Source organism: Hibiscus syriacus, unplaced genomic scaffold, assembly GCF_006381635.1.
Source record: "Hibiscus syriacus cultivar Baekdansim isolate YM2019G1 unplaced genomic scaffold, ASM638163v2 tig00113722_pilon, whole genome shotgun sequence".
Taxonomy (NCBI): domain Eukaryota; kingdom Viridiplantae; phylum Streptophyta; class Magnoliopsida; order Malvales; family Malvaceae; genus Hibiscus; species Hibiscus syriacus.
In genome coordinates, this window is record NW_024063469.1 from 1,458,401 (window position 1) to 1,602,579 (window position 144,179).

Here is a 144,179-nt window from a genome sequence, read left to right on the forward strand (position 1 = left end):
ACAATAACCCAGCCAAGGGTTAAGAAAGAAGAAACAAACACTAATCGAGCAGAGTCCAGAGGATCTCGAAAGGAAAATGAAAGGTTGTCTTTTACACCTTTACCAGTACCATATGCTGAGATCTATGATTCGCTGTTAAAATCAGATGTCATACGGCCATATCCTTGGTTCCCATGCAACACCATTCCCTCCTTGGTATGATACAAAGGCACACTGTGTTTATCATGAAGGAATCAGGGTCATTCTATTGAAAACTGTTTGGCATTCAAAAGGGTGGTTCAAAATTTGATCAACACTGGGAAGTTGGAATTCAATACACCATATGCATCAAATCATCCATTGCCAAATCATGGAGATAAAAACGTGAATGCAATTCAGGAAGAGAACAGAAAGAAAGCAAAAACTGACATTTCTGAAATTAAATCTCCGTTTGTTTGGGTATTCCAACAACTCTCTTTAGCCGGTATAATTCCACAACAATTCAGGCCAAAGCAGAATGAAGGCAAGAATTATTGTGAATATCATCAGGAGAAAGGGCATAAAATCCAACTATGTCCTGAATTTAGGGATTTGGTGCAAAATTGATGAACAACAGAGAAATAGAATTCTTTGTTATACTACCAATGTTTCAATGGTAGGAGGATCTGTTTCTCTAGAAAAAACAGAAGAGAAAATACAGAGTTTGGGTACAACATCGACGTCTGAAGCAATAAGCGAAGTTGGTTTCTTTACAAGAAGTGGGAGATGTTACTCTCCCGAAACATCCAATGCTTCAGAACAAGTGAAAAGCAAAAGGAAAAGCCATGGCAATACCTCAGAAGGTATTTGATGATGAATCCCCTCCAGCATTCAAAGAGCCTGTGACAGAAAAACAAGCTCAAGAATTTTTGAAATTCCTGAAACATAGAGTAGTGTGGTTGAACAACTACACAAACACAAGCGAGAATTTCTATTCTTGATCTATTGATGAATCAGAAGCACATAGAAATGCTTTGATGAAAATTCTCAATCAAACATTTATCCCTGAAGATATATCCCTCAATAAACTTGACAAATTGTGGGACATATAGCCGCTGACATTACATAACGTTCACGGATGATGAAATACCGGAAGGCGGAATGGGGTCAGTAAAAGCTTTGAACATCACGACACATTGTCATGGTCATGTGTTGCCAGGAGTATTGATTGACAATGGATCCACTCTCAACTTGATGCCTCTAGTCACACTTCAAAGAATGCCTGTGGATCAATCACACATGAAGAGTTATCAGAATGTAGTGCATATCCCTCAATAAACTTGACAGAATTGTGGGACATATAGCCGCTGACAATTACATAACGTTCACGGATGATGAAATACCGGAAGGCGGAATGGGGTCAGTAAAAGCTTTGAACATCACGACACATTGTCATGGTCATGTGTTGCCAGGAGTATTGATTGACAATGGATCCACTCTCAACTTGATGCCTCTAGTCACACTTCAAAGAATGCCTGTGGATCAATCACACATGAAGAGTTATCAGAATGTAGTGCGAGCATTTGATGGTACTCAAAAAGAGGTACTTGGGAAAGTGGAAATACCGTTGTTAATTGGACCAGTCATGTACAATATTGACTTTGTGGTGATGGACATCCACCCTACATATAATTGTCTATTAGGGAGGCCATGGATTCATTCAGCAGGAGCTGTTCCTTCTTCATTACATCAAAAATTGAAATTTGTTGTTGATGGACAATTAATATGCGTAGGAGCTGAAGAAGAAATCATTGCGTCGATAACAAGTGATATTCCATATATCGAAACCAATGATGATGCTCTTGAATGCTCTTTCCGAGCTCTTGAATTTGTAAATGCAACCTTTATTGCGGAAGGAAGCAAATTCCATATCCCAGATTGTCTGATTGCACCAAGATGACGGTACAACAAACTTTAGGCATCGGAGCTAAAGCTGGGAAAGGGTTAGGAAAGAATCTTCAAGGGATTTCAGTTCCTCTAAGTATAAAGATGAAGAAAGATCGTTTTGGGCTGGGGTTTAAGCCCAATTTTCAGCAAAAGAACAAAGAGATGAAAAGAAGATGTGAAGACAGAAAGGCAAGGTCGAAAGGGAAAGAAATTCTTTGGAAACACATGACTTTCCCACAATTGAAGACCACATTTAGATCAGGGGAACAATTAATGTAGAACAGCAGCTTGTTGAAGCCTTTAAAGAAGAAAGTTGACGAAAGATCAAGACATAGTTGAAGAAGCTATGAATGGATTATTTATCAACATGATCATGAATAACAACAAGACTGGCAAATACTTGGATAGGATTCGCCCATGTTTTCCTGGAGAAACACTCAACAATTGGACCACTGAAGATCTTCCTATAGTTTTAATATTAACGCAGAGTAATATTCAGAACTAATCTTTATGTTTAGCTCAAAAATATGAAAACTTTTTGTTATCTTGTAAAAGAAATTATGTTAAATATAAGAAATTTTCTTTAAAATTTTCAGATGGCAATCATTCTTTACATTTTCTTACGTTTTTACATTATTTATTTCATAAATTTACTATATTCTTTCGGAAATATGTCCGACTAAATTTGCAGGTGTCACCATGTTAATAGCATGTTTATTCCTAAATTTAATCCAGTGATAAATTTAGAGCAGCCTATATGTCTGGAAGAAATCAATGGGTGTGAGGGTGAATTAGAATGTGATGTTCCTACTGAACTATTAAGATTGGTAGAAAAAGAAGACAACAAATTCTACCCCACAAAGAAGAGATTGAGACTGTGAATTGGGAACAGATGAAGAAATGAAAGAGGTGAAAATTGGTACTACTCTGACAATCCAGATAAACAAGAATTGATAAATCTCCTTCAAGAGTTCAAAGATATCTTTGCCTGGTCTTATCAAGATATGCCTGGTTTAAGCACAGATATAGTGATACACAAGCTCCAATCAATCCAAAATATAAACCGGTCCAACAAAATCTCAGACGAATGAGGCCAGAAATGTTATTGCAGATCAAAGAGGAAGTGATGAAACAGATCAATGCAGGTTTCCTACAGGCATCTAAATACCCCGAATGGGTAGCCAACATTGTTCCCGTACCAAAGAAAAATGGAAAAGTTCGAATGTGTGTGGATTACAGAGATCTCAACAGAGCTAGTCCGAAGATAGTTTTCCATTACCCCACATAGACACATTGGTGGACAATACTGCAGGACATGCATGGTTTTCATTTATGGATGGCTTTTCAGGATATAATCAGATAAAAATGAATCCTGAAGACATGGAAAAAACAACATTTGTAACCATGTGGGGCACATTCTGTTATAAAGTGATGCCATTTGGATTGAAAATGCAGGGGCAACGTATCAAAGCCATGGTAACTTTGTTTCATGACATGATGCACAGAGAGATTGAATTATACGTGGATGACATGATTGCCAAATCCCGAACTGAAGAAGATATCAAAATCTGAGAAAGCTTTTCCGAGATTGAGGAAGTATCAATTAAAGCTCAACCCCGCAAATGCACTTTTGGGGTAACTTCTGGAAAACTTTTGGATTTGTGGTCACAAAAAAGGAAGGATTGATCCAGAGAAGTAAAAGCAATTCAAGATCTTCCACCACCAATACAAAAAAGAAGTTCGAGGCTTTTTGGGAGAAGATTAAATTATATATCTCGGTTCATTTCTCATTAACTGACAAGTGTGATCCAGTGTTCAAATTACTTCGAAAGAACAATCCTGAAGTCCTGGAATGAAGAATGTCAAGAAACTTTGGATATTATTAAAAATATTTATCCAATGCCCCCATTTTAGTATCACCAATGCCTGATAGACCATTAATTCTCTACTTGACGGTCTTCGAAAATTCGATGGGATGTGTACTAGGACAGCATGATGAATCTGGAAGAAAAGAAAAAGCTATTTATTATCTGAGCAAGAAATTTACCGATTGTGAAATTCGATATCCCCAATACAAAATTATGTTGTGCTTTGGTGTGGACTACTCGAAGACTCAGACAATATAGTTTACCATACTACTTGGTTGATATCCAAACTTGATCCTTTAAAGTTCTTAATGGAATCACCAGCTCTGACAGGCAGAATGGCTAGATGGCAGATGTTTATATCTGAGTTTGATATTGTATATGTCAACCAAAAGCGATAAAAGGAAGTGTAATAGCTGATTTTCTGGCCAGTCGTGTATCAATGATTATCAGCCTTTGAGCTTCAATTTTCCCGATGAAGATTGTTGTGCATATCCATGATGAAGAATCAAAACAAATGATGCATTTGTAACTTGGAAGCTTTACTTTGACGGAGCATCTAATGCTTTGGGACGAGGAATCGGGGCAGTGTAATTTTTCCAGAAAATATTTATTATCCCTTTACAAGTAGACTGGAGTTCTTTTGCACCAATAACATGGCGGAATATGAAGCTTGTGTCATGGGATTGAAAGCAGCTATGGAAAGAAAAATCAAATGTCTCAAAATATATGGAGATTCATCGTTAGTGGTGTATCAATTGCGAGGAGAATGGGAAACAAAAGATCCCAAATTGTTGGAATATCGAAATTTTACCCTCTAATTAGTGAAAGAATTTGAGAGAGTTACCTTCAATTATCTCCCTCGAGAAGAAAATCAAATGGCAGATGCTTTGGCTACATTAGCTGCTATGTTTCAGGCAACTAAGAAAGTTGATATGATGCCAATCAAAATGCAAGTTTATGAAATTCCTGCACATTGTTATAGTGTGGAGGAAGAGGTAGATGGTAAACCATGGTATCATGATATCTTGCAATATATCAAAAATCAAAGTTATCCACCAAATGCATCGGAAATTGATAAAAGAACCTTGAGAAGAATGGCTGCTGGATATTTTCTTGATGGCGAGATTATGTATAGAAGAAGCAATGATCAAATGCTATTGAGATGTTTAAATACCAGCGAAGCTCGAAGCATCATTAAAGAAGTACACAGTGGAATATGTGGAACACATGCAAATGATCTTTCCATGGCTAGAAAAATAATGAGATTTCTATGGGGAATAGATGTCATTGGAGCAATCACACCAAAAGCATCGAATGGACATTGCTTCATCTTGTGGCAATTGATTATTTTACCAATGGGTTGAAGCTACTTCATATACTAATATTAAGAGATCCACAGTCTGTAAATTCATAAAGAAAGAGATAGTTTGCTGGTATGGCCTACCAGAAAGGATCATTACAGATAATGCTCTGAACTTGAACAACAAAATGATGACCGAACTTTGTGCACAATTTAAGATCAAACATGCAAACTCAGTGGCATATCGTCCAAAGATGAATGGGGCAGTTGAAGCAGCAATAAGAACATCAAGAGAATCATTACAAAGACTACTGAAACTTACAAAGATTGGCACGAGAAGTTACCTTTTGCTCTATATGCATACCGAACTACTGTTCGAACATCTACTGGGGCAACGCCTTTTTCTTTAGTCTATGGGATGGAAGCAGTCTTACCTATTGAAGTTGAGATTCCATCGCTTCGAATATTGAGAGAAATAAAATTGGATGAATCTGAATGGATCCAAGCAAGATTTGATCAATTGAACCTTGTTGAGGAGAAAAGATTGAAAGCTATTGCCATGGACAGTTGTATCAAAACGGATGATGAAGTCTCATGAAAAAAGTATCCAAGAGAGTTCAAAGAGGGTGATCTAGTATTAAAAGATCTTGCCTATACATAAAGATTTCCGTGGGAAATGGATGCCTAATTGGGAAGGGCCATACGTTGTAAAAAAGGCCTTTTCCGGAGGAGCATTGATCTTAGCAGAAATGGATGGAAAAATTCTGAGAAATCCAATAAACTCGGATTCTGTCAAGAAATATTATGCTTGAAGAGAAAAAAGTAAAAAAAAGGAAAAAAAAGAAAAAAGGGGGGTCAAGGTGAAAACCCGCAAAGAGCATCTTGTAACCAAAGGAAGGATTTGAGTTGAAAACCTGAAAAGGCGGCTCAAATGCAAGTGATATTAGGCATCTGGCAATTGAAATCTCTTAAGATTTTGACAGTTTGGAAGAAACTTTACATCTACAAGCATTTCGACAACGTTTGAGATCTTCCAGACAAAAGCTTACATTATTTCTCTAAATTGTGTCAACTTGATTAATTTAGAAATACTTATGCTTAATTTGTTGAGACAGTTGAATTTTATCATTCTTATGCTTGCCATAACTTTGAATACAATTATATCTATTTCAAGTTCAATTTATTTGAAATTCAATTTATTTTCGAAATTTCAATTTATTCTTCTATGAATTAACATAATTTTGAAATAATTTAAAGATTTCTGAATATCACTTTATGTTAATACTTTTAAATACATGGAATACAAAGTAAGCCAATCATCACCATCTTAAAGCCATGGACATCAAGATTGTTACACGAGATGCTACCGACAACAAGGTCGAATCCGCCAAATCTACTCATCAATTGCTCCAACCGATTACCATTCAGTTCTTGCACCTCTGTTTTCAAAGATATGATAGGACAGTAGAAGGCGATCTTTGCAGCACTGATTCCAGCAAAAAGAAACAAGACATTAATATCACTGTGAAACATGTCTCTGTACAGATCCTTGTGTATGGTTTTTAAGAAAACCTAGAAGATTTCTACCTCATCAGGTTCAAGTGGAGCACTTATTCCTTCCAACCCATACTAGATTCCATTTTCAGCACTCATTAAGAACATACTCTGGACACTCGAAGGAAGGCCATCATTTCTTTGTCAATGGAAAAGCATCAGCACATGGAGGAAGCAGAATAAAGAGAAAATCTGTTCTTAATTGGCAGAATTATGAATATAGCTCTTGTCAGTGTAGTAGCATGAAAATGTTTCAAATCTACAAATTATGGCTTTACATCTAATAAGTACTGTGATATCCCAGTCCAAACCTTAACTGGGATAGATGTGCTCATAGCATCTTCTGGAAGTGTTCTTTGAGTTATCTGATCTGGTTTGTCAGAATCAATCATTGAATTTGAAGATGAATGTGCTCATAGCATCTTCTGGAAGTGTTCTTTGAGTTATCTGATCTGGTTTGGCAGAACCAATCATTGAATTTGAAGATGAATGTGCTCATAGCATCTTCTGGAAGTGTTCTTTGAGTTATCTGATCTGGTTTGGCAGAACCAATCATTGAATTTAGAAGATGAATTTGCTCATAGCATCTTCTGGAAGTGATCTTTGAGTTATCTGATATGGTTTGGTAGGAACTACAGAACCAATCATTGGAATTAAAAGATGAACTGCATGATCATCTTCATTAAGAAACTTCTTTTCAAGCTTCCTCTGCTTCTTCCTTTTCCACAAATCATAGCCCAAGTTTCGCCTTTGCTTATAACTGGGATCATTGCATAATGGGCCCCATCTTACTGGAAGAAATGTGTCAGCAGCTTTAGTGAACAACACATATAAAATTTGTCAATTCTGCAATCGATGAATCTGGACCACATCTCTACATGGCTATTGAAGCTTCAGCCTCTGAGAATCCCATTTTTGTCAAGTATAACATTTTATTCTCCTCATCAGAATCAGAATTCAAGATTTCTTGGTATTAAAAGAACTATCGATATCTGTGAAATCATCTGAAAAAGTCACTTCATAATCAGATGAGTTATTATCAGAATCAATATGTTGCATGAATGCAAGCTGTTCAAGAGCCTATACTATTGAGTTTTATTCTCAATAGGTTTTGTGACATAATATCTACATCTACATTTGTCAAAGATGATAGATTCTCTGATTTGAAGAAGAAATATCTATTGGGTTTTACAATTGAAGAAATACTCAATTCACCAATCTGAAATCAAACAACTTAACATTCATGCATCATATTTAGGCATTTGCAAAAATAGATGCATTTTCATTCATTTTTATTCTTGTTGAATTCTAAACAGGAATTTCAAAGATTTTAGCAAAGATTCAAATCCATCACTTGATGGATCAGCTTTTCCAGAGAAAGTCCATAAAGAGAAGAACTCATCTGAAGAAGGAAGAAGAAGTTCATAATGAGAAGAATTTGTTCAACCTTTTACATGAATTCATCACTTGATGGATCAGCTTTTCCAGAGAAAGTTCATAATGAGAAGAACTCATCTGAAGAAGGAAGAAAAAGTTCATAATGAGAGCTTGTTCAACCTTTTTGCTCAAATCCATCACTTGATGGATCAGCCTTTCCAGAGAAGTTCATAAAGAGAAGAACTCATCTGAAGAAGGAAGAAGAAGTTCATAATGAGAAGAATTTGTTCAACCTTTTGCATGAATTCATCACTTGATGGATCAGCTTTTCCAGAGAAAGTTCATAATGAGAAGAACTCATCTGAAGAAGGAAGAAAAAGTTCATAATGAGAAGAGCTTGTTCAACCTTTTGCTCAAATCCATCACTTGATGGATCAGCTTTTCCAGAGAAAGTTCATAAAGAGAAGAACTCATCTGAAGAAGGAAGAAGAAGTTCATAATGAGAAGAATTTGTTCAACCTTTTGCATGAATTCATCACTTGATGGATCAGCTTTTCCAGAGAAAGTTCATAATGAGAAGAACTCATCTGAAGAAGGAAGAAGAAGTTCATAATTAGAAGAACTTGTTCAACCTTTTACATGAATTCATCAATTGATGGATTAGCCTTGCCAGAAAGAGTTCATAATGAGAAGAACTCATCGAAAGAAGGATGAAGAAGTTCATAATGAGAAGAACTCATCAAGAGCTTATTCAACCTTTTGAATGACTCTATCACAAAAAGAAAGAGGTCAACATCATCCCCAGCGGAAAGTTCATAATGAGAAGAACTCATTTGAAAGAAAGAGAATAATTTATTCAATATCTCCATTATGATCAAGTGAAGCCAAATGGATAAAAAAAAATTATTATCTTTTCATCTTTGCCCTATTCTTGTTAACACAAGAATGAGCAAAGAGGGGCAGCTGAAGATACTAATTTTTTACCCATATTAATTAATTTATTATTATTATTAAATATTAGTATTATAATTGTAATTACTAATATTATTATTTATTACTGATATTATTAATAAAAAATTACAAGCCCAGTCAACCAGCCCAAACCAAACTGAAACCCAAAACATTTAGGGTTTCAGTTAGGGTTTCCTAACCCTAATCCCTAGCCGCCTCTACCCAGCCGCCTCAGATTGACCGTTGGATCTGGCATGATCCAACGGTCCAAGAACCTCTAGATGGAAACCCTAGGGTATGATACCCTAGGGCCACGCGGCCGCCGCTGCTGTTCTCGCCATCTCCACCGCTGCCACGTCCCAACCGAAGGCACCAGAAGGTCGGCCGTAGCCGCACACGTATTTCCCAAATGGTGAGTCACCACTGGAAGTCCGGTGACTCACCGAACTCTATCCTTCGGACCGGTCCGAGATGAGCACCGGTGATGGCTATAAAGCCATCACCCAACCTGCAAAAAAACGAACGGAGACAGAGACAAAGAGAGACAGAAAATACACGGAGAGGAGATAAAAACAGAGAAACAAGATAAAAAAACTACTACCAACGATCTCAGCAGCAAAGAAACAGAAAAGAAAGAAAAAGAAAGAAGAGAAACTTACCGAGGAAGCCCCGACCACCGGATCTCACCAAAACCTTCGAAAAACCGAAGGTACTTTTGTAGATTTGCTCCGATTAGGAGCTTTTTAAGGAAAAAGAACACCGGAAACGCCCTTAGGACGTTCCGATCTATTTAACGGTGTAAAAAATAAAATTTTCCGGCCACCGGATGCGGTGGCCGGCAGTGATGGTCACGGCGGCAGACGGTTGCCGTCCGGTGACCGGCTTCCCTCCGATGAGGGAAGCTAGAGAGAGGCCAGAGAGAATTCTGGCTCTCTCTCTGCTTGAGAGAGAAAAAAAAATTGAAATGAAGGCTGGCCCTTCGGGCCAGCCGTTTGGGACATTATATAGTCCTTCCCGAACGACGTCGTTTCGGGAAGGACTATGCGTGTAATAAGATAATAGTTAAACCCTGTCCGAAGCCATTCCAACTTGTAAACTTTACATTCTAGTCACTAAATCGAATTCATAATACTTTTAATGTGATCTCGAAATTTTAATTTTATTTATTTTAGTCCTTTTTGTTAAAATAATATATTTAGGATAAATAACAGAATTAATCCCTTAATTTTAATAAATAATATTTTAATCCCTAGTTTATATTTTTAATTTATTTTATTCTAATATCCGAATTTTAGATAAGTTTATTTTAGTCACTAAAATTATAGAATAAAGAAATAGCATGTTTAATCCCTATAATTTTGATTAATTATGAATTAGGTTTTTAATTTTATTTTTACTATAATTTAGTCATTTATTTTAAATGTTTTCATTTATTTTATTGCTTTTAAATATATAGCTCCAATTGTATTTTTATTTTAATTTTACTTATTTATATTTAAATATTTTTATTATATAGTCATAAATATATATATAATAAATATTTATTTATTTCAAATAAATTATTTTAATATTTATTTTTTAATATCGAAGAAAAGGACAGTCTTAATACAACTGGATGTCTTATTCTGGTATTTTAAAATTAAATATTATAAAAAAAAATTATTATTTAATTTTATGTAAATTAATCAATATCAAAGAAAAGAGCTGTCTTAAGGCACCTAGAAGTCCTTTTCTGATATTTTTTTAAATAAATATTTTTTTATAATTTTGAAATAATAGGATTATAAATTAAATATATTTTAAATTTTTAATATTTTTAATAGAGACAATTTATAATTAAAAAGTACCAATTTTGGGCGTTGTAGGGGTGCTAATCCTTCCCTAAACGTAATCGACCATGAATCCCTTTTTATTATTAAAAAGAATGAATTTTTGGTTATAAACGCAGATCAGTTCATTTTTTAATTGGTGTTTTCTTAAAACTCTTTTAAAAAATAATTTTTAGGTATTCGACCTACCTGACCCAAAAGGCCGATAGCGACTCTCAAATTATTTTCAAAACTATTTATTCACATCACTTTTCCCACAAAATAAATTTTTCGTGCCCGGACGAAAACCGGTTACGACAATTGACATTATTATTACGTGCATGCATGGCTCTAGGGTTTTAACTTTGAATCAACGCTTTTATTTCATTACTTCTTTAATGTGATTCGTATAGTTTTTTTCCAATCCCTTTAAATTTCTTACTTTTATTTATTATTGTGAACGTTTTGTTGGTAACAACATGTAATATTTTAATTCTTGAAAAATAAATTCAGAAAGTTATGATACAAGAAATTGAAAATAATAAAACATGTCATTATGTAAAATAAAATGATAATAGCTTAAATATAAAAAATTAAAATTAAACTTAAGCCATTCTCTTCTTCAAAAACTAAAATTAAGCCAATTTCTTTTCTAAATTTCCAAATAATTATAAAAAATTAAATAAAAAAAAGGCTATGCCGTCCTCCGATAACCTGAGCGACAAGAACGTTGTTTTCAGACAGCTGAAAGCAAAATCAGATAACAAGGTTTGTTTGTTTTTAAAAGTAAACTTTTAGATCTGATTCCTCTCTGGAAAATTCTCTGATTCGATTTCTGTTTTTTTCGTATCGTTTTTTCATTATTATGTAGATGTGTTTTGATTGTAATGCGAGGAATCCGACATGGGCGTCGGTGATAGGGGTGGCAACGAGCCAGGTTCGGGCCGGGTATTTGTCCCCCGTCCCCGTTCCCGTTTAAAAAACCGGTACCCGTCCCCGTTTAAAAAACCGCGGGGATTTAAACGGGAATCCCCGTCGGGTAATCGGGGAAAACTGTGGGGAAACGGGTATCCCCGTTTAGCATAAACGGTTATTTAAACGGGTATTGGACCGGGTATTGGGTCGGGAATCGGGCCGGGTGTATATATATATTTAAATTAAATATATATTTTTTATTTAAATTAAATTTATTAATATTATATATATATATATAATTATTTTTAATATTTATCGGGTCGGGTATCGGGGCGGGTAATCGGGGCAGGGATTACCAAACCCGTCCCCGTCCCCGTTTAAAATAAATGGATTTTCCCCGTCCCCATCCTCGTCCCCGTTTATCATCCCCGAACCCGACCCGTTTAATTCGGTTTTCGATTTTCCCCGTCGGATTCGGGTTTTTTTACCATCCTAGTCGGTGACGTACGGGATCTTTCTCTGCATTGATTGCTCTGCCGTTCATCGGAGTCTCGGTGTCCATGTCAGCTTTGTCAGGTATCGTCGTCTGTTTTTTTTCCTTCTTAATCATAACTTTCGTTTTCATTTATTAGTTTTGTGATCCGAGTTCTCAATTATGCGTGAACACGTAGGTATTTTTGTTGTATTATATAGGGAAGAAAAATGCTTCGGTTTTGCCATCTGGTTCATCTTTTCATAAGGAAACTGAACTAGCTGGTGTTGGCATTTATAAATTTAATATACGAAAGGATTGATTTAGCACATTATTACTAATTTACTATTGGCGGGGATCTCCAGAAGATGGAATCGCCAAATGAATGATGTTGAGAAAATTTGGTTCATTTTACAGTTAATATTTATTTTTACAAGCACCACGACCTAAGTACGAAATATTCTATATTTTTTCTAGGAAGTCTATATTTTGTTTTCAAATATGCCTCCCACAAGTATCGTGTGTGTGAGAATTTTGTTCATATTTATAATGATGGTTTGCATTGGACACGAATAATATGAAATATCCTCTTTTGTGTGCCTTTTTATGAATGTCATAAATTGATTATCTGATATATTATTCTTATAAGATAAGCGGCTGCTAGTGTTTCTTTTTGTGAAACATGTTATGTCGATACTCTCGTACAATGTCCCCACTATTTCTTATATTCAGGAGTCTTTGTGTTCCTCTCTTCTTGTCTTAAAAAAGCATTTATATTTTATGCAGGTTTGCAAATTTATATCCATGGTCTCTTGAACAACTGAAAATGATGATCCATGGAGGAAACAACCGTGCACAAGTTTTCTTTAAGCAGAGCATGGATGGACTGATGGCGGCAAAATTGAGTCCAAATATACTTCGAGAACTGCCGAGTTATATGTTGGGGAAATCGGATTATTTCCCACACGAACGTAGTTTCAAAATTGATCTAAAATGTCAAGATCAAAACCACCAAAGGTTGCACAGCGGATAAACTTGTCAAACTATTGAATATTGAAACACAATGGAAAAACCAAATAAAAAACAATAAAGGAGAGAACTCACCAAATTTACAAGGTTCAACGAGAATATCGTCTACTCCTCGGGCACCACACCGGATGATAACTTCACTATCAACAAATCTTACAACAAATGAAATTATTTAGAATTCCCAAAGTGAGAGAATGAAGAAAACAAGAGGAAGAGATAACTTGTTTTGGGATGATTTCTAATGAAATACTTAGGCTTATTTATAGTTGAGTTCTAAGGACTAAACTTATAAATAACATAATATTTTAACGACCAAACATGAAAAATAAGTTGGCCACCTACCAAAGATTTTTCCAATGAGTTGGCCACCAACCAAGATTAATTTTTCAATGAGTTGGCCACCAACTAAGATGAAATTTCTAATCTTGCCAAATTTAATTTCAAGTCAAACATAACAAATCCCCACCTTGGCTTAAAATTACCAAGCCTACTCAACTTCTTCAACTCCCCAAATTTGATGTCATGCCTCTAATTGCGCTCACAAGCCCCACATACCCGAAGGTGTTCATACTTTCAAGATGTTAATCAAGTTCAAACAATGGTTGAACTTGATTACTATTACTACCTTGGTCATCATATCTGTAGGATTTTTCTGCTGTCGCAATTTTCTAAAGCAGAATCTTTCATTCTTCAAAGATCTCCCGCACAAAGTGATACCTCATGTCGATATGCTTAGTCCTTGAATGGTAGACTTGATTTTTCGCTAAGTGAATAGCGCTATGACTGTCACAATAGAGATTAATGTGACTTTGAACAACTCCCAAGTCTTCCATCAACCTGTTAAGCCAAATTGCTTCCTTCACAGCTTCTGAAACTACCATGTATTCTGCCTCTGTAGTAGACAAAGCCACCGTAGATTGCAAAGTAGACTTCCAACTTACTAGGGCTTTAGCAAGAGTAAACAAATAACCAATAGTTGATCGACGCTTATCCAAATCACCAGCATAGTCAAAATCAACATATCCAACCACACACTGACCAAGTGTTTCATCCTGTTCAAAAAACTAAACCAACATCCATGGTATGTTGGAGATACCGTAAATCCATTTCACAACTTGCCAATATCCTTCTCCAGGATCATGCATATACCTGCTCAAAACTCCAACTGCTTGTGAAATGTTAGGACGCGTACACACCATTGCATACATCAAGCTCCCAACTGCATTAGCATATGGAACTTTTGCCATATACTCTCGTTCTTCGTTAGTTTTAGGAGATAATTGAGAACTAAGTTTCAAATGAGAAGCCAATGGGATACTTACATGTTTGGTATTTTCATTCATGCCAAAACATTGTAATATCTTTCTCAGATACTGTTTTTGTGTTAAACAAAGGTTCCCTCTCTGTCCATCTCTGCTTATCTCCATACCAAGAATCTTCTTGGACTCACCTAGATCTTTCATCTCAAACTCTTGATTCAACTGAGCCTTAAGTTTGTCTATCTCCTTTTTACTCTTTGAAGCGATCAACATATCGTCAACGTACAAGAGAAGATAAATGAAATATCCATCTTTGAGCTTTTGCAAATACACACAATGATCATATTTGTTTCTAGTGTACTTTTGCCTCCTCATAAAGCTATCAAATCGCTTGTACCACTGCCTCGGAGATTACTTCAATCCATATATCGATTTGTTTAGCTTACAAACACATTTCTCACAACCACTAACTTTGTATCCTTCTGGCTGAGTCATATAGATCTCCTCTTCTAAATCACCGTTCAAGAAAGCCGTCTTTACATCAAGTTGAGCTAGCTCCAAATTTAACTGTGCTACCAAGGCCAACAATATTCTAATGGAGGAATGCTTCACAACAGGGGAAAATACTTCATTGTAGTCGATTCCCTCCTTTTGACCATAGCCTTTAGCTACCAACCGTGCCTTATAGAGAACATCTTTCTTTGAAAATACCCACTTGCATCCAATTGCTCTTTTACCTTTCGGTAATTGTGTCAGTTTCCAAGTGTTGTTCTTTTGGAGAGATTGCATTTCTTCATCCATGAAACTTTTCCACTTATCACTTTCCAAGCTTTGTATTGCTTCTTGGTAAGTGATAGGGATATCATCATCAACAATTGGAAGAGCATAGGCCACCATATCAACAAATCGAGCAGGTCTACGAATTTCTCTCCTTGGCCTTGTAACTGCAAGTGGTTCTGGTGTCTCCAATGGTTCTTGGGCTTGAACCTCTTCATCTTCTGATTCTTCTATTGAAGTTGAAGAATCAGCTGCATCAACTTCTAAGATCATCGTCTACTGAAACTCCACATGTTTTGGAGTATGCTCCACCTGCTGCAGAGTACTACTTATCTGGACATGTTCATTTGCTACCTTCTTTACTAGGGCATATTCATCAAAGGTAACATCTCTGCTACAAATTATCTTCTTGGTGTCTAAACACCAAAGGTGGAATCCCTTCACTCTATGGGTGATTCCCATAAAGAGAGCCTTCTTTGCTCTCGAATCAAGCTTGGATTCCTTCACAAGATAATAAGCAGTGGATCCAAATACATGTAAGAAATCATAATCAGTAGCAGGTTTTCCAGACCATACCTCCAATGGTGTTTTTCTTCCAATCGCTGATGATGGCAGACGATTGATAAGATGGCCAACATATGTCACAGCTGTCGCAACCGTCTTTCGGTTGGGCCCCAGAATTGGGCTTCGACTTAGGAAAATGTGGATTGGAGTTGCCACCGACCACTTTAAAACGAATTTAGGTGGGTCAGACACCATTTTACCTGATCTGCATTGTACCAGAAACGTGTCAAGTTCGGGAGTCGGTTACGGTCAATGAAGGATTAGCACCCTTGAACCGCCCTTTCGGTAACACATAATTTTCAGTTGTCTTAAATTAAGAAAATTATAATTTTAAATAAAAAGATAAAATTTGATCATGATTACTTACCTTAGATTGATTTGAAAATATCCTTAAAAAATCGAGAAATGTGTTAGATAAACAAGGTAAAGAAAACAAATAACATAAAGAGAATAAAATTAAATAAATAAGATAAGGAAAAAAAATAGTAAAATAATAATTATATATAGTAATATTTGAAAAAGGAAAAAATATATACATATATATATATACATCAAAGTATTAATAAAATACATAAGTTATATATATATACAACAAATATTTAAAAATAGAAAAGCTACCCTCTCACTTCACCGAAAGTGGGGGGCTTTAGTCAGAAATAAGACAAAAAAAGGAAAATGAGAGAGACTTTAGTTAGAAATAAAACAAAAAAAAAATGGGTCCTCTAAGTTAGTAGTATATAATATAATGTTAAATAATAATAATGATAAAGACACAAGATTTTAAAAAAAATATAATAATGAATAAAAAACGAAAATAATAAAAAATAATATATATATATATATATATAAAGTTATAAGATATATTACGTAAATAAAGAAATAATCAAATAAAAATAATTAAGAATATATATATATATATATATATATATATATTATTAATAGGTATATAAATAAACTATTAAAAGTATAAAAAATATATATAACTAGATAAAGATAATTACAATATATATAGTAATAATAGACTTATAAGTAAAATATTAAAGAAATATATATATATATATAATAATAAAATATAGTAAAAAAATCAAATGAAAATAATTTAAAATATGTATATATATGTATAATAATAACATGAATAATAAAAATAAATGAATAAAATATTCATATAATAAATAAAGGGACTAATATTTATAGTACTAAAAAACCCTATTTTAGACTAGTATTTGAGTCCTAATCCAACTCTATTTTAGATTAGTATTTGAGTCCTAATCCAACTCTTCTTTTTTGGTTACATGAAGACTCCTCGGTTGGCAGGACAAAATCTGGTGTCTTCAACAGCCTCAGCCCAAAATACCTTGCCTAACCCAGCATTAGACAACATACATCGAACTTTCTCCAATAGTGTTCGATTCATACGCTCTGCCACCTCCATTCTGTTGTGGTGTATTTCTAACAGTGAAGTGTCGAACAATATCATACTCATGGCAAACGTCAAAGAATGGGTCACTTTTATATTCCCCTCTATTGCCCGTCCTAAGACGTTTGATCTTTCTACCAGTCTGGTTCTCGATCATATTTTTCCATTTCAGGAAAATTTGAAGCACTTATCTTTAGACTTCATAGGATACACCCAAACTCTTCTGGAAAATTCATCTACAAAAGTTACAAAATAATAGTTTCCTCCCAAAAACGATGTCTTTGAAGGACCCCATACATCTTAGTGAATATAATCCACAATACCTTTTGTATTATGTATAGTGGTGCCAAACTTCACTCTCTTCTTCTTTCCCATAACACAATGCTCGCAAAAGTTCAATTTGCAAGCCTTTGCGCCTTTCAACAATCCTTTCTTTGCCAGAATTTGCAAGGATTTTTCTCCAGTATGTCCTAACCGCATATGCCACAATTGGGTTGCGTCCAAATCATCACCTCCGGAAGCTGCTGCAACTGCTCCAATAATTGTACTACCTTGGTAGTAATACAAATTATTTTTCCTGATGCCCTTCATCATCACAAGTGCGCCATATGTAACTTTTAAAACTCCATCTCTCATAGTGACTACTGAGCCTTTGGATTCCAAGGCTCCCAACGAGATGAGATTTTTCTTCAAACTGGGCACGTATCGGACATCATTCATAACTCTGGTTGATCCATCTTGATTCTTCAATCGAATTGAACTTATCCCAATATTTTTACAGGAATTTTCATTGCCCATATAAACAACTCCTGCATTTAGTTCTACTAAATTGGAGAACCACTCCCTATTAGGGGACATATGATAGGTACAACCCAATCTAATATTCATTCATCTGAATGAAATGTTGTTGATGAAGCAACCAATGATATGTCAGAGTCATTTGCATCATGCTCTGCAATACATGCATCTGGAGCAACTTTTCCTTCTTCTTCAGCTTCGGACAATATTTCTTCCAATGACCTTTCTCATGACAAAAGACACATTCGTATTTTCCCAGTGTGGACTTCGACTTTGATATCCCTCTCCACTTTGGCTTTTGACTTTTCGAGCGACTTCTTGCAACCTTGGCCTCCGTTGCTTCGTACTTGCTCTCCTTCTTGGTTTTCTTCCTGAGCTCATAACTATACAAAGCAACAGTTACATCTTTAAGGGTAACATTATCCTTACCATGAAGTAACATTTTCTCAAAGTGCTCAAATTCATCTGGAAGAGATGACAACAACATCAAGGCCAAATATTCATCTTTAAAGGTTTCATCCATGCCCAATAAGCCTGCCACTAGCTCATTGAACACAGTGATGTGTTCATTCATACTGGTGTCTGGTTGATAATCAAATCTGAACAATCTTTTCTTCATGTGGAGACGATTGTGAGAGCTTTTATTTAGGAATATTTCCTCCAATGTTTTCCATATCTAACTTGCAGAAGTCTCGTTCTTGTAGAGATACTTCTGCTCACTGGAAAGACAAGATCGAATCGTGCTGCACGTCAAACGATTGATTGTTCCTCATTCTTTCTCCTCCATATACTCGGGTTTTTCTTCCTCAATGGCGATGTCTAGACCTTTTTGGAATAAAGCATCTAGCACCTTGCCTTGCCACATGCCAAAATGACTGGATCCATAGAACAACTCCACTGAGAAATTTGCATTTGACATCACCCTCCTCACCAGTCTAGATGAAGAGCTTGATGCCTCAACTGATCCGTATTTTGGCATTTTAATTCTAATGAACAATATTCAATATCACGAATTGTATCTTTTCAGCAACGGAACCACCAGGATAACCTCAACCGAAGCTCTGATGCCAATTGTTAGGGAAATCGGGTTATTTCCCACACGAACGTAGTTTCAAAATTGACCTAAAATGTCAAGATCAAACCACCAAAGGTTTTACAGTGGATAAACCTGTCAAACTATTGAATATTGAAACACAATGGAAAAACCAACAATAAAGGAGAGAACACACTAAATTTACGAGGTTCAACGAGAATATAATCTACTCCTCGGGCACCACACCAGATGATAACTTCACTATCAACAAATATTACAACAAATGTAATTCTTTAGAATTCCTAAAGTGAGAGAATGAAGAAAACAAGAGCAAGAGAGAACTTGTTTTGGGATGATTTCTAATGAAATACTTAGGCCTATTTATAGTTGAGTTCTAAGGACTAAACTTATAAATAACATAATATTTTAAGGACCAAACATGAAAAATAAGTTGGCCACCTACCAAAGATTTTTCCAATGAGTTGGCCACCAACCAAGATTAATTTTTCAATAAGTTGGCCATCAACCAAGATGAAATTTCTAATATTGCCAAACTTAATTTCAAGTCAAACATAACATTATATAGGCAAACACTATCCAAAGAAGTCAGTAAAGCATGGCAGAAGAGGCGAGTTTTCCATCACATCCTGTTGCTTCTCAGTTATCGCAAGCATGCAATAGACTTATTGATAGCAAGACTGATGAAGCTCCTAAAGATAATTCTTTAGACAAGTTAGAAAAAACAGAAGTCTCTGCTATGCAATAGTCTTCTCGTACAATTGTTTCAAGCACTGTCAAGAAGCCTCTTGGTGCAAAGAAAAATGTGAAGATAGGGGGGCTTGGCGCCCGAAGGCTTGCTTCTAAGGTATTCACATAGATTATCATGAGCAATTCAATTACATCTCTCATTCAAAATAATTACTTATTTTTGGAATTATTTTCATTGCCTTTTTTCCTTTATGACATTATTTTAATTGCAGTCGAGTGAAAATCTCTATGACCAGTGTTGGAAGCGTAGATGGGCACTCGGTAATTTATAACACGAACTTTTAATTGATACAAGGTAAAATATGTTACAACGATATTTCCCCAATATTACAATATTACAACACTACAATATTAGTTGCGACTAGTTTACAAACACAACCTCAATATTCTAATCTTTGCTAAGCTTCACCCTCTCTCTAATAGCTTTGCTAAGGTATTTTTCATTCTGGCTTTTCTAAGCCTTCATTTTTCTCACTTGTGTTCATATAAACTAAAGCTATCAACACATATATTTATAGGAGTACTAAACCGCCTATTTTTATGCTCTACATTCTTCTAGCTGTCATTGCTTCTTTCTTGCCATCTTGAATTTGTTTGTCGTGGTGGACATCTTTGCTGCAATCTTATCTTAATTGATAAGCACTTGTATTTGCTCCTGCCACGTGTTCCTTGTTCTACCATAAGCCATTTCCCATGTGTTTTTTCTACAAAATTCTTTTCTTTTGTCCTCGTCTTTTGTTTGTCACCTTTTTATGATTTTGTTTCCACGTTGACATCCTTAATTGTTAAGCATGTACCTACTGCCACCATTCTTTGTAAATAACACATGCTAATTCAAGTAGCTTCTATAAAATTCTTACTGACGTATTATTGAGGAGTTAAGTTTGACTTCCAATACTCATAGAAATCAAGTTTGATTTCTAGCACTCCCCCTCAAACTTGATTTTCCATTTCAAGTTTTTCTCCAATCGATTCTTCATTTTCTGGCAAGTGCGCGCTGCTGCGACTATATATTATTCTTTGTTCTTTTTTGACACCTCGTAGAGATTTTTGCAAAATCTCACACGCTTGTTTTGCGGTCTTCGCATCAGAAATTTTTTTCAAAGGTAGATTCGTCTACTCCTTGAAAAATAAAGAACACTGCTCTTTTATCTTTTTTCCAAGATTCCTTCAATATCTTCTTTTCTTCATTGGTCAGGACTGCTTCTGTTGCTGCATTTTCAGGCTCGGTGTAACCATCCTCGATGATATCCCAACAATCTTGGGAGCCTAGTAACGTCTTCATTTGAATGCTCCAATTGACATAATTCGTCTTTGTCAATTTCGGGATTTGAGGTTGAATCATGTTGGTCATCTTCTCCACCACGTGAACTCGAAACAAGCTCTGATACCACTTGTTGGAAGCGTAGATGGGCACTCGATAATTTATAACACGAACGTTTAATTGATATGAGGTAAAATACGTTACAACGATATTACCCCATTATTACAACACTACAATACTAGCCGTGGCTACTTTACAAACACAACCTCAATAATCTAAGCTTTGCTAAGCTTCACCCTCTCTCTAATAGCTTTGCTAAGCTATTTTTCATTCTGGCTTTTCTAAGCCTTCATTTTTCTCACTTGTGTTCATATAAACTAAAGCTATCAACACATATATTTATAGGAGTAATAAACCGCCTATTTTTATGCTCTACATTCTTCTAGCCGTCATTGCTTCTTTCTTGTCGTCTTGAATTTGTTTGTCGTGGTGGACATCTTTGTTGTAATCTTATCTTAATTGATAAGCACTTGTATTTGCTCCTGCCACGTGTTCCTTGTTCTACCATAAGCCATTTCCCATGTGCTTTTTCTACAAAATTCTTTTCTTTTGTCCCCACCTTTTGTTTGTCACCTTTTTATGATTTTGCTTCCACGTTGACATGCTTAATTGTTAAGCATGTACATACTGCCACCATTCTTTGTAAATAACACATGCTAATTCAAGTAGCTTCTATAAAATTCTTGCCGACATATTATTGAGGAGTTAAGTTTGACTTCCAATACTCATAGAAATCAAGTTTGATTTCTAACAACCAGAAGCCTGAAGAACCAGTTGTCCCTTCTACTTCCTCAACGAAAAACATTGAACCACCAATGGGCTCATTTTTTCCATCGCGTTTTGAGTATGTTGAAAATGGTGAATCTACTGAGTTGAATTCTGGTGGCCCACAAGTTCTTAGCCACGTTTCTCCTCCAAAGTCATCTAGCCTCTTTTCTGATTTTGGAATGGACAGCGGATTTCAGAAGAAATAAAGCTCAAATTCCTCGAAAGTGAAAGCAAGTAATATGACTGTCAAAGACCTAGAACTTGCATATTTAGTGTATAGATGACCGATTAGTTTGATGGAAAGTCTCTTTCTGGTTTTAAAACATATGGCTCTTCTGTTTGATTCTTCATATCACTCAATGTCAATTGCAAAACTTGTACTGCTAGAGATGTTAACAACTTTCATACTGAGGATGTTTGATATCAAGGGACTAAACTCAGTATATAATTCTGGTTATTTTTTTTAGCTAAAGTGAACTTATATTATCCTTGAAAATCAACTTTCAATACATGACAAATTTAAGTTTGCTGTGTTTCTTATTGCTTATTTTTTAATCGCAGATTCGGGAAACTGATGAAGCTAGGAAAAAGTACTCAAATGCGAAATCAATTTCATCAGTTCAATTTTTTGGTGATCACACCAGAGCAGCAGATTATGAAACTCAAGCTAATTTGCAGAAATTCTATGTATGTATACTGGCTTTTCCTTCCTTGAAAGTGATCAGAAGGCAGTATTGCTTTATTTCGAATTTTTACGGCCGATCTATAATGTGAGCTTTCCCTTAGTTTTAGTGTAATAGCATCACCTATTTACGGTCAGGAAAGCAAAAGAAATTGCTAGTGCTTGTTTAATAATCTTTACCTAAAAAAGATAGACCTACTGGAAGTAGTGGGTAATCCATTTATCAGTTAAGTGACTGTGAGAGCCGTAATAAGTACACATTTACGTTTGAAATGTGGCTACTGAGATGAATTGGCTTTTTTTTTTTTGGCAGCGTTCATCATCCATCTCCAGTGCTGATCTATTTGGTACAGGTGCGGATCTTGACCTCTCCACAAACGACCTCATCAACCCACTATCGTTCCAGGTCTGCCGTCTAAATTGCATCGTTACTCATCACCTTGTGTGTGTGTTCTGTTTCCTCCAGTGCCTATGATACATGGGAAATTATCTTTCCTTTGTTTTGTTAAGTTGAATTGTAAATTCTTTTATCATTTATGAAATTTATGCTTCAGGTATAATACGGCATCTCGAACCTAAAGAAAATCGCGGGGGAGACCGGAAGGAAACTTAGCTCCTTTGCATCCACTTTCATGTCCGATCTGCAGGACAGAATCCTCTGATATACAGATGATTCTGAGGTTTTCATATGACCAGCCGATGGTGAAAGTAATTCAAAGCGGTTTCATCATATTATAACAATTTTTTTTCCTAAGATGTATACGTATATTGTAGTAATTGAATAATTACGTAAACTACTCGGCTTTTGTCCAATAGCTTAATGTGCAAGTACTTAACCAAGTTAACAAAGTCACCCGCCATTTCACACTTTTCCAAATCAAATATCAGAAATTTCTTTACGTATTGCATAAGAATTGTCACATATTGGTCTTTAAACTTGTTTACAAGTAATCTTTTCCCTATCTTTTCTCTTCAGAGACTACCTTTCTCCCCATAGTACTACTATCTTTTCATTTCTTCCCAACGTAAAGATCCAAAGGCATCAAACTTTTTAAAGTCCAATAACGCACCAAACACCATATAAATACTGCATAAAATGGATGGTTTTCATATACGATTTGCTTGTCGTTATCAGATTCCTATGGGGATAGAAATAATATATTTTTATACTTATGCTTTTGATCGATATCATCATTCCATTGTTCGTGTATAATGCTTATGCTTTTTCATAATGACAAAAAAGAAAAAAAAAAAGAGCCCTAATTTTAAAGGTATGGTCTTTTTTATACATATTGGAACTTGTAAGAACAGACCAGTACTCTCTTCCAAAAGTTGTTTTGGTTTTAATGGATTAGGTAAGGTTCTTTTAGCTTTGGTTCTAGTCCAATATACTGAATTTTCACTGCTATTTTAATTTCTTTTATTGAGCCCTTTTACTCCCATGAGGTTTTCTTTCAGGCACATATTCTTTTCCCATTTAATCTAATCTTGGTATTGCAAACATTCAACTTTATGTTGTTATGACAAAGAAAGATCGACACAAGTTGATTGGGCGGCGTGGCCATGAAAATCATGCCTCCAACCCTTGGATATTTCTTCTTCCTACCTTTCAAAATTTATATAAATACTTTGTTTTTACTAAGAAATTAAACAATAATTTTAATTAAAAAATCTTATTATTTAAAACACTAATAAGTTAAATTTATTATGCTACCTCATGATTAAAGAAAGTGTTGTTCTCTTTTAAAATTTTTGATTCGAGTAATTGTACCTGTAGGATTTGTGTTGTCATTGATTAAAAGATATTATAAATATAGATTATTATATTAAGTAACCTCATAGAATATAATTGCATTTTAGGGATTTTTTTCTTAGAAATTAGTCTTCATATTGATTATGCCATGCATATTCTCTTCAAAAAGAAATATAGTAAAAGATGTTGTAATTTACAAAAGAAATAAAAATAATGACAATAATAATAGTCAAAGTCAAACCGTTGATGTGATGACATGGCAGGATGTCATTGGGCGGAACCCGAACCCACGAAGACTAAATGGAGAGGAGGGGTCCCACATAGCAGTGGCAATAATAGAACCCAAAAGTCCCTACAACAACCAAAAGCACACGGTGCCTAAAAACGACGTAGCATCATGAAACAGCGGCTACTCCTTTTTCTCTCTCTATCTGGAGTCGCGAATGGTTTGCCGTGTTGGTTGAGTTCAAACCACGTACCATTGACTTACATGGTCAAGGGCAGCGCAGTCGGTCAGCCCAATTGTATAATATAATAATAAAGATTAATCGAGAAAGTGTTGTATAATTTTAACATTTTAATACACATTTTTAAATATTCATATATTAATTGATGATAAAGTGTGGACGGCAATTTACTGATTGAATTTGAATGAAGAAACAAGTTGATTTTGTTGTCTTGTGTTTTTTCGCCTATAAGAAAAGCCTACTTTGCTGGACTTGCTTTCGTATTTCATTCAACAATGAGTTCGAGGGATATTTTCCTAAACACGAGAAAATTAATCATTTTAAGATCAAAATGATCATATAAGGAAATTATTGAAAAACTTAACTAAATAAATTCGGATAAAAGATAGATACGAATAAATATGACCGCATTAATAAAATAACCACAAAAGAGGATGAAGCTATTGAAAGATCACCGAGAAATCGCAAATCATGATTGAGCAACGTGAAAATACTGTCCACGAACACAAAATGGCATATCCAAATTTGATCCAAGGGTCCAAAACAAGGAAAATCAACATGAAAACAAATAAAACATCATATTGATTAACCGTAAAAAAGTAAAATCCAATCCTAAAAAAATAAGAAAAAATAACAATCAAACGACAAAAAACGTGACATAAAGAGAAAAGATGTAATATAAAGAAAGATGTAATATAAAGAAGATGTAATATAAAGACATTTTTTTGGGTTTTATTTATTTATGATTTTTTTTCTGGGTTAAGTCGGTTGTTGATGATTCCATAGAAGATGCAATTACTTGTCCGGGGATGTTGGAGGATAATAAGAAGAGCTTCAGTTCCCAATTATTCTAACTCATAAAGTAATCGTTTGGATTTGGAACACACTCCATACTCCTTGTCTTTGACCATCAAACCTATTTTCATATTTAAACTTTATATTACACCAACTTTATTATAATAATAATAATAATACTAATAATAATGGGAAAATAAGGACATACTAGGTATTGATAGAGATTATTTTTTTTTAAAAACTCAAATTCTCGTCTAAAATATTTTATTGATATTTTATTTTTGACCTAAAAATTTATAAATTCACTCGTGGTATAAAATTGTATATTCATTCTTATGATAAAGAAAAGTTTACTACTCATTTTGATGCATTTGGCATGTAAATATTCCAACCGTTGCTAAGCTCTTATGTACATTAGGTAATTTCAACATGAAAGAAAAAAAAATGAAGTTTCTTTCTGGCTTAAACCTAAAGAATTTCGAAGAAACTTAATGACTTGAATCTCATGATATGGACATATCGGATGCATAGCAAGTATGGTCATATTATATAAAATTATTTCCATGTGAATGTTCCAAGAAATTTCACCACCACAGTCTGACATTGCCAACAAAACATTTATGAAGGAGGAGGAGGAGGGGATTAAGATTTATAAACTTTATTTTATGAGAAAAATAATCTCCTTTCCCCATAAATCCCATTAAAGATGTGTGAAAATCTTAGAGGATACCAAAATCTGAATTATAGGGACATGTAATAATAACCCTATTTCTTAAAGATAATGGCATGCTTAGTGACGTGGATCATTTAAAGTGGCATGATCTTCCTTCTCCCTGTTCCAAGAGTAAGTGTTTAACCTAATTGTTATCTATATCAATAAGTAAATGATCGTAAAGTAATACAAAGTGATGAAAGTACATGAATTTATATGGAAAAAAACCTAAAATAAAAAATCATAATAAAGGGATTTTTTATCATAGTAATTAATAGAGACGGATTTATAATTTTTTTAGAGTGGACGCGCATATATTAATATTTTAATTTTTGAATAGTATGAGACCAAATAAAATTTAAGGATGGGCACATTAATTAAATTAGTAAATAAATAAAGAAAATTCAAATTTCACAGTGGACATGTATCCACCCTTAATTACATGTGCATTTGTTACTGTTCGTTAACAAATTATAAAATAAATTATATAAGAATATAGCAAACCCTATAAACACACACATATATATGATTGTATGGACACGATAATCATAGTTTAACAAAAATATACAAACCCGAATAGGGATGGACACGAGACTCGAATTCGACGAGTTTCAATTTGATTCGATTTGATCGGATCGAGTTTTCCTTTAAAAACCGGGTTTGGTTAGTTTTAAAAAAAATATGTTCGGTCCAAGTTTGAGTTTAGGGTAAAAAGGGTCGTCTCAACCCAAAAAATAATATAAATTTATCTTATATATTTAGGGATAACTGCAATAATAACCATCTCTATATTATTTTTTTCAATTAGATTCTTATTTTTTATTGAATATAAATAATATTTTTATAAACATATTTATTTCTAGTAGGATTTTATCTCAAAAAATCAGGTCAGGTGAAGTCATCCCTATACTTAATTCAGATTGAATTTTAGATAAAAAAAATCCATATCTTCAGGACAGATCGAGTTAATCGAAAACCCAATCCAATCCAACCCGACCCGACCCGACCCATTCCCCTCCCTATTCAAATCAAATCACATATTGTAATGCAAATCAATGCCTAATGGAAAGAAACAATTTGGCAATTTGCACATGGAATTTGGAAGTTGGGGATCAGTAATGATGAGTGATGTGAATTGGGTCTTCAATCAACTCATGGGTGAAATTGAATAAAAATCCCAACAATGTTTGATGGGATTGCTTATCATGCACCTAAAATCTACATAAACTATATTCAATCCAATTTACATGTGATCTTTTGTTATTAAATTTGGGACCTAATTTTATTATGATTCCAATAAAAACATCAACACTCCTCTGATTATATTATCCTCATGTGCATGAAACTGATTCTTCATCTTATATTTATAAGATGTTCAATTATTAGTTTATATTATTATGGTATTGATTTCCAAATTTTTTTAAATGTTTTGTATTGTAATAAAGGGTTTGGCAAACCAAACCTTGATATCAACCTGGTCCATCCCTACTCTATATGGCTAAGCTTTCATGGGTTAGGCTTTCCCCCTAATTAATTTGTCTTCATGTTGCTATTCATTTTATTTGACTGATCTCCCCCCTTATATTTTGTAAATAAAATTGTGATACCATAATCAATCAAAAGGAATTAAACAAACCCTAATTGACAAATAATTAATTATAATAAAAATGTTCAATTTTGTCTTGTGTATTTGTACTCTTTAAGCTTTTGAAAATCCGTTGTTCTAATCTGAAAGCTAAAATATATGATTTAGGAATTAAAGTCTAATTGATAACACATATTAATAGTGTTGTCAATTAGACTTTTATTTTCAAATCAAATAAGCAATCCATTTAAAATCATACATAACATTACGTTTTAGTTTTATTTTAGTTACGTAGCGTTAATTTTTTTATCGGTGATATTGATATAATTGAAATAATTGAAAGTTTAGGTACTAAAATGAAATAAAAACTAAATATTAGGTATGGTTTTAAAGTAATTGAAAGCTTAAGTACTAAAACAGAAAAATTGATATTTTAGGTATTAATTGCGTAGTTTACCTAAAGAATAAAAATGAGAAAAAATGTATGTACAGGTGAAAATGAAAGGAAAGAAAGAGGTGGGTTCCTTGCACCTAACCCATCTCCCATCTCTCAGAATATTATCCTTTTTTCTCATTTTAATTTTGCCTTCTCTGCTCTTACCTCTGTTCGCCGCCTTCTCTCCTCTTTCTATCAGCTCACTCACTTGAAGTCTTTCAAGCTGGCGATCGAGAACCAAGAATCAACTGTTCGTGAAATCAAGCCCAAGAACAGAAGATTCATGGTATCTTCATTCTTCCATTAAAAAAGAGAACTTTTTGAATTTAGCTTTTGTATTTACAACTTCCTATTGGTTTCTTTGCTTTGGGTGTTGATTAAAAATGTGTGTTTTCTTATAGGGTGCTGGTGGACCTGATGAAGACGACAACATGTGGCCGCCATGGTTGAAGCCTTTGTTGAGAGAACATTTCTTTGTTCAATGCAAGCTTCATGCTGATTCTCACAAGAGTGAATGCAATATGTACTGCTTGGATTGTATTAATGGCGCTTTCTGCTCTTTGTGTCTAGCTTATCACAAGGATCATCGTTGTATTCAGGTTCATTATTAACCAATGGTGATTTTCCGATCTATTAACCAATCCCACAAAAAAAACTCCTTAATCTGTATGCTTTTCTCGTGGAAATGGTCTAATCTGATTTTGCATTTCTTGATAGATAAGACTAGAAAAATCTCACAACTTTCTCATTGAAATTTACCCTTTTTTTTCTCGTTCATCACCAAGATTCCACATTTATTTCGATTTTCTAACGCCATTTGCTCTGTTTTTTTTTTTTTTGACAGATTAGGAGATCCTCATACCATGATGTGATAAGGGTATCCGAGATACAAAAATACGTGGATATATCTGGTGTCCAAACGTATGTTATTAACAGCGCAAAGGTCGTCTTCATCAACGAGAGGCCTCAACCCAGGCCCGGAAAAGGCGTCTCCAACACTTGTGAGGTCTGTGATCGTAGCCTCGTCGACTCCTTCCGATTCTGCTCTCTCGGTTGCAAGGTAAAATCCGCTGTTTCTTCTTTCTTTAATTAATTTTCTCGGTAGTAACGCTGTTGTTTGGTAGCTGAGAAAGCTAAGCTGTACGACTTTAAAGGTTCTAGTTTTTCCAAACTAAGACGGTCAAATATGCATAAATTTCGTTTGGTGAAACCTATGTTTAACTTTTTCCTCCTTTCAAATTGCAGATTGTGGGGACATCGGGAAATTTCCAGAAGAAGCGGAGGCACACGGCTGCTCTGGCATCGGACTCCGAGGATTCATGCAGCAGCAGCAGCTACGGAAAGTTGAACAACAAAGTGCAGAGCTTCAGCCCTCCGACGCCGCCTCCGACTCTGGTTAATTACAGAACTGCCAAAAGAAGAAAGGGGATTCCCCATCGAGCTCCGATGGGAGGATTAATCATACAATATTAGCCAATACCCGCCGTAGTGTTCTTCCTTCTTGCTCTCAGAAGTTTAAAGAGCCGCCATTGTCAATGTATCATGTATATAAACACGTGAGAAGAAGCATCAATAAGCCCCCAAATGCTACAACTAGAAAGCTTCCCTTTATGTTCACGATGATTAATTACATGTTTTAGAGTGGGATTATACACATTTAGCAAATAATCAAATTTGTAAATAGGTTTAAGGGAGAAGAAAAGAAAGACGTGTACTGTGTATTGATAAGGTAATGTTTATATTTTGGGGTTATGGAGATAAAATAAGAGAGTGAGATTTTAGTTTGTTTTGTTGCCATATGATTTGATTGTTTTATTTCCGTTTATAGAAGGTGGTTTCTTTTTTGGGTTGGTGGTGCTCTGCTCATCAGTGGCGGTGATCAACTGCCATCGATGGTGTCCGTGTGGGGTTGGATATGATTGGAATTGTGTGCCCAATTTTCCAATGGTTAGGTTATCCGCCTCTTTGTCCAAGTACATATGAAATGGGCCCTACTACTTTTTTGACCCTGGATCTTGCAATCGTGCAAGTACGACATGATGGGCACTGAACCGCATGCCGCATGGATGAGGCTGCATTACTAGAGCAATATTAGCCTTTATTAATTTATTGATATATTTCATTGTATTATGAGATTGCTCCTTTTCTTTGTTTTGTACATTATTTTCTACAGAGACGCCAAAAAGGGTAAATGTGTATTATAAACAAATAATAATTTAAGAACAATAATGCTTAATAAGGAGGGTAGATAGATATAATTTCGTGGATTTCATATTGTATCTACTTTAATTGGAGTGGGGATGAGTAAAAGTTTAGTGGGTAGTGGATATATGTGAATGTAAAATGTCATACTCCGTGTGTAATATGGTGATGGATTTGATACCTTACTTGTCCTGTATTTACCTGCCTCGCACCGCCCACCCTAAATTCATCCTACCGCTAATTACTCACCATATAAATTTTGTATCATTATGAATTTAGATATAATTCTAGATACTATTATATAAATCTTAAGATTTTATAGGATATGAATTGTAATTTAATCAAATGTTAGTGTATAATGATTTTTATAATTGAAGATTGTTGTTTTTCCAATCTCAAATTGGGGGTATAGCCAGGTGCAAGTATATATAGACGGATATAAGATTAGTGGTAAATATCTAATTGGATAGTATGTGAAGATATATTTAAAAGTGCATCCGCTTGGACGGATATAAATTTAAAAACTTTACCTATAGTAGAGTATAAGTATACGATAAATATAAAAATATTAAGTAAAATAAAAATAAAAAGTATCCATACCTATCCGTCCATTTGTCACCCCTAACTCAAGATCAAGTTCTGGTAGTGGGGTTTCCTTAAAAGAATGAAAACAATGTCACGAATTTACCCTTCATGTGAAAACAGCATTACCATATCATAGGATCGAGTTGAACCGGTTTAATTTGGTTCTTTGGAAACGCTTACGTCGGAAGGTCAAATAGTAAGGCGACACGTCAGGGTGACAGCGTTAAGTAATTGAAGCTGAACCGTCCACGAATCGAGACATCATATTCCACGTGTGAATCCACAAGTAGCCAGCCTCGCAAAAGAAAAACATAGGAAAAAGATGTAGTAATAAACAAAACAAAAACATGGGATGTCAATTGATGACCTATGGATAACGTGGAATATGGATAAAGTTGTTCCTAGATACTCGTAATACGTACGTGGTGGTGTGAATTAAAAATGCTATTTTTCTAATGTCCTCTAATAACCCTGATACCATTATTTAATTCCTGCATTGATTTTTAAATTTACAAAAATAATGTAGGGTTTGTAAGTTGTAGTTTAGTGTAGGTGGTGGTGAAATTGGGATTGTCTCAGGAAAGGCGGGTTAATATACGGTTAATATACGGTGTTACCGGATACATTAAAAGATATTTAATAAATTCGGTTTAGCGCTACCGAAAATGTTGACTAATAATAATGTAGTAGTTCTAAGTCATGAAGAAATATTAAAAAATTGTGCAACCGGTAAACTTAACTTGTCGGTTCGTGTTGATCCAAATTAAAAATGTGTCGATCCAAAACGATATAACAGGTAAAACTATGACAAAACCGGTATTGAAATGATAAAATCGGTAAAGCTCTACCGGATACATTTAAAGTGTCGGTACTTTAATATAATGATCGACACTTCGTGAATTTAAAAGAGAAGCAGTTTTAAATCCTATAAAGTGTTGATACTTTTAAAAAATGTATCGATCCAAAACGATATACCATGTAAAAATATGATAAAACCAGTAACAAAATGATAAAACCGGTAAAACTTTACCGGATATATTGAAAGTGTCGATACTTTATATAAGGATCGACACTTTGTGAATTTAAAAGAGAAGCAGTTTTAGCGCCTATAATGTGTCGATACTTTAAAAAAAATATATCGATCCACAACGATATAACAGGTAAAAATATGATAAAACCGGTATCAAAATGATAAAATCGTAAAATGATACCGGATATATTGAAAGTGTCGATACTTTCGTAAGTATGTGTAATAAATTATCGACACTTTCAAAGAAATAGGTAATTATCCTTTCGAAAGTATCGACACCTGACATAAAAGTATCTACACTTTTGTATTTGTATCGATTAAATATAAATAACATATCCGATGAAAATATAAAGGCCATATCTAAATATCCTCTGAAAATCGATAGAACGGACGAGTTTTTGAAATCGAAGCGTAATTGTTGCTGCATTTCAGAAGGCGTTTCTAAAGCGAAGTTTGTTTATTGTTGATGCAGTCGAATCGAAAAGTATGTTGTCGAAACCCTAGTTTTTTATTATTACAGTAATCGCGAATAGGGTTTTTATGTGTTGTTTGGGGTTTTGGAGTAAAGAAGCATATGGGTCCGATTGCAGGTAGAAAGTGATATTGAAGGTAAAATATAAATGTCGATACTTTTATTAAATATTATAGGTAGAAAATGATATTATAGGTTGTATAAATGTGCCGACACATTTTGGTGTGGCCATTCAAATTCTTTTGAAGAATACCGTTTTACCACGAGAGTAGTTATCTATATTTGTATATTGAATAAAGTGTATGTAACAAAATAATTTGATTTGCATAAACTGATATATGAAAGAAAAATGGAGTCAATGGGTTGGAAAATTGTTGGTGGCGCAGATGACTTTGAAATTGAGGCCGAGACTCGAAAGCAACCAAAGGGTGGATATATGTACTTCTAGTAAGTATCAATGTCTTTTTGTTATTATTGTTGAAATGGTAATTGGATTAAAGTATCGATAAACTTTAAATTGATTACAAATTTTAAATGTTGACAGTATGGCCGAATGCAAAAGGATGAAGGAAGATGGCACACAGAGCAGTTCGGTATGTAAAATGAAATTGACATTGAGTAGTATTTAGTGTTAATGTATTGATTAAGAATCGTTTATGTTTAATATTAGGTGACAAAAGATGTGAGGTCCAAATGGAATTCAATGAGTGATGCTGAAAAGGAACCTTACATCACACAGTCAAGGAATGATAGTAAAGAATACAAAGAACGGAGGAAAGCACATGAAAATAAGGTATTCATTAAACTTGTAAATACGTTGATACAAAATATATAAGAACTATAACATTATATATTGTTAAAAAATGTAGGAAGTGTCGACAAGATGCAGCATTAAAAGGGTGAATTCATTAATTAAACACCTTAAGGAGAAGGGTCAGTTAAATGTGCTGGGAGAAATAGGTTTTGGATCGTTGGTAAGAGTAAGGGATCGACCTATTCAGAGGGAATTGTGTTGATCCTTGATGGCGCAATTTGATGTCAGACAATGTATTTCTAAGTATGGTGATTTTTCATTTCCTCTCAGGATCCCATGTGCTGCAGCCGTATTGAGGGTAGAAAATGAAGGCAAAAGTGTTGTAGAAGTCTGTAAGAGTAAGGACTGGAAAGCACTTGCCTCCAAATATGGTTTGAAGCAGAAGGTGACATATGCTGAAATTGAAGAGGAAATAAAAAGTGGATCTTACGTTGGGGATGAGCTGAAGGCCAGAGTTCTATTATACCTTGTCGGTATATTTCTTTGTCCAACGGGTTATACGTCAACGAACAAGGAACATATGAAGCTCATTTGCGATGAAGGCTTGAAGGGTGAATTCAATTGGGCTGAATATATCCATTCGAGATTGATTGAATCAATAATCACCTTTAAAAAGGGCAGCCAGAGATACCTCAAAGGGTGCATAGCAATCTTAGAGGTAAATGAGTTGAATAACTTTTTTTGTGTTTTTATATAAAAATATAAATTTTATTATAAATGCAGGTTGCACTGTTCGATTTTTGGTCGGGCTGTGAGGCAGTGCCGGTTTATGAAAGAACCGGAGTGGCACGCATCCGTGCATGGGGGAAGGAAGAGGTGGTTAGAGTGATGGTGAAGTTGAAGTTGGATAGAGCGAAGAAGCAAGAAAGGGTAATAAATGTAATTAAATAATATTAAGAATATAATCAATTTCTTAATATTGTAATTTAATTTTGAAGGATATTGGCAAGGATGTAGAGGAGGCAGTGGAGGCAGAGGAGAAGAAAGGAGAGATGGTTGTATTGGGGGATGACGGTGAGTGGGACGACGGTGAGGGAAAACATAGTAACTTCAACATTTTGATGTCTGAATTGGCTGATATCAAAAAAATCCAATTTGATATCATGCAAAGACAATCAAGAGTCGAAGAGAAACTTGATAGAGTCGAAGAGAAACTTGAGAGAGTCAAAGATACACTTGAGAGGCATAAGGGGGTAGTGGAAGGAAAAATAGATAGAGTGGTGAAAGAAGTAGAGGTGTTGAGGGGTGAAGTGGTGAAAGAAGTTGGGGTGTTAAGGGGTGATATTAAGATGGTGACGGGTGAAAAATTTGAGGGAGTGGTGAAGGAGGTTGTGGAATTGAGGAGTGAACTTACGGGGGTGAAGGGGGTGGTTGATAAATACTTGGATGAAGGAGATCAATTGAAGGGTGAAATAAAAGATATGAAGAGCTATATAGAAAAAAAAATACGATGAACTGAAAAAATATGAAGAAGAAAAGAGGGAAGAGGAAGAAGAAGAGATGGAAGAAATGAGGAGGAAGGAAGTCGATGTCATTTATACACCGGAGAGTGTTATAGCAGCAGATTTGGATTCGGAATGTCCTGCACCCCAGAAGAAGAAGCAGAAGGTAAGTTGAATAAAAGAAAACTTAATTTTATTTTTATTATGTTGTTGTGACAAAAATTTGTATGCAAAATTGTAGGTTGAAAAAGCGGATATTCCAAGTGGAATTGATGACATTGAAGCTGCAATTTGTGATTATTTATGGAATAGTGAGTTAGAATCGGAGTAAGTGAAATATATTGCTTTGTGAGTTATATTTAAATATTTCATGACAACATATTAATCCTAATGATTCATACAGATATTCTGTAATCTCAATGGGAAATCAATTCGCTAGTGTATACGATGTTGCAACGTTGAAGCCTACAGAATGGGTTGGCGGTGTGGTAAGTAGAAAGTAAAAAATGTTAAAACTTATTGAATATGTTCTGATTGTGTAATTAATTTTGTTAGGTTATTGATTTGCTCGCCTGGACAGTATGCTACGATTCTCAGAAGTCACTCCGGAGGATTGGCTACCTTCCATACCACTTAGCGGTGAGTTAAGGAGATAAGTAGTGTTATAGACTGTAAATTAATAATGTTTGTTGCGTAATTACAGCAGCAAGCGTTGGATGCCAACAACAAAGAAAGTGTTGAGAGTATTGCTACCTTCTGTGGTCCCATACTGAATAACTATGTGAAATTCACCGACTGTGAGAAGGTAAGACACCATACCAATTACAAATGATGTTTTCGGATATAAAATGTTGAATTTTGTCAAATTGGGTGTGAAATTTGTTGCAGATCATGATCACAATAAACTACCATAATTCACATTGGTATCTGTTGGTGTTTGATATGGTAGATCGTGTTGCAACAATATATGATAGTATGTTTACAACTGAAGCAGCTAAACAGAGAGTGAAGGATGCTAAGAGATTGGTATGTATGTATGTATGTATGTATGAAAGGACATTATGTAAATTATAATGCATAATTTTTTTGGATCATAACTTCTTCTATTTTAATGCAGATTAAAATATTAGATTTTTATAATAAGAAACGCATTTGGGTTGAATCCTGTGGATCTCTAGGAAAGTATCCCTTGAAAAATTTCAAATTTGTGGAGCATAAGAAGAATAAGTAATTGAATGGGTATGAGATGTTATCACAAATAGAAAGCTTAATTTATGCAGTATTCATCATAATTGACATGTGTGGTTTTCAAATTTTGTAACAGACATGATTGCGGCATGTATGTGATGATGTGGATGGAATTGATCGGTTCTACAGGGGCAACTGGTGATTTTGTAAGTGGAAAGAAAAATTCGTTTGTGGTAAAATTGTTAAAAGTCGTAGATTGAATGCTGTAGTTTACAATACTTAACGTTCTGACAATTTGAATATAGGTTGTTGGAGAGTGGGATCGATCGCGAATATTAAACGATCTCGTAAGCCATAATCAAAATCAACAAAGACAGGAGATAACAAAAGCTGCCATGATACATAAGAATAACAAAAGGATGCAATGATGTAAATGTAGGGTTAATTTTGTATAAGATTTATAATTTTGTAAACGATTTATAATTTTGTATGTGAATATAATTATGAATGAGATGAGAAAAGTTAGCAGTATGTTGTTGTACATGTTTCTTATACACATTAAGGGTCATGTTGATACTTTAAAGTAAAAGGCAAATTTACAATATGGCAAACAGGGTGCAACCATAAAGTGTCAATCCATATATAAAAAGTGTCGATCCCATAAACATCGAAACCCAAAAGTATAATGTAATAGGTAATTTTTCAATCTAATCGGTACAAGTATACCAGTTTTATGAGAGAATAGGTCTAAATAATGTATCGACACTTTTGTAGTTTGTGTCGATATTTTTGGTCCAGAATGAATGGCAAACAGGGTGCAACCATAAAGTATCGATCCATATATAAAAAGTGTCGATCCCATAAACATCGAAACCCAAAAGTATAATGTAATATGTAATTTTTCAATCTAACCAGTACAAGTATACCGGTTTTATGAGAGAATAGGTCTAAATAATGTATCGACACTTTTGTAGTTTGTGTCGATATTTTTGGTCCAGAATGAATGGCAAACAGGGTGCAACCATAAAGTGTCGATCCATATATAAAAAGTGTCGATCCCATAAACATCGAAACCCAAAAGTATAATGTAATATGTAATTTTTCAATCTAACCGGTACAAGTATACCGGTTTTATGAGAGAATAGGTCTAAATAATGTATCGACACTTTTGTAGTTTGTGTCGATATTTTTGGTCCAGAATGAATGGCAAACAGGGTGCAACCATAAAGTGTCGATCCATATATAAAAAGTGTCGATCCCATAAACATCGAAACCCAAAAGTATAATGTAATATGTAATTTTTCAATCTAACCGGTACAAGTATACCGGTTTTATGAGAGAATATGTCTAAATAATGTATCGACACTTTTGTAGTTTGTGTCGATATTTTTGGTCCAGAATGAATGGTAAACAGGGTGCAATCATAAAGTGTCGATCCATATATAAAAAGTGTCGATCCCATAAACATCGAAACCCAAAAGTATAATGTAATATGTAATTTTTCAATCAAACCGATACAAGTATACCGGTTTTATGAGAGAATAGGTCTAAATAATGTGTCGACACTTTTGTAGTTTGTGTCGATATTTTTGGTCCAGAATGAATGGCAAACAAGGTACAATCATAAAGTGTCGATCCATATATAAAAAGTGTCGATCCTATAAACATCGAAACCCAAAAGTATAATATAATATGTAATTTTTCAATCTAACCAGTACAAGTATACCGGTTTTATGAGAGAATAGGTCTAAATAATGTGTCGACACTTTTGTAGTTTGTGTCGATATTTTTGGTACAGAATGAATGGCAAACAGGGTGCAACAATAAAGTGTCGATCCATATATAAAAAGTGTCGATCCCATAAACATCGAAACCCATAAGTATAATGTAATAGGTAAATTTTCAATCTAACCGGTACAAGTATACCGGTTTTATGAGAGAATAGGTCTAAATAATGTGTCGACACTTTTTTTAATTTGTGTCGATATTTTTGGTCCAGAATAAATGGCAAACAAGGTGCAACAATAAAGTGTCGATCCATATATAAAAAGTGTCGATCCCATAAACATCGAAACCCATAAGTATAATGTAATAGGTAATTGAATTACTGTAGTCAAAATCGTTAATATACATTTGAATGTTAACATTCAAACTTGATTACAATCTCAAGCATAACGTCGACCGCGTACTTGAGAAACTACCTTTATTTTCTAAGCATTTTCTATTCGTGTGAGTAAGATGAATGTCATTATAGTTTGCTGACTTTTCGTTGTCTATGATTCCTAAATATTTATGTTCGACTGTTTGTGAACATGATCAAGAAAAATGCAAAACATACGATACTGTTACCTACTGTAAAGATCTCAATGATGTTTGGAACGCGTGTCCAGATTTTAACGAGCTAAATACACTTTTGGTCGATGATTCAGCGGAAAAAATGATTTATAATCCGGTAAGTTGCATTTATGCAATATGTTTTTCCAGTTGAACAGGTGTTCAGACATTTATTATTTTAACAACTTATGTGTTTATATAGAAATACAATTACATATGTCCACATACCTTTGACGCTGCTTCCCATTCGAACGACAATGCTCTAGGTATGACACAAATTTATTCATGCTTATGCGAATTTAGTTTATTGTTAGTAAAATTGCACCTCATTAGTTTGATAATTGAAATTATTTATGTATGTCCTCAGAAAAAGGCGGAAACATACGAGAGTATTTGGAAAATTTGTTGAAGGCCTCTAATGTTCCGGACTTCGTTAGAAATAACCCTTTTTCATCGGATTAATTTCGTTTGTCGGTACATTATTTGAACATTCTTGTGTATGTATATTTTGGTGTGATTATATTGTGTGTATATTTTTATTAATTATTCCATATTTGCTTCTATGTATACATATACATTTGAGGATTATTGAAATATCAATACTAGTTATTAATGTATTTTACATCTGCTTGCAAATGTATCGAAACACATTACTATATCATTGTTTTCCATGATATCCACAACAAAGTTTTCACACTTTTTAATATTGTGTCGGTACTTTATGTCCAGAATGGAAGAAAAATGTGTCGATACATTTTCAAAAAGTGTCGATTGAAAAAACATCGGAACCCAGAATTATAATGTAATAGATAATTTTGTAATATAACCGGTATAAATATATCGGTTTTATGAGCGAATAGGTCTACAACCTATATCGACACTTTTTAATATTGTGTCGGTACTTTATGTCCAGATTGGAAGAAAAATGTGTCGATACCTTGTCAAAAAGTATCGACATTTACACATCGAAACCCAGAATTATAATGTAATAGATAATTTTGTAATATAACCGGTATAAATATACCAGTTTTATGAGCGAATAGGTCTACAACCTATATCGACACTTTTTAATATTGTGTCGGTACTTTATGTCCAGATTGGAAGAAAAATGTGTCGATACCTTGTCAAAAAGTGTCGACGTTTACACATTGGAACCCAGAATTATAATGTAATAGATAATTTTGTAATATAACCGGTATAAATATACCGGTTTTATGAGTGAATAGGTCTACAACCTATATCGACACTTTTTAATATTGTGTCGGTACTTTATGTCCAGATTGGAAGAAAAATGTGTCGATACCTTGTCAAAAAGTTTCGACATTTACACATCGGAACCCAGAATTATAATGTAATAGATAATTTTGTAATATAACCGGTATAAATATACCAGTTTTATGAGCGAATAGGTCTACAACCTATATCGACACTTTTTAATATTGTGTCGGTACTTTATGTCCAGATTGGAAGAAAAATATGTCGATACCTTGTCAAAAAGTGTCGACATTTACACATCGGAACCTAGAATTATAATGTAATAGATAATTTTGTAATATAACCGGTATAAATATACCGGTTTTATGATCGAATAGGTCTACAACCTATATCGAAACTTTTTAATATTGTGTCGGTTATTTTAAGTAACGCGGTTTTTCTTCCTTCATTCAAAATATTTATATGTACATACAATAGGAGTCATGTTGATACTTACGATATATGGAGATCGTTGTCATTCCATTCCGTCTTCGAAAAAATCAGTTGATGTAGGTTGTGTGCTTGTACTCAAACTGAGCTTGACTTGAGGACATGTTAGTTTGTTATGTACCTCACCATTGCAGTACCCACATCGCCTAATTTTCTTCTCGACCTTGTTCTTCGGCACTTCTTTTCGCTTGCGTTGTTTTCGTTGAGGGTCACGAACATTGTTTACTACAATGCTCTGGTTGACTGAATCATTCAAACCAAACGAGTTTTCTAATTCTTCTATTAGTTTTTTCATCTCATCTCTTGCGGTTTTGAAAGACTCGTTTGTCTTTGATGCAATTTAGCATAACCTACTTGACGTTGAACGTAGAGCAGCGAACCTTGCCATTTGCATCACTTCTGGAGACACATTCAAATCAACATAACTGGGTGCAGAAGCCTTCGCATCATTAGTCCACCTACTTTGAATCAAAGTCCCGGGAAAATATGTGTAGTCCAAGTGCTTCAAAATGTGAAGTTGATGGCGACACGGAAGTCCAACGGTCTCGAATTTATTGTAGGAGCAAATTAGAGTTTTCGTACGAGAATCAAAACTAATTTCAAATTTCCTATTTCTTTTTGCGTACTTTGACAAAATATAATGTTGACATTCATCTGATAAGGACTTAATCTCTGCCTCAATCCGGTACAATGTCTCCCGTATAAGTTCATCTTGGAACACACGAAAAGATTCGCGGGTAAAAATCGCAGCGGCATGGCTTTCAAGGTCGACCAGTTTTGTGATCTGGAAGGGCTTCGTATGGGAACTTAAGTAATCCGCTTTCAACTCGTTCATACACATTCTACTAATTCCATCTTCAATTGCACGAACAACATCTAAATATGTCTTCTTGTGTTTCAGTGCAATAGCTAGTGAAGCATTCATAGACTCGCACCTTTATGTTGAGCGAATATTGGCAAAGAAATGATCGGTTAGATATGCTTGTGCCCATAAGTGTCGTGTATTTCCCTTCTCAATCACCCATGGATGCTTTTGGACGTTGAATTCTGAAACAACCGAACGCCATTGAATATCAAATTCCTTGGTTGTCCACCAGGAAGCCATGCATTTTGAGAATGCTGCTGTAAACTTTGGGTCACCAATGTTAGCTTGTGCATTGCGAGAAAGATGCCAAGAACATAATCTGTGCTTAGCATAAGGGATAACAGATTTGATAGCCCTCAACATTGCCCTATCCCCATCGGTGACAACTGAAATAGGTGATTTATTCATCATGGCTTCTAAAAAATTCTGTAGCACCCACTCGAAAGATTGAGACGTCTCGTCAGCGATTATGGCAGTGGCAAACACAATTGTGTTATGGTGATGATTGACACCAACAATAGGCATAATTGGTCGACCATACAAATTATCTTTGTACGTTGTGTCGAACGCAATTACATCACCGAAGCATGTGTAATCCGATCTCGATGTAGAATCCGACCAAATAAGATTATACAATGCCCCCGATTCGTCTACCGAGTATGTCATAAAAAACCTGGGATCATCATGTTTCTTATAATCAAAGTAGGCAATAAGCGCATTCACATCCCCATCGACGATTTCCTTTGCTTTACCTCTTTGAAGTGCATTGTAGAGGTCTTTATGTGTAAATCCAACATTATGATAGCCCCTTGCCTGCTGTGTTAAATATTTCATTACTTGTGACGTGCCAACACCGACCTCTTTCAATGTTGTTGCCTCATCGATATCAGCCTTACTTACAGCTCTATTAGAACGCATAAATGGTGTCATAGCAGGTGTGCACAATGCATGATTATGTTTCTGATCAGACTTACTTATAACCCACTGATCGTTTGTATTTGTTGCTGTAACTACGACTCTAGCCTTACATCCTGTTCTTGTGACTGGCGTATGAGCACATTGACGATCAACAGTATTGACTTTTGATACTCGAAACCCTTCTTTGGAACAACAAAATTCTTGTGTCTTCACATTCCCTTCCACGTCAAGCCGTGTTGTTCCCTTACGTGCACTAAACCCATGTTCCCGTGCGAATCCCTTATAAAAGTACCAAGCTTGATCACGTGAACAGAAGAGCTGACCAACAAATCTGTCAGATTCATCAACATTATGTACTTCATGGCATTCCTCGGTTGGCTTAACATTGTCTATATCAATATTATCTATGGCAAAATTTTGTTGTGCAAGTTCAGTGGTCCAGGAGTTGATGGAGATGTAAGCAAAGGTTCATTTTGAACATGTTTCAGTCGTGCTGCTTTCAATAGGATGTGGTATTGGTAGTGGTAGTTAAAGGGTGGGTACAACATTAAATTCGCAGTACATATTTAGGTATGTACAATAACTACAAGTATATATTATCATTAAATTTAGGTATGTACAATAACTATATATTTAGGTATGTACATCTTTTGAGTGAGTTTTAAGATATTAATTTAGTAATTATAGGCTAATGATTTATTTTTTACGTTACGGTATATATTATTATTAAATTAAAAACAATAAAAATATATAATACATATTTATTATTATCTTTGGTTAATATTGTTAAATTTAAATACTAAATAATATTTTATAAAATATCAAAATAATCAAATAATTTTTTGTGTAAATGAAATTATTAAATTAATATTGTAGGTGGAAAACATGAAACACTATTAAAAAAAATTGAAACATAAATTACATAACTTTAAAAAAAGTATCGATCATTTTTATAAAAAGTATGGACACTTTCAATATAATAGGTAAAAATATGATGTAATAGGTAGCGCTTATATAATGTAATAGGTAGCGTTTATATAATGTAATAGGTAGTGCTTATATTGTAAATTATCTATCCCTTTTATAAAAGTGTCCATACTTTTTTCACTGTAGAAAATATTAATTTAAGGTTATCTTTTGAGTGAGTTTTAAGATATTAATTTAGTAATTATAGGCGTCTAATAATTTATTTTTTACGTTACGATATATATTATTATTAAATTAAAAACAATAAACATATATATTACATATTTATTATTATCTTTGGTTAATATTGTTAAATTTAAATTCTAAATATTATTTTATAAAATATCAAAACAATCAAATAATTTTTTGTGTAAATGAAATTATTAAATTAATATTGTAGGTGGAAAACATGAAACACTATTAAAAAAAATTGAAACATAAATTACATAACTTTATAAAAAGTATCGATCCTTTTTTATAAAAAGTATGAACACTTTCAATATAATAGGTAAAAATATGATGTAATAGGTAGCGCTTATATAATGTAATAGGTAGCGTTTATATAATGTAATAGGTAGTGCTTATATTGTAAAGTATCTATCCTTTTTATAAAAGTGTCCATACTTTTTTCACTGTGAAAAATATTAATTTAAGGTTATCTTTTGAGTGAGTTTTAAGATATTAATTTAGTAATTATAGGCGTCTAATGATTTATTTTTTACGTTACGATATATATTATTATTAAATTAAAAACAATAAACATATATATTATATATTTATTATTATCTTTGGTTAATATTGTTAAATTTAAATTCTAAATATTATTTTATAAAATATCAAAACAATCAAATAATTTTTTGTGTAAATGAAATTATTAAATTAATATTGTAGGTGGAAAACATGAAACACTATTAAAAAAATTGAAACATAAATTACATAACTTTATAAAAAGTATCGATCCTTTTTATAAAAAGTATGGAAACTTTCAATATAATAGGTAAAAATATGATGTAATAGGTAGCGCTTATATAATGTAATAGGTTGCGTTTATATAATGTAATAGGTATTGCTTATATTGTAAAGTATCTATCATTTTTTATAAAAGTGTCCATACTTTTTTTATTGTAGAAAACATTAATTTAAGGTTATCTTTTGAGTGAGTTTTAAGATATTAATTTAGTAATTATAGGCGTCTAATGATTTATTTTTTACGTTACGATATATATTATTATTAAATTAAAAACAATAAACATATATATTACATATTTATTATTATCTTTGGTTAATATTGTTAAATTTAAATTCTAAGTATTATTTTATAAAATATCAAAACAATCAAATAATTTTTTGTGCAAATGGAATTATTAAATTAATATTGTAGGTGAAAAACATGAAACACTATTAAAAAAATTGAAACATAAATTACATAACTTTAAAAAAAGTATCGATCTTTTTTATAAAAAAGTATAGACACTTTCAACATATTATAATGTAATAGGTAAATTTGCAATGTTATTGGTATAAATATATCGGTTTACTTATAAAATAGGTCAATATAAGCGCTACCTATTACATTATATAAACGCTACCTAGTATGTTATTGTACTTTATAATATTTCTAGTTAAATAATATAACATAACCGGTCTAAATTTTAACCAATCACTTGTTTAATCGATCACATCGTATATTAACCGTTTTTTAGACGCCGCATAACTAGCCGGTGAAATTGTAGGATATCACATCAAGGAAGAAAGATAAAAGAAAGTGGGCAACGGCGGATGTCAGTCCACACCACCTTTTTGAGCTTTTGTGATATGAAATGCCCATCGCTCTTTTTCTTTTTCTTCTAATTTCCCAAAACTTATAAGAAGAAAAAATACTAAGACAAAACTAATAATTAATTAATTTAATATTACGAACGAAATAAATTAAATTTTAAAAAATATTATAATTTTATATTATTTAATTTTAATTAATCAATCAATAAATTAAATATTAATAGAATAAAAAAACCTAGACAAAAAGGTGGATCCAAGTCAGGACAATATGGCGCATCAAAAAGGCATTGCTTCGTTCCTGTACGTTGAGAGTAGCATCAACCCAGACATTTCATGCTAAATACCGAGATGTTTCCCACACTTTCTCTGCGCATACCAAATGCATAATCTTTCATTTCTTTTCTGTTGAGGACAAACAATGAATGAAATTGTGGGTGTCCATCCATTTACAAGATGGGTTTCTTTTTCTGAAAAATTCAAGGACAAAAAATATCATTAGACCCATAAATTTTTTGGTGTTGTAAGTGGAAAAGAACAACTGCTAGCTACACAATAACATATATGTGTCGTTAGAATTAGATCCCTTCACGAAAATGCCAAAGGAAGTTCCAAAATTTGCGATATACCCCCCAGTGTCCCATTGGTTTTTTCAATCACCAGTCATGGAACCCAAGTTGGAGGGACAAGAACCTCCCCTGTAAATCCGAACTCGATTGGAATTTGCATATGATTTCAAGTTTGATTCTTTGGGTTTGGATGGGTTTTACCTTTAGTTTTTGTTCAGGCATTTGGGATATTATTGGATAAATTTTGGGGTTGTGCAGATATCTGATCAGAGTCGGTCCATCCCTCCATAAATTGTCCCACTGGGAGTAAATTAAGTGGGGACAATCTCGAGGATTATGTCCAATTGTTGTTAATGACAATTATGCAGGTCAATTCTGAATTTAACTTTATCTAAAGTCAAAGATGATACATAGGTTTAACATTATACAAGAAGGGAGGCTCCACAAATTCCCTCTTAAATAGTGTTATGAAGAACCAGACAACAGAGTTGTTCGATGTATTTATTTTTTATAGATATAATTTTTGGGTTCTTTTAAATTTTAAAATTTTGAGTTTATTTCAGAAACCCGGTTAAAAACATTTGGGCTATTGAGTTGATTTTTCAAGTTTGTGATGGAAGATGAAATAGCCCAACAAGTAATAGCACAATAAGGTCACTTTATACACATATCTCATATTGACTTCTCCATATTATTAATATTTGCAGCCTATACAGCAGGCCTTTCTGCATGTAGTATACACCACTGGATTAATGGCGACAATGGGCTCATATCGTTTGATACTTTTATCTAGTGTTTTGAGGGCCTTGTCGAGTAGTGTTCAAAGATTGGTCGTGCGTTGGCGATTGTGGTGGAGCCAAAATCAACTTATCTGGAATAACAATGTTGTACTTGTACCCCCTGTAGTTACTATTCAAGATGGTCTGCGTTTTCTCTTAAGTGTTAGAGTTTGACGCCAATTTAATTTGACTTAATTAATGAAGATATAAATTAAGGATGGCATGTGCAGGCCAAGGCTGGTTAGAGTTGGAGGAGGTTTTTGAAATTAAGGGTGTGTATCCCGGATGGTATTCTTTTAGAGCCTAGTGATGTTTCTGACAGAATTTTGGCTGCTGTTTGAAATAGGAATGAGAAGGTTCCTTGGTATAACTTAGTTTAGCACACCCTTCAATTTCTCGGCATTCTAGCATAACTTGGATAACCGTCTTGAACAGGTTGCTGGCTTCATTTGGACTTCAAATTGAGAGAGGCCGTGTCTTGTGTGGAAGGGACCAGGAAACAAGGGATCATGTGTTATTTGGATGCTCGTACTCGAAAGAGATTTGGGCCATGGTCTTTGCGGCTTGCAATCTGCAGCGGGGGTTGGGACTCTGAGTTCAAGTGGGCGATTAGTAGGCTTAAAGGTAAGTCCCTTCTCACCGTTCTGTTGAAGTTTGCGTGAAACTCGATTATTTACTTTGTTTGGAGGGCGAGGAACGTGAGGATCTTTCACGGGAAGCAGGGTTCGACACATGAGCTTGTCAACCATGTGCGGGATGCGGTTCGATAGCGGCTAAGCTCAATTAATAAAAGTTGTGCATAGAGTGGAATCCGGTTTAAATTGCTTATTTGGCATAGGGTGCTGGGTTGGTATAGGCTATTGAGTGGAGTTGTACAGTGGATAGTTGCTTTATTTGTAGCAGTTTGACTACTTTTGGATAAATAAAAATTTACATTTATCTAAAAAAGAAGATATAAATTAAAATTTTCTTTTGAAGAAAATAATAAAATTTTCTTTGTTATAAGCAGCAGCTGCAAGTCTTTAATTGACGAGGATTTCTCAAAATTCTTTTAATTTATTGATTTTTGTCTGCACTTTTCCTAAATTGATATTAAGCCCTCCAAAGCAAAATTCTTGACTTTGCACCTGTATATCGACTCCTCAAGGCATCAACAATAATTCTAGCTTTGTCCTTGGCAGCTAGGGATAGTAAGTGGGCCGGGTGGGGATACCTTTTCCTCTATTCTTATATCAATTTAATATTTATGTATTTACCACCTTATTCATCATTTAGGATGAGTAAAATTTTTAAATCTACGTTCGTTTACGTGAATATATTTTTAAATCCACCCTGACACCCACTACTCAACTGGTTACCCACCATCCTTCTCGTACCCACATATATCCGTTCACGCCTACTGTCAGCAACCTCACAGATTATATAAACGACGATCTTCAATTCTAAAAATATTATACCTTAATATTAAGTTAAATTACAAGTCCTATCCTACAAAACTTTAAGATCTAAAGAATGGTCTTTAAAATTATACCTAAATTTATAATGGAACAAAATTTATATGGTAGACAGTTAATGGCGAGTGGATGTGGGGCAAACGGATGTGAGACCAGTAAGGTCTCAAACCCATCACCTACCCATGGCGGGTATAACTTTTTTGCATCCACACTCGTCCACTACTCACTAAATTTATACTTATTTCCGCTCTAATTGAAATAAGTACGGTGCGAAATCCATAAAATGTAGCCGTAAGCTATCCTTATTGGCAGAAAATCTGAATAGGAATGCATTTAATATAACCTCTTACTCTTTAGATTGTGGAACATAAATATACACTTTAAAAAGGGCATCTATATTCTAATTCAGTAATTAATATATTAGTAGTATTATTCTTGTTAAGATTGCAGGTTTGTCAGAAATCATTTTAGCACATAATGATCTTATGCTTTCCAAATGATTCCAATATGATTAAGTTAAACTGCTTTTCTCCTCCTTGTTAATTGGAATCTAATGCTACATAATTAATTAATTCCAATTCCCTGCTGCCTGCTTTTACGGACTATACTAATGCATAGTGCTTAGACTTCAGTTTGCACTCTGCAGATATTCGTTCTTTTTTGTTCTTTGGTTCCCCAAGAAACTGATTTGAGGCCTTCAAAGGGCAAACTAAGAACAGTTTAGACAAAGTACTAGAAAAAGGGGTAGAAATGAAAAGAAGAGAAAAGGGTTTCTTGGTCATCACACTTGGACTAAAGAAAGCTTATTTTTTGACTGAAAGAACTGCCCAATTCCTTGTAAAGAAAGTCATTTAATGTCTCATATAATGGAGCTGGAAAATAGTTGTTGTGGTCACTTGAGAATTAAACATTCTTTGTGTTGCTTTCGTTTTAGTTGCAATTAAATCTTGTAGTAAAGGAAATCAAAAGACAGTTGCTTCAATGGCAAGGAGGATTATGTGATGTGGGGGAATATGTGCTCATCTAAAGTCAAATTTCAATACCATTTTCTGAGGTCCCCCACTGCTACAATTTGTTGAATTTAGAAGTGAAAATGGAGCATATTAAGTTTTATATTGGTTGGGATAATTTTGTCTAGTTTTCCAAGAAATATTCCTACCTTTGAAAATATGTGGTCATGGCCTACTTTAGGACACTATGAGGTAACTTCTCCCTGCAAAAAGCAATTGTGATTATCTGCTTTACCTATTTTGAGGACTCACTCCGGTGTATACAAACACCCCCATGGTGTAAATGAATCGGATTTGAATAATATGTTAGGTCTGTGTTAGGTTTGTGTTATGTTATTTATTTTTGAAGGTGTTCATGTTCGTTTAAATTTTTAATATCGTGTACGTGTTCGTTTATTTATTTTTGAAAGTATTTATGTCGATTCATTTAATGTTCGTGAATATATTCATTTATTTGGTTCGAGTCCCCTCGATAACCAACACTCTCTTTTTACCTTTTTATTTACAAGACAATGAAAAATAATGAAATTACTTCACTAGTTTTTAAACTCTTTAGCCTACAGTTTAAAGTTCACATTATGATTAATTTAGTCGTTACCCTCATTAATATTTAAAATGTAAACTAATAAAAGAAAAAAAGAGAACAAAGTAGACAAACTTATAAATGAATGAATAAACGATGTTTATGAACCTAAATGAACCGAGCATATTTTTTCGTGTTCATTCACTTATTAAATGAACATAAAAATTTATTCATAAGATTCACAAATAATTCTTCATTGACACTTTAACTTTGTGTTAATAATACTCACTACAACTGCAACCGGATTAGACGTTAATAAAAGCATGCATTGATTATTCCATGAATTCCCAACCAACATCAGTACCACCAGTCAACGTACCATTATCTTCTCATAAAAAATGATAGCTAAAGAAGAGGGATAAATAAATAAATAAAAGAAAAAGAAACAAAAATAGGAACCCATTAGTAACTGTCTCTCTTCTTGCTTCTTTCTTTGTCTTAGCTTTGCTTTCCATGTAAGCTCCTTTTGGACTTAACCTGCTTATACACTGTTCTTTTGCACTTGTATTGTTCAATTGCAGTGTAATTATATTTTGCTCTTGCGCTTCTTGCTATAAGCTATAATTCCTTGGAATTTTTATTGATTTTGTTATGGGATCTATTGGTAACCCAAGAACCTGGGTGCCATACATGAACACCAAAGACTGTTCCCGAGGTTTTTGTAGCTTGTATTGTCCGCAATGGTGCTACATCATCTACCCTCCACCACCTCCAATACAAGTCACTGCCGGTAATGCTTCAGCCCCAAGTTTATCCCCTCTTGTGATTGCCATTATCGGCGTTTTGGCCAGTGCTTTACTTCTAGTGAGTTACTACACAATAATATCAAAGTATTGTGGGAGGGTGGAGTCCACCAGTGGAAGAGTGAATGATCATGGAACCGATGAAGTAGTGGAAGACGATGATCACGACCCATCTGCACATGAGCCGTGGCTGATTTCGACTACTGGATTGGATGAGGCATTGATCAAGTCCATCACGGCTTTCAAGTATAAAAAGGGCGATGGTTTCGTCGAAGGGTCGGATTGCTCGGTCTGCCTCAACGAGTTCCGAGATGATGAGAGCTTAAGGCTGTTGCCTAAATGCGGCCATGCTTTCCATCTGCCCTGCATTGATACATGGCTTCGGTCTCACTCGAATTGCCCTTTGTGTCGAGCTAATATAGTGTTTATTACTGCTCACTTGCCGCCTCCGCTGACCGAAACTCCTCCTCCGGGCAATGAACAACGTCCACTAACAAATGAACATCTAGCTGATGAACAAGAATCACAAAGAGATGGTGAATTCCCAAAGACTCCGTCTCCGTCGCGTGCTTTCAGCGATCTAGGCAATGTGCAAGGAAGAGATACCGTGATTCATATTAGAGAAGAAGATTATGTTCTCCAAATGAGAAGATCAATCTCCATGGACCATTTCCGTGAAACACAAGTTTCAGGTCAAGAGGGAGATAGCAGTAAGGTTAGCAGTAGAATGAGTGTGTTGCAATGTGTAATGAACCCTGCTGCAATCAAGAGATCATTTTCCAGTGGTAGATTCTTTCTTGCTAGGCAAGGAAGAATAAGAGATTTATCTATTCCTCTTTGAAACCTATATATTTGTATGGGGAACGACCATATTAACAGTTGTATATATAATCATGATCCTTGATTCATGAAAAAGATAGATTGTGTGACTGTGTAATAGTTACATATGTAATTGTATAAGATCATGAGCCTAAGGGAGAGCTACTATCATCTTGTGAAATCCATTACTTTTTTCAATGTTTCTCGACGTTTCTCGTTTACCTGGTTTATTAATTGGACCATGAAAAACATGTGTGCTGCTGATTCTTCTTTTCCTGTTGCTTATAGTTCCAGGTTACAATTTATACGTATAGATAAAGTTACTCGAACCCGAACCACCTAACGAGGCAATATATTCTTCTCTCATTGACCCAAAAATTTATAAAACTTTTGACCCATTACGCCAGTTTACAAATCAAACAATGGGCTTCTTTCACCACATTTTTTCAACAAGTATAGCTCATGATTTACGGTAAAATTAGTCGAATAGGCTAGGCGGAAAAAAATTGGTTTATTAGGTCATTATTAAAACTAATTTAGGATTTACAACATTTATTTAGTTACTTAAAACCCGTCACGTCGACGTGATGAGTTCCAATAAAATATATTATTGAAGCAAACTCAATCATATGAGTCTATTCTATAACATTTGCTAGAGATCCTAAAATAAAATCCGGATAAACCTTATGGTATAATTTTCCCCATGATTTACTAGTTGAAGAAAGTCACATAAGGCCCAACATTTCTTTGCTTTCGGTTCATTATTGAGTCCATCTATGTTGTTTGTTTCAATTTGGGATGATCATTCATTATTTAAGCTCATTATTTAGTTAGTACAATATCCAAATCACATTGTTTTTTTAAGAATAAATTAAAAATTATTTGCATATTTAAACATATCCAAACTCAAAACTTTTAAAAAGTTGCAATAAAAACAACATCAACCGAACTTATATTTAACGGTTTTTAGTAAAACAAAATTATTCAAAATATATATTTTTAAATTATATGTATATTAAACAATTTAAATGATTATAATGCAGTATCTATTCAGAATATTTTTAATTATTAATTATGTATACATCTTATAAACACAATTATTCAAATTTAAATATTCTAAAAAATAATATTTTTCCACTATTAATATATCCCATAAGCCTCTTATAAAACTACACACCAAACGTAGTATTATCCCGTTTTAATATTATTAAAATCAGTTGCTAGACGTTTGATCATTTATTATCATTTAAGGCATGAAAAATACAATGCATAATAATTATTGCAATTATCTATACAAAACCTAAAATTAATGTATTTCGGTGTGGCATCCAAAAGAATAGACAAACGTCAGATAAATGGGTCACCCTTCTGAACAAATTAACTCTTTTGACTTTTGTTTTGGGTCACTCTGTATTTTGATAAGAACATTCAGCACCTTGAATTTTCTGCTTTAAACTCTCTGATATAAAAAAAATCAAAGCATGAGCAAAGGTTAAGATAATATGAATTTAAAGTTGTCCTTGATTGACGGTAAAGATTGATCCGACGTCACTGTCTGGTATACACAAGAAGACACAAGGTCTTAATTAAGGTACTTACATAAAAATGAGAGAGACAGATGATGCATGGTATGGATCGATTCCCCCGAAAATAATTTAGGGTATGTTTGTTTGGTTGTAATTGATTTTTCGAAAAATAAATTATTAGAATTTGAATTACTGGAACTGAAAAATGAATTACTGAAATTTGAATTCTAGAAAATGAATTGTATTTCTGAAAAACGTTTTCCGAAAAATATTTTCCGAAAATGAATTATATTTTTCTGAAAAATATCTTGAAAACGTTTTATGATGTTTGGAATATGCTATTTAAACTTTTTTTTTCACTAGTTGAAGAGTTTTTTTAAAAATTATTTATTAAAAATATTAAATATAATAAATAATATTTATTTATCATAAAACTTAATATTATTATTTTAAAATATTAAAATCATTTATTTATTATTAAATATTATTTTTATAATTTTATTAATAAAAATAATAATTTTTGTATATTTTAGTGAAATAAAATATTATAAATTATATTAATTATTTATTAAAGTAATAGTGTTATATTATATTTTAAAAATATTAATTAGTATATTTTAAATATCTTTATTAAAATATTATTTAAATATATAAATAATATTATTCATTATTAAATATATAAAATTTTTATTATATATTATTAAAATAAAAATATAATATCTTATATTATTATAATATAATTGATTATTTTATATAATATTAAAAATATAATATTATATTATTATAAATATTAATAAAATAAATAATATTTTGATGAAAATGATATTAAAATATTTTATTAATATTAAATTTATAAAATAAAATTATTTTAATTATTTATTCTTTGAAGTGAAAAGTTCGGAAAATGACTTACGGTCATTTTACAGAAAACACAAATGAAATTCTGTTACTAGGAAAATGAATTACATTCTGGAAAACCAATTACGTGAAACAAACACGGGAAAACATTTTCCGAAAAACGAATTACGTGAAACAAACACGGGAAAATATTTTCCAAAAAACGAATTACGTGAAATAAACACGTCAAGAAAAACCAATTCCTTAATTACAATTACTATAATAAAGTACAGAATCGCTTTTTCCAATACCCTTCGCCCGTCGCATGCTGCAATGTCAACTTTCCAGTTTTCTTCATCGTCGTAAAACCTGCTCATACCAGAACTTGTCTCCTCTATTGTAAGAGAAACACATACACGAGAGACCAGAGATTCATTTAAAACCAGCCTATCAAGCGATTCTACGTTATTGGAATGGATTTTCTTACAGCCAACATGCATGTAATTTTACTATTTAACATGTGTTATTGAGTTATGACTTATGGCCTTTGAACTAAAACGGCCTTCTCCAGCTTCTAAATATCAATTTATATGTATATTGTAACGTAAATTCATAATCTTTGATGTAATGTTAATGTAATATTCATCTCTGGCCACTGATAACTTCACATTTTTCGTGAAAAATCTAATAATAATTATTGATTAAGAACGAATGAGTTATATGGTAGTATGTGATTTATTCCTTCGAATTTAGAATTGTAATCGGTGGTGGGTCGATAGTTGGTTAGTGTCAAAATGGTCTATCTCCATTGAGAAGCATAATAGATATGAGTGAATGTGAGTGGGTTCCATCATTTCTTTCCGCCTTGGTCGACAAATTTTATAATAAATTTTATTTCTAGTGTTAGGTATAAAGATACGATAACAACTTATAGGTAAGCAATTTAAGTGTATGCATGTCGTCACTTAGTAATAAATTTGTTTGTGATAGGTCAAGTGGGTCTGCCAAAAGTCATGTTAACGGATCTCAACTTCTCCGGATTAGGTCTTCAAGATCTTTCTTCCATAGACGTTCTCCTTTGAGATCCTGCTTATGGAGAGATTCCTTCCTCGGAAGTTTTAAGGTGAGGGCAATAATGAAAACGAAAAATGTTTGGCGGAAGTACAACAAGAATTAACTGTGTTCCATGTATAGATGCATGAGACCTCAACAACGATCACATTGCCATTTAAAGGAAAATCAATAACTAGTAACAAAGTTCTATATATCTTCGTCGGCTCAAGCTACATACATACAAGGGCAGTAAAAAAAATTCAGGAACTCGAAAAAAAAAGAGGGTGGCATTTTGGTGATTTGGTTGGATCAACATAAAGCAGTGACATCTTCCTCAATTATTTCGATCATGTGGTGAACTGCCCTGGCAATGTCATCTACTGAACTGAGTTGGCATCCTTCTTCAACCTGCATTCAGAATGCTTCAAATTTTAGCACAAAACTCCATGGTTCTCTTCAATCATACATGGAAATGAAAACAACTGAACATGGTCTAAAATTGTGGAAAATGACATTTTCCCTTTCAAGGAGGAAAACAAAATTACACGAGAGAGAAGAGGCGGTATCTTCCCACTCCCCCATATGACAGTAATTGAATATGACCATCTCTTTATAGTCGTAGAATGTTAGAAAAACCATATGTTATGCTGCAATAATTGTTATTACCTTGGCACTGATAGAGTAGAGAACTAATGGATCCATGGTGGTGATGTTGAGGTGAAGGATGGAAAGGTCAAGTGATTGGAAACGGGCAACAAGCTTGGAAAGCTGTGTCGGACCTTTCCATGAGATGATTCGAAGATTGGCATGAGTTTCGATAAGTGTCACCTCGATATCCGCCGATGTTGCCTTGGTCGATGATGTATATTTGTCAGGGATATGAGACCAGGTGGTTTGATGGTGCATGAAAAATGGCAGATTGGAGTTGGTGTTGCTGGTTTCTTCATTTGCAGCAGCATGTATTACTTGTTGCAGTACCCGAAACTTTTCAGCTTCAAGAGTTTGAAGAAGATGCTCAAGCTCCTTCACAAACTCTATGGCACCACCAACTATGGATGCTTGATCACCCTACACATGCAAATGTAAATGATTTATGTTAAAACTTCTGATTTGGGATTAAAAATGGCTAACTTGCAGTATCCTTTGATATTTACTATTACCATAATTTAAAGGAACTGTTAAAAATTAGTTCAATGTTTGGCAACCAACTTTGAAAAATGTTTTTCAAAGTTTGGTAAATGTTTCTTTGAAAAATGTTTTTCAAAGTTTGGTAGATGTTTGTTGAAAATAGGAATGAGTAAATTCACTTTAGTCATTGCACTTTAGGGTATTTTCAAAGATTAGTCCCTAAGTTTCAACTATAAATACCCTAGCTCATTTAGCTTCAAAATCATCCCAAATCCCAAATCCCAAATCTCAAATTATTTCTTTTTCCCAATACTAGAGAGTTTCTTGTGAGTAGTGAATGTTTTGTAAACACTTGTAAATTTTCTCTCTTAGTAAAAGATCTACAGCAGTCCGGAGACGTAAGCACAATTGGCTGAACTCCGTTATCAATTTTCGGGTATTATTTTTCCGCTTTTATTTCGCATTCTTACTAATCTGGTTATAGGGAAATTACTTGTACTCAGTTTATTTCCTAACAACTGGTATCAGAGCTTTTGGTTGTGAATTTTGTCAATTTTTTGCGAGGTTACTATTCATTACTATTCATGTAAATAGTGAATTTCGTGAATAGTAAAAATTTTGTCGGAGATACGAGTTTGTCGACGGAGGTGTTCTAATACATGGTGGTTTGCAAGAATTGTCAGAAACGATCCAAACGAAACCAGATTCGAGTGAGAGCGATGGTTGTAGACGAAGAGAAGGTGAAAATTGAAAAGTTCGATGGTGCGGACTTTGGCTTTTAGAAGATGCAGATCGAAGATTTTTTGTACCAGAAAAATCTATATCAACCTCTCTCAGGAAAACAACCAGAGGGCATGAAGAATGAAGACTGTGTTCTTCTCGACAGACAAGCCCTCGGAGTTATCCGACTGACGTTATCTCGCAATGTTGCTTTCAACATAGCAAAGGAAAAGACCACGGCGGGTCTTATGGCGGCTCTCTCCAGTATGTATGAGAAGCCATCAACCTCAAACAACTTGATGAGGCAATTATTCAATTTGCGGATGACGGAAGGGGCATCGATGACACAACACCTAAATGAACTCAACACAATCACAACCCAGTTTAGTTCAGTGGAAATTGAATTTGATGATGAAGTTCGAGCTTTAATTCTCTTATCATCTCTACCAGACAGTTGGAATGCTACTGTTACAGCAATTACCAGCTCGTCGGGAAATAGTAAATTGAAATTCGACGATGTTCGGGATCTGGTACTGAGCGAAGAAATTCGACGGAGAGAATCGGGTGAAGCATCAACCTCCTCAGCCTTGCACACGGAGTCCAGAGGGAGAACTTCAGGAAGAAATTCAAATCGTGGCAGATCAAAATCCAGAAGGGGCAAATCAAGAACAGGAAAGAAAGATTTTACCTGTTATAATTGTGGCAAGAAGGGTCACTTTAAAAGAGATTGTCGAGCACTGAAGAAAGATACCGGTGCACAGGAATCTGCCAACATGGCAGAGGAGACAGGTGATGCCATGATTCTAAGTGTCAACACTCCAATTGAATCATGGATCTTGGATTCAGGGGCATCTTTCCACTCCACCCCATGCCGAGAAATCATGGAGAACTATGTCAATAGTGATTTTGGGAAGGTTCATCTAGCCGATGATGAAACCTTGAAGATCGTCGGAAAAGGAGACATCCGATTAAAGTTGCCAAACCAGACCACCTGGAAGCTGACAGGAGTGAGACATATTCCTGGCCTCAAAATGAATTTGATTTCTGTAGGACAGCTTGATGGAGAAGGATATAATACAACTTTTTCATGCTGTGAATGGAAGATTACCAAAGGAGCACTCGCCATTGCTCGTGGTAAGAATACTGGTACTCTCTATATAACCTCAAATTTAAAGAATATCATTGCAGTAGCAGATGCTGATGGAAAATCAAACCTATGGCACCAAAGGCTTTGCTATATGAGCGAGAAAGGGATGAAGACACTTTTGTCAAATGGGAAGTTGCCGGATCTAAAGAATGTAGATGTTGGACTATGCGAGGATTGTATCTTTGGCAAACAAAAGAAAGTCAGCTTTGCAAAGATTGGTAAGACACCCAAGGCTGAAAAGTTAGAGTTGGTTCATACTGATGTATGGGGACCATCTCCAGTTCCATCTCTTGCAGGCTCATTATATTATGTCACCTTCATCGATGATTCTACAAGGAAGGTGTGGGTTTATTTTCTGAAGAAGAAATCAGAAGTCTTTGATACCTTCAGAAAATGGAAGGCCATGGTGGAAAATGAGACTAGTTTGAAAGTCAAGCGGTTGAGTTCTGACAATGGAGGAGAGTACAAAAATAGAAGATTCAGATATTTCTGCGCAAACAATGGGATCAAGATGGAGACAACAGTTCCTATGACATCGCAGCATAATGGCGTAGCAGAGCGTATGAACAGAACTCTGAATGAACGTGCCAGAAGCATGAGGATACATGTCGGATTGCCCAAATTTCTATGGGCTAAAGCTATCAACACTGCAGCTTACTTGATCAACCGCGGGCCCTCAGTTCCTTTGGATGGCAGAATACCAGAGGAAGTTTGTAGCAAGAAAGAAATAAACCTTTCACACTTAAAAGTGTTTGGTTGTATTTCTTATGTACACATAAACTCTGCTGAAAGAAGTAAACTTGATGCCAAGTCCAACAAATGTGTTTTTGTTGGTTATGGTGGTGATGAGTTCGGTTACCGGTTTTGGGACTACGAAAATCAGAAGATCATCAAAAGCAAAGATGTCATTTTCAATGAGAATGTGATGTACAAAGACAGATCAACCATAGAATCAAGTAGCTCAAACATCGAAGCTGAAACAAAGGAATTTGCTGAGTTCGAGGAGATTTCTGGAAATGATGTTCAGATTAGTCCTGAAGCAGTTCAAGAAGAACCAGGCACACCGAAACTAAGACGCTCCTCCAGAATTCCTAAACCAACCCAACGGTATTCTCCTTCTTTGCACTACTTATTGCTGACTGACAATGGTGAACCAGAGTGCTATGATGAAGCAATGCAAGTGGAGGATTCAGTCAAGTGGGAGTCTTCCATGAAAGATGAGATGGACTCGCTTATGTCAAATCAGACGTGGGAATTAGCTGAATTACCACCAGGCAAGAAAGCACTCCACAACAAGTGGATTTACAGGATCCAAGAAGAGCACGATGGGAGCAAACGCTACAAAGCGAGATTGGTTGTCAAAGGTTTTCAACAAAAAGAAGGTATTGACTACAATGAAATTTTCTCTTCAGTCGTTAAGTTGTCTACAATCATACTGGTATTGAAAATTGTAGCTGCAGAGAATTTACATCTTGAGCAGTTAGATGTAAAGACAACTTTCCTTCATGGTGATTTGGAGGAAGAAATCTATATGAGGCAGCCAGAAGGCTTCATAGAGGCAGGCAAGAAAAACCTGGTATGCAGGTTAAAGAAGAGCTTGTATGGTTTAAAACAAGCTCCTAGACAGTGGTACAAGAAGTTCGATAGCTTCATGGGTAGCAGTGGTTTTACCAGATGCCAAGCAGATCATTGTTGCTACATCAAGAGGTTCGACAATAGCTTCATTATTTTATTGTTGTACGTTGATGACATGCTCGTTGCAGGCGCAAACATGCAAGAGATTATACACTTGAAGCAAAAATTGTCGAAGCAGTTTGCTATGAAAGATCTGGGCGCTACAAAGCAGATTCTTGGCATGAGGATCAAGAGAGACACAAAGTCGGGGACTTTGATGTTATCACAGGCTGAGTACATCAACAAAGAACTCTCCATGTTCAACATGCAAGATGCTAAACCAGTAAGTACACATTTAGGTGTTCATTTTAGACTCTCCAAAGAACAGTCACCAAAGACGGAGGAAGAACGTGCACACATGGTGAAGGTGCCATATGCCTCAGCAATTGGAAGTCTAATGTATGCCATGGTTTGTACCAGACCAGATATTGCTCATGCAGTGGGAGCTGTTAGCAAGTACATGAATAATCCAGGCAAGGTACACTGGGAAACAGTCAAATGGATCCTCAGATATCTGCGAGGTACCACAAACAAAGCACTTTGTTTCAAAGGTGGAGATACGATATTGACAGGCTATGTAGATGCTTACTTAGCCAGAAATATTGACATCAGAAGGAGCACTACATGATATGTCTATACTCTAGGAGGAACTGCAGTGAGTTGGGTTTCTCAACTACAAAAGATAGTTGCTCTCTCCACAACTGAAGCAGAATATGTTGTTGTTACGGAAGCTAACAAGGAGATGGTTTGGCTCCAAAGTTTCTTGGAAGAGTTATGCAAGAAACAAGAAAACAATGTCTTGTATTGCGACAGTCAAAGTGCTATCCATCTAGCAGCAAAGAATCCGTCTTTTCATTCCAGGACGAAGCACATACAATTGATATATCATTTTATCCGATCTCTTCTGGAAGATGGGATTTTGAAACTTGAAAAGATTAGTGGAGATCAAAATCCGTCAGACATGTTGACAAAGACGGTGACTACGGACAAACTGAAGTTGTGTTCAGCTTCAGTTGGCATGCTAGAATAACAAGACCAGAAATACTGCTGCATTGATCGAGGTGTGAAGACAGATTAAAATCAGTCTTCAAGTGGGAGATTGTTAAAAGTTAGTTCAAAGTTTGGCAACCAACTTTGAAAAATGTTTTTCAAAGTTTGGTAAATGTTTCTTTGAAAAATGTTTTTTAAAGTTTGGTAGATGTTTGTTGAAAATAGGAATGAGTAAATTCAATTTAGTCATTGCACTTTAGGGTATTTTCAAAGATTAGTCCCTAAGTTTCAACTATAAATACCCTAGCTCATTTAGCTTCAAAATCATCCCAAATCCCAAATTCCAAATCATTTCTTTCTCCCAATACTAGAGAGTTTCTTGTGAGTAGTGAGTGTTTTGTAAACACCTGTAAATTTTCTCTCTTAGTAAAAGATCTGTAGCAGTCCGGAGACGTAAGCACAATTGGATGAACTCCGTTATCAATTTTCGGGTATTATTTTTCCGCTTTTATTTCGCATTCTTACTAATCTAGGGATGGCAATATGACCCGAACCCGATGGGGAAACCCGAAACCCGGTCAAGTTCGGGTCGGGTTGAATGATATCGGGTCGAGTTCGAGTTCGGGGATATTTTTCGGGATTTGTTCGGGTCGGGTTTGGGGCAAGGTATTCCCGCCCCGACCCGCCCCGATTATATATATATATATATAATATTTTATATTTTTTATATTAATTATATATATAATATTTTATATTTTTTATATTAATTATATATAAAATGTTTTCGGGTTCGGGTTCGGGTATAATATTTCGGGTAGGGTTCGGGGACGGGGCAAAAAAATCCCCGACGGGGCGCCCGATAAAAAACCCGTCGGGGATCTGGTCGGGGACGGGGATTCATTTCGGGTTCGGGGACGGGGCGAGCAAAACCCGCCCAGAACCCGACCCGTTGCCATTTCTATACTAATCTGATTATAGAAAAATTACTTGTATTCGGTTTATTTCCTAACATGAACAGCTTTTTCTTGTATGATTTTCAGCTTTTGCGTGACTAGCAAACAAAAGAATAATACAAAGAAAAGCAAAAGGCAATAATAGAATTCTTTTAAAAATTGGCCGATTCTAGTCGAAACTTTTTCACCTGGACAAGCTCTGATAGATTTTGATGCAACATTATGCTATAAACTATTATTGAACTTTAGACTTCAATCATTCCAGCTTTTCAGAACTGAACCAAATCACATCAGAATTGTAATTTCTCTTAAGCACATCAATTAGTTATCCAGTAATATGGATAACATCAATTTAACATATAAACCCTACAATTATTATGGCTGGGAACTAAAAGGAAAGGAAGAAGAATATACCCTTTGGACATAAGATTCAGGCATGAGGGAGCGTAGAACAGCCAGATGTTCATTCATTTGCTTCCGCCTGTTTCTCTCAACAGCAATGTGAGTCATTCTTTGAGTCTCGGCCTCTTCCTTATTCTTGCAAACCCTCGGCTTTCTCCTCCGTTTTTTCCTCTCTTGAAGCGCCTGGTTCGGCCTCCGCACGGCGGTTTCCGCAGCTGTCGAGGGGCTGCTTTGTGGGGGAGGAGTCACCGCCATTGGAAAGCAATTCATAACCGTACTGCTAGCTTGTTCTTGGGAACTGAAACTATTTTCCATTGACAAACTTGTCACAAAAGAGTCATACATAACGAAGTTCAAGAGCTCATTGGAAGAAAGAGTTTCGAGTGTTTCGTTCGAGAAAATTTGAGACCGAGAGGAAGAGATAAAGAGAGGCTAATGAGAGGTGAAAATGAAGATGCTTTCTGGTTTTCGAAAGGCAAATTTATTTATATTCAAGAGGTTAAGACGAGAGATACGGTGCACGTGAGAGGGGCAGGAAAAAGAAAGAAGCTCAAACACTAAACCCTGTTTAGATTTGGGGTTTGTCTTCCCGATTCTCATAGATGCTGTCAACGCTGGCAAAGCCCTCTGCAATGGAGACTGTGGGGTACCCCAAATCTATACAGAAATAAGCATACGAACAACACGCAAACATACTGGTTAAAATTTAACTCTTGTAATATTTATTCTAAAAATTTAGAGTTGTTTGATAACAAATATTCAAACATATGTGATATTCAAACTTAAAATCTTTAAAAATAATAATTATCTTTTTAATAACCGCAAACTGCATCTACGAAAACTTGAGAATCCGCATAGTACTGCAAAAACCTCATGATGCTGATGCATAGGGTTGGGTTAGAAAAGACCTATTATTAACAGAACATGAAAAGAATAATGTGGTGCTTTATTTTCAATCAAAACAGTAATGCTTTCATGCATAAATTGGCTACAGTAGTACTGGTGAAGAGGACTGATGGAGGTGGACCAAATTTGTGCATTGCAGAGTAATCCACGTGACCGTCAGCTTCGCAGCACTTAAAAAGTATGCAATCTTCTATAACCTAATCTCTCACCTTTTCCCTTTCTCTGCTTTTGCCTCTCGTAATTCATACTGATTGTGCTAAGCTTTTCCTATTTTTTCCTCTGTTATCGCCTTTTAATTCTTTTGTACAAACAAATGTCGATATCTACAACTCATAAGCTCCAAAAATACGTGCCATTACCAACAGCCGTACGTATACTGAATCTGTAGCTTCTACGGAATGTGATGATTGGTGGGCTTACATCATATGCATAACATACATACACATGCATGCATGTGCATTTCCATGTGCATGGTCACGGGCATGCATGCTTGATATTTTCTGAATTCTTTGAGTAGCGTTTGGTTGCAAGAAACATATATACTTAATAATGAGAAGAAAACAAAAACAGTTAATGCAAGTAAACTACATGAGAAATGATGAGCATTAATGTGAGAACCAGAACAAAAACAGTTTATATATCGCTTAATGTATACTTTTCGGATTAAGAAAAACATAGCCGCCATCCCTATGACCACATTTTACTGCGTAAATAAAGCAATAAAATCCGTTGTGTTATTTCTTTGAGCCTAAGAAATAGGAGAGAACCAACAATTAGTTGATTGAGTGGGCCAACATATTAAATCCTTTAAGATTAAGAGTTTAAATCGAGCGTATGAGAATATAGCAAGTTGGATTGAGGTAGCTTTTATATTAAATACCTATAGTACTTAATTTAAATTTATTTATTAATAAATCGAATACCTGTTGTTATACCAAAAAAAATTATATTATGTTAATGGAAATGATTATGATTTAGATGGTGAATTGGTTCACACGATTCGAAGTTAGGGTTGGGGCTGATATTATGAAAAGTTTTGGAATAGAAGGTTGAAGATGAAGTGAGATGGTCGTGCTTGAATGATTATAAGGATAAGATGAGTATGTATATGTACCTTCTAGGTGGGGAGCTCCTCAAGTACGTATGTATCGTCCATTTGGCCTTGATTATTTTTGTAGACAATAATGTGATTTACATACCCTTTCATGTGATTTTTTATCATTTTGTTTCAATTCTTATTTTATTATAAAATAATTTGACATTTGAATATATATATATATATATATATATATATATATATATATATATATATATATATATATATATGATATGTTATATATTGATTTAAAATTTAATTAGATTTGATTATAATTTAGGTTAAAGATTATTTGATTATTAAGTTTATTTAATTATAGGGATGAAATTATATTTCAGGACATTGTCATTATTTTTTATTGGGTAAACTACACGGGTGACCACTAAATTATTGTCCATTTTCATTTCGACCACTAATGTTTCGATTGATCAATCAGACCACCCAACTATTTAAATACTTCAATCAAACCGTTGACCGTTAATTTTTAACGTATATAGTGACGTGGATGTAAAAAATGCCATAATTATATATTTGATCCTTAATATTTACACATTCTATCAGTCCAGTCATTATTTTAATTCAATTAAATAAATTTAACCCTCCAATCCGAAGGTGCCATATATCACTATATGATTGGAGGGTTAAGGACCAAATATAAAATTATGTCAATTTTATTAACTGTCATGCCACCACTTACGTTAAAAATTAACTACTAGTGGCTTGATTGAAGCATTTAAATAGTTGGGCGGTTTGATTGATCAATCGAAATATTAGTGGTCAAAATGAAAATAAGCAATAGTTTAGTGATCACCCGTGTAGTTTATCCTTTTATATTAATTAAAAAAGTATATGAATAAATATTTAATTAGAACTTTTTGTTTTAGTTTATTTTGATTTTGTCATTTATTTTTACTGTTAATTATATTTTGTCTCATTGAGTTGGTATTCTAGCTCTGCCCATGTTTAATTAAGAATTCTTATGGAATAGAGATTCTACATGACTACGTATTTGACTCGGTTTTTAAAATTATAAGAGGTAATTATTTTTTACAGAAATGAAATCATTTTGCAGTCTTACAACATTTGTTGGTTTACATTGTAAAAATGTGTTTTGGAATGCGTCAAATTTTGATATATATATATATATATATATATATATATATATATATATATATATCAAAATTTTTGAATACATGAGATATCATGTATTTATATATTTTATGATCTTTACATTAATAATGAATTAGTGTTTCCTCATTATTGAAGGTAGACAAATCAAATCACATTAAATCTTATCTTTTGTATGTGATCTTTTCTATATTAATCTCGTTTTGTTTTGTTTTTTCACTCCTAAATTTTATCAATGTAACACCCCCAACCCGTATCCGACCCGGATACGAGTCCGAAGTGTCACATTGACTTTTCAAACATTTATTCGTATAAAATAGTGAGTAATTTAAAAACTTTGATAACATTTAACTTATTCAAAACGTTTACAAAATATATCAGAGTTCATACAATTTATATCTTTAGACTACATGCCAACTACACTCTATATACAGTACATATATTTTCTGATCTGACATTTGGTAAGGAGAACTGACATGTCTTGCTCCGCATTACTCTTTACTCTTCTCGAAACCTACGTGTGAAATAATCACACGCTAAGTCGTTGACTTAGTGAGGCATATAAAACATATAATATTTCATATAACATAAATCATACATAAACATATACCATCATTATCATTAAGAAACACACATAACATCATATGGTTCATGTAACACATTTCAAACCACTTATAAACCCATTGTATACATATCACATTCAATATGCTTGTTTAATCACTTTATTAGCCCATGTACACTAGTGAGAACTTAAGGTATGTGAGTACATTGAGGTTGTGCACACATATGCTGTCACCACAGCTCGATCAATGTCCCGAAGGACCAGTCCATAGATTCCGAAGAACCTAGGTAATCAGTCCATATGTCCCGAAGAACATAGGTAAACAGTCCATATGTCCCGAAGAACATAGGTAAACAGTCCATATGTCCCAAAGAACATAGGTAAACCCTCGACCCTTGGCATGCCAACTATACCCCTAGCTCTCATATCACATAACATGGGCATTATCATTTATAACAGTTCACATTACTTATTCATTTTCTTTCTCTTATAAACACATATCTTTTCTTTTCAGTCACGTATCACATGTACGTGTAATCATTGATCTCATAATCACATGTTCCTTCTCTTCTGTCACATACCACATGTATGTGTAAACATATATCTAATATCATATGTTGCATGTAATCACATAGATCGTATCATATAGCTTCTTTCACATATACATGTAATCACTTAGTCTATTTTCATGTAATTCTTTTCACTTCGCATATGATTTTTATATTCATATATCACATAGCTCATATCACCTTGCATTGTTTCATATAAACATATATGTCATATCTTGTTCGCATATATTTTCTATATAACTCATATATATCTCATAGTTCTTTCACATAGCTCACTATCATATTTTCATATCATATATCTTATAATAGATTCTTATATCATCATTTGTTTCCTTTCTACCTATTCATAATCACATAACATATACAAAGCATATCATTATCTTTAGTCATGCATACATACAATCAATGTAATACAGATAATCACATATAATTATAACAACACATAATCATTCCATGACTTCATGCATATTACTCTAGGAAATAGACTCATCGCAAGTCTTATTTCCATTAAACACTACATATCACTAGTATGCACTCACCTTGGTCTCACTAGTCAATTCCAATCTCTTATCTTTCCCTTGATCGATCTTACTTGTCAAATGTTCTGGAATTGCTTTACGCGCAGAATCTACATAAATGTACATTTTGAGGCAATCATTAGATACCTACACCTTGTAATTGGATACTAACAACTTAAACAAACTTATTAAACCAATATTCACATTTTTCCTTTAGGGGGAATCGGTTCCCTCCTGTGGGGGTATCGGTTCCCCTCTGGCATTCTGGAATTCCATGTTCGTTTGAGGGGGTATCGATTCCCCTTGAATGGGTATCGATTCCCCTAGCCCAAAAAATCCTATTTTGAGCTCGAAATTCACTTCATTTCAGCTTAAACCTTCATATTTTACTTCTTTTAATATTCCTAACTTCCATACACATATTTAAACTCATTTCTATTCCATAATCACTTCTTTAAACCCAAAATTCCATCATTTACATGGCATTCAAGAATCACACTAAATTTTCAATGTGTTCTAATTCCAATTCTAACAATTCATACTTCTTAATTAGATTGATGACAAGTCAAATTCATCCATAAAACTTCAACAACCATACCATTTCAAAATTTCATCTTAAAACTCATATTACAAATTCCTTCTTAATTCATTTATCTTATTGTTTAAATCCCATATAAGCTTTCCTTAAGCTTATTTAATACCCAAAGAATCAAAACTAAGCTTAAAACTCAAGAATTAACCAACTGAAATTAAACTTACCTTTGCCATGGAGCTTACGGGAAGAGAAGAGGAAGGAGATGACCCAGCTCCAGAACTTTCTTTTCTTCTCACCCTTTCCACGTTTTTATCACCTTAAAAGAAAGATAAAAATCTTTCTGGTCAAATGACCATTTTACCCTTAATTTCCTTTAATAATTACTAAATAACCTTCAAAATATATTTCCAATAATCATTAAATTATTTCATTCTTCTACGTTAGTCACCAAATTCTGAAACTTTTCAATTTAGTCACTAACCCGGTATTGCGGATGTTACAAATCTCCCCTCTTTTTTAAGAAAATTCACCCTCGAATTTTTACTGAACATTTTGATAAAACATATCTTCTAATGTTGTCATGTTACTTCATTTACTTACTCTTTCTTGTCATCATCAGGAAACGTACTTTTCAATCCTTTAACTTTTCAATTACCTTTTTCCTTTATACATTCATATCATGTCACTTATCACTTAAACAACAACCATCAACTTCAATCCATTTTCATCAATCAACATCATAAATCCATCTCTAATTACCTTATAATAATAACCAAATTCGTTTTCCATCATCATTTAACCAAGAACACGACCTTAAATCTTCTTTAAATATGATTCAACATACACTTTATAAAATCTTTTCACCTCACCAATCACTCTTTTCTCACTTGTATATCCAAAATTATCACCTACACTTCCATATAACCTTTATCGTGTCTGATCCTTTAACTCAATCCCATTTCATTTCTTTATTCCATTCTTCATTTATTTATTCCTTATACACAAATCATATATTTCCTTTCATGTTCACATACTCTTGTCTTATCACCTATATTCATCGTTATATACCAATCTTCATTGCATCCTCATAACTTTGATAACCTATTTCTAATACTTGTATTTTCATCTCTTAAAATTTCATGCAAATACTTATCTCCTTTTCTACATCATAGCTATCTGATCAGAATACCCAACTATATTCAGATTCACATCATAATTGATTAACTCAACTCTACATTTTCTTCCAATCTTATAACTCTATCACTTTTACTCTGACAGTTTATCAATAACATTTGTCCAATCTAGAACACAACCCTAATCAACCAATCACATACATCCTTTCCAATCGAAATTATCTTAATTCGTTTACTTAACTTGTCAATTTCACCTCCATTCTCATACATCCTATAATTTTCGTTGTTCAACCAAACAATCTGACTTACTTTGTCTTATAAACTGATCATCGATATACTCATTCATAAACTCTTCTTATCAATCCTCAGCTTTACTCAAATATACAAATCTTTATTCCCTTTACTATACAACAGTACTATGATCCAAATATACAATTGTATCCAAATCCATTTCATATTTGGTTGTCTTATCATAACAACATCTCAAAATATTAAATTATATACCTTTTCCATCACATAATCTGGTTAGTCAATGCTAACTCTTTTCATCTAGAATGCACACCCTTATTATAGCCACACTCTTGCTTATACACAATATTATCCCTTTGTCTTAAATTCATAAACTCTATCTCCATATCTCTTATACACTTGTCACTGATGCACTTATTCTCGAACTTTCCAAAAATTCTAACCACATCATTATAGTGACACTTGCTCACTATATTCTATCTTATTCACTTTATAACAAAACTTCTTCGTATCACTTTTTCGATTCGAAATAGTGAGAACCTTTTATAACTATTCGAATATGATTTCAATTTCTGAAATCAACCTTTAATCTTATAAGACACTTTATGAGGTTTCTGCTCTTCATCCTGCCTGGCCAGGGCAGGTGAATTGCTATCACCATCAGATTTGTCAGCTATCGATTCACTTTGTCATTTCTTATAATCACATTTCTATTGTATTCTATTAAACTTATTCTATCAGCAAGACAGCATATTCCTTACAATTTCAGATCAGAATTTTTTTTTCTATTTTGTTGGCATGTATATATTATACGACACTCTAGACTCTGATTTATGCTGAGAATCGACTAAACCGTAGCTCTGATACCATTAAATGTAACATCCCCAACCCGTATCTGACCCGGATACGAGTCTGAAGTGTCACATTGACTTTTCAAACATTTATTCGTATAAAATAGTGAGTAATTTAAAAACTTTGATAACATTTAACTTATTCAAAACGTTTACAAAATATATCAGAGTTCATACAATTTATATCTATAGACTACATGCCAACTACACTCTATATACAGTACATATATTTTCTGATCTGACATTTGGTAAGGAGAACTGACCTGTCTTGCTCCGCATTACTCTTTACTCTTCTCGAAACCTACGTGTGAAACAATCACACGCTAAGTCGTTGACTTAGTGAGGCATATAAAACATATAATATTTCATATAACATAAATCATACATAAACATATACCATCATTATCATTAAGAAACACACATAACATCATATGGTTCATGTAACACATTTCAAACCACTTATAAACCCATCGTATACATATCACATTCAGTATGCTTGTTTAATCACTTTATTAGCCCATGTACACTAGTGAGAACTTAAGGTATGTGAGTACATTGAGGTTGTGCACACATATGCTGTCACCACAGCTTGATCAATGTCCCGAAGGACCAGTCCATAGATTCCGAAGAACCTAGGTAATCAGTCCATATGTCCCGAAGAACATAGGTAAACAATCCATATGTCCCGAAGAACATAGGTAAACAGTCCATATGTCCCGAAGAACATAGGTAAACAGTCCATATGTCCCAAAGAACATAGGTAAACCCTCGACCCTTGGCATGCCAACTATACCCCTAGCTCTCATATCACATAACATGTGCATTATCATTTATAACAGTTCACATTACTTATTCATATTCTTTCTCTTATAAACACATATCTTTTCTTTTCAGTCACGTATCACATGTACGTGTAATCATTGATCTCATAATCACATGTTCCCTCTCTTCTGTCACATACCACATATATGTGTAAACATATATCTAATATCATATGTTGCATGTAATCACATAGATCGTATCATATAGCTTCTTTCACGTATATATGTAATCACTTAGTCTATTTTCATGTAATTCTTTTCACTTCTCATATGATTTTATATTCATATCTCACAAAGCTCATATCACCTTGCATTGTTTCATATAAACATAGATGTCATATCTTGTTCGCATATATTTTCTATATAACTCATATATCTCATAGTTCTTTCACATAGCTCACTATCATATTTTCATATCATATATCTTATAATAGATTCTTATATCATCATTTGTTTCCTTTCTACCTATTCATAATCACATAACATATACAAAGCATATCATTATCTTTAGTCATGCATACATACAATCAATGTAATACAGATAATCATATATAATTATAACAACATATAATCATGTCCATGACTTCATGCATATTACTCTAGGAAATATACTCATCGCAAGTCTTATTTCCATTAAACACTACATATCACTAGTATGCACTCACCTTGGTCTCACTAGTCAATTCCAATCTCTTATCTTTCCCTTGATCGATCTTACTTGTCAAATGTTCTGGAATTGCTTTACGCGCAGAATCTACATAAATGTACATTTTGAGGCAATCATTAGATACCTACACATTGTAATTGGATACTAGCAACTTAAACAAACTTATTAAACCAATATTCACATTTTTCCTTTAGGGGGAATCGGTTCCCTCCTGTGGGGGTATCGGTTCCCCTCTGGCATTCTGGAATTCCATGTTCGTTTGAGGGGGTATCGATTCCCCTTGAATGGGTATCGATTCCCCTAGCCCAGAAATCCTATTTTGAGCTCGAAATTCACTTCATTTCAGCTTAAACCTTCATATTTTACTTCCTTTAATATTCCTAACTTCCATACACATATTTAAACTCATTTCTATTCCATAATCACTTCTTTAAACCCAAAATTCCATCATTTACATGGCATTCAAGAATCACACTAAATTTTCAATATGTTCTAATTCCAATTCTAACACTTCATACTTCTTAATTAGATTGATGACAAGTCAAATTCATCCATAAAACTTCAACAACCATACCATATCAAAATTTCATCTTAAAACTCATATTACAAATTCCTTCTTAATTCCTTTATCTTATTGTTTAAATCTCATATAAGCTTTCCTTAAGCTTATTTAATACCCAAAGAATCAAAACTAAGCTTAAAACTCAAGAATTAACCAACTGAAATTAAACTTACCTTTGCCATGGAGCTTACGGGAAGAGAGGAGGAAGGAGATGACCCAGCTCCAGAACTTTCTTTTCTTCTCACCCTTTCCACGTTTTTATCACCTTAAAAGAAAGATAAAAATCTTTCTGGTCAAATGACCATTTTACCCTTAATTTCCTTTAATAATTACTAAATAACCTTCAACATATATTTCCAATAATCATTAAATTATTTCATTCTTCTACGTTAGTCACCAAATTCTGAAACTTTTCAATTTATTCACTAACTCGGTATTGCGGATGTTACAATCATGATCTTTAAAAAAAATCAAATATATAAAAAATATGAAAAAATCTAGTTATATTTGTACGTGAAATATACTCATGTCTTAAGACCGGAGTTGTTTTAGTTGCATTGTTTCGTGTTGGACCGTCGTCTCTTGTTGGCGAGCCTTTCGGGTGTCATCCTCGTCGAGTTGGAACAATGTTATAAATTCAATTGGAAAATTATTCTCTTTTTACATTTTGGCCTTTTCTTTTTCCAAATTTGCCAATCGATCATGACACCTAGCATCTTTGTAAGCATTCCGGTCTACCAATGGTGGGTTGTATTAGCCATATACAGAACTTCCAGTGCTTTTGAAAATTACTTACTAGCATCCACGTAGAAAGGCAAGTCATGTAGCTGGAAATTTGTATACTTTCTATGTAAAATTTTACTCCACGGTACCCTAAAAAAATCACCTCTGTATTATTTCATGTGAGTTATAAATCTTTATCGATGGGCTTAAATGTCCCGTTGCCACCTGAACTATACCATTTGTGGGTTCATATATATGTAAAAATACATATATAAATAATTGAGAGACCAAAATGCAGTAAAAAGTTAAATTTAATGATGGTTTTCAAGGATAAAATAGTTGGGTGATCAAAATAAAATCACATAAATAATTAAATAACTAAATATGTAATTTACTCATGTGTTTCTTAATAGAGATAGTGATTTGGGTAAACGGGACAACGATTTAAAATTGGGGGACAAAACGTCCCGAGAAATAATTTAAGAGGTAACTCGGTACAAATAGTATAATTCAATGAGTAATTTAAGCCTTTATCGATGTTATATCCTCCACAAGTCTATGATACTTTGCTGAAACCTCTTTCAGTTCTTATCGTTGAAGATAGTGACAATTTTAAAAATGCTTTTTTAAAAGTAAATATATACATAATAATAACAGAATTTTTTTCATATAAAAAATAAATAAAATTTCAAAATAAATATTATTATAAAATAAATAATTAATATAAAATTTAGATTTTATAGTAAACACGAGTCCATCTTAAATAATTCCTTGCATCTGCCCACCGGGGCTTGTATAAATTCAAGAAAGACAGTACAATCTCTGTTCCAAGTATCGGGTCTGTTTGTCGGAATTACACGAACTATGTTTTCTCTACCGTCATCCATGTTACTTGAGGATTATCAAAAAAGGAGTCTTCTTTGGGGGTGGGGGGAAATTAAAAAGAATCCTTAGTAGCTGTTTTCATTCTCTTTGTCGTCTTCCATAAAAAAAAAAGGTTACAAAATTTCTGTTGATTTTACTATAATTACATAAATTGGATTAAACTGTGAGATTCTAATGATTTGAGACATGGGTGTTTGATTACACATCCGAAGATGGTAAAATGAACAGAAGTTTTGTAACCTTGAGAATGAAAACAGCTACAACAGATGAAACAATCATGCATTAATGGGAATCTAAAGCCTTGTAGGATTGAACAGCGCTTTGGTTTATTTGTACATGGTTCTTAGGTTGCCTTATTAAAGCCCGTGTCAACGAACCAAGTTGTCTGGGCCTTGCAAAGCTTGTTCTTTTCGGCCCGACCTAATATTGAAATTATTAATTATTGTCTTCTCCCTCGTAATAAAATTAGTTCTGTAGGGTTTTCAATTCTCTATTTCGATCTTCCTCCGCTCGCCCCCATCATGGGAAAGAAGAAATCCAAAGAACCAGTCACGGTGGCCGTATCAGATCCCGTTTCATCTCGATCTGATGTCTTTAAAACCATCTTCGGTGACGTTTCGCAGCCAGACGCCGCCGTTTCTTCCCTTTTCTCTGATGACAATCCATTCAAAAGAAAACCCATAGAATCCGTTGAAGACCCTAAAAATGTTGATTCATTGGATTCGGTTGCACCGCCATTGAAGAATGGGAAGCGGAAGGAGAAAGAGAAAGCTGAAATCCGCACCTTGGGTTCAACCGGAGAAGCAACCGGGGCTCATAAATCAAAGAAAGGGAGGAACCCAGGAAACCTAAATTTGGGTTCTTCAGATAGCAATTTTGGAAGTTCGGTTCTTGATGCAAAACGCGAATTAAGTGAGGAAAATAAGGAAACACCCGAAAGCCTAAAAGGCCTGAAAAAGAAGAAAAGGAAGAGGGACGAGGTGGAGAAAGAGTATGAGGAAAGGAAATATGGGGCGGTGGCGGTGGCGGTGGCGTCAGATGCCGAGGAGAAGGTGGTTGTGGGGCAGAAGAGGAAGAACCCGGAGGACGTTGGGGTGGTTGCTTCGGTTCCAAAAGAAGGATTTGACGATGAAAGTAAACTTTTGAGGACTGTATTTGTAGGAAATTTGCCTATTAAAGTGAAGAAGAAAGTGTTGATAAAGGAGTTTAGTAAGTTTGGAGAGATTGAGTCTGTTAGAATTCGATCTGTTCCTTTAAATGATGTGAGTTTTTTGTGATTCTTTCTGCTCTTTTGTCTCATGAGTCTTTTAAGTTAATGTTTTTTCTAATTTTTTTTCTTTCCTGTCTAGACTAAGAAGCCGAGAAAAGGAGCTATAATGTTGAAGCAAATTAATGACAAAGCTGATAGGTAAGTCTTTAATTCAAAAAGGAGCTACAAAATACACTTTCGGATCGCTAATGTTATTGTACACATAATATTTTATATTTGTACATTGTTCGAAACTATGTTTACATTGACACTGTATTCATTTATGGCTTCTAGTAACTTGCTTCTGAATACGTGTGATTGGTTTACTCTATTATCTCCTTTGTTTATTTGATTTAAACGACTCTCTGTTAATCACTAATGTTGCTTTTCTTTGCAGTGTCCATGCATACATTGTTTTCAAAACAGAGCAATCTGCTGAGGAATCTTTAGCCAACAACATGGCTGTGGTATGTTTTATTACTACTGTTATCGGAACAATTGTAATGCTTAAGGTGAAGATGCAATATATTGATTCTATTGTTGTTTTCGTGGATATAGATTGCAGGAAATCACATTCGTGTTGATAGGGCATGCCCACCAAGGAAAAAGTTGAAAGCAGAGAGTGCTGCTCCTCTCTATGATAACAAGAGGACTGTTTTTCTTGGTAATCTCCCATTCGACGTGAAGGTGATCATTTCTGCCTGATTTTTTCTTTATCCTGGTTCAAGTATGAGATTAATTTTTTTTCATGCCAATAGCATATGATCTGAATGCAAGGTTAAAACTTATTGCAGGATGAAGAAATTTATCAGTTATTTTGTGGTATCAATAATCTGGAGTCTAACATTGAAGGTGTCCGGGTTATTAGAGATCCTCAATTTGGCGTCGGCAAGGGTATTGCTTATGTCTTGTTCAAAACAAGGGTATGTCTACTCTTTTTCTTAATTTTTCAGGCCTATATTTATCAAAACATTTTATTTCTGGTTTAAAAATAGTGTTCGGTTGATCATTACCTTATGAAACATAGTGACAGTATTGAACTGTAAACCGGATCTTCTTGTTGTTATCCATTGCATTGCTGTTTGACTTCAATGCTATCCAATCTAGTTTCGGTATTGTAATAGTTTGATTACGTGTATGCATAGAGTTTGGTCTTGATATAAATTTCTCTATCTGTTATGGCATGTGTTAATGTTAGCTACAGAGGATGTAGATTACTTGTCATACAAATTACTGTTGTCCATTGTGGATGCAGGAAGCGGCAAATTCGGTTGTTAAAAAACGAACTCTGAAGCTTAGGGATAGAGAGCTTAGGATTTCTCATGCCAGACCGGATGCCACCCCATCTAAGAGAACGAATCAATCATCTTCAAGGGATAGTACCCCAGCGAAGAAGTTTGCAGTTGGTTCAAGTACTCCCTCAACTAATGACAACAGATCAAATACAAAAACTTCTTTGTCATACCAGGGCTTGCGTGCTAGCAAATCAGGTAGCGAGAAGAAGACAGTTCGTTCAAAGGGAACTATTGGCCCTGTAAAAACGAAATTTAAAGCTCAGAAAATGGATAAGACGAAAGAACGCATGACCAAGAGACCAACCGTTGCTGCTAGAAAGGCTAAGACAAAAGCACACAAGGATGGCAGTGTTCCCAAGCAAACAGGTGTAAAACGCAAGCTGGACAGCTTCAGTCCGGGGAGTGGTTCCCATCATAAGAAGAAAGGCAGAAAGTTTAAGTAGGAACAGAGAAGGAAGACCTTGTATCATGCTTTGATTAATAGCTCCAACCCAACAGAATTATTGTACAATGTCAAATTTGTCATGATTTTCTCGTTTGAATTTGCAGCAACAACTTATAGTGTTAAATTATTAAGCATAACTGGGTTTTCAGAAATAGATAATTCTATTACCCTATGAACTGTTTTTGTTGAAGTTGAAAGCTTGGAATGTGTTGGAAAATAAACACAGCATGTATCATTATTTTCTTCGTATGGAAAACGATAGCACTAATGACGAAAATGTAGCATAAGTTGTCTAGGTAATTTGTTTCATCCTGTAGTTATTATCTTATCCACTTTTACATTAATGTTCTAGTTGCTGTTGCTGTTGCTGCTGAAGGTTGATCAACTTAAAATATGGCCCGTCTTTCTTTTCTATCAGACTAGAATGAGTCCCTTGCTCTATTATTTTTCCTCCTTGTATAACTGATATTTTGTCTGCATTTTTAATAGTCGACAGCCTATGTGCCACCATAACTGTTGTTCGATTTCTCATTAATCTGTCGAGAGCTTGTTGCACCACATGCTCCGACTCCACGTCTAAAGCACTGGTGGCTTCATCTAGTAGCAAGATTTCTGGGTTCTTCAGAACAGCTCGAGCAATGGCTACTCTCTGTTTCTGACCACCAGATAGTTGCACTCCTCGTTCACCGACTTTGGTTGAGTAACCCTCAGGGAGGGAACTTATGAATCCATGTGCGTTGGCTAGCTTAGCTGCTTTAATTATTTCTGATTCTGAAGCCCCTTCTTTTCCATAAAGGATGTTCTCATAAATTGATGTAGCAAAAAGTGCTGGTTCTTGTTGGACTAGACCCACGTGTTTCCGAAGGGATTTGAGTTTCAGTTTCCTTATGTCTCTCCCTGTAAGGATTTGACAAGGATTTAAGTGTATGCACGGTTGAAATAAGTATTTTACTAGCTGGATTTCAAGATTTTCGAGAGAAAACTCACCATCAATAATCACTTTCCCAGCTGTTGGATCATAGAATCGAAGTATAAGAGCAAGAACCGAACTTTTACCAGAACCGCTTTGCCCCACCAGCGCCATACTCTTCCCTGAACGAACTTTTAGGTTGAAGCCGTTGAAAATGACTACGTCTGGCCTCGATGGATAACTAAACTGGACACCCCTTAGCTCAATTGTACCTTCCACATTTGTTAGTTCTTCTCCGGCATCCCCAGCGACCTGCGTCTTCCGGTCCATTATCTCAAACACGGATGCCACCATTTGGTTCCCCTTTAGAAGATCTGGAACCAATGCCAAAGTTTCTCCCATGGCTAGTGCCGTTATAATCAAAACCATAAATGATTTCATGACAGATTTAAAGCTAGCTAGCTCCTTCCCCATTAATACAGAACCATACCTGAACAAATTAACGGCAAGGTACTAGTTATTGCAATGCGCATTGGCTCATTGATTAACTATTATGAAGCTCAACCATCATACCATAAGCCAAGGCCATAAGATGAGAAGATGAAGAACTGGGAAATGCCGTAGAATATCCCGGCGATTTGGCCTCGGTTAAATGAACGCTTTGAAGGCTCCACCAGCTCACGGGCATAAAGATCAAGGATCTTCTCCTCTGCACAAAATGCAGCAACGGTTCGAATATTGCTGACAGCCTCACCGGCAAGCATGTTTGCTTTTAGATATGCTTTGCTCAAGTTACCTCCATAGCCTTGCATGAATAGTTTCTGAATGATAGGAAGAATATCACTATATATATTCCTATCTAAAACCTTTTGAGTTTGTATAAATTAACGTTGGCAAATGTGCAAACCTCGCTAATGTGACCACTGGTGATCAATGGGAAAGTGGCCAAGATAACAAGTGTGATTCTCCAGTTTAAGATGAATGCAATGATGAAGGCGGCAACAACCAAACCTAAATTCTGAATGAGAATCGATGTCCGGTCAACAACTATGGCTTTTAGAAACGTTGCGTCACTCTCTAGGCGTGATGCAAGCATGGAACTCGAGTTGTTTAGGTCGTCGAACCATCCGATTTCGTTCTTCAAAATGGCTGCAAAAGTAATTTAAAGAACACACGAGTACATGACCTTTTCAGGTGGCAAGGAAAAGGAAAAGTTCAACAATATCGAAAGATTGCTCGGATTAGATCACATATTACCAGAAAACATCACTTCACGCACACGAAGAGTGAGGCGCTCTCCCATGATGCCGAAACATAGGTGCTCGATAGCATGAACGATGACGGTTATAACTGCAGCACAGCAAAATAGTATGGAAATCTTCTTGACTTCACGGCACGTTGTTTCCCAGCCCATGTAATAGGCTACAAGAGCTTGAGAAACCCCTAGAGCAAAGAGAGGCATCTGAGCTCCAGCAATCAATGCTGCAATGGTGCCAAAGACCCCATAAGACCAGTCGGGTCCTATCATAGAATACAGTCTTCTCGGTGAAACAGGCTTCCATGTATCGAAAGCTTCATCCTCTACATGGCTTAGTATTGAGTCCTTATCGGAACGAAAACTTGTGCCGAAGCTTGTCCTTGTTCGGGATAATTCTCGTGAATAATTTGAGCTATAAAGAAGTTAAGGTGGGGAAAAACAAACAAAGTTCTGATTAATGCATTGTTCTTACTAGAACAGCACAAGCAAAGCATGGTAGAATGTCAGAGGCAAAGTCATTTCACTGTTAATGTACCTGAGTTGCGTACGGATTGTGTTACTATGAGAGGGGTATCGTTGCAACGACGCCGTCTCTTGAAGCTGAACAAGCGACGAATATGCACTGTTAGGATTTGAAATGAGCTCATCATGGCTGCCTGTTTCTACTATCTTCCCACTTTGAACAACAGCTACCACGTCTGCATTCCTAATAGTAGAAAGCCGATGAGCCACCACGACCGTGGTTCGTCCCACCATCACACGATCAAGTGCCTCCTGGACACTATTCTCAGATTCTGCATCAAGTGCACTTGTTGCTTCATCAAGCAGAAGTATAGACGGATTCTTCAATATCGCTCGAGATATCGCAATCCTCTGCTTCTGTCCACCTGATAGTTGTATTCCTCTCTCACCAACCTGCAATTCCAATGCGATCACTTAGAGAAGTGACTCTATTGTACATGCTACCAGTGGTAAATGAGTACCTGAGTCTCAAACCCATCAGGGAGATTATTGACGAACGCGATGGCCTCCGAAAGCTTTGCGGCACGCGTTATCTCTTCGAGTGTAGCATCATCTTTCCCGTAAAGAATGTTCTCCCTAATCGTGGTTGCGAAAAGTGCTGGTTCCTGATTAACCAAACCAATTTGCTGTCTTAGCCATTTGAGATCAAGGTCCCTAACATTGTACCCATCCAACAAAATTTCCCCTGCATTTGGCTCATAAAATCTCTCAATCAATGATATGACTGTACTCTTCCCAGAGCCACTCCCTCCCACGAGAGCTACAATCTTGCCAGCAGGTATGTTAAGGCTGAACCTATCGAAGATTACGACATCAGGACGTGATGGATAACCGAACGTCACGTCCTTGAATTCTATGTGACCCTCCACTTTTTCAAGTCTGTAACATGTGTTGGAGCTGGTTTTGCTTACTGTGTTCCTCTCTATCATTTCGAATATTGGATACGCAGCCACCCTTGCTCGAATAAACGCCGAGATGTCCGGTGCCGCCAGTCCTAACGACCTGCAAAAAAACCAAGTAATTACTACAAGTTTTCAGAACATCCATATATTGGATATTTCACAAAACTTACAGGCCGGAGATGACAACATTAAGCATGGTTGTGAACGAATCGCCACCGTTTGCGATGTTCTTGTGAACAACTATACTGGTGAACCAAACCAGCAAAGCCCAGGAAACGAAAAGCACACAATGCATTGAACCAAGTCCGAGCCCCTTGGCTAAGCCGGCGCTTCTACCGTACTTGTATGTGTTCATCAATGCTTCTTTGTATGACTTCACCGCCCTTTCTTCCCCGGCAAATGCTTGGACCGTTCGAACATTTCCGATCACCTGAAAAGTCAAGTCACATAATCTTCTCCGATCATTTTTCACGTAAAATGTCTTGATGCATGGGAGATTGGGAAAAAAACCAACCTCTTCGGCAATTTCACCGGCTTTGACATAGGAGTTTCGAACTCTAGCAATAAGACCGGTAGCTACGTAAGCGTAAAGGCCACCGGCGACGGCAATCAACGGAACGATCGATAGTGTCACCAAACTGATCTGCCATACCCTGGCAAAACCGATAATGAAGCCTACTATAAACCTGCTAACGTAATGCATGAAATTCCCCACCTGACATCAATTAAACTCAACAATGGTTAGCATGCACCACAAGAAGTTGGTATATTATCCATAAACACTTTCAATTAGCAGTTTAATACAATTACATGATTCTTTTTAAGTGTCCAAATTCCAATTCTTAATTTCTGTAGTGACTTTTCTTTGTTCAAAATATGCGGCGACCATTTAATTAATTGCAGTTGCAATTATCAAATTTGTATCCAAAATGTTTCATTGTGCAATAAATAGGTAAAGAGCCGTCTCTGTCCTTTGAGCTTACGTGTTGTATTAACATACACGTGTCATGCATTTATGAATTATCACATTTAATTTCAACCCTATTTACTCCCTCAGGAAATTGAATGATGATATGATTAAATTAGGAGATTAGAGAATAGAAGCCAAATCTAAAATTTATACATGAAATAAAAATTAATTATAAAATTTGATTTAATATATTTGAAGATTTTTACTTTAAATACAATCGATTTAGATTAAAGTACAATAGTTAAAATTTAATAGATTAAAGTATAATGATTAAAATTTAAAATTATAATAGTTAAAATTAATATATTTGGAGATTAGTTGTTTGCAATGAAATGTGAACAACCAACTGACTAATAATAAATGTTGTATTAAATCTTTTCAATTTTCTGTATGAATGCAAAATCTACTCTTTGCTTTGATACTATCAACTGTGGTTGCCATTGCAGATGAAGAAACGTAAAAGCTGCGTCAGATCACAGTAATTCTCGTGGGATTGTCGGCTTTGTTTTCATCTTCTTCCTTTTTTTCCCCTTACAGTTCCTTATATTATTTAATTATATAGTTTCATCGTTTTGCTGTCTCAAACATGTAATTAATAAGGAAAATGGGAATACCTTCTCAGAAAGAGCATCTTGAACGACAATAATATCACTTGTAATTGCAGAAATTACTTCTCCAGTTGAAGCTTCTGTGTCGAAAAAGCTTATGTCTTGTTTTAGCATAGATTTCAGATATTCCATCCTCATTTTCGCTGCTTGTCGTTCTCCAGTATGCATCCAACAAGCCACCTCTACATATATATATATATATATCATCAAAGTTTTAGTTTAAAAAGAGTAAAATTTGATGAATTTAAGGAGTTTTAACTAACCTATCCATGAGGAAAACAATATAGCCACGCTCAGATATACAAAATCCAATGAGTACTGTACCCAAAAAGAAAAAAAAGATTGTAATATGTAAGGATCTTTAGGGTTTAATCAACAAAAATGTAAAGAAGTTTTTTTTTTTAATGTACCTTTGCGACTCTGTGAGAAGCTTCTTTAGGGAAGAGATAAGCCATTCCAGCAACGTTAATCAGCTTCCCGAAGAAGACGAAGAAAACAGGAACAGATGCACCATGCACGCATGCACCGATGGAACCCAAAGCCATGAGCACGTAGTCGTAAAAGTCTGCAAATGAAAACAACTTCAGCAATGGAACTTTCTTCTGCTTCCTCTTTTCTTCCTTCTTCTTCGTTTCGTCACGGTCTTTGTTACTCGAAGGTCTCATTTTTGCCCCCAAAAAAACAGCAGAGAAGTTGCAGAAAATGAAAGAAATATAGTGAAAGAGAAGCTTTTAGGAACTGGGAACTGAAGGAAAGGGATAAGGCCTTGAGAATTTATTACAAATCTTAAACTACATGTAGTATCAACTTTTTAAAGTGATTTCCTTCCGACAGTGGGAAGTAACCGTGACAATATATTTGTTAAGAGTTTATTCTCTTGTAAATAAGGAGAAATTATTAAATAATTTCGGTTTATCTAATCATAATATTTGTTTATATTATTTTTTAGGTAATATATTTTATATTTTTTTACATATAAATAGAGATGGAGAGTTATTTAAAAGATATTTTAAAACTTGTAGTTCTTATTTACTGGGGTCATGAATGACGTGGTGAGCCAAGTCTATCAAATAATTTCTCATAAATAAGATATTCAATAGTTTCTCATAAATAAGATATTCAAACGATTAAAAAATAACAAAATATTTAAATTTATTGAGTGACTTAAATGATTTCAAGTGATTATATTTATAGATCATCACTGAAGACTATTATAAAGAAAAATAATTATGTAATAAATGGAGAGATGTAAGGAATCTTCAAAAATTAAATTATTTAAGATTATGATTATGCAATAGATTTTCAAAATATATCGGATAAAATTATTTTAGGCATTTATATATATAGATATAAACGTTCCGTTAAATTCATCTATAACTATTATTTAGAGTTTGATCAAGAATAGAGATTAAAAAATTATCTTATATAATTACTCTATTAATTTCGTACACGGATATTGAATGACCTAAAAAAATTAGAGTGGTGTAGGGGTAAAGTTGTCGTTTGTTGATATTATAAAGATTTGGATTATATATGATCTATTTTTAAATTTTATAAAAATAGAATGGATTTGTGTTCAAACTATGGGTGTGAATGATTTGTTTAATTGAGAGTCGATTTGCATGCGAATGCAAAGAGTGCCACCAATGCGTTTGTAAGGTTTGGTTTTCAGCCATGCTTTTGGTTAGGGAACAGTTGAGATGGACCATGCTCTCATTTAATGTAGCCATATCATTCTTTAACCATGTGAATATATATATATAAAGTCAATGGGTAGGGTCAAGGGACATATGTAATTTACTTGGAAAAAGGATGGTGTTATGGAACAATTGGGACATATATAATTTATTTAGGCCATGCAATTCAGATGAAAGGGTTATGCCCCCATTCTCCCAATGTTGTCTTGATGTCCTCGATCACGACTATTCCCGATACAATTTTAATTTAAGACTATGTAAAATTAAGTGTCTCAATTATATCTGAAGTTAACTTTAGATGTCTATTGAAATGTTCGAAAAAGATAAGTGTCTGGCGTTTCTAATGTTATACTATTAGGTGCCTACACTATAACAACTGTTAAAAAACTGTTAAGTGACGAGTGTTATATTTATATATTTTTAATTTTTTATATTTTAGAACAAAATATTTAAAAAAAAAACTTTCATTCCAAAAAAAAAAACCTAACCTCAAAATCCTTCATTCCAACACCTATTATCAGCCTTTACTGATTGTTACAACTATTATCATTCGTCGTTGAACAACCACCTATCCATCATCGATTGTCATTACTCTCCGCTTCTCATCGCCACTTCCATCTCTTCAAAAAAAATCTATCATCGTCATTTGACAAAACCATCCTTCAAAAAACTCATCATTACTCTCCTATCTATCAACTGTCGTCTCCCATCTCCACCACCACATCATTCCCTATCCAAAAATAAGAAAATACTATAGCAGTTTTGATATTAGAGTTAAAGATTTAAGTTTAAAGATTTATAGCTTTAGAGGGATTGAGACGATGACAAGAGGCATGATTGGCAATGGAAGTTCTGCGATGGATGTGTGGTCATTCGACGATGGAAAAGGCGGACAGTGATAGTCGTCGAAGGTTGGTATATAGGTTGAAATGAGTGATTTTAGGGTTTCATAGGTTTTTTTTAATTTTAGAAAAAATATTTTTAATTAATAATATTCTTAAGTTTTTTAATAAAATGAAAAATTCAAAAAATATATATATGAGAGTGACACATGCCTCTTAACGATTTTGTAATAGTCTTTACGACCTAAGTACCTAAAATTGTAACGTTTGAAACATAAAGACACCTATTTTTAACAAAAAAATTCTTTAGACACCTAAAATTAACTTTGGGTATAGTTTAGACACTTGTTTTTACATTAAAATTTAAATTAAATGAATTAACAAAAACATATATTTAAGTAACTTATAGTTAAATTTAATTAAAATTTTCTATTTAAATATGTATTTTTAATTTATTTAAATTTATAATTAATACCCAAAGTTTATGACTACCCTTTTAACAATGTTACTTTTAGTGTTCAAAAGGTTACTTTGATCATTAACTAAAACGAATTACCTAAAATCAAATTATTTAATATTTTTCTTAATTTTATTTACTAATTGAATCAATTTTTACAAAAAATTATTAATTGAGTGAAATAAAATTCATTTAATTCGTTCGATTTTTTTATTAATCTATGGTGCTTACAAGTGGTAATATATGTTTTAAATACTCTAAATCATTTGATATAAATGTTCAAATACCTTACAGTCTTTAATGCTCGAATCTGAGACATTTAAGAATAACAATTATTACTTTAATTATTGAGATAACTTGATTTGTGCAATTCATTTAATTTTTGAATTAACTGAAAATTGTTATAAATTATGGCATATGAGTATCCATTAGGATATGTCTATTTTCTTTACTTTTATTGGATAATTTATGACATGTGAGTATTTTTTTTCTTTTGGGTTTGTGTGCAGTAACGGGTCTCATGATTTTAATGGGTATGGGCTTAAAAAATATGTAATATATATTTAATATTTTTAAATAATATAGTTAAGTAGTTGGTTTAAAATCAAATTAACCAATAATTGAAATTTAATTTTTTTAACTATTCTTTAACCAACAAATTTCACAGATTGATTTTTCAATCAAATTAATTTGATTCCATCAATTAATTTGATTTTAAATATTAACATATTTTTAGTATAATTATTATATATTTAAATTTTAAATTGTAACTTTTATTATTATTAAAGTAACTTATTATATATTGAGTTTGATTTTAAATCATTAGGACCATGTTAGGATCATTTCTTATTATATATTTCATCATTTGCATCATGAGAGCGAGTTGGTGGAAGTTGGTTTGATTTTAATGTTTTGTGCTAAAAATTGGTACGCTGATGTTGTGGCATTGCTTGAAGCTGTAGGAGATGTTGTGGTGCAATGCTATGCCAGATTACCAAACAAAACATGCAACAATTGGTGACTCACCAAGTGATTTAAATAACCTTATGGAATGAACAACTGGAAAAGGGCAGCTGTCAATTTGATCTAGAACCACCTGAAACGTGGAGAAGAAACATTGGTTGAGGGTTTATTCCCTTAACCTATAAATAGGAGAGCATCTTATTCCATTGGATCATCAATTAAATTACCTCCAACTTTTCTCTCCATTATATTCGATCCATGATGCAGCCTAAGTCCTTCGTTGGGGGTGCAATAACAGTAGTGGAGTAGCGGTGACTGATTTGGGGTTCAACTTTGTTTAGTGTTATTTGCTTGAGAGAGGAATACACTTTGATAAGTTTGGATGATTACTGTTATGTTTTTATTTGGTACCGAACATAAGGTGCTCAATGAAATAGTTTTTATTTTAGCTATATGTTTATGAGTTGAATTTTAATTGGATGTTTTTATAGATAAATGCATTTTTATGTGTGCTAATTAAATCATATAGAGATGTATGATACCGATTGTTATGTTTTATTAATTGTTTAATATATGGTTTTGATGAGAATTAACTCCATTGGATTAATTGTTTAATTCTTGAGAAATGATTAACGTGTTAACCGCCACATAACTCATAATTGTATTGCCACATCATAACCATAAGGTAAACAACCAAGTAATCACAACATTCTTAGGTCAATTGGTCTAATTTCTTTACTATTTGTTGTAGTATTCCTCTACTTCCTTTATTTTGATTTCTTTATTTTGCTAGCTGTTTATTATTTTACCACTTCAATCGTATATTTTTCTAACATTTACCACACAAATATTGTGCAACAAATTGCTCTATGTGGGATTCGACACTCGTAGCTTTTTGAGCTACCACTTTATTACTTGAACGATAGTATATGCCTGCACTTTGCTGTAGTATTTTCTTAGCATCAAATTTTTGGCACCGTTGTCGGGGAGCAATGGTTTTGCATTAGGGTTAATTTTTTATTTACTTATTTGTTTCTTTTCTTTTTATAGATATTTATCATTTTTCTAGTTTTGTTGGTTTATGTCCCATAGTGACAACGATCTAGAGCATATTGATCCGAAAATTGAACAAAATTTTATCTCCTTTGGAGAGAATGTGTTAGAAATCGAGCAAACATGAATGATGGAATTGGTAATAATGCTCTACCTCCACTCTAGTATGAAAATGATGATATGTAATAAACTGTTAGATACCAACTGGAGCTGGAATCAACCAACAACAATATTATAACATGGGCGGTCTCAATCAGCCTATTCGGGAGCATGTGGTGCTAACGCTCGATGATTTACATCCAGACATTGTATAACCAACAATTCATGCTGCCAATTTTGAGTTGAAATCGTTGATGCTTTAAATGTTACAATCTATGGGGCAATATAGTGATTCATTCACCAAAGATCCTCAAGCACACCTTCGAACATTTATGGAAATATATGATTCATTTGTTCAACAAGGAGTCCCCAAAGAAGCATCAAAGTTGAAGTTGTTTCCGTATTCCCTAAGAGATAAAGCCAGAGCATGCTTGAATTCATTGCCACCTGGTGCTATAGCATCTTGGAACGAGTTAGCACAAAATTTTTTAAATTGATTTAATCTGCTGAATACGAATACAAATCTAAGAAACGACTTGACATATTTTAAGCAATTAGAAGATGAGAAATTGTATGAGGCATGAGAGAGATTCAAAGACTTACTGCATAAATGTCTGATACATGGATTCCCACATTGGACGCAAATGGAAATGTTTTATAATAGGTTGAATATGTAAACTTGTATGATGGTGGATGTTTATGCCAATGGAGTATTATTGGATAAGATGTACAATGATGCTTATGATATTCTAGAGAGAATATCAAACAATGACTACCAATACCCCAATATGAGGAACATGTTTGGCAGACGCAATGCTGCAACAATAGATATAGATGATTTAATTTCCATGGTTTCTCAAATCTCAGTATTAACAGATATGGTCAAAAAGCTACAGAAACCAGGGGGTATCTATGAGGTAAAAACTACATCTATTTTTTTTAGTGTTTATTGTGGTGATAATCATAACTATGAAGAAATCCCTAAAAACCTCGAATCCGTCTACTATGTGAGGAACTATAATAGGAATCCCAATTCCTATGTTAACACTTATGTTGAGTTAATTGATCGATGGAATCGACCAAGAGGGGGGTGAATTGGTAATTAAAAAAATGGTGGAAGCTTTTGCAGAAATTGAAAGTAATTGTACAGTGATTTAGAGTGGTTCGACTTTCTCAACCAAAGTCTACGTCTACTACCTTAGCTATCTACACTACGGATTTTCCACAAATTCACTAATTTGTCTTTCTTTTGAGGACAAAGAGTAACCTTACAAATCCCTCAAGAATTATACCCCAAATTCTTGAGAACACTCTCTCCCAAAGAGAACAATACAAATTTTGCAAACTTAAAAGAAAATCCTCACAAGGCAAGATGTTTACACAATTCTAGAACAAGAAAGAACACTCAAGAATAATACAATTGAGCACAATAAGTGTTCTTGAAAGCAAAAGTTAATATTGAATGAAATAGGCTTGAAAATTCTCAAACTTGAGGTTTGATGCTTTCTCTTTGATTCTCTCTTAATTCTTGTTGATTGTTGTTTCTTGTTCTCAATCAATGGCTTCTAAGCTTGTTTAAATACTCCTTCAATTGATTCTGAACGTTGAGGATGGTTAGTGGAGTAAATGGAGTCGTTTAAGTGTGAAAACAATTAATAAAACTGCTTGAAGCATGGGGGGAATCAGTACCCCCTCATAGGGAATTGGTTCCTGCAGTGTAAAATTCAAATATTTCGACCGTTGAAATTCTGTTATTTCTCGGAGTCAAACTATTCAGGGGGAATCGGTTCCCTCTGGGCAATCTGCCTATTTTGGTTTGATTTTAATTAAGAAAGGATTAAAATGAACTTTGAAAGACTTGGAGTAATTTTTGATATTCGAATAATTATATCGAATATACTTAGAAAATCTTTTGTAAAATCTTAAAATTCATTTAACTTAATTTGTTATATCGAAATATCAAAATGTTTTCAACAATCTCCCGCTTTTTGGTATAACAAAACATTTTAGTAATTTTAAGATTTTATAATTGAAAATAAAGTTTGAAATCAAGTTTTGAAATTACTCCCCCTTACTTTAACACTTCTCCCCCTTTTTGTTAAATCAAAAAGACTCTAAAACGTTCTTAAACAAATTTTTTAAAACTGTAGCCAACTGAATTAGAAAAATTAAATCTCTAAGCTGCTAAGAACACAATCAAAAGATATATTAGCCATTATCTTCATAATCAATATTCATAAACGAATGTGAAATGGTGAAATTGGTCATATATCTAACATGATGTAAATGATGCACAAAATTAAAATTTAAGCAAATCCACATATATAGATAAGTTCAAATCATCCAAAAGCAATATTAAACAAATTTAAACATCCAACAACCAAAGTAAGACAATCCAAAAGCATTAAAAATGTTGAAAACAATAAGGTCAAAGCTAAGAAAGAAAACAGGGCCTAATCGTCCATCGGTGGATCAGGAGGAGATAAGTGTGTCCAAATGTTGGCCACATCACATGAAAGTGCATCGACCCTCTCGTCCAAAGTGTCGAAACAATGATTCATCGTTTCGTTGGTAGTAGTTAGATGTGATTCGATTGATGTAAACCTCATATCAAGATTCTCCATAAATGATCGAAAGTATGGAGGTACTTGATCTTCTTGTTGTGCTTGTTCCTCGTGCTGCTCCGGCTCATCATCGGTTTCGTCAGCTTTCGGAGGTTGCTCACTGGTACAAACCCATAGACCCGTTTCTTCATTGACCATTTATCCCGATTTAGTTAAAGAAAAGAGATTGATTTGATTTTTGAGTGGAAAAACGACATCAAGGCCAACCCTAAGCTCAACTTTTGAAAACAGATTACTCATAATGCAACCGTAAACCAAAGATGAACATAGTTTCTTATTAGGAGCAAGATTTACAATTTCGACAATTTTAGCAAAGATAATCTGAGGTAGATTTATTTTAAGATTATTTTGGATACAATGTATCCAAAAGAGATCCAAGGCTCAAAGAGTGGAGTATCTTTCTCCGGATGATCGAAACCACCAAGAGATCATTAAATGAAGAAAACGATCATGGAGATCTAAAACACTAGCACTATCCCTTCTTTTATACTGAGAACCTACCATTTGTTTTTCATTGTCTAAGCCTGCATTATTTAATCCTACTGTGTTGGCTATGTATTTCGGGTCAATATAAAAGAATTGTCCTAGAAGATAGGATCGAATTCCTATGGTTGCGGTTTTAGCTCGGTTTTGAACGCAAATGGCATTAGAATAGAAGATTCGAAAGAGTTGATGATAAACTATTGGTTCAAGTTCGAAGATTTTATCAAATTTCCACTCTTGTAGGGTAAGAAGATGTCAAAAATTTATGTCTAGCATGGCTTGAAGAGATGAGATTCGTTCTTCCCATATTTTATAAGACTCAAAGTATTGAGAATACCTAAAGAAAAGATTTTGTCTACGACAGGGTTTATTGAAGCATGAATTACGAATGATCATATTAGGATCATCGGGATTAGGATTAGGAATTTGTTGGATAGGAGGAGGATTTGGAGGTGAGTTTGGTGGTTGGCTAGATCGTCTAGAGGAAGGTCTAGAATGTTTGTGAGACATGACGTAAGTAAATCGGAATGGAAAGAGTAACCTGCAATTTTAAAACACATGTATGCAACAAATATCAATCCCAAAACTCAAATGAGTCCTCAAAATTTCAAGGTTCTCTAAAACAATCCTAATGGGCAAGATTTATGAAAACTATTGAAAAATAAGGTTTGAAAGTCTTAATCCGTATGTTTTTCATGAAAGACAGCATAATTGAATAAAAAACATCAATAATTCTCGAAAATAATAAATATTTTTTAATTTCGAAATTCTCAGAAAATTTTAAAAAATTGTTCGTTTTTTTATTAATTTTTTTGTAAAATCTAATTTCTAAACACTAAACAATCAATGCCCGATATAATGTTCAACTTAGAACTAATTAAAACTAGTCCTAAAATCAAAAATTGATAAAATAGAAGTTTAGAAAAATACATTGAATATTTTCGGATTTGAGTGAGATTGGATGAAGTTTGCAAGATTTTAATGATTCTAGCAGGTTTAGGAGATGAAATACGAAGTGATTCTGACTAGAAATTGATGTTTTGAAGCAATGTAAAGATTTAGGGAGATGGAGAGAGTGAACAGTGGCAAAGAAGAAAAGAGAGGGTTTGAGAGAATGTGCAGTTTGGGCGTTAAAAATAACAAACCCCGTGGGGGGTATCGATTCCTCATACACAAAATGCTAAAATCTGATTTTAAACACTCAAAATGCTAAATTAATTTGCTCTAGTGGTATTGATAACTCATATATTAAAAATTAATCATGTTAACTAAATCAATTTTATCCTTAAACTACATTTGAACATAAAATTAATTTTCACTAAGAATCATAAACTCTCCCTAACTAAAAGCAAAGAATGCAATCAAAATTTATTATTATTATAATCATTTTTCATTTATTCTTAAAAGTGCTAAAATTAATTTAAACACTAAGTGAAGATAGGTCAATTAAACATAATTCTCTCCTAAGTGTCCAAAATCTTTCTTTGTCTAAAGGTTTTGTAAAGATATACGCTAATTGGTGCAAAATATCAACAAATTCTAGAACTACATATTCCTTAGTGACATGGTCTCTAATGAAGTGATGTCTAATTTCAATATGCTTAGTTATAGGGCGTTGGATGTGATTTTTAGTGAGAAAAATAGCACTAGTATTGTCACACTTGATAGGAATGGTACCTACTTCAATTCCATAATCAAAAAGTTGTTGTTTCATCCATAAAACTTGTGCGCAACATCTACCGGCTGAAATGTATTTCGCTTCAGTGATAGATAATGCAACACAATTTTGTTTCTTTGAAAACCAAGAAATCAACATATTTCCAAGGAATTGGCAAGTACCGGAGGTGCTTTTCCTATCTAATTTGCATCCTCCATAATCCGCATCAGAGAAGGCATGCAAGCTAAAGCTAGAGTCTCTAGGATACCAAAGTCCTAAACTATGAGTGTCCTTAAGGTATCTAAAGATTCTCTTAAAAACTAGTAAATGTGATTCCTTAGGACATGATTGAAATCTAGCACATAAGCAAACACTAAACATAATGTCCGGTCTACTTGCGGTTAGATAAAGCAAAGAACCAATCATTGACCTATATAATTTAACATCCACACATTTACCTCCTTCATCTTTGTCAAGCTTTGTTTATGAGCTCATTGGAGTGTCGTGAGGTTTCCCATTTTCCAGTCCAAACTTCTTGAGCATGTCCTTGACGTACTAAGCTTGATTGATGAAGATGTCATCTTTTCTTTGCTTGATTTGGAGTCCCAAGAAATATGAGAGCTCCCCCATCATGCTCATCTCGAATTCACTTTGCATTAGCTTAGAAAATTTTTGGTAAAGAACATCATTAGTAGAACCAAATATTATATCATCAACATAAATTTGAACTACTAATAAATTTTTACCTTTATGCTTTAAAAACAATGTAGTGTCAACCTTCCCTTTTGAAAAACCTTTTTCAATTAAAAAGTTTGACAATATTTCATACCAAGCTCTAGGAGCTTGTTTTAAACCATAAAGAGCTTTTGTCAATTTAAAAACATGATCTGGAAATTTTGAATCTTCAAAACCAGGAGGTTGTTCCACATACACTTCTTCTTTTATAAAACTATTTAAAAATGCACTTTTAACATCCATTTGATATAATTTAAATTAATTGAAACATGCAAATGCTAATAACATTTTAATTTCTTCCATCCTAGCTACAGGAGTATATGTTTCATCATAGTCTATGCCTTCTTCTTGAGTATAGCCTTGAGCAACAAGTCTAGCCTTGTTTCTCACTATATTACCGCTTTCATCAAACTTATTCCTAAATACCCATCTAGTACCTACAGTAGATTTATTACTAGGCCTTTCAACTAATGTACGTACTTTACTTCTCTCAAATTGATTTAAATCTTCTTGCATAGCCATAATTCAATGTTCATCATTTAATGCTTCTTTAATATTCTTAGGCTCTATGCATGAGATAAATGCAACATAATTACAAATATTTCTAAGAGAAGATCAAGTTGTTACCCCTTTGGATTGATCACCTATTATTTCACCATCCTTGACATAGTTATATTCCATTGGGTAAGAGACTTCCCTTTCTTCAATGATTGGATTCTCGAGAGGATCTTGAGTTTCCTCATCTTTCGTTTCTTCCTTTGATGATGGTTCTCCAACGTCATGTCCAACGTCATTTATGTTTATAATACATACATCATCATTCACACAAGAATCCTTCCTCGGAAGGGGATTATCATCGAAAATAACATGTATAGACTATTCTAAAACTAAAGTTCTTTTATTAAATACTCGATAAGCTTTAGAATTTAAGGAATAACCCAGAAAAATTCCTTCATCACTTTTAGCATCAAATTTGCCAAGATTGTCTTTACCGTTGTTTAAAACAAAACATTTACATCCAAAAGGATGAAAATAGCTAATGTTAGGCTTTTTATTTTTAAAAAGTTTATATGGGGTTTTATTCAAAATAGGCCTAATCATTACTCGATTAATAACATAACAAGCGGTATTTGTGGCTTCCGCCCAAAAATATTTTGGCAAATTGTTTTCACAAAGCATGGTTCTAGCCATTTCTTCTAAAGTTCAATTTTTCCTCTCAACACTCCATTTTGTTGAGGAGTTCTAGGTGTTGAAAAATTATGGCTAATACCATTAGAATTACAAAATTCAGTAAATCCAAGATTTTCAAATTCAGTTCTATGATCACTCCTAACACTAGTTATAGAGCAACCTTTTTCGTTTTGGATTACTTTTGAAAACGTGATGAATTTTTCTAATGCTTCATCTTTAGTACTTAAGAATAGAACCAAAGTATATCTAGAATAGTCATCTACCAATAAAAATGCATATTGTTTTCCACCCAAGACAGTAGTTCTAGATGGCCCAAAAAGATCTAAATGAATCAATTGTAATACTCTACTAGTGGATACGTCATTAATGTATTTAAAAGAAACTCGCTTTTGTTTTCCTTTAGCACAAACATCATAGATTTTATCATTATCAAATTTTAGCTTTGGTAACCCTCTAACTAAGTCTCATTGAATTAGTCATTGCAAAACACTCATACTAGCATGTCCTAGTCTCCTATGCCATAACCAACTATCATGCTCATCTTTAGCAACTAGGCATAAATTAGTCATATCTATAGAATCTAAATGCACCATGTAAATGTTTCATATTCTATGACCAACAAGCATAATCCGATTAGATGCAATGTCAATGACTTTACAACCATTAATATCAAACATGACATTGAAACCCTTATCACACAATTGGCTAATACTCAATAGATTATGCTTTAATCTATTCACATATAAAACATTCTTAATTTGTATGGAAGATGTATTACCTATAATGCATATACCTTCAATGTGATCTTTTGAGTTATCACTAAAAGTCACATCTCCTCTATTTTTGGCGTTGAACTCTATGAACCGGATTTTGTCTCCGGTCATGTGTCTTGAGCATCCACTATCAAGGTACCATGAGTTTGAATTTGTTTCCCGTGCCTTGTAGCAATGCTCCTTTTCCTATAAACATAGATTAATTTTTTATTTTTGGCACCCAAATTCTTTTGGGCTCATATTCATTAGTTTCCAAAATCCTAGTCCCCTTAGGTATCCATTTGTGTAGGATATCCTTATCTTTAGTAGTAATGAGTTCTTTAGGAACCCATATACTTCTAACGATTTTTCCATTAGAGGTTTTTTGGGGACCTCTATGATTGTAGTTTTTAAAACTTTTTCTAACAAAGTTGGATTTTGAATTTTCTCCATTTTCAAAACGTTTTATTCCAACTTTAACAAAAGAAGCTTTAAGATCATCAATTTTCTTTTGATGATCATCATTGACATTTGAAAGTAAATTTTGCAAATCAAAATTTTTCTTTTCAAACTCTTCTAGTTTGATTTGCAAATTTTTGATTTTACTTTCAAGATCATTGTTGGTTTTGGACATAAGACTATTTTCATTCTTTAATTTTGAAATATCATTTTTGTATTTTGAAAAAAAAGTCTTATAATCTGAAGCCAACCCATTATAATCATCTAATAACTCATCATAAGATAATTCATCCAAATCGAATGAGTTAGAGGTTACCTTAGAATCTTCCCCGAATGCCATCAAGCACAAGTTTACTACTTCTTGTTCCTCTTCATCGGAGCCTTCTTCATCGCTCCATGTAGCCACATGAGCCTTGTGCTTTTTCTTGGATTGACCCTTTTTCTTCAATTGAAGGCAATCATATTTGACATGCCCCGGCTTTTTGCATTCGTAGCAAATGATCGGACCCTTCTCATTTGGTTCAGTTTTCAAGCCTTCATTTCGTTTGAATTTTCTTCCTCGGTTGGGCCTCATTAATTTTTTGAACTGTTTGCCAAATAATGCCATTTCCTCATCATCGTCATCTTCATCCGAATCACTCTCATATTTTGTGGATTTGAGAGCAACTCCAACGTTCTTCTTCTTCTCCTTCTTTTTTGGTGTCTCATCAATCTTATCGAGGTCTACCTCATCTTGAAGCATCATTTCATAAGTGAGGAGTGAACCGATTAGTTCTTCAAGGGTTAACGACTTTAAGTTCTTAGCCTCGATGATTGTCGTCTTCTTTGATTGCCACGATTTTGGAAGTGAATAAACCAACTTCCTCACAAGCTTTTCATTTGGAATGATATCTCCATATGATTTGAGACAATTGACAATCGTGGAAAATCTATCCGTCATAGCTTTGATGTCTTCATCTGGTTTTATCCTGAAATTTTTATAGCTATGAGTTAGAAGACTAATTTTAGATTCTTTTACCTCGTCGGTGCCTTCATGAGTGACTTGTAATTTGTCCCATATCTCCTTGGCAGTTGTATAAGATGAAACTCTCACGTATTCATCCGGTCCAAGAGCACAAAAGATAATATGGATGGCTTTAGAGTTGAGCTGGAATATTCTTGTTTCTCCTTTACTCCACAATCTTGGATGAGTGGAAGGTTTGATGTATCCGTCTTTCATAATATTTCATGCTCCCATATCACTTGCTTGAATGAAATACATCATCATATTCTTCCAATAAGCATAATTAGCTCCATTGAAGAAAGAATGCTTGTTAACGGGCAATGAATCAAGACCGAAGTCGGAGTTTGAAGTGGAGGCCATTGATGACTTGATTATCGATGTAACTCTTCACGGATCTACTCAAGAGGCGATTAAACCTTAAAATGAGTCAAGCTCTAATACCAATTTTTGAGTTAATCGATCGATGGAATCGACCAAGAGGGGGTGAATTGGCAATTAAAAAAATGGTGGAAGCTTTTACAGAAAATTGAAAGTAATTGCACATTGATTTAGAGTGGTTCGACTTTCTCAACCAAAGTCTACGTCCACTACCTTAGCTATCCACACTAAGGATTTTCCACAAATTCACTAATTTGTATTTCTTTTGAGGACAAAGAGTAACCTTACAAATCCCTCAAGAATTATACCCCAAATTCTTGAGAACACTCTCTCCCAAAGAGAATAATACAAATTTTGCAAACTTACAAGAAAATCCTCACAATGCAAGATGTTTGCACAATTTTATAATAAAGAAAGGACACTCGAGAATAATACAATTGAGCACAATAAGTGTTCTTGAAAGCAAAAATGAATATTGAATGAAATGGACTTGAAAATGCTCAAACTTGATGTTTGATGCTTTCTCTTTGATTCTCTCTTGATTCTTGTTGATTGTTGTTTCTTGTTCTTGATCAATGGCTTCTAAGCTTGTTTAAATACTCCTTCAATTGATTCTGAACGTTGGGGATGGTTAGTGGAGTCAATAGAGCCATTTAAGTGTGAAAACAATTAATAAAACTGCTTGGAGCATGGGGGAATCGATACCCCCTCATATGGAATCGATTTCTATAGTGTAAAATTCAAATATTTCGACCGTTGAACAGGGGGAATCGGTTCCCTCCAAGCATTCTGTTATTTCTCGGAGTCAAACCATTCAGGGGGAATCGGTACCCCCTTGGGGAGGAATCGGTTCCCTCTGGGCAATCTACCTATTTTGGTTTGATTTTAATTAAGAAATTATTTTTGACTCGATTAAGGCTCGAAATACTTTGTAAATTTGTTTAACATATTTTTACAATTTAGTAAGGATTAAAATGAATTTTGAAAGATTTGGAGTAATTTTTTATATTCGAATAATTATATCAAATAAACTTAGAAAAACTTTTGTAAAATCTTAAAATTCATTTAACTTAATTTTTTATATCGAAATATAAAAATGTTTTCAACAACTTATAATGCCAATTACCACAACCATCTAATTTATCCTGGAGAACTTAAAAATTGTCAATCCTCATCAACATCATTACAATCAGCAGTCATCGATATCACAACCTCATATACAATAATAGACCACACAACCATAACAACACTAAAACTATCAAGGATAGTCTTCAATACAAACCACAAATCTTATATCTATTAAAGTCTTAATGAAGGATTTCATGTCAAGCCAATCAACATCATTAAGAGTTTTAGAAAATCAAGTTGGTCAACTGACGAATGCTTTGAGTAATAGACCACAAAGAGCACTGCCCAACGATATCGAGAATCCAAAATAGCAAGTGAAAGCCCAATGCAATAAACATTGCAAGGTTATTACGAATTGAAGTGGTCTCCACATTGGAAGGATTGTTGAGGAACCTAAGAAAGCAAATGATGAGATTGCAAGATATGATAAAGACAAGATCATAGAAATGAACTTTAAATCATCTATTGTTGATGTTACAACAAGAGAAACTAGTCAGTATAGCAATTCAATACTATTTCCAGCAGCAATGTCGACCATATTGTCGTATGTAGTGCCACTTCCAATACCCAAGTAATTAAATCAAATACCTCTACCACATTTTTTTGTAAAGATTTAAGAAAACTAAGGAGGATCAGCAATATCGAGTGTTTATTAAGGTGCTCAAGAAACTAACCATCAACATCCCGTTGATTTATGCTTTGGAGCAAAACCTGAATCATATCAAGTTTATGAAGGAAGTTATTTTTAAGAAGAGAAGACTTGGAGAATTTGAAACCGATGCACTTTTCGAGGGATGCAATACTATGGCTACAAGTCGATTGCCACCAAAAATCAAAGATCTAGGGAATCTCACTATTCCTTGCATTATTGGTGATAAATTTGTAGGAAAAACTTTATGTGACTTGGGTGCTAATATTAACCTAATGACATTGTCCATTTTTAGGAAGTTTAGAAGTGGAGAAGCAAGACCTACTACCATTACTTTGTAACTTGTTAATCGATTCACAGTGTATCCTAATGAAATCCTGGAATATATGCTAGTTCGAGTGGAAAAATTTATTTTCCCACAGACTTCATCATTTTGGATTGTGAAACTGACAAAGATATTCTCATCATACTTGGTCACCCATTTCTTGCCACCAACCAAACTTTGATTGATGACAAAAAAACTTACTATGTGTTTGAATGATGAACACGTTAATTTTAATGTCTTGAATAATGTTTCCTATATTGTTAATAATATTGAATTATATTTGATTGATATTATTGATATGTTCGCGTAGGATTATTGGAATGAATGCCACAATATGAATGATGCTACCAATATGATAGTGACAATTGAAGAGACAACTGGGGATGAGGGAGATGAGGGAAATTATATGCGACACTTTGAATCATTGGAACTACCTGATCAGTCTATTTATGCTCTAAAAACCTCGATTGAAAAGCCATCCATGTTGGAAATAAAGCCTTTGTCTCAACATTTAAAGTATGCATACCTTAGGGACAATGATACTTTGTTTGTCATTATTGTAGCAAAGCTTTAAGCATCACAAGAAGCCAATCTGGTTACTGTTTGAAGTAGCACAAGTGATCAATTTCTTGGAGCATTGTTGATATTAAAGGCATTAGTGCAGCATCTTGTATGCATAAAATCTTACTGGAGAATCTAAACAATAGTTTAGTCGAGCAACAAAAAAGTTATTCGAAAGGATGTTATAAAATGATTGGATGCTATAGTCATATACCCAATCTCGGATAACAATTGGGCCAGTCTTGTGAACTATGTCCCAAAGAAAGGCGGCATTACTGTGGTTACAAATGATAAAAATTAATTAATGCCAACAAGGACCACTACTGGTTGGAGAATCTGTACAGACTATAGAAAGCTCAATAAAGCTACAAGGAAAGATCACTTCTCATTTCTATTTATAGATCAAATGTTGGATTGTCTCGTCGGAAAAGTTTTCTATTGTCTCTTAGATGGGTACAGTGGTTACAACCAAATAACTATAGCCCTTGAAGACCAGAAGAAAACTATTTTCACTTGCCCTTATGGTACTTGTAAATAACTTTTTTACGAGTTAAAAATAGGTACGACTTTTGAGAAATGATTGGGTTTCAAAATCGTTTTAATTTGGAGTTGTCATTGACATTTGGATTAGGTAGGTTGAGTCTTTCATGTTATACACTATGATAATCAAACCCTAAAGTCATTGTCTACACTAATCATTCAACTTTGAAGTATTTATTTTCTAAAAATGATACTAAGTCGAGGTTAATGAGATGTATGTTGTTACTTCAAAAATTCAACATTGAAGTTAGAGATAAGAAAGATTCTGAGAACCAAGTGGTTGATCACTTATCGCGATTGGAAGCTAGTAATGAAGATGGAAAAAAATACTAGCAATTTTGGACACATTTCCCGATGAGAGGTTACTTGTTGTTGAAGTTTTGCCTTGGTATATGGATTTCGTTAACTATTTGGTAAGCAGATTACTACCACCTGACCTTAACTATCAAGGAAGAAAAAATTCATGAGAGATGTTTGTGTGTACCATTGGGAAGAGTCATACCTTTTCAAGCAACGTAATGATCAAATTTTGAGAAAATATGTCCCTGAATGTGAGCAGCAAAGAATTCTACATCATTGCCACAGTGCACCCTATGAAGGACATTTTAAAGGCATATGGACTGCACCAAAGGTTCTGCAATGTAGCTATACTATTGGCCATCACTGTTCAAATATGTTAATGATTTTATGAAGCAATACGATCATTGCCAATGAACTAACAGCATTTCCCGTCACAATGAAATGACAATGCAGCCTATTTTGGAGATCGAACTGTTTGATGTCTAGGGGTTGGATTTCATGGGACCATATCCTTCATCATATGGAAACTTTTTCATTTTAGTTGTTGTTGACTATGTCTCAAAATGGGTGGAAGTTGGAGCATTGCACAGCAGCAATGCCAAAGCGATGCTAAGGTTTATCCACAAAAATATTTTTACTAGATTTGGAACACCCACAACATTTATCAGTGATGAAGTATCTCAATTCATTGGAAAACAAGTGGCTCAAGAATTGCATCGGTATAGAGTTAAACATCGGATTGCTACAACATATCATCCGCAGACTAATGGCCAAGCTGAAGTTTCTAACCGCGAGATAAAACAAGTTCTTGAAAATGTTGTTAATCCTTCTCGTAAATATTGGTCCCTACATCTTGAGGAGGCATTATGGGCTTATATGATAGCATATAAAACCTCGCTATGCATGTCTCCTTATCGCCTAGTATATGGCAAGGCTTGCCACTTACCCGGGGAGCTGGAGCTTCAATCCATTTGGGCTTTGAAACAACTAAACTTTGATTTGGATGTTGCTGGCGAAAAATGAATGATGAACATCAATGAATTATAAGAGCTCAAGAACAATGCTTATGAGAGTGCACGGATTTATAAACATAAGAGTAAAAAAAGACATGACAAACATATTTTGCCAAGGTAGTTTAATGTTGGACAACATGTCTTGTTATTAAACTCACATCTAAAGATATTTCCTAGAAACCTATAGATGGTCTGGTCCATTTGAAGTCATTGAAGTTTTTCCTCATGGTGTTGCGATGATAAAAAGCTTAATGGGTGGAAGTACAATTAAAGTTAATGGGCAACGTTTGAAGCCTTGTTACCAAAACAAAACCTATATATTTATTCCATCACACTAAGCAAATATTCCAATTTTTAATTTCTTATAGCATTTAATAAGTCATTTTTTTTACATTTTTTGTAGTTTTAGTTTCTTTTATTCATTTTAATTTTAATTGTTTTCTATACATGTCTTCGCTGTAGCTATGCATACAACTTCTCTGTTTTACTTCGGAGAATGCTTCACAACAATCGGTCCAACTTTGGGTATCAAATGTTGCATACATTGTTGGTAGCATTAGACAGCTAAATAGGGTAATTTTTATGCGGTAAAGAGTAATGAGTTTTACCCCATTTCTCTTTCCACTACATCAGCACTGTCCATATCTCCCGATCAACACCATTCATTCAAAATTTTCATCATTATCCATTTCACCTATTTAAATTTTCAATTAAAAGTTTTATCTTTTCTACAAACAACATTTAACACCCCTTCAAGGTCATTGACTTCCATTTTTCTCACATTTAGTCGATTTTCTCTAAAATCTTAAAGTTTGCATTTTTATTTTTATTTTCTCTTCATCTTCCCATTACTTTTCTTCCTTCCTCCAAAAAATATCACGGTACCAAAGAAGAAGATTGCTGCTAAAATTTCTCGACCACCACCAGCCCTCCATTAAAAGAACCTTTAATGCAACCGCTGACCATTTCGAATGGCGGCCCGATGATATTCATGGAGGCCGAGTAACAGCAACGATATATCGAAGAATTCTCCAATCATGACTTTTGCTATGAGTAAGGCTTCGACCTCTCCTCGATAAACGACCTTCAACCATTTGATTATATTGTTGCCATCATCGCTACACTCCATTAGGAAACATTTTTTGAGCATCCGGGTAAAATCAATCAATAACTCGTTTGGGAATTTTATAGCAATCTCACAAATGAGAATAAACCCCTAGTCTTTGTTCGTGAAAAAATAGTACATTAGTTAGTGAAGCCGATTAACATGATGTTGGGCATCAAAGATGCTAAATGTGAACACACAACATTCGTTAACAATCTGACCAATGTTGAATTAGAGTAAATGGGTACGAATGTCTTCTTACATGGTAAAATATGGGATAAATCACCAAATGGAGTATATACCATGAAGAGGTTGAGTCTCAACATGTCAACATGGTATAGTTCACTTTTCATTGCACTCGTTTAATGCCTATAATACATTACTCATTGATTACTAAGGATATAATTTTATTACTGCACTCTATCTTGGCTAGTCAACACATTGATATCAGAAAAATCATATATTCTAAACTCTTTGCTTGTGCTCATAAAACTTCAGGGTATTTATTTTTCCCTTCACTAATTACTTAACTATGCAAGCAAGCACAAGTGACAACCTTGTATTTTGATCAGGTATTTACTAATCGAAATGTTATCATGCCATTTTGTATCAAACGTGTATTGCTGAATAAAGGGCTAGAACCAAACCATCATGAATATGAGACATTTAGCGAAGCTACTACTGATGTTGACCAAACTACAGTGTCGCAAGTAAGTCTTACTATTTTGGAGTTGTAGAGTGACATGCATCAATGTCAACCAAGCAAGACAATATCATGTCAATGATTTAGTCACCTGTTGTAGAACCAATCCCAGGTGCATAATGCTCAAGTGCAATATTGGAAATACGTTAATGACCATGACAAGACAATTTAGCAAATCATAAGCAAGCAGTTCAAGAATATATAAGTTTCATTCCCTAATTTCCCGATGATGGTATTGAGTGACTTAACTCTATCGATAATGCTAGATGTTAAAGCAAGCTATACCAGCTTTGAAGTAGGGAGGAACATGAGGACAATGCTAAAGACAAGGGTACAACAACAAACGAGGAAGAACAAACAGTGCTTTTGAAGAGAATGATGAAGAATATGACATCGTGGTTGATTCAACGATATCTATCGAAATTCTTACTGTCGACCCTGAGGATGTTAACACTGAAGAGTCAACACTAAAGAAGTTGATGAAGAGCAAACCAACCACTAAGAAAAGAAAAATAATGATAAACAAGCTACACAAGAATTGTTAGATTTGAATACTGACACAGTGATGAAGGATACGGCAACAAGTGAACAACATGATCTTGATGTTGAGCAGATAATCGGTAATTTCATCAAAGCATTTGAGACAACTGCTGCACTCAGTCCACTGAAAGACTCTACCGCTGAGCTAGTTGGTAATGCTAAGAAATCTATAGAAGAGCCCACAATAAAAACCCTACACCAAAAACGAAGGATGCTACTAAGTATCGGATACTCTTATTCCTAATGGTGTTGTAGTCAAGGCCACATCAACGTCAACAAGCTAAAAGCGAAATAGTTTTACAAAGATCAAAGTCATTGCAAAGTGCATCCATTCAAGCATAATCCAACCCACTCAAAAGCCTGAAAGAACCAACTTAGGGGAGTTTTGTTCTTCCTTTCACATGAAACTTTTTATTTTTGTTTTAAGCATGCATTAAGGACAATACATCCCTTAGAGTTGGGGGTGTATTGTCTAGTTTGTGTCTTGTGTTATGTTTCTTTTTGTGATTAGGAATGTATGTTGTTTAGTATTAATTGCATGATTTTAGCATTTTGTTTCAGCGTATAGGAAGTGCATTTGTGATACCGTAGGATTAATACTAGAAAATAAATTAGAGTTATTTTCTTTTAGGAAATTTTGATGATGTTCAATGATGAAAAATCATATAATGTGAAATGCTAGGGGAATGCTATAGAGACTTAGAAGAATTATAGTTCATATAAACTTTTTAACACTTTAGGTGTATGATCTCAAATACTTAGAAATGTTAGAAATTGTTGAACTTTAAATCTGATATCTTTATTAGATGTTTTAATGAATTTTGTTAGAAAAAATAGGAACAAGTTGGAAAAACTGGTAATAGCTCCAACATAGTTTTAGGGAATAAGTTGAAAAAGATAGTAATAGCTCCAAAATATATCTAAACAGATTGTTGCAGCATTGAAAATGATTAATTGAGTGGCAAGAATTTTTTCTAACTTAGCTAAGTATTGACTGTATACACTTAGCATGCACACTATTACACTATTTGAATTCTAAATTTGCTAAGTTGAAATTGCATTCCTTAAATTTAAGATTATATATGATGTATGCACTGCTGTAGCAGTTCTTTGATGGATGAAAAAATGAAATTAAAGGGAAAAAAATTATTGGTTTCCTAATATGTTGTTTTGTGGCATTGTTTTTAGTAATCATGCATATTGTTGCTTGAGGACAAGCAAACACTTAGGTTTGGCGGTGTGATAACTCTCCAAAATAGTTATTATTTAAGATTTTTTACCTAGGTTGAGCTTAAAATTTAGCATCATTAGGATCATTTATTTTTATATAGTTCATCATTTGAATCATGAGAGTGATTTGGTGGAAGTTGACTTGATTTTATTTTTTTATGCTAAAAATTAGTACGCTGATATTGTAGCATTGCTTGAAGTTACAGGAGATATTGTGTTGCAATGTTGTGTCGGATTACCGAACAAAGCCTGCAACAATTGGTGACTCACTAGGTGATTTGAATAACCTTCTAGAATGAACAATTGTAAGTGAACAACTGTTAATTAATCTAGAACCACATGAAACATGGAGAAGAAACATTGGTTGATGGTCAATTCCCTTAACCTATAAATTGGAGAGCACCTTATACCATTGGATATCAATTCAATTACCTCCAAATTTTCTCTCCACCATATTCGATCTATAGTTTTTCGTCGGGGGTGCAACAGAAGTAGTAGAGTAGTCGTGTAGTAGTAGTGATTTATATGGGTTGAATCTTGTTCAGTGTTATTTGCTTGAGAGAGGAGGAATACACTTTGATAAGTTTGGATGATTATTGTTATGTTTTTATTTGGTACCGAACATAAGGTGTTCGGTGAATTGCTTGACTAATAGTTTTTGTTTCAGTTATATATTTATGAGCTGAATTTTGGATTTTTTTAGAGATAAATGCATCTTTATGTGTGTTAATTTTTATTGTTTTTAGAGATAAGAATGATTGAGATTGCATGCTACTTTAGTTCCAGCATCAGTATTTATGAGAGTAAATTAATTCATATAGAGATGTATGATGCCTATTGTTATGTTTTGTTAACTGTTTAATCTATGGTTTTGATGAGAATTAACTCCATTGGATTAAGTGTTTAATTCTTGAGAAATAATTAACGTGTTAACTGTTGCATAACTCATAACTATATTGTCACAACATAACCATAAGGTAAAGAACCAAGTAATCACAACATTCTTAGGTCCATCGGTCTAATTGTTTTGTTGTTTGTTGTAGCATTCCTCTACTTCCTTTATTCTTATTTCTTTATTTTGCTAGCTGTTTATTATTTTACCACTTCAACTGCATATTTTTCTAACATTTGCCACACAACTCTTGTGCAACAAATTGCTCTATGTGGGATTCAACACTCATAACTTTTTGAGCTATCACTTTATTACGTGAATGATAGTGTATCACTTTTATCACTTTATCATTTTGTTGTAGCATTATCTTAACATCAATAGTATTTTTAAAATATTTATTGAAGTAAAATTATTAATAAAAATGTAATATTGAATAACACTAAATAATTAGTAACACTAATTCATTTCATAATTATAATCATAAAGGTTATATAAAATAAAAAAATAACCTTCATATTTACATATATATTTTTAGCCTAACATTATAATTATACTTTTACTTTTTAAAATTGTTTTATGGTATATATTAGTTTACAATCAACAAATATTTATAAATTAAAAATTTTAAATTAATGAAAAGTTTAATAAATTAGGACCACAGTGGGACATGTGGAGGCCATGGACCTATTGTCCCCCAAAACCTAAAAAGTTTAATTTTAGACTCTTAAAATTTTCAAAAAAATAATTTGCCCCCACAAAATTTTTAGAAAGTCGTATTAAGTTTTTAGTTTTTTTAATGTTCTATATTAAAACTTTCTAATATTTTTTTAAAATTCCATTCAGCCTCTTAAATTTTAAAAACAAAAATTAGTTAGATTCCAATTTTTTTTAAAGAAATGTAAATTAAGCTCTTCAAAAATTTTGAAAATTTTGATTTAAATCTGTAATCTTTTTAAATTTTAAGTTGATCCTCCTAAACTCTATCACCAAGTTATGCCTCTATATACATTAATATATAATTAAGTTACATTAGCATATTAATAATGGTAATAAGTGATACATAAGTATTAATAATTAATAAATTATGATGAGAAGACTATAGTTATAACTTATAATTTCATCATTAAAATGTCCAATTTTCTATGAACTATTAATAAATATTTATACATTTACAAATACCACTATTATTGTAACAGGGATACAAAATTAAAATTATATAAATTTACAAATAACTCGCAAATAATAGATCATTAACTATATATTGTCTTTCAATTCATTAACTATATACCTTTCAATTCATAACTCGTAAAATTATATCAATTTTACAAATAACTCGCAAATAGTAGATATAATGGCGGAGTTATATGCTTTTCAAGGTGGACATATGTCTATCTTGGAATTTAAAATTAATTTATTAAATATTTATTTTTTATATATGTGTCCACTCTAAAATTTATTTGTATATATTGTCTATCCTAATTTTTTATGTGTCCACCCTAGATTTATTTATGCCTAAAAGATAACTAAAAATGACTAGTATAAACATTATTTTTGTTTTGGTTTAAAAATCCATTCATCAAGCCCGAATCAAAATAAAATCAAAAATATATCTAGTTAAAACTCAAATCAAATATGCAATTCAAATCAAATATACAATCTTGATCCAATACCCTTAACCCCAATAACAACCGAAAAATGACAAAACCATTACCTATTCTCATATTTCAATAGGGTTAATCTAGAAAAAAACTCTAATAATATGATAAGACTATAATCTTCAAAAAAAAATATAACACAACTTAAAAATCAGCAAAAAAAAGTCTATAGACCTACAAAAAAAAATAAAGAAGAACTAACATAAGAAACTAAAATAAATAAAGCAAATTTAAAGGAAAGGTCAAACTTCATTGAGATTTTTCAGTGATGACAAACATCTCCAACATTGTTCCTCATTCGACTAAGGAAGCAGGAGAAGAAACTCAAGATAAGATAGAGGGATTGCATCAAGATATATTGTCAAGTCATATTGCATATCTAACGAATACGAAAACAAAAGCTTTATCGGTGTGCGATTGCAAGCAAAGATAGAGAAGAATTAATATTATCAAATTGAAAGTAATTTGTACAAGTTAATTACTTTTTTATTTATTTTTTTTAAAATAAAAAAATATTTTTTAATTATTAAAAAATGTCAATGTTGAAAAGCCTCTATATAAATATATAATTATCATTTATGAGATATATTTTGAAAATATTCTAAAATAATATGTATCTAAAAATATTCGTAAATAAAGTAAATATTTGTAATATTTAATATCGCATCTAGAATTATCAATAAAAAATCTTAAACATTTATAAGGTCATTAGCCGAAATGTTGACACGTATAACAATCCAATGAACAATATATCTATAAATATGAGATGAAATTTATCATTATTACTAGAATAGTGAAGAGTGTTAAAGTAAGAGAACTTATACGTAGAAAAGAAAAAAAAATAATAGGGTAAGTGTGTTATATTACAATTTTATTATGTATTAATAAAAGTGTTGCATTCTCTTGTAATTATACGTTTTCCGACTAAACCTTAATTTATTTTAAGTTATTAGTTCATTTGTGTTAATTTTAATATATGATCAGTTCTATCCAGTGGCGGATCCACTAAGGACCTAGGCTGAACATGTACACACCCTGGAATTTAATTTTTCTCTTGATAATTATATATTTTAATAGTTTTGTCCACCTTGAAATTTTAATTGTGCCCACCATGTATCAAAATTTTATGTAATTAATATATATGTGTGTCCACCCTAAAAAATATTTCTAGATTCGCCACTGAAATATATAATTATTACGAGATGTAGCTCGAGAATATTCTAAAATAATATAAAACTGAAAATATTTGTTAAATAATCTAAATATTTTTAATATTTGATATCACATCTAGAATTATCTATAAAAGATTCTCAACATTTATAAGATGAATAGAAAAAATGTTGACATGTATCAACAATCCAAAAAACACTAAAATCTATAAATATGAAATGGGATTTGTAATTGTTACTAGAGTAGTGAAGAGTGTAAAAAGTATGGTAGAGTAAGAGAACTTATAGGTACATAAGAAAAAAAATAATGATGTAAGTGTGTTATATTGTAATTGTATTATGTACTAATAAAGGTGTTACATTCTCTTGTAATTATAAGTTTCCCGATTAAACCTTAATTTGTTTCAAGTTATTAGTTCATTTGTGTTAATTTTAATATATGATCAGTTCTACCTAGTGACAGATCTATTAAAGATCTAGGGTGAGCATGTGCACACATTGAAATTCGAATTTTATTCGGATAATTATATATTTTAATAGTTTTGTCCACCTTGTATCAAAATTTTATGTGATTAATACATATTGTGTCCACCTTGAAAAATATTTCTGAATCTGCCACCGAATACATCATTAACTCTTATGCTTGATGTCTTTGTTGCCTTTATTTCCTTTGTTTCTCCATTATTCTCGTGCAATGGTTATAGGGTTATAAATTATCCGAGCTTGAACAAATAAGATTATGTTTGTATTCGTGTTTGTTTGTTTATTTTTAAAGGTTTTCATGTTTGGTTCGTGTCAGTTTATTTATTTTCAAAAGTGTTTGTGTTTGTTTGTTTAGCACTCATGAACATGTTCGTTTAATGTTCTATGTTTGTTTATATGTTAGCGAACATGTTCACTTAATATTCATTTATATGTTCATTTATTTTTCATTTATATGGTCGCGAACATGTTAACTTGCAAGCTAATGGTAAAATTACGACACTAGTGCTTAAACTCCTAGAACTTCATACTTTATACTATGAATTCCATCGTGTGTTTAGTTTAGTCATACATTCACCAATATTTAAAATGAAAAAAAAATAAACAAGCTTGTTCATGAACATAAATGAACGAGTTAATAAACAAACTTATAAATGAGTTTATTCGTGAACATAAACGAAATAAACACTTTTATTCGTGTTCTTTTATTTATTAAATGAATATAAAAATTTTGTTCATACTCCTTTATTTAATTTAATAAAAAAATATAAAAGAATATTACACGAATGATTCATGAACAATTATCAAACACTATGTTCACTTACACTTCTAAATAATTATAACCATCATTGAATTATGTAACAAACTCTATTAAGTTTTTTAATGAGAATTTTTTAAAACTAATAATAGTAACTAATTTTATAAATAAAATAAATAATTTAATAAAATTACAATACAAAAATACAATAATAGATTAATCGTACTAATTAACACAAACTAATCACTAAATAATGAAAAAAAATTATACTAAAAGAAATAATCAAACAACTTAAAGTAGATACAAACAAATATTGTTATCTACGATGGAGTATAAAAATTATCAAAGAACACAAACAATCACTAAATATAAACATATACTATTATCGTTAGTGAAGGATAAAAATAATTAACAATAATATGTCAACGAGTGTTGGTATAAATGGTTAAATTCAGGAATTTGAGTTGGTAGGGTCAAGTTTGAATCCCACCACCGTCACTCTTGATGGACAATCTATAAAGTCCTATGTAAATCATAATTGGGTCTTAGGTATGTCCTGGCTCTGGATTGGGGGAATCACCCTTGATCTAAACTTTTATACAAAAAAATTAATAATAATATTAAAATAAATATAACAATGACATCATGTTAATAAATTAATTTTTTTCACAATTTAAATTCATCTAAAATGATTGTGAGTATCTATCAATATAAAAAATCAATTCGGAGATTCAAAATAAAGGTATATCAATACGAACAAATAAAACTTTTATATTTTTTATATTAAAAATTGATTAAATAAAATAAAATAATAAGTAAAATATACAAAATAAAAACAATAAAAAGACAAAAATTGGAAGAAAAAAATAATGATCAATAATTAATTTTCAAATAAAAAACCATGATTTTTCATAGGTGCGATGTTTGAATTTTTCATATGAGATTTAAATATTGTGTTTATAATTAGTATATTTTCGTTTGAGTTGCAAACAATTGGATTATTTTTTGGTACATATTTTATGACAAAAAAAGGACGAAATTGAAAGAAAACTAAAGTTTGGGAGGGGACCGTTAAATACATTGATTTGGTCGTGAGCTGAGCTCCCACCGAAAAAGCCAAATCCCTCGTTGCCTTCTTCTTTCCTTGAAACGCCGCTTTACCACTTCTCTCTTATGTTCTCAAATCCTCTTTTGCCTTTTTCATAATCCGCAAATATCTAATGGCGCTAATTAACCCTCACTCAAAACCCTAGAGCATATCTTTCTCCTTCGTTTTTGCTTTCATTTCATATCTGATTATTATTTATTTAATTCGTGAAGTGGAATGGATGGAGTGAGTAGCAGTAGCAACGTCCAAAACGATGCATCGACGAGCAGCGGAGCAAGCCAAACGGCAACACAATCTCAACCAACGCCTCAGCCGGTTGCGGTGCAGAGTGCGAACGCGCCACCGCCTTTCCTGAGCAAGACTTACGATATGGTGGATGATACTGCCACCGATGCCGTTGTTTCTTGGAGCCCAACCAATAATAGCTTCGTTGTTTGGAACCCGCCGGAGTTCGCTAGGGATCTTTTGCCCAAGTATTTTAAGCACAACAACTTCTCGAGCTTTGTCAGGCAACTAAACACTTATGTACGCAAATTTTTGTTTGTTTGCTATTTCCCTTACCTTTGCTTTCTTGTTTTAGCTTTTAAGAACTTACGTTTGGTGGTAAACTACAATTGCTGCTGTCTGTTTTAGTTTGACTTGTGAAATATGTGATTTCCTTGTTGATGATAAGGCGTGATTGCGGATTTGAAATTGTGCTCAACCGAGTTAATGCATTGAAAATGGTTGGCTCCATTAAAGTCATTGCCGAGAAGGTTTAGGAAAACAACGATCATAGAGGATAGGTTTTATAAATCTTTTATATCAAATTAAATTTAGGTTTATAGGATTGCGTAGTAGCGGGCGGCATATTACTGTTCTAAATTGGGCTCTAGGTGAGGCATTCGACCAGCTAGGATTTTGAAGTAATCGGTTAAAGTATCACAAAAGTCAGTAGTTTAGTTGTAAGGTGTTTATGAAGAATTAAGGAACGCATATGGTAAGCTATATTATTATTTTAGTTGCTTCGGTTTCTGAAAACAGGATTAGGATCCTGTCTGAACTAACTATGATGCTTGAACTGGGGATTTGATGGTTTTGTCATTCTCTCCCATGTCATGAAGTTTTGTGCTTTGCGGGTTTTAATTGTGCTTCTTCCTGAATTTTCTCAGCAACTAATTGGAGCAAAAAGGGGGAAATGGGAATAGAATTCAGATCCATGTTGTTCATGATGTGGTTACAAGGTTGTCAAAGGATAGTTACTTCTAGTGCTTCTTGTTTGTTGATACTAGTTTAAATGATTCTTAACTAAATGAAATGTAGTATTAGGTGTAGAGAGACTGGTGCATAGAATGTGTCACGTAGATAAACTAACTGGTTCAGAGCTGGAAAATCCAACATAAAATTGGTCATGACCATCAATGTTGGTTGAGAAACATACTAACTGCACAGACATATTATGGAAGTATTCAGACTTTCCAGTTATACGCATTTGAGATTGACAGATTTTAGGAAATCTGATTTTTGGGCTTTTTCTCAGGGATTAGGCTTTGAGTACTGTGGATTTAAGTATCAAAATGTAGAGGTATAATTTCTGTCTTTCAGACTGAAATGGGATCTAGTTTGTCTGATATGATGGTTAATAAATGAACAAAAATAATGAATATGTTGCAGGTATGAGCAACCAAATGGTATGAGTTCTGTATTTTAGATTTGAGAGGAAGATTTTAATAAGCATTGGTATTTTACGTTGTTCTTGTTGGATAAATTGTTCAATATGGCAATCTTCAGTGTAGTTCAGTAGGGATGGACTCATGCTGCTATTCTAATCCAGTATTCACTTGAATGGGGCCAGCATTTAGTACTTGCAAAAAGACATCTATTGTATTGTGAGAAAATGACAATTTAGTATTCTAAGATCTTAGTTAAATTTTCTTTTATTGCTCCTTCTGCCATGTCTTTAAAAGTTGAAGAGCTAGGCAATGAGTGACATTTTTGCTATTACTACATATGCAATTCTGAAACTGTATTCGTATTTTTTATTCACTTTGCATGCATATTCACATGAATTTTATGTACATGTGCATCATAGATACTCTGCACAAACATGATCGTAGTTGTTTGACGTGATGTCAATTCTATCAAAATGTTCATGATTTCATGTCAAATCTTTGTAGTATCGTTTGGATTTGAATTTTGATTGTAGTTTATGTCGGCTCCTTGACATATTCCTTCAGAGTGGGATGTTTATTAATTTGGCATAATCTTAGTACCATTGGCATTGCATTATGCTTAATGCATGATCCTTCACATATTTCCTTTTGACTCTGATATATATCACTTTTGGCATCTTCAATTGAGCATTGCATTTAATCACTTGGATTCAGTATGGTTGAAATTAGTTGACTCCTGTTGCCACTTTCTACTTGAGCTTCGTTTTATTTGTTTCTATTGGGATATACTCTAGCTGAGTCAAATTTCTGAGCTCTTAGGAGGTTCCATGATAAGCTCTGTCCTTGAGGTAGTGTACATTTTCCCCAATCTGGGTTCCATTTACCAGAAAAGTTCAAAGAATAGAGCCTGAGCTTATTTATTTAAACTAATTCCTAAAATATCAAGCCGCTGCTGGAACAAATGGATGTTTGTACCCGAACTCCACCATTCCCTTGGGAGTTGGGACAAATATATGTAAATTATTTTATTGCCAGTGACAATTCTGCTGATTTTTCTGTTTTATCCATATATTTTGTGCCTGTGTTTTAACAGGGTTTCCGGAAGGTTGATCCAGATCGTTGGGAATTTGCAAATGAGGGATTTTTAAGAGGGCAGAAACACCTGCTTCGCAACATAATCCGGCGAAAGCCTGCCCATGGTCATCAACAGACACAGCAATCACAAGGACAGAGTTCATCTGTGACTGCCTGTGTTGAGGTTGGTAAATTTGGGCTCGAGGAAGAGGTAGAGAGGCTTAAGAGAGACAAGAATGTGCTTATGCAGGAGCTTGTTAGGCTAAGGCAGCAGCAACAGGCTACTGATAACCAGATGCAGAACATGGTTCAACGTCTTCAGGGAATGGAGCAGCGACAGCAGCAGATGATGTCATTTTTGGCAAAGGCTATGCAGAGCCCTGGTTTTTTTGCTCAATTTGTGCAGCAGCAAAATGAGAGCAATAGGCGCATAACTGAAGCCAATAAGAAAAGGAGGCTAAAGCAGGATGTTATGACTGATAATGAGCATTCCACTGCATCTGATGGGCAGATTGTTAAATATCAACCTTTGATGAATGAGGCAAAAGCAATGTTCATGCAGATCATGAAAGGGGGTGCTTCTTCCAGACTAGATTCCCTTAACAACGATGAAAATATCCTGATAGGTGACGGTTCATCATCGTCTAGTGGATTGGATTCAACCCTTGTATCAGGGGTGACCCTTCAAGATGTGCCACCAACTTCAGGTATCTCTGGGCCTTGCCCCTCAGCTGCCATATCTGAAATACAATCTTCTCCAAATACAACATCCTCTGAAAAGATAACAATTCCAGATGTGAGCGCGCTGATTGGTGTAGAAAAGCCACCATCCATGTCTGCTACTCAGACAGATATAATTATGCCCGAGCTTAGTCAAATACCGGAAATGGTCTCAGAAAGCATTGTTGATATTCCTGCGGAAAAATATGCAAGGTCTGAAACTGGGAACGGTGGATTGGATGATCCCACTACGTTTGTTGGAAATGGTCTAGTACCCATAGAACTTGATGACATTGTTTCCGATCCCGACATAGATGCCTTGCTAGATGGCTCCACATTTTGGGATGACCTTCTTTTGTATAGTCCAGCGCCAGAGGATATTGAATCAACCTCAATCGTAAATGAAGCGCAAGGGCAACTGATGGACGATGGATGGGACAAATCTCAGCATTTGGATAAACTTACAGAACAGATGGGTCTTCTTAGATCAGATAACAAGAAGGTCTAATCTTGTGTTATATTTCATTTATTTCAACTTAAAACCCAAAAGTTATGTAATACTTTTAGTTTGGAACTGGAAAACGATGAATCCCTTCATTGCCTGTGTTGTTCTCTCACATGTACATTATTCTCTGTTTCTGTTGTTCCTCATAACTGGAAATTCCCTTTCACTTCACCTCTTGTCGGTCCAAGGAACTTGTCAAATTTGGTAATTGGTGGGTCATTATATGAACAAATAAAAAATGTTAAATTTAAAGATTAAAAGTTTCTGTTTTTTTTTTTAATTTTATTTCTCAAACCAAAAAGGAAGCCTTCTCTTTCCTCGCATTTCGCAATTGAAGTCTTAATTTTAGAAGCACATTCTTTTAGTTAACAAATAGCTTCATAATTTTAGAATGCAGATTGTTCATGGCGATATTAAACCGTCGAATCTGTTGATAAACGAGAAAGGAGACGTGAAGATTGCAGATTTCGGAGTGAGCAAAATTGTTGTTGGCACACGTAGTGCCTGTGGCTTGCGCATGGGTACATGTGCTTACAGGAGTCCAGAAAGGGTCGACCCAGAGAAGTGGAATGGGGGCAAAGCAGATGGTTCTGCCGGTGACGTTTGGTCGCTAGGTGTGGTGCTCATGTTTCGTTGGCCATTATCCGTTGGTCATTCTCAGAGAAACGCCTGATTGGGCTGCACTTATGTGTGCCATAAGCTTACAGGAGAGGCTGCAGATACCGAAGACAGCTTCGCCGGAATTTAGAAGCTTTGTGAGGTGTTTGGAGAAAGATTGGAGACAGATAGGAACGGTGAATGAGCTTCTTGCTCACCCTTTTGCGAATAGGAGCTTTTGAAGGATTCATGGACTTTGCCTTTGAACCATTGAATTCTTCATCAATTTTGCTAGGAAAAAAAATTATTTTCAGTACTTTTGATTTTTCTCCCTCATAATTAGACCTTTCTGGGTTTTCAAACATTTGGAGTTTGCAGCTAAACTGGTTGTTGGATAAGTGCAGCGAACTTAAAGCTTAATTCAGATATTTGGAGTTTTCAAAGAACTTGGTCGCATTGTAACTGCAGATTTCCAGCCTACAAACACGACCTTTATTCAGAGCCGCTGAGAACTCAAACATTAACGCAACACCAAGGTTTATGCAGGTTGATCATTAGCTACTGTAACTTCGAAACAGACTGTAAACACGAATCGAATTCCACACTACAACGGATTGACAGGTTTGATCATTTAAGGAGTATTCAAAAGTCAAAATGTAAAGGCAAAACTGTCTTTGCTTATTAACTACAGCCAAAAGTGATGTAATTCTTCAAATGGGTGGCTTGAATTTGAATACATAATGCGGTTCAGCAATGTATAGATATATAGAGTTGTTTCCTAGAGCCAATATTTTAGCTATGAAGTCCAATCTCAAGATATCTGAAAATCATTTTGGTGGAGCCATGCTACGATTCGTTGTAAACTCTGTCTGCTTCTGCAGAAATCCACCTGCGGAATCCATAACATCGAATCAATAAACACATTTCCGTAAACATACAAGAAACAATTGCAGTCCATTTGCAGCTAGAAAGGCTATACAGAGAAATAACTAGCTTTTCATGACATTTTAGTTGCATTTCACTTCCTTTTACCGAAAACCGAATCTGATTTAGAACAGAAGAAGTAAAGAAACCAGAGAGAAAAAGGAAAGTGCATGGAAATCAGAGGACAAATAGAAGAATGACAGAGAGAACCAAGGGGGAAACCCAATATGCAAAGGTCTTGAAAGGAAAATACTGTAGGTTGTTAGAGAATGATGGAAAATGAATCAAACGATCCGAATTTAAGCCATGCATCAAATATACAGGATGTAAAAAAAAGTGTGAGAATGCAATTGTTGTCGGATGAATCGAAGAACTAACCTGGTCTTGATATGAGGTGGATGCGGGAACGAGGGCCTTCGAACTTCCAGTTATCTTCATCCAATGATTTAACCTCTTCATTGAGAGCAGCCATCAAATCGATTTTAGAACTGCAATGTACAAGCAATAAGAGTTTAGTCTATGCCCTCTGCTCAGGTTTAAGGGGGGAAATATATATAACACAATTAATCCTCCAAAACAATCTCAAGAAGTTTACAAACAGAAACCAAATCAATCAATCAAAAATTAAATTTTATCATCCATAAATTCCATTTCTTTGATGTCAAAATCCACCCAAAGTCTCATACAAGAAGACTATAAAATCACCCAATACTAAAGGCATCAACAAGTATTCCAAAAACCCACAATGAATAATGAATACATGTAGCAAAAGCACTAAACTTTCACAAGAATTCCACAAATATAATTAAAACCTAAATGCTCATGCAAGAGTAAAACCATCCTAATGGCTAAAAACACGAACTTTACAGTATTAAATGATGCATAGTACAACTCCAAAGGGGAAGAAAGAAGGAAACAAACCAAGCGTGGCCTCATCCTTGCGGTCTTGGATCGATATAAGATCCGATGGGAAATGGAAATCATCCAAAGCAGCATTAGTGCCACCACTTGCTCCTCCTCCTCCAACGATTGCTGTTGTTGATATCGATGAATTCGCTGGTGATGAACTATTCATTTTCCTTTTTCTTTTTAGAGGGGAAAAGAAATGATATTTTTTGGTTGAACAAGAAAACAAAAAAAAAGACCCAACTTCTATCAGATACTTGATTTACAGTTCAGTTCTCAAACGACTGTTTTATTGACTATGGAGCATCTGGGCCTTATTTAAGCCCAAAGCTCTGTTCTTTGATTTAGATCTTCGTTTCATTTTGTTCTTCGTCTTCCAAAAATCGATTCGAATTCAAATTCATATGCATCTTCTTTCTACGTAGTGAAATCTCTGCATGTTTTGATAAACTCTGGGCTGGATCGTATTGATGATTGGAATCACAATTCTTCTTGATAATGGTACTCTGCTTTGATATTTTATATACTCTCATGTTTGTCTACGTAAAACATTTAATTTGAAGTAGAAAATGTCCAACCTTGGAGTTTTCATGTAATCTCTCACCCATTTTGTTTCTTCCATTCAGTTTGAGCTTCCCTTGGAGTATTAAATGTTTGGGCTTCAAAATCTTAAAAAAAATAGGCGCCAGGGTAAACCGGCATTTGATTTTGCTATCATAGAAAACATACTGTTTTCTGCTAAAACCAGGCTTGTTTCATCTTCTGTTTTTGAGGTTGATTAGCACGTTCTACGTGTTACAGGATTTAGAAATATGCCCAACTTAGAATTGCCTTCATTTCCGTCCGATCGATCTGTCGGGTTAGTTAAAGAAAATCACCTTTTTATACGATCTCGTTCAATTACTTCGTAACCGATGCAACTATCATTGAGGCAAAATGCACTCGAATGCAACTATCATTGAGGCAAAATGCACTCGAATGCAACTATCATCAAGGCAAAATGCACTCGAATAGGGGCACTGACGGTCGAAAGAAGGTATCCAGTGAAAGAAAATCAAATATATTGAAAAACAAAGAATTACAAGAAATTTTAAGAAAACAAAAGGGGGCACACAAAAAGCTGCAACACATAACACAAATGCTAAAAGAAAATATACAAGAAGCTAAAAAAGATATGGTATAATGAACGACCAAACAACCACATGTTATATACTAATTCTAGAATAGAACTCCTGTCAGACATCATATGCTTCGCAAAACAACGTAATCAAATGCATCACCAAAAATATAACCCTCTTGTTCTTCAAAGATCTCTCTAGATTGTCCTATAATCAAATTCGATGAGCTTCGTATCAAGCTGCTAGTACTATGACCACGATCAGAATCACAATTGCAAATATCACCAGGAGCAAACAGGTCTGCCCAAAGAGAGTAATGAAATTAATTCCTTGGGATGGAAGGTATCTTTCACCAGTGAAAACAACTATTTATTTAAGACTGCTTTTAAATAGGCAGGTAATTGGTGTGTACTCAATCAGGATTCATGGAATCATCGAAGGAAGCCCCAAGCCGTGTTCCGCTATCCTAATCAAAAGGGACTACGAGTATAGTTTACCATAAAACTAAAAGAGAAGAATCGAAGCATTATAGATTACCAGAGAAGAATTTGATCTCTGAGTCTTTGCAGCCTTCACAAGTTGTGATTTAGCCTGTACAGTGGCAGCCAGTGAATTTTCAACATGGGTACCGATGTCATCTGCAGCATTGATTAACTTTCAGTACTTTTCAATATGACCCAGGATATCAGAACAATCATATACTAAAATGAACAAAATACAAAAGATGATTTTTTTTTACCAATCATAGTTCCTTGCTCGTGAACTAGCACAGCTAGATCTTTGAAGATCTCATTCACCTCACCAATTTGCTGCTGAATTTCTTGAATTCCTTGTTCTCTTTCTTCGATGATAGCCTCATTAAATGCAATCCCATTATCCAACAGCAGGACCTCCTGTCTGCAAAGAAAAAAACACATGCCAAAGGCTGTAGTTTGATAACCGAATCCATAAAAATCAACAATAAGATAAAACAACACATAAATAGTATAAACAAATAGCATTCATGATCAGGCATAGTTTTGCTCTGAAAATTCTAGGAACAAAATTTTGAATATATAAATCGTATAGTGCATGGGAAAGAATATATGATCAATCATATTTCCAGAAGTATTTATTATTTAGAATAAAAAATTGTATGACACAAGGTATCACTCGGGATCTCTTTCATTTATGATACTCCAATCTAATACTAAACACGGATATAAAAACAGGCAAGCGTGCATGTAGACACATAATACAAGGGAAAAAAACTGGCATATGGATTCAAACAAGTCCAGGATCTATTTAAAAAACAGGTACAAGCTTCCTAAAAAACATGAACTACAGGGAGGAATAGTGAGCAAGAAAATTCAAAATCCATGTATGAATTCCAGAAGTATTCACCATATGAAAGGGATAAGAATTTGTAAAGCAGAAGTTACCTTCTTGATTCTACAAGAAGAGCTCGCTGTTCGGCACTTTGATCCGATCCCACATCTATCTCACCAGCTGTGTAGCTGCATAAAACAGGAAAATGCCTCTAGTGAGAATAACTGTGATATGCAGAAGTCTATGGCATTTTGAAGTATAATACAATAACTATCAAACGGTTTACATTTACAACCTAAATGACAGAAAATTCAGTAATCAAAATGGATGTTTTATGAAAGATTTTCAGAATCATCTTGCTATGGACTCAATTTCTGTGTATGCCATGAACACAAAAGCATTGAAATCACTCTCCTAACATCTATGTAAATGTAAGCCCTCAGTTAATAGATACCTTGAAGGAAGAACTGTTTGGGGAACAAAAGGAGTGTATGCTGTTTCTCTTTCAGCTGCAAGCCGTTGAGCCTTCTGAAACTCTTTCAAAACTACTTGAAAGTCTTTTGCAAGTTTAGCATCAGTTACCTTCTTGCTTGCCTACAATTATAAGGATATCAAGTACTACTGGAGGGGGGAAAAGGGAGGCGCAACAGGAGAGGTTGAGCGATTTTATACATAAATTCAATAACCCATGTATAAATTACCATGAGTTTGAAACATAGAACAAGAGGGAAATTGCGAATAATAAACAGTATAGTCATCTCTCTTCTGAGTTGACTTTCAAAATCAAAACCAGAAAACAAACTTACACTAACTTCAGCACGATGATCTGTTTCACTAGCTTGTTTAAGTTTAGCCGAAGTGTCCTTCACTAATTGCCCAATATGTAGCCTCGTTTTATGCCTGCCGATAGATATTTGTCAGGTAAATTCCCCCCCCGGGGGGAATCTAATTACCAATATAGTCAAAATCGCTAAAGCAATGCGAATGATAGCAACTCGTCCAAAGAAAGCATATAACCCGACATTAAACATTGAAACATATATACACTTGTTCAAAGAATTTTTGACATTTGTCCCTACGAAAATGATAATTCGCTGAGCTTTCTCAAGAACAAAGTCAAATTGAACTTGACTAAGGCCATTATTTGTTATCCAAAACAAACAAACAAAGATCAACTAGAAAATTAAACAAATAATGTTATGTACTATGATTCAAAATCACAACAGGATCGTATTTCTATGAATATCCCGTGCTCAGTTAAAATTGCGATCCAAAGAACTAAAACTGGGCAAAGACTCACAGCTTTTCTCGGAGCTCAGGCGTGTCCTTAGGAGTGCCGATGGTATTGACGAGTCGCTGGAAGGTAGAAACGGCGGTGTTGATCTGGAAAATGCCGGAAGTCACTGCTTGGGTGGCATCTTGCTTGCCGTGGTTCAGATTTTGCCGCGACGACAATGGCCGTCCAGCTTCCAGATCTTGAAAGCTCATGACCGCTACTTCTCTATAAGTTTTTCGATATAACCCCCAACCTTTTCTTCTCGAGAAAATAAATTTTCTGGAGGAAGTTATTGGGAAAACGACAATATATGCGAACCGAGCAGGCTCTTTGGCTACAGTTGGAGTAGATATAAAAGGAAGAAGCAATTCACAATTTGACCCCTAAAACATAAACTTTTCTTTCATTTTGGCATTTAAACTTTTTTCCTATTTTAATACCTACAATATTCGCTGTTATACTTTTTAGTCCAAAATGTTACAGACGTTAGAGAAAAAAAAACCTTAATCCAATGAGCATTAACGTCTGTTAAATGTTGGACTGAAAATTATACAAAATAAATATTTTAAATATTGAAATATGATAAAAGATTTAAGTACTAAAATGAATAAAATATATATTTTAAAGGTCAAATTGTACATTAAACTTAAAAAAGGCAATAAAATAACAGCGAGAGAATTGAGGGACCGTGACAGATGGAAAGGGAAGGGGAAACAAATCTGCCGTCTTCAAAAGAGTATATATTATAGTATATAAATAGTAATTAAATTTGGAAAATTTTACAATTTAATTTCTTAAGCACTTAGTTCATGCTAATCTCAAAACTTCAAACTTTTTTTCTCTATTTAATCTCCAGATTTGGATTTTTTTAAATATACATAAATATTTTTCCTATTTTAGGTGATTGTGTAACACAATTTAATAATACCGAAATAAATTCTAAATTTAAAAATTTAATAAAAATAAGCTCTAAGACCAGTATAGATAAAAATTATTTATAAACGTAAGTTTAAAAGATAATAATTTTAAGAATTAAGTGTTGTTTTATCCTTAAAATAATAATAATAATAATAATAATTTGATAAATATATCGGGCGAGGCGGTTTGTTTAGGGATTTCTATTGTTGGCGTTGGCGCTGGCGCTGGCGCGTGGATGATTTGTAATTATTTAGTTTATTTATTTGGCTGTTGATTATTATTCTGTTTTCTTTTGTTGGTACGGCAAAGTGATATGGATGGGAACACAGAAACGTGGCTGATGAATACTCGGCAAGGTGAGATGTCATCATGTCAACCGATGGCCTCCCTCTTTGATTGAATTACAAAATTCATAATAATAACTAAATTTTTTTAATTTGATGTTACATATTAATTTAAAGGGTAAACTACATAAATGACCACATAACTAAAGGTCGTGTCACAAAATGACCACTATTGTTAAATTTACATCAATATGACCACTGAACTATTTAAATGGTTTCAATATAGACATACCGTTAACATTTAATGAAAGTGTTTACGTGACAGTTAATAAAATTGGTATAATTAGAGTGTACGTTCTTGTAAAGTTACGTATTCACGGTGTTGGCACTCTTCTTTGTTTTCTTCCATTTTGGTCATTACTTGTATATGATTTGTTTCCTTGGATTTTCATTTAATGCAATTTGATCATGATTATATTTTAATTTGTCAGATGCCTCAATTTGAGCATTAAATTTAAAAATGTAATACCTCAAATTTTGTTAGTGACTAAAATGTAAGTTTTGAAAGTTTAGTGGCTAAAGTATACACTTTGAAAATTAGGTGCTGAAATTGTAATTTTTAAAAGTTATATATTTTAGCCCGTAAATGAACATTTTGGTTTAAAACAATGATTTTTTTTGTTAATCATATTTTCGGTACGAGATTTGTGTTAAAAGCTATAAAGCGATAAAATTCGGTATTGAAATCGGATAATCAAATCGATCCGGAATTTTACAAAAAATTGAAAGATGTTAGAATATGGTTGGAAATATTTTTTTTATATTTTAGATCAGATAAATTTGGCTCGGAACAGTGTAATTTTTCATATTTAACTGAACAGTGGAAATTTAGTGACTAAAATGTGATTTTTGAAAATTACATGGCCAAAGTGAAAATTCAAAGTCAAATTGATTCATCTTTGACCAAGGAATATTTTAATGGAAGATAATACAATGACATTTGGTAATTTTCAAGATTTATTAAGGGTATTTTTGAGATTTATCATTAATTGAATATTAAATTCAATTAATTAGAAAATGACATGCGTTTTATCTTTTAAATACTAGAATACTCAAGACAATTAAGCCATTTTCAGCTTCTTTCTTCTCCAAGGTCGAACCTCCCTTGTAAAAATAGGTAAAATTTTTATTTTGAGTTTTCAAGTTATATAATTAGTTTTTGGATTAAGCTATTAGATAGAGAATTAATCTACATGAAATTTTCTATCGTTTGGTACCAATATTTCATGGTGAATATGATTGTGTGATGAGATTTCATGATTAGGGTTCAAGGAGGGTTTAGTGATTTTGAATAATTGATGGAGGATTTTTATGTTTTTGATGTTAGTGATTATTTCTAAAGCATGTATGATGATTAAAATTAATTGTACATGCATATATACGGTTTGGCATGTTTATGGAAGTGTTAGGATTTGGATTCAATTTGATGTTGTAATGATTGGAAATGCATGAATTTAATCATATGATGTTGAATTCATGCTTGAAATTGAACTAAAAGTTCCCCCTATGTGATATAATGTAACATCCTCAATACCGGGTCAGTGATTTAAGTGTAAGATTTTTAATTCAATGACCAAACTAAATAAATTGAATAGTGAAGGAATTAATTGAAAGATGTTGGTGTAGGATTGATTAATAAGTGAAGAAGAAGTAAGATGGTAAAAGGGTCATTGAGCAAATAAAATAATAAAATAATAAATTATGGGTATTATAATACCCATGTGAATGAATTGAAGAGATAAGTTCCAGATTACTCATCCCCCTTTTCTCTTCATCTTCTTCCTCTTCAACGTGAAACCCAAGCTCAAGGTAAGAATCCAAACTTTGGTCGTTTCTTTGATTTTTAGCTTGGAAATTGAAGTTTGGATGTTATATAAGCTAAAGGAAAGCTTATATGACATTAAAACAACAAGATAAAATGTTTTAGAGATAGATTTGAAAAATGGGTTTTTAGATGAAATTTTGATATGGATGAGTTTTTGAAGTTTGAATAAGATTTTTGACTTGTCAAGAGGTTAATTAAGGAATATAGAGTGTTAGAATTGATTAATAACATGTTTGGAATTTGGGTATGATTATTGGTTTTAAGAATTTGAATGAAATATTGGAAATAATAAAGTGTTGAAATGATAGAAGTTAGTTAAAATGGTTGTAGTTAAGTTTGGTAGTATGAAATGAACTTTGTATGAGAAAATTTAGTGAAGGGTTGATGATTTTCAGGCTTGAACAGTAAAATTTACAAATTTTGCAGAGGGAACCGATACCCCTAGGGGGGAATCGATTCCCCCTAAAGGAAAAGTTAAGATTTGGTTCATTAAATTTGTTTAAGATGTTAGAGGTTAATTGCAAGGTTTAGGATTTTGATAATTGTCTCGAAAATTATGTTCATGTAGATATCGAGCCTAAACGAGTTCCGGAACAAGGGACGAGTAAGATCGATCGAGGGAAAGGTAAAGAGATTTAGGTGAGTGCATATGCATATCATGATTATAGAAATACATTCAGGTCTAGACTTGTGATAAGTCTAGATTTTATATCTTGATACATGAATAATAATATGACTTCTAGGTGTACATTACTATAATCATATGTTATGTGTGTTATATGCATTATTTTACCTAATTTATGTATTACATGAAAATGTGAGTCAGTTATGCAGCATGGAGTTATATGATTATATGAAAAGATAATATGAGCTATATGATAAAGGTAAGAAGTTACATGTCTACGCGATATAAACTACATGAAATGTAAAAGCCCATGTTATGTAGATGAGAACTATAGGTATAGTTGGCATGCCAAGAGTACAGGGTCTACGCGGTCTTTCGGGACAAAATTCTACGTGGTCCTTCGGGACGTATATGTATTCTTTGGAGTATGTATGATGTCTTTTGAGACATGTACTTGATCTTTGGTATATGTAAATGATTCTTAAGGAATTTTTATGTGGTCCTTAGGGACATATTATATGGCACTACGGTGCAATTCTACGTGGCACTTCGGTGCATCTCTATGTGGTCCTTCGGGACAAATTCTACATGGCACTTCGGTGCAAATTTATATGAGCTGTGGTGACAGCATAGTGCACAACCTCACAGTACTCACATACCTCGGGTTCTCAGTATTGTATCATGGGCTATTGAATCTATTGAACTTACGGAATTTATTATATGAATTTATGATGATTAAATTGAGAAGATTATTGGTAAGGTACATTGTTATGTAGCTTACATTGATTGCGTAGATGTTTTCGTTACGTTTTATTTTATTATAGCATCATTGTTATTATTATTATGCATCACTAAGTCTATGACTTAGCGTGTAAGCGATTTACATGTAGGTACGAAGAACCAAGATTAGCATAAATAGAAGTGGCAAAAACAACAACACTGTTAGAAGATCAGATCAGAAGTAATTACTAAAGTATGTATTTTGATTGTGTATAATATGTTAGTATGTAAGAAATATAATAAGTTGTTAGTACTAACGCTCTGATCGACTTTTCTAATATTTTGAACATATTTATGTAAATGTAAATGTATAGTAATGAATGGTTAAATTTTTACAAGTTTTATGTACGTTTTACGGAAGTACTGTAGCAGGGGAATCGATTCCCTGTAGCAGGGTACCGATTCCCTATTTGCATGCTGGAAAATTTGTGTTCATGCGTATTTTAATGTACACAAATACGTTTTTGCCTAAAATTTTATTATAAACATAATTTAATAATTTATTATAGTACTTTCTTAAAATAAGTTCAAATGTTTTGTTATTTTGTAAGGAAAAATGTTTTAAAAAGGCAATGTGACATCTCAGACTCGTATTCGGATCGGGTACGGTTTGGGGTGTTACATTTAATGGCATCAGAGCTAAGGTTTAGTCGATTCTCGGCATAAACCGGAGTCTAGAGTGTCGTATAATATATACATGCCAACAAATAGTGAAAACTTCTGATCTGATGGAATAGTAAGTATGTTTTTTGCTAATAGAATTATATGGTTGTATTTTTATAGATGTCCGGACAAGGTAGTTCTAAGAATGAAACGGGAGATGATAGACCCGCCGAAAGCAGTAATTCACCTGCCCTGGCCAGGCATAGTGAAGAACAGACACCTTCTGGAGTGCCTGTAGCTGATCAAGATGTGTTCTTTAGAACATTAGATGCAGTATTGATGCGTTTCCAACCTCCTGTTCCATCAACTCCCAGAGTAAATGTAGCAAAGGAGTTGAGAGGATTAGGAGCTCCCGAATTTAAGGGAGAAGCCGAGGAAGGTCTGGTTGCAGCGGATCTTTGGCTGAATGATTTGAAAATCATGTTAGATGGTCTTCACTCTTCTGAAGTAGAGAAGATGGATGGAGTTGTGTCATTACTAAGGGGTCAAGCGAGGATATGGTGGATGAACGTCACCATGAGAATGTCAAGTGACCAGTTGACGTGGTCTCTGTTCTTGGAGGAATTTAAACACAAGTATATTGGAGATCAATTCATCAGACAAATGAAGCAGGAGTTTATGAATTTGAAGCAGATGAATCGCTCCATATACGAATATGAGTGTGAATTTAATAAGCTGAGTCGGTTTGCTTCAGAGCTTGTGGCTACAGAAAAAGATGCTTGTGAATGGTTTGTGGAGGGCTTGCACCCTATATTGAAAGAGATGCTGATAGTATTGAACTTGTCCTTATTCCAAGAGGTGATTAATCGTGCTAAAGCTCTTGAAAGAGCTCAAAATGAGAGATTTAGGGACTCAAAAGTTCAAACATGTAAGAGGATAGGTTCTTTTTCAAGCACATCACTACCAAAAAGAGGAATAGATTCAAGATTCCGACCTCAAGCTAGATCAGAATCAATTGCATCTTCTGCTAGAGGAGCAAGTCAGATGAGAGCTCGACAGACACAATCAGTGGGATCTGGTATTGGGAGATCCACTCCAGGTCAAGCAAGACAGTGTCAGCATTGTGGGAAAAATCATTTCGGAACATGTCGAATGGCTTCTGGAGTCTGTTTTCGATGCGGTGAAGCCGGGCATTTCATTCGGGATTGCCCATTAATGGTTGGTGAGTCTGCACCACCTGAAAGAAATGTTTCTGCCTCACAAAGAGGACGAGGAAGAGGTAGAGGAAAGAATCAATCTGAATCCTCTACACAACCTGAAATTCGCTCCACTGCACGAGTATACAATTTAAAAACAAGTGACGATCGTGATGATCCCGATATTATAGCAGGTAATTTCCAGCTGTATGATAAATTAGTATTGGTGTTGATTGATCCGGGTTCCAATTATTCTTATATTACCAGTAAATTAGTAAATAAATTGAGAATTCCATTAGAGGCTACGAGTAATAAGGTGATAGTAACTAACCCTTTAGGGCATAGTGCTCGGGTAAACAAGGTTTGTAAGGGGTGTCCTCTAAAGATTCAGGGAATTGAATTTTCTGCTAATATGATGGAACTACCTTTTGAGGAATTCGAAGTGATTCTGGGAATGGATTGGTTGTTTCGTTATTATGGAAATGTTGATTGTAGATTGAAAAAGGTAAACCTGAAGAGTCCAGAAGGGATAGAAGTAAATGTGATTAGTGAAAGAATTAATCCTTTAACAAATGTAATATCGGTAATGGCAGCAAAGAAGTTGATGCTACAAGGATGTCAAGGTTTTCTTGCAAATGTAGTAGATACAAGAGTTAAAGAGAAAGGGTTAGATGAGGTTCCGATAGTCGAAGAATTTCCTGATGTGTTCTTTGCTGAGTTACCAGGATTACCTCCAGATAGAGAGGTAGAGTTTCAAATTGAAGTTATGCCGGGAACAGCTCCTATTGCAATGTCACCTTATCGTATGGCTCCGAAAGAATTGCAGGAATTAAAGAATCAATTGCAAGAGTTGCTAGAAAAGAGATTTATTAGACCAAGTGTCTCACCATGGGAAGCTCCGGTTTTGTTTGTCAAAAAGAAAGATGGTTCAATGCGTATTTGCATTGATTATAGGCAACTCAATAAAGTGACCATCAAGAATAAGTATCCCCTTCCCCAAATTGATGATTTATTTGATCAGTTAAAGGGAGCTTCATTGTTCTCAAAAATTGATTTACGTTCTGGTTATCATCAATTAAAGATTCAAGACAAGGATATTCCAAAGACGGTATTTAGAACGAGATATGGTCACTATGAGTTTATCGTGATGCCATTTGGAGTTACGAATGCACCAGCTGCTTTCATGGACCTCATGAATAGGATTTTTCAGCCCTATTTGGATCAGTTTGTTGTTGTCTTTATTGATGACATATTAGTGTACTCGAAATCACAAGAAGAGTATGACACACATCTGAGGATCATTTTGCAAATTCTATGAGAAAAAAAGCTTTATGCCAAACTCTCCAAATGTGAATTCTGGTTGAAGAATGTGACTTTCCTTAGACATGTGATTTCTGCAGAAGGAATTCGAGTGGATCCCCAAAAGATTAAAGCTATTTTAGAATGGGAAGTTCCAAAGAATGTATCAGAAGTCTGGAGTTTTCTGGGGTTAGCTGGTTATTACCGAAGATTCGTTAAAAACTTTTCGATAATAGCATTACCCCTAACCAAGTTATTGAGGAAAGAGGTAAAATTTGCTTGAACTCAAGAATGTCAGGAAAGTTTTGAAAGACTAAAGAAGATTTTGACAGAAGCTCCTATATTGGTTCAACCTGAATCCGGTAAGAATTTTGTGGTATATAGTGACGCATCCCATAATGGGTTGGGATGTGTGTTGATGCAAGATGGCAAGGTGGTAGCATATGCATCGAGGCAATTAAAACCGCACGAAAAGAATTATCCAACGCACGATCTAGAGATGGCTGCAGTAGTGTTCGCTCTTAAAATTTGGCGTCACTACTTGCATGGTGAAAAATGTTATTTATATACAGATCACAAGAGTCTAAAGTACTTGATGACTCAGAAAGAGTTAAATTTAAGACAGAGAATATGGGTGGAATTTCTCAAGAATTATGATATTGTGATTGATTTTCATCCGGGAAAAGAAAATGTGGTAGCAGATGCCTTAAGCCGAAAGACGTTTGCAGCCTTAAGAACTATGGATGCTAGACTATCATTAAGTGAAGATGGTGTTATCTGTGCCGAATTGACTCTCAAGCCGTCATGGCTAGATAGAATTAAAGAATTGCAAGCTAGTAATGAAAAGTGTTCAAAGAAGCTACAACAAATAAGGAATGGAGAGTGTACAGATTATGGGATGAAAGCTGATGGGAACCTATATTATCAAGGGAGGCTAATAATTCCAAATGATGATGAGTTAAAGAATGATCTATTGATGGAAGCTCATTGTAGTCCATTAATGATGCACCCAGGAGGAAACAAAATGTATATGGACCTCAAGAGTCGATATTGGTGGTCTGGAATGAAGAAAGACATTACAGAATTTGTATCTAATTGTTTGACTTGTCAACAAGTCAAAGCCGAGCATCAAGTTCCGTCAGGATTATTGCAATCGCTTTCTATTCCACAATGGAAGTGGGAAAATGTGACAATGGATTTTGTTACGGGGTTACCCTTGACTCCGAACAAAAGAGATTCAATTTGGGTAATTGTCGATCGTCTGACTAAGTCAGCGCATTTCCTTCCGGTTAGAACAGATTTCTCTATGGAAAAGTACGTAGAAATGTACATCAGAGAAATTATCAGATTGCATGGAGTGCTCATTTCTATAATTTCTGATCGAGATCCTCGATTCACTTCGAGATTCTGGAAATCCCTACATGAAGCATTGGGAACTCACCTAAACTTTAGTACAGCTTTTCATCCTCAGATTGATGGACAATCTGAGCGAACGATCCAAATCCTAGAAGATATGTTGAGAGCTTGTGTAATTGAATTCAAGGGATCGTGGGAAAGATATTTGCCACTTGCCGAATTTGCTTACAATAATAGTTACCAGTCCAGTATCAAGATGGCACCCTATGAGGCTTTATATGGAAGAAGATGTCGTACGCCATTAAACTGGTATGAACTCAAAGATCGAAGTGTTCTTGGTCCGGATTTGACTCAAGATGTGGAAGAGAAAGTTCGAGAAATTCAACATAATCTCAAAGTGGCATTTGATCGACAAAAGTCCTATTCTGATCTCAAAAGAAAAGAAATTGAATTTGAAGTTGGAGAAAAAGTTTTCTTAAAAGTTTCTCCTTGGAAGAAAGTATTACGATTCGGTCAGAAAGGAAAATTGAGTCCTAGATTTATTGGGCCTTATGAGATTGTAAAGAGAGTAGGACATGTGGCATATCAGCTAGCTTTACCCCCTGAGATGGAAAAGATACATGATGTCTTTCACGTTTCAATGCTTCGAAGATATAGATCTGATCCCTCTCATATCGTGACACCAGAAAAGATTGAGGTTCGACCTGACTTGACTTATGAGGAAGAACCTGTTCAAATATTAGCTCACGAAGTGAAACAACTAAGGAATAAGACTATTCCTTTGGTCAAAGTTCTATGGAGATATCATAAAATAGAGGAAGCAACGTGGGAGCGTGAAGAAGATATGCGATATCAGTATCCTCATTTGTTCGTGCAATGAAAATTCGAGGAAGAATTTTCTTAAGGGAGGGAGATTTGTAACATCCTCAATACCGGGTCAGTGATTTAAGTGTAAGATTTTTAATTCAATGACCAAATTAAATAAATTGAAAAGTGAAGGAATTAATTGAAAGATGTTGGTGTAGGATTGATTAATAAGTGAAGAAGAAGTAAGAGGGTAAAAGGGTCATTGAGCAAATAAAATAATAAATTGTGGGTATTATAATACCCATGTGAATGAATTGAAGAGATAAGTTCCATATTACTCATCCCCCTTTTCTCTTCATCTTCTTCCTCTTCAACGTGAAACCCAAGCTCAAGGTAAAAATTCAAACTTTAGTCGTTTCTTTGATTTTAAGCTTGGAAATTGAAGTTTGGATGTTATATAAGCTAAAGGAAAGCTTATATGGCATTAAAACAACAAGATAAATGTTTTAGAGATAGATTTGAAAAATGGGTTTTTAGATGAAATTTTGATATGTATGAGTTTTTAAAGTTTGAATAAGATTTTTGACTTGTCAAGAGGTTAATTAAGGAATATAGAGTGTTAGAATTGATTAATAACATGTTTGGAATTTGGGTATGATTATTGGTTTTAAGAATTTGAATGAAATATTGGAAATAATAAAGTGTTGAAATGATAGAAGTTAGTTAAAATGGTTGTAGTTAAGTTTGGTAGTATGAAATGAACTTTGTATGAGAAAATTTAGTGAAGGGTTGATGATTTTCAGGCTTGAACAGTAAAATTTACAGATTTTGCAGAGGGAACCGATACCCCTGGGGGAATCGATTCCCCCTAAAGGAAAAGTTGAGATTTGGTTCATTAAATTTGTTTAAGCTGTTAGAGGTTAATTGCAAGGTTTAGGATTTTGATAATTGTCTCGAAAATTATGTTCATGTAGATATCGAGCCTTAACGAGTTCCGGAACAAGGGACGAGTAAGATCGATCGAGGGAAAGGCAAAGAGATTTAGGTGAGTGCATATGCATATCATGATTATAGAAATACATTCAGGTCTAGACTTGTGATAAGTCTAGATTTTATATCTTGATATATGAATAATAATATGACTTCTAGGTGTACATTACTATAATCATATGTTATGTGTGTTATATGCATTATTTTACCTAATTTATGTATTACATGAAAATGTGAGACCAGTTATGCAGCATGGAGTTATATGATTATATGAAAAGATGATATGAGCTATATGATAAAGGTAAGAAGTTACATGTATACGCGATATAAACTACGTGAAATGTAAAAGCCCATGTTATGTAGATGAGAACTATAGGTATAGTTGGCATGCCAAGAGTACAGGGTCTACGCGGTCTTTCGGGACAAAATTCTACGTGGTCCTTCGGGACGTATATGTATTCTTTGGAGCATGTATGATGTCTTTTGAGACATGTACTTGATCCTTGGTATATGTAAATGATTCTTAAGGAATTTCTATGTGGTCCTTAGGGACATATTATATGGTACTACGGTGCAATTCTACGTGGCACTTCGGTGCATCTCTATGCGGTCATTCGGGACAAATTCTACGTGGCACTTCGGTGCAAATTTATATGAGCTGTGGTGACAGCATAGTGCACAACCTCACAGTACTCACATACCTCGGGTTCTCAGTATTGTATCATGGGCTATTGAATCTATTGAACTTACGGAATTTATTATATGAATTTATGATGATTAAATTGAGAAGATTATTGGTAAGGTACATTGTTATGTAGCTTACATTGATTGCAGAGATGTTTTCGTTACGTTTTATTTTATTATAGCATCATTATTATTATTATTATGCCTCACTAAGTCTATGACTTAGCGTGTAAGCGATTTACACGTAGGTACGAAGAACCAAGATTAGCAGAAATAGAAGTGGCAAAAACAACAACACTGTTAGAAGATCAGATCAGAAGTAATTACTAAAGTATGTATTTTGATTGTGTATAATATGTTGGTATGTAAGAAATATAATAAGTTGTTAGTACTAACGCTCTGATAGACTTTTCTAATATTTTGAACATATTTATGTAAATGTAAATGTATAGTAATGAATGGTTAAATTTTTACAAGATTTATATACGTTTTACGGAAGTACTATAGCAGTACTGTAGCAGGGGAATCGATTCCCTGTAGCAGGGTACCGATTCCCTATTTGCATTCTAGAAAATTTGTGTAATCGGTACTGTAGCAGGTTACTGTAGCAGTTATTATTCATGGTGTTGTAGCAGATTGTTGTTCATACGTATTTTAATGTACACAAATACGTTTTTGTAAAATTTTATTATAAACATAATTCAATAATTTATTATAGTACTTTCTTAAAATAAGTTCAAATGTTTTGTTATTTTGTAAGGAAAAATGTTTTAAAAAGGCAATGTGACATCTCGGACTCATATTCGGATCGGGTACGGGTTGGGGTGTTACATATAAAGTATTTGGACATAGGGAAGAAAATTGGGGGAAAATGTTGAAATTTTTTCTATGGATTAGAAATGATAATAGAAGTGTTCCATGTGATTTGGAGATTGATTTGGATTAGTTTGGAACCTTAAAAGTGTAAAAAGGCTAGTTTACAAGTTTTTGGAATTGTGAGATATTATTGTAAGAATGTAATATTTGAAGGGTTCAATGTTGATTTTTGATATTTTGTAATTATGGATATTTAGTTGGAAAGTTGTTTGGAAACCAAATTGCAAATTTGGTAAAAATTAGAAGTGGAAATTGAAAGGTCCCAAAACCTTGGAGACTTGTTTGCAAGTTATTAAATGTAGAGGTATTATTTGGGTAAATTATTGAATGCTGGAAAATTTATTAGTATGCTGAATTTTGAATTAAATATTGAGTTAGGGTTGAATTACAAATTTATAAAGTTAGGTGGTTGAAAATCGAAAGTTTAGGAAAGTTTGGGTTGAAAATATAATATTTTGAATGTTGAAGTATTGATTTGAGTATTTTATTAAAGTGTTGGAATTTTAGTAATCAAAGTGCAATAATCATAATAGTAAAGGATCATTATGAACTAAATAGAAAGGTTGAGGTGACTTCTAAAAATATTCATAATTTATGGCTTATTTGTGTAATTTATCATAACATTATAATTATACTTTTACTTTTTAAAATTGTTTTATGGTATATATTAGTTTACAATCAACAAATATTTATAAAATTAAATTTTTTAAATTAATGAAAAGTTTAATAGATTATTAGTATATATTCGATGACGGACCACAATGGGACATGTGAGGGCTATGGACCTATTGTCCCCCAAAATCTAAAAAATTTAATTTTAGACTCTTAAAATTTTCAAAAAATTAATTTGCCCCTACAAAATTTTTAGAAAGTCGTATTAAGCTTTTAGTTCTTTTAATGTTATATATTAAACCCTTCTAATAATTTTTTAAAATTCCATTCAGCCTCTTAAATTTTTTAAAAAAAAATTAGTTAGATTCCAATTTTTATTAAAAATGTAAATTAATCTCTTCAAAATTTTTGAAAATTTTGATTTAAACTTGTAATCTTTTTAAATTTTAAGTTGATCCTCCTAAACTCTAAAATTTTGATTTATCTTGTAATCTTTTTAAATTTTAAGTTGATCCTCCTAAACTCTACCACCAAGTTATGCCGCTATATACATTAATATATAATTAAATTACATTAGCATATTAATAATAGTAATTGTTGATACATAAGTATCCACAATTAATAAATTATGATGATAAGACTATAGTTATAACTTATAATTTCATCATTAAAATGTCCAATTTTATGTGAACTAATAATAAATATTTATACATTTACAAATACCACTATTATTGTAACAGGGATACAAATTAAAAAGTATATCAATTATAGAAGGTAAAGATGAATAAAGGTTGGTGAAAGAAATCAACTTTTCCCCTAAAATTCTCACCGTGACCTCATCCACGTCAAGGAAAAACCAGCTTGATTTTTCTCAATGAGTTAATTATCAAATTGGTCCTTCCACATTTGGTTCCCTCACAATTTTTCCTTGCTAAATTCTGACCTCTCTCAATGGTCCATTTATGCTCATAAACCCTATCCCGAGTCAAACCTTATACATTTACTCAAAATTTTGGATCTTATTATTCTTCTGAAAAATAAATATCTTAATTTATAATTACATGTAATAATGATATAATGTTTTAAATTTATTAGGTTCCAACATAGAATGATTTTATAGGGTCATTCAATGACCTTAATTCAAACATCTATGGGCTAAATGATTATTATTTTTCTTTAAGACAATGAAATTGAATTTGTTTGTCGGAAGAACGTGTAAGGGAGGGCCCGAATGCAAACAATTAAGATTTAAGAAACGGAATCTGTAATTATTGCCTTAACACAAATTCTCCAATTGGCGGTACATGATCCCCTAAAAAGAACTCCCTCTCTCGTGCGTGCCAAGCATTACCAGTTTGCCTACACCACACCCCTCGCACGTGCCCCCAATCCTCTTCAGTCTCTCTCTCCCTTATTTGGTTACCCTCATTTCTTTTCTTCCTTCCTTCAGACGAAGATTTGATTTGATTGGATTGGCTGACGTTCTCATCTCTCCTTGGCCATGGCGTCGGTTAGTTCTTTCTCTTGATTGATGAATACCAACTTCGTTTTCCTTTTAATTTGATCTTTTCTTTGCAACCTGAAGTTCGTTCACATTTTCTGTTTGTTTGTTCCAATCTTTGAATCCCTATCTGTTTTGATATTTTTGTTTGTCTATCCAACGATTGCTGTAACTTTGTGCAAAATGCAGCGTGAGTTTCACTTGATTCTCGAGGGAACTTAATTAATATAAGGATTTTTGTATTCGTGTTTGCTTAGTCGAATCATTCAAGATTTTTTTTTTCTGTTCTTTTTAGATCGCTTCATTTATTTTCACTTGTAAGCTTGTTGAGGTTGAGTTGTGTTTAGTGCTTACCTAGGTCAAGGGAGATAGTCGGTCATGACTTGCAGATATTATAAAGTCAATGAGATATTGTTGTTTCAGGATGTTGATTTGCATATGTTTTAGAGTTATTTCTTTTTCTCCTTTAATTTGAAGATTTTGTTAGTAATGCTGCTTGTCATTGCAGATTTTTAACCATTAAAGTCAGCAATGTTTCTTTACGAGCTACTGAGCAAGACATACACGAATTCTTTTCCTTTTCTGGTGATATAGACTGCTATTCTTCTTTCGGTAATTCAACTGCATTCAGTAATTTCAATACCGTTTCACTTGTTTCATGGAAAAATGTGTGCTAATGTTTTCTTTGTTGATAATCATAATATAAGACTGTCAGAAGATAACCACAAGTATAGTGATTGCACAATAAAATAGATTCGAAAGTTCTATGTGGGTTTTCACTAATGTCGACAGAAGAAAAATACAAGAGGATTTGCAATATAGCTTGATTTCTAACTCTAACCCCTAGTATCCATTTACATGGGTAAATACTTGATTACAAAAGAAACTTATTTAGTAGAAATCTATTCAAAATATGTTTTCAAAATGAAGGAAAGAAAAACTTCCTATTTCTAATCAAATTAGGTTTATTACTTATCCAATTATCTGTCCATTAATACGAATTAAACCGAATTCGGGTCAAACTCTAACAAAGACAATCTGCTTTATAATTCTTGTCTTTCCATCTTGTGCTAATGTTGAACCACCTGATTCCATGGACAACATGGATAGCTTCTCTTTTTCTTTCAAAAATTAAGTATAGATTGTTTGGGACTTTATCTTCTTATCCGGATTGCTTGAGAGATGTATTCATGTTGCAAATGTAGATTGAATAGGCCAACATAATTTTTTTTCTCTTTTTGGCATACAATTTTACTAAGTACTTGTGTTGCTGGGAGCAACCATAGTCGATCTGTCTGTCAACATTTCATTGGCCCCAGATTACAAGCTGCCTGCAGCAGCTTTTACGGTGCTCCCGGCTCCTGCTACTGCTTTTGCACCGCCTCCTGTAAGTGCCAGTGTGTCATGCTCTATTGTAAGTTTAAATGCTAGAACAAAGCTTAGAATTCTACTTTCTGCAGCCAACACAAAACAAAAACCCTGTCGGTGCTGATTCAACTATTCGAAAGGCAGAGGACGTTGTCACAGGTATGCTTGCTAAGGGCTTCATCTTGGGCAAAGATGCAGTCAACAAGGCAAAGAGCTTCGATGAGAAGCACCGGTTAACATCAACAGCCTCAGCCAAGGTAGCATCTTTCGACAAGAAAATCAGCTTCACCGAGAAGGTAAGCGCAGGCACTACTGTGGTGAGTGACAAAGTGCGGGAAGTTGATTAGAAATTTCAAGTCTCAGAGAAAACCAAATCAGCTCTTGCTGCTGCCGAGCAAAAGGTCACCAGTGCGGGATCTGCCATAATGAAGAACAGGTATGTATTCACCTGAGCTTCATGGGTAACCGGTGCTTTCAACAAGGTGGCAAAAGCAGCAGGGGACGTCGGGCAGAAAACAAAGGAAAAAGTGGGAGCAGCCGAGGAAGAAAGAAAAAGAAAAGTGGTAGATGACTTTGCTCGGATTCATCTATCTGATGAGTCCCCTATAGCTTCTGAACCAAACGAACAAAAAAAAAACCCCTCCAAGCCTGCACCTGCTCAAGGGTTGATCCTTTGATAATGCTCTTATATTTCCGGTGCGGAAAATCTATCCTATAGCACTTCATATAATTAAACTATACTCATTGGCAGAGTGAGTTGAAATGAAGTTACATTGTTGGTGGTTTTCTTATCAAATTTGTACATGTTTTTATCTGAATATAGATGATAAAACACTGAAAGTGTAACAAAAAAAAATGTTAAAAATGCCTTGCACATGAAAGCATGGTGGCGGCGGATGATTGGTTCTGCTTAGCTCAGCTAGAGGAGAAACTAAGGGTGCAAGAGATGAACCGAGAGCGATCACCACCCTAAAAATGGGCTATTTTCCTGGGTGATCGAGACATTGGATTGTGTCTGGTAAGTTATAGTAAATTTCTGAGACTTCGAGTGGTTCAACTATCTCTTTTCGGAAACTCAACAATCTGGCTGCCATGGGTGATTGTACTTGAATCTGGTAATAATAAAATAACAAATAAAAATACTAAACCCCGAATTCAGAATGTATAATAACATATAAAAAAAACTTCAAGATAAATTATACCCACAAGCTTTGAAGGATGCTTGAATCTATTGAAATGAGCCAAATCTGAAACACAACAAAGTACACAAAAAGATCAAGCTTGAATGTGGTTGGTTTGAGAGCATGAAAACGTTAGCAGATTGAGCTGTATGAAGTTGGGTAAAGAACGAGTAAGCAAATGATAGTGGAGCAGGAATGAAGTGAATGAGCTTCCCAGCCTTAGTAGTCGATGTCAAGAACGAAGCCGAGAACGAGGAAGGCAAAAACGACAACCGGTGAGGCTTGGCGCATTTGCATTCACCATCAACGACGATTACTCGAGTTTCTGGCCTTTGGCAACGGAACTATCCTCTCCTTCATGTAGTTTGGAGCTTGGCGAACCTAATGATTGCCTTTGCATTATTTTAAATGATTTGGTTGAATAAATATTTAATTCGATAATCTAAATAGAACATAGCCATAATTTGAAAATTATGAAGCAGACATTAACTAATATATTCTAAGGGGTCATCAAAGTCGGTCGGTTTCGCGAACATGTGAACCACTAATCGCGCATCAATGTCCACTATTAATTTTTTTATCCTCAAAGATATCGACAATCATTGTCGAACTCTTCCCTTAAGATATTAGTCCGTCCAATATCCACTACCAATCAAGCGCCAGAATGGCGTTGGATCAGCCCTCTACCACTGTCATTCCTCGAACTCCCATTTATCTAATTATAGAAAGTTGAGTTCTATTGACTGGACTAAATATAAAATGAGGGGTCATTCCTCTGTTTATCTTATTGTTCGTTTTAAAGGTGAAGTCAGAATTGATTTATACCCCCATTAACCTGGACAGGTTTTGATAACTTGCCTCTACATTTCTGATAATGGAAATTTACTTTAAAGAGACAGACACAGGGACAGGCAGAGGGATTTCGGGTATTATGTTCATTGAGGTTGTAAACTGCTGTCTAAATCCTTTTTAGAAATGGACCTATCAATGGGAAGAGGAGGCATCCAAATCTAAGGCAAATATTCTGTATTTCTAAGCAAAATCCAAACTACTTGGCCATTGTGGTCTTCTCCTTTAACCATCCCTATTCATTGATAGGGTCAAAATTGAAGAAGAATCGGAAAAATATTCACCGACTCCAGCATAATTTTACGTTAAAAAGGATAAATTTTTAAGATTTTAAAAGGAAACGAATTTATAAAATTCATGAAAAGCAATCCATTCCACCACAGTGCCATCCACGGACAAGTCAAATCAAGATAAAAGAAAATACCAAATAAAAAACAAAGAAAGACTGAAAAGGTATGGTGGGGGGGATGACGAAGGGGGAATCTTCACCAACCCAGAATTGGCCTCTCATTCTGTGCCTCATCTCAACAGCAGTATGCCCGGAAGAGGAAGGAAAGGGGACGATGTGGGAGTGAATGATATAGGGCCAGCCCTTTGTCGAAACATGGTGGAGTGGCGGCCGACACCCAAATGTGATGTCTACCAATCTGTTCTTAAGGAAATATAATCATCTACCAATCTGTTCTTTATCCTAAAACCTAATGGCTACTAACAAATATAAGTGGGTGGGTGGTTCCTAATTTCGATTGAGAAAAACAAGCACGTGATTCATCAATTATCATATGCCAACTTACAATATTTTAACCCATAAGCTCATGATGCGAATGAGGATCCCAAGTTGCGGGCACATGGACTCTACCAATTACGTAAATCAGTTCATATCTATAAATATTCCTTTAAAGCTTTGACTTCCTTCAAGCCATGATCATATGCAACATTAAATTTTGAATTTTAGTTTTATTAATTTATATAAACATGTGATATATAGTATAGATTAAAATTTTAATATCTATAATTATTATATTTCTATATGATGGTGTCCCTGCCCTACCCCAGGGCACGACATGACACATAACACGCTAGATTTAGCGCTTTGTACACCACTAATTCATAATTGATGTAACATGATTTGGTCGATTAACTTTTCCCTTGCATAATCTGCCTTCTACGATTTTGATTGGTGGGGGCTCACCTTACGCACTATACACTTCAATTAATTCATGTAAACGATATTTAATTTTATCCATAACATCTTAGAAGGTGACTTTGCGCGGTCACTTTCCTTTTCCTCGTTTTATACTTGATCTAAATAAATATTCTATCCGTTTTTAGTTTTATAGATTCTTAAAGTGTTTTAGTTTTGTATATTTTTATGTCACGGTTATAGGTACCGTAAATGAATCGAACGAACACGAACGAAGGTATGTTCATGTTTCTTTATTTAATTTTAACGAACACGAACATGAACATAAACGAATATAAATTTTTTTGTTCGTGCCCGTTCGTTAAAGAATGTAGTTTGTTCGTGTTCGCTCATTTAAATGATAAACGAACACAAATGAACAAACATAAACAAACGGATGTAAACGAACATAAATGAACGAACCTAAATGAACATAAACAAACACAATAAATGAACATAAACCAACTTGCACAAACATAACAAATGAACATAATCGAACACAATAAATGAGCATAAACGAACGTAAACAACAACATAAAATTCATTATTCATTAATATAACCTACAACTTCAGAGTTAAATTATTTGTGTTTTAAATGAGTAAGGTTTATATATTTTTAATTGATTTGAGTTTTAAAATATTAATGATTAGATCTCAATGTTTTAAATGGGTATGAAGATTAGACTGAATATAAACGAACATACACATAAATAAATGAACGAACATACACATAAATAAATGAACGAACATAAACGAACGGATTACCGAACATTCACGAACGTAAATGAACGAACGAGACTTTTGTTCGTGTTCATTCATTTAATTATATGAACATAAAATATTGTTCATGTTCGTTCGTTTAATAAATAAACAAACTTCTTGCCTAACGATTTTGCTGAACGTTCGGTTCATTTACAGACCTACATGGTTATTCACATACTTTTACGATATGATTTTATCTATTGTTATGATAGTTGAACATTTCATATTGCATTCATCACGACGTCTCTCTTGATCATGAAAATTCGATGATCTCGTATAATTAGATCTTATTTTCTGACAGTTTATCAGTGTATTTAGAATTATTCGCGAAACAAAATCAAATTGTTTCTCTCAATCTCTACATCTTCATTAATTTTATGTCTAGGTTTGAATAGAGATATAAAGATTATTAATAATTGCTACATATATTTTTAAGATGAATTATATATTTGAAGGAAGGTTTTGATATCTTTTTTCGTACTTTTGAGTTCTCACGTTGAAACTGCGGTACATTTATTATACTTTACGTTTTTATTTAGTGAAAATATAGTATTTTGTAAAAAAAAAAAGCATTTCTTAATTAAATTAGTGGGTCTTGTTGGCATTATTGTTTCTAGATTGGAAAAATAAGGGGGATGAAGAGAATAGTAGGTATGATGATGATGTATGTATATAATATATGAAGAGAATAGTAGGTATGATGCTGATGTATGTATATAATATATGATAGAAGAAAAGATCCCTTAAGGAATCAGCCATTGAGAATGTGACACACAAGAAAGAGATGTCAATTAAACAAATTGCCCGATTTAGGTTGGTTCTGGTCACCATAATTGGTGAACAATATTAAACGACGGTGATCCCTACAGATGGCATCATAAAATCTATCAAATGCACATAACTTACGGCCTACCCAAGACTAAAAAGTTTCATCCAACTTTAACTAAATATGGGTCCCCATGCCTTGCTTGTGGCCGATATTACCTTTGTGTACCCAAATTTAATTACCCAACATTATGTTACTCTATCGATTATATCCTCCCACTATCTTGATCGTTTAATTACTGATATAGTTTAGTTCATGTAGACCTATACATGATTATAAATTAGTAATTTTTATTAATAAATATATTGATTAAAATAATATTAATACATAAAATAATAACCTTAAGAGAAAATAACTTCAGTGACCGAAAATGCATTGTAATATACGATTTTGACCAATTTTTTTTGGATTTGTCAAAATGACTAACAAAATCGCAATGCGATCTCCAGTATCGCAAATCAGTTTCCAGATTCGCAACGCGAACTTCGACTATCGTATTGCATTTGTTTCTTAATAATTTTCTCTAAAAAGATAGTATTCGCGCGAACGTGTCGAAGACACGTATTACCACGATCACGACCCGAGACGGACGGCGGCGGCGGCGGCGCGCGAGAGTCCCCCTTGTTCTCTATCACTCAACAAGGAAGTGGGAAAGTCAAGCCTTAAATACCATTCCCAATAGTATTTCCAATACTACGTGGGATTGAGCATTACCAACACTTGTTTCTAATATTATGTGATTATTCAAGAAACAATTAATAATCATGCACCTTAAAACAACTGAATCAGCAACCAATTGCATTAGTATTATACGATTAAATATGTCATAATTAAAATCCAATCTACAATCACATAATTTGATATCTAATGTAATTAAAAAAAATCTCTTATAATTGTAATTATGGGCACAAAAAACATGAAAACTAAAAGTCATGTTCTGATTATCGTAATTTTAAATAAAACATTAAAAAAAATTGCATCACTCGCGAGAATAAAAAAAATTGTTATCGTGCAATTACAATCAATTGAAAATAATTTAGAATTGCATGAAAACTAAACGAACCACAAATACTTTTCATACAAATACTAAAGTCATTAACTATAATTCACAAATAATATCATCATTTAAGGCTCAATCCCACATAGTATTGGGAATAAGTGTTGGTAATGCTCAATCCCACATAGTATTGGAAACACTATTAGGAATGATATTTAAGGTTTGGCTTTCCCACTTTCTTGTTGAGTGATAGAGAACAAGGGGGACTCTCGCGCGCCGCCGCCGTCTCGTGGTCGTGGTAATACGTGTCTTCGACACGTTCGCGCGAATATTATTTTTTTAGAGAAAATTCTTAAGAAATAAATGCAACTTCGACTATCGCAATGCGAATATGTAAATCGCAACGCGAACTTCGACTATCGCAACGAATTTGGAAAATCGCAACGCGAACTCCGACTATCGCAACGCGAACTTAGACTATCGCAATGCGAATATGTAAATCGCAACGCGAATTTGGAAAATCGCAATGCGATAGTCGAAGTTCGCGTTGCGAAACTGGAAACTGATTTGCGATACTGGAGATCGCGTTGCGAATTAGAGATCGCATTGCGAATTTGTTGGTCATTTTGATAAATCTAAAAAAAAATTGGTCAAAATCGTATATTACAAGACATTTTCAGTCACTGAGATTATTTTTTATAACCTTAATTATTTAATGATTATATTTGCATGCATAGGGTAAAATTGTGAAAGGGACATTTGGGTATTCATGTTGTTTCGCACTGTTGACGAAGGCATTTCCGTCAAATCGAGAACTTTCTAGAATCGCAACATTACCAAATACCAACACTCGGGCTTCACCAGAAAGAAACTTTGAATCTTGTATTTGAACTTGCCTCATTTCGACAGCTGTCAAGGATTGGTAAAATTACAAAAACCCGAAGCAGATTGGTTGGTCTGAACTATGGAGTATTTATGGTTGTACTTTTATTGTGGCAGTTACATGAAATAATTTATAAGAAAGTCACTTGTCACTTCCTGACAAATAATAAAGCGTAAATTGTACACGTTTATTTTAAATTTAAATAATTATAGACTAATAAAAATATGTAAATCTATTAATTTATAATTCTTAAATATTTTTATATAAAATATTTAAATTATTCAGATTCTTATAGATACTTTTTATTAATGATAAATTTTATGTAATATATTAAACATTAAAAATATTTTTAATGTTTATTTTTTAAATATGAACTTAGCATATAATTAAATTTATTATATATCATATTTATTAATGAAAATTAAAAAAAATTCATGGTGGTTGAGATAATTAAGGTGTTTTTACCTAAAAATCATCAAAATATTATTATATTACCTGTGAATCATAGTTTCTCCAAATTTTATCATCACCCTTTCTGATAAGGCGCGTTACGTGAAAGACGAATTTGTTTAGGTGGATCAAATAAACATTCCCTGAAGCGAGTCTTTTAGGATAATTATTTACATGGTTTCACGTGAGAAGTCTCATTTCAAAGATCACACCTTCCAAGATCCACATCATTTCTCAAAGCATTTTAAAAATATATGCTTTAAAATTTTTTTTAAAAAAAACTATAAAGACTAACATTATAATTTAATACATATTAGTTTCATGAGTTGAAGAGTTTAATGGTATAGTTTATTTTCTCGAAAAAAAATAATGGGATAGTTTATATAAGCATATTAGAGTGTTTATGTTATGTTTTTTGACAATGTGGGATAAAAATTAAAAGGTGCATTCCTTATATTTTTTTATCTTTATATCTAATGAATCTACTTATACACTATTGTTAAATTACATTAGGTTAATATTTATTATTAAGGTTTATATTAATTAAGATTATATATTTTTTATATGTTAATATATTTAAATACTTCTTTTTAATTACGAGTTCAAAAAATTTATGTAACACAAATTAAAAATATTTCATTGACATATAAATGTATTATTTATTGAATATGATTAATAAGATCTATAATTTAAGTTTAATATAACATAAAAATATGAGAAAATATTGTTTGGTGCCATGAACATGTAAGATGCGATGTTTATATATAAATTTGTCAAGAAACGTAATAAAAATGTATTAAATACTAAATTAACTTTTTAAAGATGATATATATTAATTAGAAATCAGTTCGTAATATTTTCAGCACAATAAGTAGATGTTTATGTTGAAAATTGTAACAATATAAACTTTAATAACAAGTATTTATTATTAAAGTTTATACTAAATTAACTTTTGAAGCTAATATATATCAATTAGAAAGCAGTTCATAATCTTTTCAGTTCCGATAGATTCCCAAGTTCTTTCGAGAAATCCCCTTTAAAATTGTTGAAGCTCAAATACCTAATCAATTTTCTGGTTAGTAAGAAGCACCAATCTTGATTATCATAACGTGAAAAATTCTTTCAAGTGCTTCTTACATATGTGTTAAGACTCTTAAGCTCATCACTTTAAGAATGAATAACATCTTATAGTTTATTTCATCTCAAATTACTACAACAAAAACATATAATTAAATAAATTACATGAAATTTGCCTATTATCTCATAATCTAGATTTAAAACAAAAGAACATACAATATTTTAAGGAGTTCGAGCCGTCCAAATATAATTAATCATATATTCGATCTTACATGAGTATATTGTTTCCCCTTTAATATATATCAGCTTCAAAAGTTAATTTAGTATAAACCTTACTAATAAATATTAACCTAATGTAATTATTTAAATATATTAACATATAAAAATATCTAATCTTAATTAATATAAACCTTAATAATAAATATTAACCTAATATAATTTAACAATAGTATACAAATAGATTCATTAGATATAGAGATAAATAAGTTAAAGAATACATCATTTAGTTTTTATTACACATTGTCAATAAATATAAATTAAACACTCCAATATGCCTATATAAATTAATCCCATTAAACACTTTAACTCATAAAACTAATACATATTAAATTACAATGTTAGTCTTATTATTTTTATTTTTTAAAGTATATTTTTTAAAAATGATTTTAGGTATAAAGTGGCTCTTAGAAGGTGTATCCCTTAAAAATCGTATTTTCATACGGTGTCATGTTAACATTTTTTCTGAAGGGCTTACTTTAGAGAATACGTCTTCAGTCCACTCAAATAAAGATGTGTTTCACATAGCAACTTATCATAAAAGATGCTAGATCAATAAATTTAGAGAAACAATATTTAGCGTATAATATTATAATATTTTAATGTTTTTTATTTAAAAAACACCGATAATGAAGACCAACTTATTATTAATCTAAGCCGGCGAGCTAAAAGACTAACATTGACTGCTTGAGTGTAAAAGCGGCCGCCAAACTCATTCCTGTTAGATAATTAGAGCCGCCATAATTTTGCTTTTGCTCATTAGGTAAAAGTAAAGAATACAACCAACTCTGATGAGTTCCTCTGAATGCAAACATGAACAATTTTATGGTTTTCGCACTTTATCTGTTTTAATTGTGATGGGAATAAATTTAATTTTAATAGGTAGTAGGTGAGTGTAGATTTAAAAAGTGGTATC

General features: G+C 33.8%; 9 protein-coding genes, 1 long non-coding RNA gene, 1 other non-coding gene and 2 pseudogenes across 12 annotated transcripts; 8 read left to right on the top strand and 5 right to left on the bottom strand.

The window, feature by feature from the left end:
* The first annotated feature begins 11,437 nt into the window (after positions 1–11,437).
* On the top strand, positions 11,438–23,231 carry LOC120187037 (annotated as a pseudogene).
* A 5,120-nt stretch (positions 23,232–28,351) lies between these two features.
* Positions 28,352–30,119, top strand: LOC120187131. The gene is made up of 4 exons (XM_039190916.1): positions 28,352–28,603; positions 28,719–28,916; positions 29,162–29,377; positions 29,563–30,119. The coding sequence occupies exons 1-4, from the start codon at positions 28,352–28,354 to the stop codon at positions 29,788–29,790; spliced, it is 894 nt and encodes a 297-aa protein (XP_039046847.1). The 3' UTR covers positions 29,791–30,119.
* A 19,371-nt stretch (positions 30,120–49,490) lies between these two features.
* On the top strand, positions 49,491–50,622 carry LOC120187094 (E3 ubiquitin-protein ligase Os04g0590900-like). Its single transcript, XM_039190892.1, has one exon. The coding sequence runs from the start codon at positions 49,600–49,602 to the stop codon at positions 50,590–50,592; it is 993 nt and encodes a 330-aa protein (XP_039046823.1). The 5' UTR covers positions 49,491–49,599; the 3' UTR covers positions 50,593–50,622.
* A 3,475-nt stretch (positions 50,623–54,097) lies between these two features.
* LOC120187095 (transcription factor bHLH71-like) lies at positions 54,098–61,665 on the bottom strand. The gene is made up of 3 exons (XM_039190893.1): positions 61,013–61,665; positions 54,653–55,054; positions 54,098–54,394 (listed from the first exon to the last, which is right to left on the bottom strand). The coding sequence occupies exons 1-3, from the start codon at positions 61,343–61,345 to the stop codon at positions 54,296–54,298; spliced, it is 834 nt and encodes a 277-aa protein (XP_039046824.1). The 5' UTR covers positions 61,346–61,665; the 3' UTR covers positions 54,098–54,295.
* Positions 61,666–72,685: 11,020 nt separating this feature from the next.
* LOC120187067 (nucleolar protein 12-like) lies at positions 72,686–75,316 on the top strand. The gene is made up of 6 exons (XM_039190862.1): positions 72,686–73,467; positions 73,555–73,613; positions 73,852–73,921; positions 74,013–74,141; positions 74,249–74,377; positions 74,710–75,316. The coding sequence occupies exons 1-6, from the start codon at positions 72,727–72,729 to the stop codon at positions 75,190–75,192; spliced, it is 1,611 nt and encodes a 536-aa protein (XP_039046793.1). The 5' UTR covers positions 72,686–72,726; the 3' UTR covers positions 75,193–75,316.
* Positions 75,317–75,499: 183 nt separating this feature from the next.
* LOC120187066 (ABC transporter B family member 2-like) lies at positions 75,500–81,045 on the bottom strand. Its single transcript, XM_039190861.1, has 12 exons — positions 80,775–81,045; positions 80,628–80,682; positions 80,371–80,546; positions 79,301–79,501; positions 78,957–79,216; positions 78,346–78,886; positions 77,898–78,277; positions 77,362–77,774; positions 77,012–77,253; positions 76,678–76,925; positions 76,182–76,594; positions 75,500–76,091 (listed from the first exon to the last, which is right to left on the bottom strand). The coding sequence occupies exons 1-12, from the start codon at positions 81,027–81,029 to the stop codon at positions 75,535–75,537; spliced, it is 3,741 nt and encodes a 1,246-aa protein (XP_039046792.1). The 5' UTR covers positions 81,030–81,045; the 3' UTR covers positions 75,500–75,534.
* A 4,951-nt stretch (positions 81,046–85,996) lies between these two features.
* LOC120187198 lies at positions 85,997–86,103 on the bottom strand. Its single transcript, XR_005522264.1, has one exon. It is a non-coding gene; the product is annotated as a small nucleolar RNA R71 (small nucleolar RNA).
* Positions 86,104–86,161: 58 nt separating this feature from the next.
* LOC120187132 lies at positions 86,162–99,283 on the top strand. The gene is made up of 2 exons (XM_039190917.1): positions 86,162–86,392; positions 98,747–99,283. The coding sequence occupies exons 1-2, from the start codon at positions 86,162–86,164 to the stop codon at positions 99,281–99,283; spliced, it is 768 nt and encodes a 255-aa protein (XP_039046848.1).
* Positions 99,284–108,928: 9,645 nt separating this feature from the next.
* On the top strand, positions 108,929–113,053 carry LOC120187176 (heat shock factor protein HSF8-like). The gene is made up of 2 exons (XM_039190959.1): positions 108,929–109,440; positions 111,661–113,053. Exons 1-2 carry the CDS (start codon positions 109,132–109,134, stop codon positions 112,867–112,869), a joined length of 1,518 nt encoding a protein of 505 aa, XP_039046890.1. The 5' UTR covers positions 108,929–109,131; the 3' UTR covers positions 112,870–113,053.
* A 204-nt stretch (positions 113,054–113,257) lies between these two features.
* On the top strand, positions 113,258–113,705 carry LOC120187133 (mitogen-activated protein kinase kinase 10-like). The gene is made up of 2 exons (XM_039190918.1): positions 113,258–113,485; positions 113,574–113,705. Exons 1-2 carry the CDS (start codon positions 113,258–113,260, stop codon positions 113,703–113,705), a joined length of 360 nt encoding a protein of 119 aa, XP_039046849.1.
* A 317-nt stretch (positions 113,706–114,022) lies between these two features.
* Positions 114,023–115,498, bottom strand: LOC120187030. The gene is made up of 3 exons (XR_005522250.1): positions 115,309–115,498; positions 114,766–114,875; positions 114,023–114,352 (listed from the first exon to the last, which is right to left on the bottom strand). It is a non-coding gene; the product is annotated as an uncharacterized LOC120187030 (long non-coding RNA).
* Positions 115,499–116,338: 840 nt separating this feature from the next.
* Positions 116,339–119,304, bottom strand: LOC120187003 (syntaxin-22-like). Of its 2 annotated transcripts, none has more exons than XM_039190801.1 (7): positions 119,020–119,304; positions 118,526–118,619; positions 118,174–118,313; positions 117,833–117,907; positions 117,151–117,308; positions 116,949–117,049; positions 116,339–116,711 (listed from the first exon to the last, which is right to left on the bottom strand). In XM_039190801.1, exons 1-7 carry the CDS (start codon positions 119,205–119,207, stop codon positions 116,646–116,648), a joined length of 822 nt encoding a protein of 273 aa, XP_039046732.1. In that variant the 5' UTR covers positions 119,208–119,304; the 3' UTR covers positions 116,339–116,645. The 2 variants fall into 2 exon arrangements, with proteins under 2 accessions (XP_039046732.1, XP_039046733.1); XM_039190802.1 differs by lacking the exon at positions 116,339–116,711 and adding an exon at positions 116,809–116,877.
* Positions 119,305–124,429: 5,125 nt separating this feature from the next.
* Positions 124,430–135,575, top strand: LOC120187134 (annotated as a pseudogene).
* Positions 135,576–144,179: the final 8,604 nt, after the last annotated feature.

Bases quoted from the DNA above. Each gene is read 5' to 3' on its own strand.
- LOC120187131 (XM_039190916.1), top strand. From the start codon at position 28,352: ATGAGAAAAAATGTATGTACAGGTGAAAATGAAAGGAAAGAAAGAGGT. The intron at 28,917-29,161 runs GTTCATTATTAA...TTTTTTTGACAG, and splicing joins AGGATCATCGTTGTATTCAG to ATTAGGAGATCCTCATACCA. The intron at 29,378-29,562 runs GTAAAATCCGCT...TTCAAATTGCAG, and splicing joins TCTGCTCTCTCGGTTGCAAG to ATTGTGGGGACATCGGGAAA.
- LOC120187094 (XM_039190892.1), top strand. From the start codon at position 49,600: ATGGGATCTATTGGTAACCCAAGAACCTGGGTGCCATACATGAACACC.
- LOC120187095 (XM_039190893.1), bottom strand. From the start codon at position 61,345: ATGTATGACTCTTTTGTGACAAGTTTGTCAATGGAAAATAGTTTCAGT. The intron at 55,055-61,012 runs GTATATTCTTCT...TTGCATGTGTAG, and splicing joins CTGAATCTTATGTCCAAAGG to GGTGATCAAGCATCCATAGT. The intron at 54,395-54,652 runs GTAATAACAATT...TTCTGAATGCAG, and splicing joins TCTACTCTATCAGTGCCAAG to GTTGAAGAAGGATGCCAACT.
- LOC120187067 (XM_039190862.1), top strand. From the start codon at position 72,727: ATGGGAAAGAAGAAATCCAAAGAACCAGTCACGGTGGCCGTATCAGAT. The intron at 73,468-73,554 runs GTGAGTTTTTTG...TTTCCTGTCTAG, and splicing joins GATCTGTTCCTTTAAATGAT to ACTAAGAAGCCGAGAAAAGG. The intron at 74,142-74,248 runs GTGATCATTTCT...AACTTATTGCAG, and splicing joins ATCTCCCATTCGACGTGAAG to GATGAAGAAATTTATCAGTT.
- LOC120187066 (XM_039190861.1), bottom strand. From the start codon at position 81,029: ATGAGACCTTCGAGTAACAAAGACCGTGACGAAACGAAGAAGAAGGAA. The intron at 80,547-80,627 runs GTTAGTTAAAAC...ATATATATGTAG, and splicing joins ATTGTTTTCCTCATGGATAG to AGGTGGCTTGTTGGATGCAT. The intron at 78,887-78,956 runs GTAAGTTTTGTG...GTTTTTTTGCAG, and splicing joins AATGTTGTCATCTCCGGCCT to GTCGTTAGGACTGGCGGCAC.
- LOC120187132 (XM_039190917.1), top strand. From the start codon at position 86,162: ATGGTGGATGTTTATGCCAATGGAGTATTATTGGATAAGATGTACAAT. The intron at 86,393-98,746 runs GTAAAAACTACA...TTTGATGTCTAG, and splicing joins AACCAGGGGGTATCTATGAG to GGGTTGGATTTCATGGGACC.
- LOC120187176 (XM_039190959.1), top strand. From the start codon at position 109,132: ATGGATGGAGTGAGTAGCAGTAGCAACGTCCAAAACGATGCATCGACG. The intron at 109,441-111,660 runs GTACGCAAATTT...GTGTTTTAACAG, and splicing joins TCAGGCAACTAAACACTTAT to GGTTTCCGGAAGGTTGATCC.
- LOC120187133 (XM_039190918.1), top strand. From the start codon at position 113,258: ATGCAGATTGTTCATGGCGATATTAAACCGTCGAATCTGTTGATAAAC. The intron at 113,486-113,573 runs GTGCTCATGTTT...ATAAGCTTACAG, and splicing joins ACGTTTGGTCGCTAGGTGTG to GAGAGGCTGCAGATACCGAA.
- LOC120187003 (XM_039190801.1), bottom strand. From the start codon at position 119,207: ATGAGCTTTCAAGATCTGGAAGCTGGACGGCCATTGTCGTCGCGGCAA. The intron at 118,620-119,019 runs GTGAGTCTTTGC...ATCTATCGGCAG, and splicing joins CCTGAGCTCCGAGAAAAGCT to GCATAAAACGAGGCTACATA. The intron at 117,050-117,150 runs GTAAAAAAAAAT...TCAATGCTGCAG, and splicing joins CGAGCAAGGAACTATGATTG to ATGACATCGGTACCCATGTT.